The 144,179-nt window shown below is 45.4% G+C and overlaps 2 protein-coding genes across 2 annotated transcripts; one reads left to right on the top strand and one right to left on the bottom strand.

Annotated features, from left to right (window-relative positions):
• Positions 1-35,817: 35,817 nt before the first annotated feature.
• On the top strand, positions 35,818-93,436 carry LOC119399778 (allatostatin-A receptor). Its single transcript, XM_037666617.2, has 2 exons — positions 35,818-36,108; positions 87,991-93,436. Exon 2 carries the CDS (start codon positions 88,070-88,072, stop codon positions 89,390-89,392), a length of 1,323 nt encoding a protein of 440 aa, XP_037522545.1. The 5' UTR covers positions 35,818-36,108; positions 87,991-88,069; the 3' UTR covers positions 89,393-93,436.
• A 31,438-nt stretch (positions 93,437-124,874) lies between these two features.
• Positions 124,875-125,801, bottom strand: LOC119398959 (zinc finger MYM-type protein 6-like). The gene is made up of 2 exons (XM_037665776.1): positions 125,403-125,801; positions 124,875-125,069 (listed from the first exon to the last, which is right to left on the bottom strand). The coding sequence occupies exons 1-2, from the start codon at positions 125,799-125,801 to the stop codon at positions 124,875-124,877; spliced, it is 594 nt and encodes a 197-aa protein (XP_037521704.1).
• Between the last annotated feature and the right edge of the window lie 18,378 nt (positions 125,802-144,179).

Genomic DNA, 144,179 nt, shown 5'->3' with positions numbered 1-144,179 from the left:
CTCTCCTTCCCTCGCTGAAGAATTCCACGACGACACCAATGGCATGGACTGCAGAGAGGCAGATGCACATGATCTTGCGACTTTGCGGGAGTCGAATACCTCGGACGCCGGCAGTTCTACGCAGCGGGAGCTGGATGGAAACTGGAAGACATTGCTGGTTCTACGCCAGAGGAAGGCACAGGCTCGAGAACGCAAGAAAAAAAAACATTACGCCATCTCCCGCTCAAGCTAGCCACACATGGTTCCCTTTAGCGGGAGATGGTGTAATTTTCTTAATGCGAGGCATTTCTTAGCCAACAAAAGGCCCTTTGACCGTTTCTAACTGTATCTGGCCGCCTACGCCTTCGCGTTCTTGTGGACTCATCTCCTAGCTTGTCACATATCAAACTTGTCTTATCAGGACGTGAATGTATGGCGAACACGATTCGCAGGTCATGGCATGAATATTGGACTTCCCTGTCGTTGACGTCATAGAGGACTTTCCGCTAATCACGTGCGACACACATACCCCGCCCACTGCGGCTGATAGTGTGCGGGGGTCGCCAATTGTGATTCACACTTTATACAGACCCAGACTTTGGAAATCTTAACCCGACAGTGGAAATGGGCCCGGGTCAGAGAAAATGCGGCGCCGGGGTAGGCGGCGTTGTCGATGGATGAAATATCCCGATAGAAGCAAATAATAAAAATCACAGCTTGAGCCGGAATTGAACCCAGGCAATCCGCATGGCAGCCAATTGTTTTACTACACATCTACGCCAGTGCTTTAAACGGTATCGGTATCGGAAAAAGAACCAATGCAGGCGTCATGTCACGACAACGCCAATTGGTGGCAGTGTTGGCTATTTGCTTTCATATCAATCTAACAAGCATTGCGTATCTATGACTCTTCAAGCTATACTGAAGCGCTGTCAGAACACGCCTACGACGGCTATGATGATTACGTTGCACATCTTCGCCCCATAGCGTGGTCTTAGTGGCCATTACACTGACGACTCTTCTCTAACGTGAGTGCCTAGGTTACATCGAACCATGAGCTGCCCTTTACATGCCAGCTTCCTCTGCGTCCCTGGTAAGCATACGATATGCACACAACTGCTCAATGTTCACGAAGACGCCAAACAACCTCGCAATAATAATAATAATAATAATAATAATAATAATAATAATAATAATAATAATAATAATAATAATAATAATAATAATAATAATAATATTTGGGGTTTAACGTCCCAAAACCATGATATAATTATGAGAGACGCCGTAGTGGAGGGCTCCCGAAATTTCCACCACCTGGGGTTCTTTAACGTGCACCTAAATCTAAGTAACCTCGTGACGCTTGGCTCAAAGCGAAAAATCCGTCATAGGCTGCTACTGCCTGACTGCCTCACATGAAATTGATGCTCACAATCTGTGGGATGTGCCGTATTTTTTCTAACACAGCTGCAAGCAGCTCTCTCACGATACAGCATACATTACTCTGTACTCTCAGATTTCTTCTTCTTTTTTTCTTTTTTGCTGATGGGAAGGGGGTATATGAAGTCTACCACGTGTATGACCAAGACAGGACGGCTGCAGTGACTGTACACGATGTGACAGCGAAGACAACGTAACAACTAAGTACACGCCCGCCAACCAAGAACATCACTGAGGCGGAAGTCTCATCAAACGCGTAAATTGACCGTCGGCATCCCTTGGCGTAGGCGTCAACCTGAGTGATGCAAAATATCGTCGATGTCGTCATGATGACGTCGCAGATCGCGAAAACTTGTGACATCGCTGTAGCTTCACATAACGCGATTTTTCATGATGATGTCATCACGCAACGTCGTCGCTTGGTGAAACATCAGGATAACTTGCTAAACATATAGTAGCAGCGCGAACTTCGATAATATTAATATCTGGGGTTTAACATCCCAAAATCAAGATATGATTATGAGAGGCGCCGTAGTGGAGGGCTCCGGAAATTTCGACCACCTGGGGTTCTTTAACGTGCACCTAAATCTAAGTACACGGGCCTCAAACATTTTCGCCGCCATCGAAAATGCAGCCGCCCCGGCCGGGATTCGATCCCGCCACCATCGGGTCAGACGTCGAGCGCCATAACCACTAGACCACCATGGCGGGGCAGGGCAAAGTTCGAATAGCAATGGTAACAGAAGAATGAGAGAAAAGAAGTAAAAGCGCTACTCTTTCGCACCTGTATTTTTTGTTTTCCGTTTCTTTTCTTTTTCAAATGTTGCGCGCTACTATTAAATGTTTTGCTTGGTCAACAGAGGCCGATCACAGAGGCAGTGCAGAATCAGGTCAGGTGCAGAAACCTCGCAACGCCTCCAATTTCGGAGGCAGTGCAGAACAACGTTAGGTGCAAAAAGCTTTCAGAGAAAGAGGGAGAGGATGAATGCATCCACTGAGAAGAAAAAAAATAGTTTTCTCCTTCGAGTAGTCTTTGGCGAATGCATTTATTTTAAATATATTATCTCAGCTTCCTTATTCTTGGCCAGTCACCCAGAGTGAGTGTGAGCCAGAATTTTAGGATCTACTTCTACAGCCACATAAGGGATCCTGTGAGTTTTAAAGCGATGACGTTAAAGAGCTCGTTTCGCAGAAATTCCGGTGGCGGCGTCCGCGTGGTTGGTTGTGAGCGAAACATCATCATCTTGTCCGCGACCGAAAAATCGAGAAAGATGCAAATAAAATAAGAAAAAAACCTCGACTCGAGTGCGAATCGAACCCAGGCCGTCTGCGTGGCAAGCAGGTGTTCTACCACAGAGACACGCTAATCCTAGAAACTGCTTTGAAAAACAAACACTATATGAATGTCATGCAGTGGAAAGAGTCTCCTTGACGTATAGTATTACGGTGCAGAAGCGTAGCATGGCGCCACAGGTCAAAACATATGAATTGCTTAAGGAGTGGGTGTTTTAATGACCAACCCATTACAAAGCACTCAGACATATTTAATCATCATCAGCCGCAAAAGCATCACCAAAGTGAGCAGCGGCATAGGTTCTCGTGTTGTCTTACAGACGCGTAGTGGGCCCGTCGTTTACTCGCAAAAGGAAGAAATATGGCGTAGTGGGCACTTAACAACTGTACTTGCAGCAGGTAATCTAGGATCGCTTCAAAATGGCCAATGTACGCGCGCAGACGTTCGTTTCCTTGCGGTACGGTTCAGCCATTAACCGAGAACCGAAACCGGTCTAGCAATTAAGAAGGTGATGCGCACGGAGCCCGGTTACGCTATCGCGTTCTGCTCTTGAAGGCGAAGCTCAAGCGTCCTCCAAGTTTTGAACCATCGCTTTCGCGGACACGCGAATAGAGTGTAAAAGGACAGTGATTGAAACCTGGCTATCCATTGCCGCGCGTGTACGGGTGCAAGCCGTTGTGTCAGCAGTCTTGAACCAGAAACACCGATTTTGCACCAAGTTTATTTTTTAAAACGCATCTTCTAAATATTCGGAAAGCCGGAAGCAACTGCTCGACCGGAAGTCCTTAGAAGAAAAACAAGAATGTTACTCGCAGTTGGCGCAACTAAATGTCTGCAGCAGAAACGGAACTTCGTGGCAGGTTGCGGCCAATATGGGACCATTATATAAAACTTGGGAAGGAATACAGTATATTTCTTTCAGATGACTCTTAGTGAATGTGTTCCTGGCTTTTCTTATTTTCCTTGAAAGGATGTGTTTTAGTGGACAACCCTTCCACTTATAGTCGTGTTTGCTCTTGTTTTGCGCAACAAAATCAACAAAAGTGTTTGGCACACTTCAACTGCGTTCACTATCCGAAAACATACGTTTAAAAAGAAATTTGACCCAGTCGTCTTCGTCAGAGTTTCGGCAGTAGCTTCCACTTAAAAACAAAATAATGTTGTCTCTTCTACACGATTTATGCCTTCCTATGTTATTTTGATCACCTGTGCCTACAATACGACGGAAGTCTCTTCTTAGAGTTTGAAGAGGACCCCACGAGCAAGAGTACGGTCCGTCATGTCTTTCGCAGCTTTCGAACTGCTTTTTGTTTCGCAACAGCTTGCAACTCGACAAAATCGGAAAACTGTGAGCTCATGTCGTGTCCGATAGGTCTTTCTTTACCTCTTGTTTCATAAAACTGGTTCCTATATGCCGTCTTCTTCACGACAAAAGACACCAGGAGAGAGAAAAACGGAAGGAATGCAACTGTGAGCGAGAACATCGGTAACCGCGACGTGTTGTTCCGGACCAGAGATTTCTGCCACTGATTCATTACTAGGGTTAGCAGGGGACGTTCCTTTGAACAACCACCACCATGTTCTTTTTCTTGATAAGAGTAACACGACACACGGAATTGTTGTGCTACGGACCGTGGCCGGTCTTCGTAAAACTTAATTAACGAGAAGAAAAAGAAGGCACAGTACACAGACATTGTGAGGCCAAATAGGGAAAAAACTGCTCGGTTGCGGATTAGGGCACGCAAGGAAATGCTTGAGAAAGTAAGAAGTTGGACCTATTGGGACATGACTGGAAAAACGGGACTTCGCAGAGATGAAAATGTTTCGGTAAACAAGGAAAATACAGCAACTGCGGCAGAGTTGAGACGGTGTGTGTCAAAAAAGTCACGTTCGCGGAATATTACAAGCACAGACGGTCATTCGGGCTGGCGTTCCTATTCAAGCCTTTAGTGTGCCATTACAATATTTTCACATGTCTCCACAGGATTCGTACGGCAATTTACTAAAAATGTATGTAAAGCATATGGACTGTATGTGGCTCTGTGGTAGAACACCCGCTTGCCATGCAGAAGTCCTGGGTTCGATTTCTCGCTCGAGCCGAAAATTGTTTGTTTCTTCATTTGCATCCATTTCTAATTTTCGCAAATGGACACGCTGATTTTTCGCGCGCAACCAACTACGCCATCGTCGACGCCGACACCGGAATTTCTGCGAAACGAGCTCTTTAACGCTTTCGCGTTAAAAGTAAGATGCCCGTAAGTTCGACTACTACCAGAGGGACGACGGAACATGCGCTGTGTATTTGTTATTCCTTTAAAACGGAATTCCATGTGCTATTGAGTGTCAAGTGTGCTCGACGAAAAATGCAATGTCCATGGTTGTGTGCGTCGCAGGGTAGCAAGTTTACGCAGGTGGCGCTACTCTTGATACAAACTGGACTCAATGACTTTTTGTAGTCATAAAAGACAGCCGTGTGTATTGCTCACCTATAACGCTTCCCGACTCATTAGTTGATAAGTTTACTACTGAATGAGATTTCATGCTATTCAGATGTCCAGGAAGGGATGGAGGCTGGAGTTGTTAGGCTGGAGCCTTCAAGGGAGGGACGCTAGAGATAGAGGAAAAAAGTTGTTTGACAGGGAATGTCGCTAGAGCCAACATTTCGACGAGTGGACTTGTCTTCGTCAACCCTTATCCACTGTTGTCGTAAACCAAGACAAGTCTTCCTGTCGAAATGTTCGGTGCAGTGACATTTCCTGCCCAACAATTTGTCATCCTTGGACACATGTGTAAGATGACGTAAACAAGGTTCTTGTTTTACAAACGGAATTCATGGAAATAATATCATATGTCTGTTCGCATTTGTTTGTAGTCAGAAAATAGGCGTAATTGAACTCGATACCCGTAAGCTGTCTTTCTCGAATATTTTTTTTATCCGATACAGAAATCTTGCTACTGAAAAACAATTTTCCCTTTCATTTTTGATGGTGTAAGTCCAGGTACCTGAAGTCCGTTCACAGGCGACAAAACTCGAAGTAGAGAATGTAAGCAAAAAAGCTGCCATTTATAGACGTAGTTGCCAAGTCGGTAACTTAAGAAGCAGAGCCTTTCCGGTCTTCAATGTATTCCGTCCCTTTCGTAAATGAAGTCGTGCCTGAGAATTCTCGGCGGACCAACTGCAGACGATTCGGCCTCATGTGCTAATGTATCTACCGCCCCCGCACCCCTTGCCGTGAAAGCCCGTTTCTAACAGAGTCGCAGTGCCATTGCAGTCACCAGGAAGTGTTTCCTTGTCGCTTCTTTTATCGATCCGTTTACCACACCTACGCGACACAGCTCCGGTATGACGTCGAGAGTGCGCTATTTTTGCTTCTTGCAAAAGAAGTGTAGGTGAGTTAGTCAGTGTCATTGGGAGTGTAGGTGGGTTGGTAAATTGGTAGGTGCCATTGGCAAATGCGATATTGCCATTACGTGCAATAAACCGAAAGACGGGATGTCTCATTGGGAATGCTATATAATATGAATACATACCAAGTACTCACTACCCCTTTACCTAACCTTCTTTAACCTGACAAACACTGAAGTGTGACTCTAAGGGATTTATTACCATAGTCACAACTACTGCCAAAGCAGAACATCATATCTGTAAAAAAACATATTGCAAACACCCGGGTGCACAAATGAACTGCACTGATTTGGACAGCATCTTTCAGATTTTACAGTTTTCGCCGTTATGCGTTGACAACTGAAAGCCTTCATTTCAAACAACGGTCACCTGATAGTGGGCTAGCGAGAACGACATAGCTGTTTGGAAGTCCATACAATGGTCAAGCATATATTTTTTCAAGATATGACCCTCACTTCGAGACCTCCATTAGGTTCAGCCCGTTGATAGAGATGTCTCAGAATAGGGAACAACAGTCGCCTTTCTCACTTCGAAGAAAGAGCCTAACATATGCCTTTTTTATAACAGCCAGGTGAAACTGTGAGTACTGCCGCATTGATCACATAATGCGGCTTTCTCACTTAATGCGTCGCCCAGTCACCTCTATAAATAATAAGGGTGGTCTCATTCTCTAAAGGAAGAGAGTAGGGCTGCTACAGACACTGCTCGCCATTCAGCAGTTCTTTTTTCAGGACGATGAGAATTTGGGGAAGGTTGATAAGGGCAGGGACAGCGTCGCAACGAAAAATACATTCGCGTATACTTTGTGAAGAGAAAGGCCTACGAATAAAAAAAATATAGCACAGAGTCAATAACAGATGACGACCTGCTTTTGTGAGCTTTCATTCAAGCACATAGAAATATGTTTCGTAAATGAAACACGAGGGCGTGATAGAGACATTTTGCTCGAAGCTCGAGCCCGAAACTGTTGGCAAGAAAGGAGCGAAAGAGTGTCCCTATCAACCAGATGCGTAAGGACAGCCTGTCGGCAGTCTGGTATGTCTTGCTTTTCCTAAGGAGGTCAGAATACGCGAGCCTTTCCACGGTTGTAAGGACGTCGCTGTGTTTTGTCAGATAAAACGGAATGAACGGCAGTCCCGAATTGCAGTCTCGAATGAAGCATACCGTTGTGCTCTAATTGATTGGGAAAGAAATAGCGGCGGTTTTTACTTGCCTGAGCACGGACGCACGCGTACTAACGCCATGAAAGAAATGCGAACTGTGGGGCACTTAAGCGCTCCGCTGTCAGCTTTTTGTTCAAGCGCCTGTAACGTATCTGTTAATAAAAGCACACTAAGGACGCGCATGATGCAATCTAGGATGGGTCTGACGTAGGGGGGATCCGAGCGCCACGAAAACAAATGCGAACAGCAAGCGCCGCGCTGTTCGCAATTCTTTGGATGCCCTGGGTACATGTTAGAATACGTGACGTGCACGCGTACGGAAAAATATAGAACCGCATGCAACCGTTCAACAGATGCACAGTGACCCATCTGAGGTTTATTTTACGCCAATTTTGCCACATCTGCGCTTACACCGATGCTTTTGAAGCCGTATTATGTTTCTTTTTTTCGAAATTTTCTTGAGCAGCTCGTCATTTCTTTTTCCTTAAAAGGAAGCTGAAGTACTTTTTTTAGAAAATGACTTTGGAGCCTGTAAGGACAGTTTGGTCCCCACTGTATTCGAAAAGAGATGTGAGAGTTGTCAAAAATGAACGCAAATAGCAATTTTTGGCCAAAAACAGATGCTGTGGCCGCAGAGCTTATTGAGATGCTAAGCGGACGCGGTGACGTCACCCTCGGTATGCCGGGTTATCTGAAAGAGCAGCACTGCTGAGGCGTGGCCTCCATGATTAGCTCCGGCAAAGGTACGTCACAAGTTAGTCACGGAGGCCACGGTTGAAGTTAGGGTGACGCTTGTTCAAATACCACTCGCATGTTTGTCGTTCTTGCAGATATCGTAATCACGCTGCAGAAGTTTCAACTTCGCTATACTTACAAGGTATATTAAACTGCAGCGAAAGTTTCATAGAAACCCATTAGTCAAGTAGTTCGCGGATCGTTGCCACCGTCGTCATCTACGTATCGCGGGGACAACTTACAGCATGCAAAAAAATAAAAAATAACGTATGACGTCATAAGTGGAAGCGGTATCGACGTCGTGCATTTGCACCACATTCTTTATTCTTTATTCATACACATCTGCGCTTTGCCTAGTGGTGTTATAGACGGAGGGTTTTAAATTTGAAAAAAAGAAACTATTTACTTTGGACACTTGCTCAGTCATCAGACTTTTGCACTGAATAATTATTTTAACAAAATAATGAATTTGCGTACAAGTTCATCCTGGTCCGGCATGGGCCTATCTTGTATTTCAGATCTATAGTCTGGCTGTTTTAAGTAAATGTCGATATCAATTTCCGTTTTTTTTAATATCTGATGTAAAATCTCCAACCGCAACTTTTCACGACGGGATGACAGTGACTCCCAGTTTAACGCCTTTTTCAATTCGGTAAAACTGCGATCTTTTCCGTACCGACGCAAGACAAACCTGGCTGCTCTGTTTTGAATTTTCTCAAGCTTATTAATCAAACGTACTTGCGGTGGGTCCAAAAGAGTACAGGCGCCACATTGATCTTTTTTTTTCTTTTAATTGCCGACCTTTTACATGCTTTTAAAAACTATACGCGATTTTTAGGGTATTTATGGCTCCCCATTTGCGTGTGCGAGAGAAGAGGAAGATCAACAAGAAAGATTGGGGAGGCAAGCTTGTTTTATAAGAAAATAGTGCACTTGCAATATATACCAAAAATATTTGCAGACGAAGAAGTTATAATACAACGGCTCACGAGCACAACAGCACAATAGTTTGAACACTCACGTTGCCCAGTCGAGGAAAACCACGGGAGCGAGACAGCAGCCTTGAAAGCATCACTTCGGCAACCTTACAGTACCGCGTTTCTTCGCTTAGCGTGCCACATTCGCAGTCACGAAAGGCGAGGCCACGCCGGCCCTGCGTCAGCGGCAGTCTGCAGTCACAGGAGCGGTTATCCACACATTTTGTGAGCTGGTTGAGCTTCTCTGAAGTGTCCCGCCGGTAAACAACACATAAGCAAATAGACTACGCGATATACGCATGAAACAATCACGCATAAGTGACCGATGCCTCGTTGACCCGACGATGCAACGAACGAAACACAAGCCAACATAGCAGACTGCCTGCATACGCCCCCAATTTATGGCTCCCGACCAAAAAAAAAAAAATGCGGCAATAAACTATTTAGACGCGTGTCAGATAAACCGCAAAGTGAATTCCGGTTTACTTTGGCTGATATAAAATTAAGAGTATTTGAAATTCGAAAAAAGAATTCCCTTGAGTTTTTGGTTTTCGTTATTTGTACCTTGCTCACGTAGTGGCGCTTCAATCATACAACATGCGTTGATGTGAGTGGTGATAGGTTTTCGACCGCTTTCCGTTCCACGTTTCGCGACCAATATAATTTGACCTTGTAGCAGACTGCCTGCATACGCCTTATGTTTATCGCGCTAGAACAAAAAAAAAGGCAATCAACTACCTAGCCAAGTGCCAGATAAAGCGCGAGTTTCTAGTTTACTTTGGCATATATGAAATTAAGAGTATCCGAAAAAAAATTGATTATTTGGTTTTCGTTCTTTGTCCCCTCATCACCAGGTCGCGCTTCAATCATACGGGGCGCGTTGATGCCTGTGGCACTACTTTTTCGAGCACTTTTAGTTCCAAGTTTCGCGACCAATATAATTTGACCTTTATATATAATTGAGCCTTCGTCACAAACGCACTCTCACCGTTCCGATCAGTGAGCGGCGGGAACCTTCCGTCGGAGTGCAGAACGGCTCCTCCAAAGGAACCGAAGTTGACGTAGGTTGCAACACCCACACTTATGACGTAGATGACGTAGACTGCCACACCTACACTTTCGGCGCGCACGCGTTGGCGGAACAAGAAAAACTTTTCCTTCGCGTATTCCAATGTCCCTGTTGCAAGAATCACGGAAAAAAATTACGACATCGTCGAGAATAATATCTGCCTTTGCTAACCAGGAATTTTTATCGAATTCTCAAAAACCTTTTCAGCTTCCGTTCAAGGCAAACCTTGCGAAACACTTACCGCATCAGGGCAGTTTTTTCACGAAACTACTCAAGGACGACGCCATTCACTTTCAGGAGCATCAAAAACAGGTATGCCACACATATCTCGTTAGGTAGCAAAAAAAAAAAAAATATCCGGTGAACGTTCACAGAGAATTCGCAGTTCGGTGCATGTTGCATCGCAAAAGTATGAAAACATGGAACAACAGCATGCCCGTCAAAAGTTGGTTCAGGGGCCCTTTAACAATTTGAGCCAAACAGCATATCTTTCTGTGAAATCAGGTATACAGCATAGAGCTAGGTATGCGTTTCAATAAAGAAAACAACAAAACAAGCTTCAAAACCGAATGCTGGATGATAAGGCGCCCGTGAACAATGGGAACACCCTTCCACGCATTCTCGGTAAAGGTTAGGTTGTAGCTGCTTTGCATTTCACACGAGGGTTTGGAATGACGTCAAGCGGCTCTTTCTTCGTCCCGCGTATGCTTCCCGCTTTCATGCATAAAAGGGAGACCCGTCTGCAACTCATTCAGTTCATTCTAAGACTGCCATGGGTGGAACAGGGAAATTAAAGACACCAGAAGGACAGCGTGAATACAATGCTGTAGGAGAGAAACCAATTCGTCGCGCTGAACAAGGTCGCGGAACCAATCAGGGTCTGCCACAGCAACCACAGATTGATTATCGCTACCATTACTCGAAAGTAATAATAAAATATACCCCCCCCCCCCCCCGATGATCATGTGTTTTGCTTGATACAGCTTCTCTCGGCCTTCACGTGTTTAGGGCAGGATGGCGGCCAATGCTTTTTTTTTTTGCTGGCTGCTTTGTATCAGTCACATCGATTCAAAGAGCGCTTGGCTCCTACCCGAATTTTCGTCTGTTATATTCACTAAAGCAGGGGTCTCAACTCACCTAACCTAGAGGGCCAGTCACAAAATTCAGTCCTACAGGGGCCGACACAGTCAAAAATGTAGTAGAGGGTCCGGGGGGAGGGGGGGCGGAGGTTGTACAAAATGACTTCTAATGCTCCAACCTGAAGAAGTGCCTCTTCCATATCTCATATATGGGTCATATCTTAAGGGGATTTGACGTAAGGTTTCAAGAAACATACTTGACCTCCATAATGACCAAAATTCTTATATAGAATTTTAGAGTGCAGATCTTTAGATCCCGTTCCTGCGTAGAGCGGTGTCCCCGTCACCGTTGCCGTCGCAATCGGTGGCGTAACCGATCGACATGAAAAGGCGACCAATTTACATGAAAAAATGCCCAGGATCAATTGGGATTTTAACCCGGGCCTACCGTGTGGCAGTCGAGTATTCTACCACAGAGGCACGCTGTTGCTTGAAACTCTTTTGCAAAAAGACCCTAGAGAGGCCTCATGTCGGGTAAGGAATAGCGTTAACCTACGTAATATAGCGTGGCAGTAGAGTAAAATAGCGATCATTCGTCACACAATGCTAGTTGCGCCACGAGTGTGTGGTTTAATGCTTCCCACCCACTGCAAAGTGCTGAGCGATATTTCTGTACCGTCATCAGCCACACTTAGCGTCAACAAAGTGCACATACCTTACAGATGTGTAGCGGGTACCTCGCTTATGCCCAGAAAGACGAATAATGGCGTAGTGGATGCTATCTTACTTCACAAAAGTTATGATTTTAGGCGTAGAGGATACCTTGCGGAAAGCCAAAACTTCAAGCACAGTTGGCCTTGCCCCAACACGAAGCTGTGTTCAGAATTCGCATTAGGCAGTGTCATAATCGTCGGCGAACTTTTTTTTCTATGGGGATGTTTTAACGCATAGTTACACTTGTGTCTCACTATACAGACAATACAGACACTATACAAAATTCGGCACATCCCTGAGACCAGTCTCGTCTACGTAAATTAAATTTATTATTCGTAATGGGCGAGAAAACCACAATAGGCGAATACCATTTAGCAAAGTCACGAACGTTTATTTCTTGTGAAGACGCGGGCCGCGTGTTTGAAACCCTTTCACACTAAAGCATGTGAAGCAAAGGCAACATATGTTCAGAATATTTGTCTGCTATTATGTCAACAGACTGTGCCGATTAACTGTTGACAAGGAAATAGGGAGCAAAACCCGAGAAATAACGGTGGCTTTACAGATAGCTTAATTTAGCAGCGTGGACGTACTTTCGGCTCCATTGGCAATCACCGCTGCACGGTTAGCCTGCATTGTTCTGCTCTTGAAGAGCATCATACTAGGAATGCCCTTCCCCACCACTTTGTAGCTAAAACAGTCACCATATTGCAACGACTTCTGATCGATCACCACACGAAGCAGCACAAACAAATGCACTTTATCAGTCGCTGGAAGTCAGCAACGTCTTTTAACACGAAAGTGTTTTATGCCGGGGTCCACCAGGACTTTCATGACGTATTTCCGTCACAGAAGTACGCCAGCAAAATGGACGTCATCAGATGGCAAAAAAAAAAACTAATGTTCCTATGACAGGAATCGAACCCACCTCCTGCTGTACTAACAACTGTTCAAATTGCTATACTGAACAATACACGGCTGTGCTATGCTTTAGCTTTCCCTCCTCCTTTCCATGCCCCTCATAATCACACCACTCCTAATCCTTACTTCCTTTTTCCACTCCTTGCTATGCTATACTATACATGAGTGTGCTATACATGGCTGTGATATACATGGTTTTGCCTGCGTGACGTCATATATGGCTATTATATGTTTCACCTCTCACCTCCTCCTTTCTCTCCTCCTCACGCTGACTTCCTTTTCCCGCCACCTTGCCATGCTATACTACACATGACTACGCAATACATGGCTATGCTATACATTTTTTTTTTGCGTGCGTGACACCGAGCGACGACATGAGATGACAGCATACGATGACAGCATGCGACAACGTATGACAGCTGAGCCCCTAAAGTGCTCTGCACTTAAAAAGCTTGAGGCAACAGTAAGCTTTGACTTCGGTCTCCGGTAGTGCCACTCGCACGTCGACGTTCGTGTGCCCTTAAGTTAACTTAGTGTTGCTTTAATTGTCACACTGTTGATGCGCATCTCAGAGGCCACGCACAGTGAAGCGCATGATTGAGATTTTCTCCGCCAGGTGCCGCAACAATCGCAGCTACTCAAAATAAATGCCCGTTTTTTTTTTTTAATTTTCATATAATAATCATGGAAATTGATTGGCTCCTATAAAAAGTAACCTTATGTTCCGATAGCATATGTATGAAACATAATTCTTAACATGAACGAGAACCGCCGATTCTATCCAGTTTCATTTTAACTGAGGAGCAGTTTAAAATGATCGTCCTCTCGTCTTCTCATGTCTCGCGTTAGTGTCGCGCAGTTGTCACGTTTTATACATATAGGCCCAGCAGGCTGCCCGCTTGGAGCGCCAACGCTCGCTTGACGTGAACGCCAGCTTCGCCGAAGGGCTAATTCTTCTACTAGCGAAGCAACAGGGAAACGCCAGTGTCGAGAGTTAGGCACACATCTACGAAAAGAGAAGAGAAGGCGAAACGTCAGCGCCCAGAGTCGGGCGCATTAGGCTCAGATCAGCACACAGTAGAAAAAAGGTAGAAAGTAGACCATAGAACCGAAAATAGACAATCGCAAAAACAATGATGGAAAGTATCAATAATCAAACGAAAAGAGCAGATAAACACAAAATGAACACAAGGGAAACACAGGAGAATCAGTGCTCCGCAGTGGACGAATGATTCGCAGAATGACGAATAATGTCATGGTGGGTGCTTCCCAACTTCGTAAAAATTATGGTTTGTGGCGTAGTGGGTACGTTGCTAATGTACTTGTATTAGTAGCCACAAGAGAGTTTATAACGGGCTCTAGAAATGCCGCTCTTCCAGCTTTCGCTGTGACTGTGCTGCGCTTTCTGCGCAGGCCTGGCGTTTTTTGGCAGCAGCTTGCCCCTCAAGCAGAAAATGATGGTGTCTCTTCTACCCGATGCTCGTCTCGGCTGCCTCGATCACCTTCGCCTACAATGCGACGGAGGCCTCTTCTCTCGGAGCACTACAATGTGAACGTGATTTCATTAATTCATTCTCATAGCTTGAAGAAAAGCCTACAACCGAGAGTAGACTCCGTCGCGTCTTTCGCAGCTTTGCGAATTGCTTTTCGTTTCGGAACAGGTTCGAGCCCGACGAAATCCCAAAGCTTGTTTCAGCTCATTTCGTGTCCGACACTCTTTCTTTTCTTTTTATTTTGTAAGAGTGGTTCATCGTCTTCTTCGCGAGAAAAGAAAAAAGGAGATATAAAAACGAAAGGAATGTTTCGAATTGAACTGCGCCCGGGAACGACGGTAACCGCGACGCACTGTTCCGGACCAGTAATTTCTGCCGCTGATTCTATTACTGGAGTTAGGAGAAGATATTCCTTTCTACAAGGGCCACCATGTTCTTTAATTTTGATAATACTAACACGAAACACGGGATTCTTGTGGTACGAACGTGACTGGTATTCGTAAAACTGAATTAATAAGAAAACAAGACAACAGAGTACACAGACGTTGAACTGGCGGCCAAAGAGAAAAACAACTGCTTAGTTGCGGATTAGGGCATACAAAGGAGTGTCGAGAAATGACAAGCTTGGGCCTAGCAGGACATGACTGAAAAAACGGTGCCCTCAGACATGAAAATGTCTCGGTAAACAAAGAAAATGCGGCAAAAATTACGGCAGCTTTCGCAGTCTTGAGAAGGGGATTCACGCTCACCAGGGGAGTCACGTTCGCAGACAGTCATTCAGGCTGACCATCCTTTTGAAGCGTCCGGTATGTCATTCCAATTTTCCATATGTTTCCGTGAGATTGTTATGAAAATTTATGACAAATAACGAAAGAAATTACGGACTCAATATAGATTCCTCCGAAAACACACGGAATTATTCGAAAGGCATACAGAAAGTTTCAGTCGGGCTGGAAAACCAGGTGTTTCAGTGTAGATTTGACAAAGTCGGTGGGCGACTTTGTGTGTCACAGGCTTCCATGTTAACGTAGCTGGTTCTACTGTTCCTACCAACAGCTGGCCTCAGTGACTTGCACCAAGCATAGTAGACAGGTGCATGTATTCCGCATTAATAACACTTTCCTCGCTCGTTACATCACCATACTTTAATTTGTAATCTAAATAACTTTTGTATTCTTTTCCCAGGCCCTCCGTAGCACGGCCTCCTAACAGAAGCTGCTGCTGCGGTAGTTGCATTAGAAGGCACTTGCCTCCCGGCTTTTGGACACCAAGGCCTAAAGGTGGCATTCGTTCTATTTCTGTACATTCTCACTTTTTGTGAATCTGATCACTACCCTCATTCATGTAACTGCCATTATTTCGATGTGTACATATATATATATATATATATATATATATATATATATATATATATATATATATATATATATATATATATATATATATATATATATATATATATATATATAGCACTTCTATATGACGCGTATTTCTAGGCCGCTGCAATATCCATATTGCATCTTGGCACCGTAAGTCACTGATCTCTGTTAACTCTCCATTATCTAATCTCTCATGGCGCTCTTTGGTCAAACCTTGCTCTGCGGCCACCAAAACCCACATATCACCACTTTTTTTCCCGTATGAGATTACACGCTTGTAAGAAGTTCAGGTAGGGATGGAGGCTTAAAGATATGAGAAATCACTTCACAATTATTGTCGCTGGAGCCAACGTTTTGACAAGTGGAGTTGTCTTCGGGAATCCTTACAAAGACAAGTCCCCTCACGAAGCGCTCGCTCCAGCGACTTTCCCTGCTCAATGATTCCTCATTCTTGCACGCCTGTGTAATATAAAGTCAGTAAAAAGATGAGTTTCTTGTTTTACAAGCGGTCTTCAAGAAAATAATGCCATATGCCAATTCAATTTGCTGGTAGTGATAAAGTAAGCACATTTCTATTCAGTACTCGCAAGCTGTTTTTCTCGATTATTTTTGATAAGGCGGCCTTAGATGCCTCATGAAACTGCGAAAATAGCCTCCCGCGTCAGCAGCGTCAACAGGAGCGATGCTAAAAATCGTTATCGCGTGATGAAGTTGCCATATGACGTCATCATGACGTCACAGATGGCATAATTTGTCGCATCATCATGAGGTCCCTGTGACGTCGCATTACGTGAAGTCACATGATGACGTCATCACATGACATCCTTGTTTGGTCAAAGGTGGGTCAATCACGGAGGCAGTGCGAAACCACGTTAGGTGCAGAAAGCTTTCAGAAGGTGGCGGGGCAGGGTAAACACGTCGACTGAAAAGAAAATGAAGATGGCTTTCGCCTTCGAATCGTCTTAGTCGAATGCATAAAGGACCCTGCGAGTTTTCTCAGTACAGAAATCTTGCTACTGAAAGAATTTGACGTTTAATTTTTGAGGACGTAAGTCCAGGGTCGCAAAACTCGTTCACATGCGACAATACTTCTCGGAGTAGAATCAGGTAGCCGTCATCACAAAACTTATTCATTCGTAAGTGTGCTTTGCGATTGGCCATACGGCTTCCATAATAATACTTCCAGTGACACGTCTGGCTTAAATGTTGTCTTACGAACATTTTCAGCGTGAGATATTTTTGTGAATAGGGACCCAGGTCTTTCTACATGACACGCATATGGAATTGCATATCGCGTAGAGAGTTAAAAGAAGCGGACCGTGAATGGAAATAGTGGTTGCCGTTTCAGCATCATTCCACCAAATGTGACTGCGGCGCGAACGACCAGCATACGTGGAACAAATCCTTCCTTCTTTTTTCCCCCGGAAATGGAAGCACAGTCGCTACTGATAGACATAGTCTCTAGGTCGGTAACTGAAGAAGCGGAGCCTCTCCTCCAGTGTGCATGATCTGCAATGCATTCCGCCACTTACGTAAACGAAGTCGCACCTGGGAATTCGCGGCTTGGCAGCTGCACTCGATACGGCCTAAGGTGTTGATGTATCTACCACCCCCCCGCGCCTTTTGCCGTAAGAGCCCGTCTCTAAGAAGCGCAGTGTCACTGCATTGACGAGAAGGTGTTTCCTTGATGCTACTTCTGTCGACCCGTTTGCCGCACCTACGCGACGTAGCTCCGGTATGGCGTCGAGAGTGAGCGTATTTTGCTTCTCGCAACGGAAGTATAGGTGGGCTTGGAAACATCGAGACTGTCATTGGTGAATGCGATATTGTGATCACGTGCGCCCAATAAAATAGAAGGTGGGACGTCTCATTGCGAATGCTTTGTAACGTGAATGCACAAAAAAAAAAACACTACGCATTTATGTAACTTCCTTTAACGTTAGAGAACTAAAGTTTTATTCTCAGTGCTCTATCACCCGCTTGCCCATAGCTGATACTAATGCAGAGTATAAGCAATTGTACTAGTAGTACAGGTCATCAATAAAGAATTCGTGCACATTGATGGAGTTTTACACAACAAGAAAATGCAAGTAAAGTAGCTCGAGAAGTCCTTGAAACTACAACGGCGTCATGTATGCAATAGTTTAGAGCTTCAATTTTTAGTTGAGAAACAAAGAAAACTCATATGTGATCTTGAGTGGTAAAAGCAATGCTCTCTCTTTCAAAGCTCTCTCCATATATATATATATATATATATATATATATATATATATATATATACGAAAACATCATTCAGAAAATGATCCACAGGGAAGCTTTAAGCACCTGCTTACCTCTCTAGTGCCGTTAAAAAAAGATGTAATTTTCATCTGTCAGAAAAAAACGTACTGACATTAATATTTAGAGCAGTAGATTTGAGCGAGATATTAAAGTGTCAGTCGCGACTTTATGAGATATTGATTCCACGATGGCTCCTCATCTCAAAGACGAATTTTCTTTCTGCGTTTTCTGCTGAAATATCGCCTTATCTGTAAACACATGCCTCAAACACCGGAAAGCCCAAGTGAACTGCCCTAGAGTGGACAGAATATTTCAGATTTCTCAATTTTCAACGTCATGCGTTGACAACTAAAAGCCTTCATTTCAAAGAACGGTTGCCAGGGCTTGCGAGACGGATATAGCTGCTTGAAAGTCGATACAATAGTCGGGCATATATTTTATGAAGACCTGACCCTCGCTTGAAGACCTCCAGTAGCTTCAGCCCATTCACAGCGATTTCTCAGGATAGAGAACATCGACCGCATTTCTCATTTCGAAGACAGCGGCTGTCATATGACTTTTTTTATTGCAGCCCTGTGAAACTTTGAGTACCGCCGTGTTAGTCCGCTAACGCGGTTTCTCACTGACGAAAGAGAATAGAGCTGCTTCAGACACTGCCCGGCATTCAGCGGTTTTCTTTTCTCAAGGCGATGAGAATTTGGGGAAGACTGATGACGAGGACAGAGATTGCTTCTCCACATATATGCTCACTGAAACAAAAAGGGCCAACCAATGCAAACGTTAGCCCAGAGTCAATCACACAGGCCGACCTGCTTTTGTGTGCTTTCATTCAAGCGCATGGAAATATGTTTCATGTATGAAACACGAAGGCGTGATAGTGACCTTTTGCTCGAAGCTCAAGAACTTAACTGCTGGCTACAAAGGAGCAAAAGAGTGTCCTTATCATCCAGACGCGTGGGGACAGCCTGTCGGCAGTGTGGTAAGACTTTATTTTCCTTAAGAGGTCAGAATATGCGAGCCGTTCCACCGCGTAACTGGTTGTTAGGACGTCGCTCTGATTTTGTCAGATAAAACGGAATGAGCGGCATGTTGTCACGATGCATTGTTAATAATTTTGGGAAATTGTTGGGCAGGGTTATGGTCTAATGACTTTGTAGGCTGGTCATAAAATTATCTCCTCTTTCATTCCTTGATCGTTGGAGACAAAGTGAAAGCGATGTTCGTGATGATGTTTGGTCGAGTAAAATGCGAGGTCTGCTTGCTTTTCGAGCACATCGTCTTTCACCTCTTGGGCGTATGAAAGACACTAAGTCGCGCGTTAAATTGACCTCTTACCATTTCTTCGTACTCGCGCAATGTTTCTTGCTCGATCCTCTCAATGAACTGAGCAGAACTTGCCCAGTCATGCTTATTAACGCGACAGTGTTAAAGAGCTCGTTTCGCGCAAATTCCGCTGTCGGTGTCGGCGTCGTCAGTGAATTAAAATTCGAGACAGATGCAAATAACTGAATGAGAAAATGTTTGGTCCGGGTCAGAATTCAACCCACGCCTCCTGTGTGGCAAGCAGGTGTTCTAACACAGTCAAGCCGGTACGTGAAACTGCTTCGTAAAAAATGCTATAAGACACGTATGTAATAGGTGGAACCTCCTAAACGCATGTGATATTGCATTGCAAAATCGTTGAATTGAAGCTGTCATCAAAAGACGTGAATTGCTATACGAGTGTGTGGTTAAAGCTGCCCACCCATTACAAAGTGTGCAGGTGCGCACTGCATGCACCTTTCGAAGGCGTAGTGGGCACTTCGCCAATTTGCGAAAGGAAGAAATGTGGCGTAGTGAGCACTTGGCCGCTTTACACTACGGTCCACTGTCAATGGGAACACTTGAATATAAACTTTTCAAGTTGATGGCGCCCTAACTGCAAGTGGATGCGGAAACTCAGTTTGTGCATGGTATTAGTCTGTGCAAAGGAGTCAGTACTGTGATAATCAGCAGTCTTATACAAATATATGCCACTGTGTTTTTGCAAGAGAGCGAAATCTGAACATGCCTTGAACTCAAGTGTTCCCTTTAACAGTGGACTCGTCTGTACATCCAGACATTCTAGGCTAGTTTGAAACGGCCAGTATTGCGCGCACAAACGTTCCTTTACTTGCGGCACGGTTGAAGGCGATGCGCACGGGGACAGATTATACTATCGCGTTCCACTCTTGAAGGCGAAGCTTAAGCATCCTCTACGTTCTTTTTTCAAAAAGGGAAAGCCTTAAGTGCGTCATCAAACGTACAAAGTGACCGTCGGCGTCTGCAGCGGCGGAGTCGGCATCCACATGAGTGATGCAAAGAATCCTCATCATGTAATGATGTCCTCCTAAGACGAGGTCCTCATAATGACCTCACATGTCGCCAGATGTTACTCGTCATCAGAACTTCACCATGACGCCACATAACGTGACATCACATGATGATGTCATCACATGACATCGTTGATTGGCCAAAGGTGGGCTGATCACGGAGGCATTGCAAAACCACGTGAGGTGCATATGCATCCAATGCCTCCCGAAACCAATGGAAATCATGTTGCGTGGAAACACTTTCGGAGGGGGGGAGTGGGCGGGATCAATACAATAGACTGAAAAGAAAAGAAGAAGGCGGCTTTTTCTGTCGAGTCATATGAGCCAAATGCATGAGGAACCGTGTGCGTTTTCCTCTTTTTCCAGTTATGAACTGGTGTTCCAAGGAATGGGTGTTGGCGAGAATATTTGTGTTTCCGCCCTTACATGCCTTCAGTCTAGTTTTCTGTCCTCACCATAAACTTCCCACGAGCACCACTACCTTTTGTTTGTAGGCTGCCCGGAACGAAGCAGCAATACCTCGCGTGTTCGAAACAAGCAAAATCCACTAAATAACAAAGTGAAAGTTCTTTGAAGCAGAGACGTCGACGCGAACAATCGCTCTCAGATTCTGGATCAAAGCCGGCAGCCGCCAAAGGAAGACATCAGCAGGAGTGAAAAGAGCCGACTTAGGAGCAAGTAAAGGCATCTGCCATCCACGCGGAAGTGCATTCAGACGACACTGCTGACGCCGGGCGTAACTTTGGCACCAGTGGCGCGGTGCTGCCCACGATTCCCTCTAACCGTTCCCGTAAATCAGGGTTCTCTCCCGAGAACGCATTGGAAACAGAACAGCATCGCAGCAAGGGTGTTTCTCTGAGTAGGGAGTGGCAGGAAGAAGAAAGGGGAGAGGAGGAGAAGGAAGGTTAAATTGGGTCGAAAGGGATTTCGGGAGCCAGTTGCTTCTTCCTGTTTATTCGACAGGCGCTGCCCAGCCAAGCGAGACCAATAATGTTGCTGGCGTAAGTTGTGAGGAAGAAAAACAGTTGTCGGTATAAGGGACTGGAGTTGATGCAATTATGACGTAGTTGAAAGACGTCATCGCTAAGCGTAAATATGATGTAGAAATTATGGTGTATGTAACATACAGCTAGGTCCGACGCCGAGAATTCGTTTAGGGTTAGTATGTAGCAGCATTGTTTGTAGTCACTCTAGTGACGTATTTGTGACAGTCGGATTAGATAAAGAATTGTAATATTAACTGGAGTTTTACGTGCCAAAACCACGATACGATTAATAGGCACGCCGTAGACGAGGGCTCCGGAATTTTCGACTATCTGGTGTTCTTTTCTTCAATGTACACTGACCTTGAACAATACACGGGCTCCTAGCTTTTCGTCTCCATTGAAATGCGACCGCCGCGACCAGGATCGAAACCGTCACATTTGGGGCAGCAGCCGAGTATCGTAACGAATGTACCACAGATGCGCACAGAGGACAAAGCGTTGAACAGTGAATATTGCTTGAGCCAACGCTTGGACAGGTGTACTTGCCTGCGTCGTGGTAGCCATTGCTGTTGCGCTGATGAAGACAAGTCCACTTGTCGAAGCCTTGGCTCAAAAAACATTCCGCTTTCAACGATTGTATTCAGACTCTCCCGCCGAGATGTAACTTTGCTGTGTCGCATCGCTTGCGGCATTCACGAATGCATATTCCGATCTCATTGCAGTTGTCAACAGTGCGGCATGCAACTTATGCCGCTTTGAGGAGACGATAGAGCACAGTCTACGCCATTGCCCACTTTACCAGACTCAACGACGTGTTCTAGGAGCCAAACTCAATCGCCTGGACGCAAGACCGCTATCAAAAAAGAAGGTCGTAGGACCTTGCCCCACGGTTTCGTACCTGCATAAGTACACGAAAGCACTACTGAGCTACTTGAAGGCAAGCGCACTGCATGAGCGCCTGTGAACTACCAGCGCGAATTCGTATTGTGTGTGTACTAACAGTTCATCTCTGATTTTTCTTGCTTTCGTTCTTCCTGCTCTATCTTATCTCTTACTCTCCCTTTATCCCAACATACGTGTAAGGCAGCCAACCGAGCCAAAGCCACGTTAACCTCCCTGCATTATGTTTCTCTCTACAATGTGAATTGTAGATTATTGCTTCGACAAGTAAAAGTGCGCAGGAAAATAAAAATCTGCGTCAATTTTTCTCAATAAGGGATCTTCAGTTAATCAATATATTCCTCATTTCCAAGTACATATTTATTATCAGCTCCACAGCCCACCGCTAAAATCGTCAGTATTTTTATACTGTGGGAGAATGGCTGACGTGTCACCCACCCGCAAGCAGTTCCTGACTCTAAAGTACCGCCTGAAAGATTGCATAAGTCTAGCGAATGAGAAACTACTGCTTACGCTTTCCTTTATTTCTTTCAAGATGACCTATTAGAGTTTCTCTTGACAATGTGAAAAACTAGCTGTAGCACAACGGATAGGCTGACACAGTGATAAACTGCTCCTGACGTAGAGGCAAAAAATAAGCGCAAAGGTGTAAATGGACTCTGGGGCTTGAAGTGCCTGAAGAATAATCATCACTACGAGACATGGCGATGTTGTGGACGCCATAATAAATTCTAATACAGCGCGTTCCTTAAAGTGCACCTCGTTTAGTAGCGCTCCTTCTCCGCATTGAATTGCGGCCAGAATCCAATTCACGACATCTAGCTGAACAGCCAACGCCGTGCATTACGGACCAACCCGGCGACAGAAATTATCTTTATGGTTTTCACTTTACGTGGGCTCAAATAGGTAAATGGAGGTTGCGCAGATGTAGATGTAGGCCATTGCATAGTATGGATGACTAACGAAGAGCATGACCAAGCTCTGCACTCCAGTTTCAAAATCGGATGTCGTAAGCACGTTATGATTAGCCTATCTAGAAATGATGAGTGTGGGGCTAAGGTAGGGTTAGGACACAACTGCACCAACCGAGCGGTAAATGAGACCAACTAGTCCACTTTGGTCGGTTGCGTAAGGACGCGGGATTTCGTGGAAGCATCGCAAACGATAGAAGTCAGAAGGACGCTTGGCTAGCTTCACGGCACTCGCCTAATTTAGGCCGAGCGGACAGCGGCCATTTGTTCGCGCAACTCCAATTATATAAGACTAGGAACAAGGGACCTGTACTGTTAAGCTGGCGAGCTCCTGGACAAAGGAAGTTGGCCGGGGCTATTTGCGGCTTAATTGCGACGTGGTACAAGTTTAGAGTAGGCCCAGACGTGTGGTTCTGGTCAAGGCTTGGTGGCTTCACTGTGCACCCAGAACAGTCATGGCTGAGCTTGCGCAAGCGCCGAGTCATTCATACTGGATGGCCACCGCGGCTGTCGTTTACTGATCGTCTCGCGTGAAGTGTACTGCAATGACTTTAGAGAATCATTCCTGCCACTTACATGTATATAAGCACACTTTGACGTATCTCTGACTGTGACATCAAGAGTATTATTGTAACTTGCATATTTTAATGTTCTCCCGACCCCCACATTCGAGTGGGTTTCTGGCTATGCAAGTACCCATGTATCTTGTGGTTGATGCTTTTCAAACCATTAGAAAACACTGGCACAGCACGGACAAAGATGAAACGGAGGAAGGAACGCACAGGGATAAAATAGTAATATGCCTAAGCTGCATTTATTCTTCCGTGTAAAATTATACACCAAGTGTCCTATCAGCGAAACTCAAGAAAATGCACGTTACACCATATAAACTTTTTTCAGATTGTACGAAAAATTACTCTCATCACATCACATCGACGTTCTGTGGTGTGTGCATGCCTACAAGTTAACTATTGCCAACTGCTTTGTGAGGCCGGTATTATCAATTTATAATATGAAATCTAGAAAAAAAAACATATGATGTGTACAGTGCTCACAGGGCTAAATATACGTTTATTCGTTTCCACTGCCGTCAGTTCGCGTCACATTAAAACTTCCTTGCACACTTGTAGGTTCATAGTTCAACTACTGAACGTTGACTGTTGAATTATTCAACTATTGACTGCGCTCTGCCCTGGCTAGCTTATTCCTTCTTTCATTATTGCGCAGTATGACAATATTTAGTGCCACATCACAGTAATATTAGCTCGTACAATTACATCAGAGGCCACATGAACTTTCGCGGTTAGATTCGTGGCCGCCACACGTGATTATCTCGACCAATTTCCCGCAATAATTGCTATGCTTAAAGCTTTGCTGCGGCGTCTTGTTCCGTGAGCGCTGCCCACAGGAATGATATAATAGTTTATGAAGTACGGAATAGGAGACGTCATTGTTAAGGTGTTTACTGGTATTTGTATATGTATATGCGCACCTGTGTACGTACGTGTACCATGTATATAGGCATGTGTGGTTATGTGTATGTGTATATGAATGTGCGCGTATGCGCGAGTATGTGTACCACAATTTGCGATGTGGTACACATTATGTATCTACTATTTATTCGGTGCGTCACTTCACAATCCATTTATGTAATGCTATCTAGCGCTTTAGATGTATGGTCACATACATCTCTATAGTACCTAATGGAGGTCGTATCCACTCAACACATTTTCTTTTTGACTTTATTATTTCCGGCTTTGACTAATCTTCGAAAGCGGGGTAAAATAGAGCGCCTCCACGGGTCATCGGATGTTAGTCAAAATCGGTTCTCCAGTTATCGTTTTCGTATATGTATCAAAAGTTCAAAGTTCTAAATAAATTTCACAGATTACTATGTCAAGAAACCATGTTAGGAATCATATAAACGTGGATAAAAAGAGATGAATTTTTTGGCGAATTTCAATACTATGTCATTATTCTATGGTGAGCCGGGAAAGTGGACGCAGATGGTCAGACAAACTTCACAAAACGACATAAACAGACAAGAGGAGGCGCAAGAGGGCGCAAAGCTCACCCACCAATTAATGGTACGTGATACGCTATTAAAAATGGCACGTGGGTTATCGTGCACGTTAATGAACTGGCCTCCACTGCAATCCTCGGCTATATGAGTCCAGACACTACGGGAAGAAATAGTTTAATACTACTAACTGCGTACTTTCCAGAGTTATATTGCACCGAATTCCGTCCATACGCTATTCAATCTCAGCCCGCCTACGCTGTAAAGCAGTGTCGGCGTATTATATGGTACACTTGTACCGACAACGATATCTCATACTTCGGCGTGCCTCTAAGGACTATTGTCATCAACACGGCACGTGTATAGTAGTTTGTCGCATCAGCGTTGGCTCGAAACACCGTAGATAGGCTTCGAATTTCCAATCGCGAAAGAATTCGTCGACGCTTTTACCAGGATTGGCGAATGGTTTCCAGCGGAAACTCATTGTTCAACCGACATTCCAAGCGTTCCTGAAGAACTGCCGAGATATTTCCTTAAGCAGGACGAAAGAACGTCTAATAAGACGGTGTTTCGAAATAACTTTTCCTAGAGATCACAATATAAGTAGAAACAGAGCATCTCTCCTTAATAAGTATTGGAATGGTTTCCTGGGTAACGTGCCTGACTCTCTGAGTGGGATTACGGAAAAGGTTATATATTTCGCATTAGTCACTCGCGTGTTCTGTCAGTAACTCAAGTTCCCTTCCTTTGTTCATAAACGTGCGCCAAGAAATTGTACTGGCATGAATGTTGTCGTTGAATCGATGCGGCATCAACATTTCGTCCATTGCTTTATGAGAAACTTGTTGCTCATTCCAGGACTGTCGTAAGCGCCACGGATAATTGACTTGCGACTGTAAGTGTCCTTGTGCATGGAGTGGCTGATTCCTTCACCTTCGCGCAGCGATCTGCTACCCTCCCGGTTAGCTTAGACTGCAGGGCAATCGTACCGTAAAGTCATTGGTCGCGAGTGCAATGTTTTGATCACGATGATCTGTTCAAGTGCGAAGCCTTCTTCCTGAGGAACCCGCAACAGTGTCCACCTAGCTTGGTGGTGTCAAAATCACTGGATGATATTACATGTATTGTTTTCCCTTCTCGCGTAGCCGATTGTGAACTATAAATTACATTATGGTGTACGTGCGCATTCATCATAATCATGACTCGGACTAAGCCCACTGCACCACAAAGGCCTATCTCATGTTTCGCCAATTATTCCGGTCCTGTACTTCCTGCGCTCACGACATCCCTACAAGGTTCGTAATCTCATCTGCCCATTTAACTTTTTGCCTCCACCTCGCTCCATTGTCTTCTCTTGGAATCCAGTCTGTTACTCTTAATGACCAGCGGTTATCTTGCCTTTGCGCTACATTCCCAGCCCATGCCCATGTCTTCGTGATTTTGACTAACGTATCCTTAACACATATTTGATCCCTGACCCACTCTGCTCTTTTCCTTTGCGTTAGGTTTACATAATTTTTCTTTCTGTGGCTCGTTGCGGCGTCTACATCTTAAGTTGAATCCTTTTTGTAAGCCTCCAGGTTTCTGCCCCATAGGTAAGCACCCGCAAGGTTCAGCTTCTATATGCTTTTCTCTCGAGGGATACAGGCAAACAACAATTCATATATGATCTGTGCATTACAAGAGGTTGTTCAATGCGAACAAGTTCACTGGTTTTATGGATTGCACCGATTTGTACCCTTAACAATTGGTGATCCTTGTCCGTACCAATAAGGTAGTTCGGTCTTCAGGCGTCTGAGCCACGCACAACGGAGAGAAGTAACTTCGGCGTGGTTCTGATTACGTTAGGATAGGGTGACTGGCTCCTTAAAAGAAGGTACCTTCACGAGAAACGGTCGTATTGGTGGCGACGAGGAGTCTATGTACAGAGTCGTCCACATTTAAGCTGAACACCTCATTAGTATTCATGACCTCATAGAAGCTGTTGTTTAATACACAATTCGGAAAATCATTACTGCGTTTGTCGACACCATGACTAGACGTTCTATAACGGGCATTGCACTCGTGAAGTATAAGAAACGTACTAGTTTTACCAGTTTCAATACTAATGAGGTGTTCAGCTTAGATGTGGTCGACCCTGTACAGTCGCAACGGAAAAAGATTAGCGCAAGTGACCGGCGGCCGGAGCGGCAAGATTGCGACGCGCGGCACTATTTTTCCGAGCACGCCGATATTCAAAATGCCAAGCACATTCCATTTTCCAAAGCAGGGGTGGCCGGCGGACGCACTCCAACACACAGCTTTTTCGGGGCAACTGCGATAGAGATACGGTTGCTCGCAACTCGAACAAAAAAAATCAAAACAAAAGAAATCATGTGCCTAACCACATCTGCCGATAAGCAATGAACAAGCGTTTCTTTAGGATATGGGCTTTCGGAAGAGCCAACAGCAGATGGGCTGCTTTCCGCCCGTCCACCGGCCGCCCCTGCTGTGGAAAATGGAATGGGCTTGGCAATCTCGCTATCGGCGTGCTCGTGAACAACAGCGCCGCGTGTCGCAATTTGGCGGCTTTGGTCATCGGTCACTTGTGCTAATCTTTTTCCACTGCGACCGTACACAGCTCTAACGGCATACTGAACCGGGAGAATGAAAGTCATTCTTCCTGATGTCACACTATCCTATAGTCATGTACAACTTTATAAGCCTGCGGTATTTCCTCCGCAATGGCGAATGCACACAACTCTCCACCAATGGGTGCACACTCCAGACTGACGTCATAATCTTTATAAAAGGAGATGCACGAAAAGTTGATGATGTGGTGGTATTTAGAGACGCAAAAGCAGAGTGTAGCCAGAGAGCAGCATGACTATCATTCTTAGTTACCGATGACAAACTGAACACAATTTATAAGAAAACATGGCCTAAGATGGGCCTCACATTATTCGCTGTATAGATGTATATAGCATATACAGATTAAAAATATGAGAAAGATGTCAGGGATGGTCTATAGCTATTAACTCTGCATGAAGGGATCACATAAAACCAAAGGAAGATGAGGCAAGTGCTTTGCCTTAAAATAGCTGCCGAAGCAACCGGCGCTCTCAAGAGGCCGTGCTACGTGTAGCCTGGGTATATTACATGCAAACAATGGACACTAATAATGGCTGTAAAACTTTTTGAGTTTCAGGAAACGACTCCTTACCAATAAACGTTGAAGGAGGAATTGCAATGTGCGGGCGGTATGGCAAAGTGTACTGTTATTTCCTGCGACATATGCCACCCGACATTTCCAAGTATTACGTTTTCATAGTCTCGTCTTGCGCTGTTAACAACGTATTTTGTTCATCTCAGGGAACGCCTGCTCGTCCTCATCACTACAGTCATTAATGAGTACGTCGCTGCGCGCTTTGGACACAACGACATGCTCATTAAGTACCACAGTGGCTCTGCACGCTGATTAATGCAAGCCTCGGGCGCCGTGTGATTGAAGCGCGCCTCGTTAGGGAGACCAGTGTCCGATTTAGCGTAGCATGTGCGTTTCCACAGTGATGTCAAAAGCGAGGAACGTACCAAGAGAAATAAGCCCTTGCTAGGAAAGTGCACTGCAGTGATTATCTACATCTCTCATTTGCATGGATGCCTGAGGGAACGACGCTAGAAGCAGCCGTGAGCATCGTCGTGATATGAGGGATAATACAGCGAAGATGCATATGGCAACGTGCTCGTGGATCGCGTCCGCGGACAAAAGGTGCTTAGAGCAACAATTTTCGACAAACCAATTACCTCGACTAATCATAAGTTCTTGCGTCGAAAAAATAGAGATGACGCAAGTGTAAACATCAAGGTGTATGATTTCTCCGACATGGCAGAAAGAAGGAAACAGTCTTGCCTCAAAGACAAGACCACTTGCGTAGCAAACGAACGGCGTTCCATTTATGTACTTTCGAAACAACCGGGTTTTTATGTAGTACAGGATTTTATTTCACACCGCCGTTGATGAGATAAGCTGCGGCATGCGCAACACAAACACCGGGATCTTTAATTGTATGTCTTTCTCTTCCCACGAAATTGTCAATAATGATAACATATAAATACACAATAGCAATATTCACTGTACTAGGTCCACCGTAGTCACAGCTTTGGTGGCTTCTTCTTCACAGTAGGAGGGCCCTGAATTTTATTTCAATCTCCAATGACCTGTCGTTTGACTCACACTAATCGGTGCGAAGTAGCATCCGCTCGAATTCGGCGCCCTCATGCTATGCCGTGACGCCGAAGCAAAGACAAACTTGTGTTTGTTGAGTAGGAACGTGATTTTTTTTGTCTAGTTTAAAACAAGGATGCCTCTCTTAGAACTTTCTGTAACAATTAACAACAAAGCATATTACACACTGATGTATAGGCCATATTTTACTTAGAACATTTCTAGACTGGCCACCATCCCCGTCCTCCTTTCTCTGCATTCATTCCTTAACATTCGACAAGAAAGCCACAACATATGTCAAAGCTTGATTTCTTTTTAAATTCCTCACAAATACGTCGTCCCAGTTTCGCTATATTTATTTTTGCAGTGTATTTATTCATTAGCGTATGAGCATATGAAGTATACATTGTGATTATGTTGCTCGTGAAGGAATTAGTCTTTCTTCTAAAAAAGACCGTTCGCAATGCTGCATTTTGCAATGTTTTCTCGTAGCCAAAGATAATGTAAATCGAAATCGAAATGAATAACCCATAGATATCAATAAATTCCCGTCCTTTCTGATCTATAGGGAAAACTTTTTCGATAAAATGGTGTAAAGCAATAGCAATGTACAAATTATTTTGCACGACAGGTTGACTTGCGCGCGCTCAGGTCAACAGGTCCTTATTGTATCACAAATATCTTTCTTTTTTAGAAATACAGTGTTTGAATAAACATTTCTCTAATTCGTTCAGATATGCAAGGTAAAATATTTTCTTCAGTGTGATGAAAGTTGGTCAAAAAAAAACCACTATGCGACATAGGGTGGACTGATATACATCAACAATGCGATTTTCACGGAATCGCAAGGAACAGGACAACGAAATTCAAGCTTTAGGTGACGTTGAAATCAAGGTGAATGTTAATTAATAGTAAGTATAACGTTACACTTGAATGAGAGAAAAAACGTATATTATAGAAAAACAACGTAGCAGAAATATTGCTGTGGAGCTAATCCACAAACGTGCATTATTACAGCTGTTTACCGCATTTCAAAACTTCCAACCACTGCTCGCCGCTCCTTGATATTGATTTCCATTTTCCAATGCGTAGCATTGCTCACGCAGAAACATTACTACGAAGCTCTTCAACAAACCGCCAACTGTTTAACCTTACTGCCGTAATTTCACTCTTCCAACCGCTACTCGCTGCCTCTGGGTATTGATTTCGCCTTTCCAATGCGTAGTGCCTTCCTTCGGTACAGACGCCAAGTAAACCAGTACCTGAAACAAATTTATAATTTTACATAGCGGGACAGATACACCGCAACTTGTATACTTAGATGATTCTCGCGCCCGTACACGTCAGGGTTAGCGTTGCCCGGCCACTAATATCCACCGCCAGAAACCTACGCGCATTACATCTTCTAATCCGTACTTTTTTCGCCGGGAGTAATCAGCTCGGCGTGCCTCTGCGAGCAACTCCAGTCGGCGAATTTGCGTTGCGTCAAGCACGCTCTACTGGGCAGGCGCAGCAAGCGAAGCGTGACGACAGAGCTTTAATATGGCAGCCTATCATACAACAGACCCACTTCGGCGTGAATCGAGCTTCTCTGTACAGCTTTGTGGATAGGCCTATGTGCGCATTGCAGGGGACGTATGGTTCGAAAGTGTTGCCTGAGATATATACCTCCAACTTCGGAACAAGGATAACTATATACCTCTCAAAAGGCGGTTATTTGTACAGCGCTTGAAAAACTTGGAGCTTCGAAAAAGTGATGCAGTATGAAACTTCCGGTGCTCTCCGTCATCCATGTATCCAGCCTCGCTGCTCAGTTTCCCCATAAGCTGTACAAATAGTCGCGTACAAGCAACATTCGTGCACGCGGCAAGGCTGAAATGTTTCGTATGACACATCCCTAACCTAGCGCGTTTTTTTTTTTAGAAGTTGAACTAACAAGCGATACTTCGGAACTGTCATGAACATCGATACCCGTTGTTTAACGACAGCGCTGGCAGTGGCATGCATAGCTTAATTTCAAGCCTGCGCGTTCGAAAAACTAAGCCTCGGGAGTTTTAAATATTGACTCTGTATATAATTGAATGGGCTGCGCTGTCGTTGTCCGCGTCTGAGAATGCTGCGCACAAAGGTTAGAGATTCAACGTGTGCCCGTATTTGCAGACCTATGTGGGATAAAAGCTTCATTTATTGGTTGAGTAAGGAAGCTAGTAATTTTCCCTGTCCAACGTTTGGTACTTCAAGTTGTGCTAGCCTCCTGGAAGCTGCTAGGCAGCTTCAAAACCTGGCACGTAACCTTTCACAGACGGATTGCAACACAAGAAGGACAAGCCATACAAGACTGCATTCGTCTAAGCCCTTCACTGGAAATCCCTCCTCTATCCCAACTTCATGAACGCGAAGCCTTGCTTCTCTATCGGCTTTAGTAAGGAGTAGCGTTCTCAAAGGTGTACAAAACAGTAAGTGGAATGACCGACAGTACGGCACGCGATACGTGTGACACGGAGGAAAACAACGGACACTTCTTGTGGCACTGTCCTCAAATTTCATCGGGAATACAAGCACTCTCTGAGCGCTGCGAGAAGCGGACGATCGGTCACTTTTACGTACAGGTGCTGCCAGAAAACCGTCCCCATCGCTCGTCGGCCCACAAGGCAGTGAATGTGCTTTTTCGTGACTTGAGGGCAAAGGGCTTGGGCGAACGCCTCCCAGTATAGTGGTGCAGTTCCACACGCGTCAGCGACTTCACCCCCGATTTCCATCTGTCTCTCAGCCCCACCCCCTCATATGCCTATTCCCCTTTCCCATTGTGTTAGGTTAGGCTAACCAACCAGCTGCTTTCCTATGGGGGCATAGGCAAAAATTTTCTTTAGGGAAAGGAGGGGGGACGGGTTAACCACTCTTTGTCTATGTCCGTGCTTGTTTTTAGACTGCGTGTATAATAATGAATTATTGTTGGGGTTCCCAAAACTACGATATAATTATGAGAGAAGCCGTGGTATGGGGGCTCCGGAAATTACGATCACCTGGTTTTCTCAACATGGATGTAAATTTAAACACACGGGCATGTAGGATTTTGATCCACCGACATGATGCCGCTGTGGCCGGAATTCGATCCCGCGGCCTTTGGATCAGCCGTCGAGCACAGTAATCACTAGCGCACCATGCTGGTTCATGCGTCTATCATACGCATCCAAATTGAAAATTTTGGGGAGGGTTTAAGCCCTTCAGGCGAATACATTATGGAACGAGTTAGTTTTTACGTTTTCCCGAATCTTCGTTCCCCTTGACGGTTTCCGTGAAACCATAGACGTGGGCAGGGTTCTGAATCAGGTGTGCAAAGTCTGATCGCAGCATACCCCCCACCCCCCTTTGTTTTGTGGAGCCCGAAAGAAAAGCCTCGCAATGAATTCACAAATACAAAGGAAGCTATGACATGCTTGTCGCAATGGCATATCTTTGGTCTTCAGCTTTCCAGGGATAAAAGTTGGAAGTAAACAATAATTGGATTGCAATATCATGGGTCCTCGGCCTCCTTTATCATCGCAAAGTGGCGTGGCTATAACCCTGAACATTAAGCTATGACCAGAGAGCTCCGACGTAGTAAAGGTAAGGGGCTGACTTGTCGCCCCCCTCAGATGAATGGGTGGGGGGGGGCGCCCCCGCTGCCCCCCTCGTTGAGTTGAGTTGAGTTTATTTACCACATACAGTTTTACAGTAATTGGTTGGGACAGGGAAAAAGCTGCATGAAAACAACTTGAAAATGCCCCACGTCCCAGATTCAAAGTGGGAAAACACGACGGCAAAAGCAAAGTAAACTTAAACACAATTCAAATCGACAATGCCCATCCTATACATTGAAAATGAGTTCTACAAAAAAGAAATGTCGTCATGGAAATATTTACCAAGCATATTTGAAATAGAAGAATTAGGGAAAATACGTACATTTTCGCAAGTAATTTTGTAATTATTTAGAATATTTGGCAAAGAATAACAGGAATAAGCGCAGGACTATGCGTGAAACGGATCATGCATAATCAGCTGTGCGGTGTAGTCACTTATATTGCCTTTATATATTTCCTAAAATATTTTAGGAACACTGTTAGTACTTTGCTTGCTCAATACTTTGCTGCTGAATTATTTATCGGTGCGGCATGTGTGCGCGAGACAGTCTGGTCGATGCGCTGATGCAGAGTATTCGATCGGAGGCGTCGCGCTTACGGGGAGCATCAAGTCGGGTCGATGGACTGCGTAAGCTACGTCTGGATAAACCTGAATGAACAGTCCAGTTAAAACTGAGGCGTATCTTGTCAAAGCTCTACAACAGTCTTCGTACTTATGAGAAATGTCATCACTTAACATCAGGGAACTATTTTTCATAAAACAGGGATTACAAAAAGATACATTACGAAAAGAAAGGTTCTTCGCTATTGGCTCCAATTGCACAACAACTTAACGGTGGTCGACATATGAAATCACTGTTTGTCAGCAAGTTAACCATGAACTGCACCTTTCCGCGCTGTAGTTTTGCCCCTATAAAAGGTGCGTCAGCAATGTTGTTTTTTGCTTTATTTATGCGTTAATTTAGGCGTACTGTCGCCCTCTGTAAGGGTCGTTGCAGGAAGGTTTCAGTGAACGTAGCATGGGCAGTTCACGGTGTTTTTCTTAGAAACTGAAGCGTATTCATCAGAATACATACATAGGCAATGTTCAAGACGATATATATTCAATTATGAACAGCACAGCTTTGCGCGACGTAATGCAAACTTCCCGCAATCTTTATTTAATTATTTTTATATATTTATTTATTTATTCATTCATTTATTTATTTCTGCCTACCGCGGCCCATCATGGGCAATGGCATGAGTGACGACAACGTTGCATGTCATTTGAAGAGTGGAAATCATTCATGGGCAAAGAGCAAACATTTCCAGGCAATGCATTCCAACGTTCAATTCTTCAGATAAAATATCTCTGTTTGTACAAATCAGTTCCTCATTTAATTGGCTCTAGATCAAGAATGTGCGAGCTACGAGCACAGCCAGTTTAATACCCAGTGAAGGCCCATAGATCATACAGAAAAAAAAGTGCAAGGACCAACAGCACCAAGACGCAGTAAAATCGGTAACAACGGAATGCAGGATAGCGGTTCTGAGGTTACTATGTTGTCGGGATGAGTACGAAAATTGCAGTGCCTGCAAATTATCGTGTGACGTATATGAGGGAAAAATCTTGACAAGTAAACCTCAGCTTCTGGGCACTTAGAGTTGTCCAATTGGAGCATTCGTTCATTATCTTGATACTATCTTGACCAGCATTAGTTCATTAAATGACCCCTAAACATCTCACGCTCAAAGACAAGGGAGCGTTTTCTTTCTCGTCATCGCTACCCTTCCTACAGGCAATATATCCTCCTCGCCACTTATATTTTACAAGCGCACGTAGAATGCCAGCACTAAGCGTTGAGCCTATTATGTCCGCTTGCGCAGTGGAGAATACGCAAAATGAAGTGAAATCGGCTGATCGCGCACGATAGCAATGCGATACATGGAAGAACGGGTGCGCGGCTGCGTGTCAAAGCAGGGTAGGGGACAATTCACAACTGATATTTCGGGTATATGGACCAATCGAGAATATCTGCCGTAATGACGTCACGTGAATCGCTGTTCTTGCGTCACATCAGAAAGACGTGGGACAGTAAGTCGAGGAATGCCAGCAGAGAATAACCCCCTCGTTTTTTTGTATTTTCAGAGGCTGGTGAGGGTCCCTTTAAAGTGCACCCAAACCTTACTACATGACTTTTCTTGCATTATGCCCCCATCGAAACACGACCGCTTTGACCGGAAACCGAACCCGAGACATTGAGCCAGAGGTGTAGTCAGAATTTCGTTCTTTTCTTGGGTGCGGGCAAACATTTTATGTATGTTCGTGCGTATGTTTGTATGTGTGCGTGTACATATATACGCATGCAACATTTAGAACATTTTGGCAGAGGGTGGGAGAGAAGGTTCAACCCTCCCTCCTGCCTATGCCAATGCCTCGAGCTCAGCAACGTCGTATGTTGCGTATCCGTAGTTTCAAACGAACGCGCCGTCGAAAAGTCGGCTCACTTTATGCTCGAGCTGCCTCGAGATGGCGCTGCAACCACTGCTTCGTCGGCGCGCCCCATTGGTCCATAAACCGGCGATAGTTTCTCCCTCGCTCGATTTTCCCCTCCGCCACCCTCAATTCTTGCGCTCTTGGTCCGAACACTTCCTGATGCATCAAGTAGATCGCGGCCGGCAATGTAGGCGCGCAAAAGCGCTAGGGAGCGCCAGCGGCAACTTTGCAGCAGACGACGTGATCTCGCTCCTCTGCGTCTTCTGATTTGCATCGCTGAGCTTGGACACGTACAGTCGTCAAAAGTCAGCTGCGATTGCTGACAGGACATTCGAGCACCGTTAAATCTCTCTCGCGTTTTGGAAGTGAGGAAATTCTGAGTTTAGGACTTCCAGCTGGGAAATAGAAACTGCGGGGTGGCGATACAGGAAGGAATTGAAGTTCTTCGATAGCAGGCGGTTTTCGTCAAGTAGAGGCGGGCACTGGGAAGTACATTTCCGACTAGGAAAGGACGCGAATTTGTGACGTCACTACGCCCGCTCTCTACTGTTTTGTGGAGTGTCGTGTGAAGCATACGCCAAGAAGAGACTACTTCCTGGGCTGCGACTGACGAGCTGTCAGTCTGTTGCGCAATGGTTTCATCGCGTTGAGGAGGTAAGAATTTCTTTATACACGGACAATGGGAGACCCCTTGGTGTCTTCGCTGTCACTATTTGATATTTGGCAGTGAAGCACAAAGATGTCAATACAGCGAACACGCAGTATGATTATGCGTCGTAGCCAGATGCACCGTAAATGTCGTTGACCTGATATGCGTTCGTTAGAGAGAGAAAAATAAAATGTGTAATATTTCGTTGTTTCGATCACCGAATGTAATCCCGCACTTATTTTAATATGCCGCCTTTCATTCTCGCTTGCAGCGGGACTTCTATGCGAGTTTTTCTGGTTGTATAGATGAATGAAGAAAAAAAAAAGGATGCCCTCGACACCGTGGTATACAAGCGTGACAACCATCCCTTTCGGGAAAACGAAAATCTTGGACACTATTCCCAGCTGGCTTCAACCCTAGCTTTGTTGTGAGGAACGGCGCGGAATTTTAAACTTGCCGAAACGAAGAGGAAAAACACAGGGCAAACGCTCACTATCGACTGAAATTTTACGGGAAAAATTAACATTTATACATGGAAATTTCTTGCAACTTCTCACACGCATTAATGATCACGTGGTAGGAACACTCACATAGATAAAACTGTTATATGCGCATGTGGTCACAAATTATGAGTTATCAAGAAACGTAAGCTCTTTATCATGAAGTAACACGGAATCTTGGCTGACGCATTCCTTTCCCAACCTATTAATGTCGCGCGGTTCTATTCAACCCTGCTTATTTTTAATAGAGGCTAACACCTGTTTCTTTTTGTTATATAGAACTGAGAGCGCTAAAAATTTGTAGCCGCTGTTAGTTACCGTGACTCTTTCTGCGAACGGCGCTTCATATTTTTCTGACTGGACGTTGGGACATGGCTGGGTGGTGTTGCTATCCTAATCACGAGGACGCGGGTTCGATTGCCGCCTAGGCGGCTGCATTTCGAATGGGGAAACTCTCTCTTGGTGGTATGGCAGTAGCATGAAATATAATCTTGTGTCTCTCAAATGACCATGCGAAAACGAAGTGCTCTCATTGTCCAATGTTTTAAACAATTCAGAGTGCAAAAATTATGTCAAAGTCCCCCACAACGACATGCCTCGTATTCATATTGGGCATTCGGCACACAAAACACCAGAAATTATTATCACAATGCCTTGTAGATCATAATTCGTCCAACGAAGAATTTTGATGGATCTGGAAAGGATAAATGGAATTTTGTATGTCGGGAGAATGTGGAAAGAGCTACGAAACTCTAGGAATATAACTGGTTTGTCAGGTAATTAGAGAAATACAGTTATTGGGAAATACGTCGAACTATTTACGTTACTGCTAACCCCGGCCGATTGCAGGGCCAATGAACGAAATTTGTCAAACAACTCGAGAATTAAATTCCTTCGAAAAAAAGTGAACTCTTTACCTTAGGCCTAACCCCAACGGTAAGGATTTTGGCGTGGTGGTAAAAACAATACCTTCAAAACAACATCGGTAAATACAAAGCAATACAACAATCAATATAAAAGCCAATACCGTTCTACCAATTTTTACTGCAGCGCGCAATAAAGTATTTTGTCATGCAAGTCGCAACAGTATTACATCTCCGGAAAATTCTGAAATTGGTCCGCGCCATCTTGCATGAGTGCGCGTACGTAGAGTCCGTTGAAATTCAATATTGTTAACGGGAAAAAAATGTACAGAAGCTTTCTTTCTTGCCTGAAGTTGGAATAATTAAAAAAGGATGTGGTTCTTTTGGGGACTAACCTGAGGAAAAAGAAATGTAATGATATCTTGGGATACTTAATCTAACAGTAACAATTCCAACGTTAACTTAAGGCAAGAAATTCCACACCATTCTGCTATTCGTTTCAATCCATGCTCAACTAAAGAAAAAGTGTCATACACGAGAGAGCTTTCTTCAAGTTATGTAGGTTAACTTGTACAAACGGATTCGAATTCAGTGTCTGTGGATATCACCGATGATTAACGCTGTGGTGTTTAAAAATATACTCTCAAGCGGGAAATTTTCTGACATTCAAGCCCGAATATGCAGTGCAGTAAAAAAAAAATCATTTCGTATATGTAATCTAAAATGAGTTTAGTACTTTTGCCGAGAACGGTTTTGTGCATTTCAGTTAAAAAATAAATCAATTTGGGCATGCTTCGACTTCACCGAAGATTTACGCTTCAAAGCTGAAAAAATATGCTATTCCCGTTTCGGAGCTGTAACAGGACGTTCGGTGAAAATATAAACACGGAAATTGATTGCTACAAAAATCGAGGTAGGGCTCATACTACATGACTACAAGCTACCATTGGGAACGTACACGCGAAATCAAGTCTACAACACCCTTACAAATCCAAGAACCCCGTTAAGACAACAGAACATCGGTGAGCCCACAATGGCAGCAGTTTGGAACCGGAAACATATTCCATCATCCGAGTGGACGGCGCCCTGTTTACTCTAATCTGTATCCGGCAACCGAAGGTTGCGACGGCTTCTTTTATACTCCAGCAAAACGAAAAAACGAACATCACCATCCATAATGACAGAGAGGCTCAACGTTCCGTCGCGTGGCGTAGTAATTTTCCGGCTTTGCGATGAGCTCGCTGAAAAGCCCATCACTCGTGAAATGGCGAAACTGGTGTTGCGCGATTGCGGTAATTAAAACTTTTTTCTTATTGGTTGCTAAGGTTCCTCCCACTCGTAAAACGGGGTCGTCGCAACAGCGTTTGCACATACCACATAAAACTCATTAAATTTCGTTTTTGCCGAGAACAAGACACAATGAACAGCACCGGTCTGCACTGCAGCACAAAGAAATGAATATAATATATGTCGTGGGTGGGGATGCGGTGGTGCATTCTCTAAAGTACGCTGTTGCAATTATATTGCCGACACACGATCTCCCTTTTTAACTGCTAATAAATGGCCTTAGGACGCAACACATTAATTAAACACCAAGTAAGCCTGGAGTGGTAGAATCTGTTCCAAGCTCGCATCTCATTGTACTTTCTAGTGGCTCCGAATGGCGCAACCTTTCTATATGACTCTGTGGTTATTGAGGTCATCGATTAAACTCCTTAGGAATGTCGAGGTGAAAGTTTGCTTGTTCAGGCTGGTCTGAGGTGAAGTTTCGTTAGCAACATTCCAATCGCAGGGCTCAAAACGAAAGAGCACAGCGCATTCGGTGGACTAAGGGAGAATCTCATTAAGGATGGACTAAGGGAGAATCTCAGATGGTCAGAATTATTAAGCAGCCCCCTATTGTGTGCCCCACCATGGCGTGCCTCATGATAACATCGTAGTTCTCGAGCTTGATGCCGAAATATTCAGAGATAAAAATAGTATTAGCAGCGAAAGACTGAAATAATTAAGTTGTGATGAAACTTTTAAAGAAATCCTATATTGTCGCAATGCCTTCTGAATTCTAGGATCTCCCTCTCCCATTGGTCGTCCCCCCCCCCTCACTGTGTCACTGTCACCAGGGCAACAAGAATTGCGAAGGCATACATAGGCTCGATGTTTTGAAATATTTTCAATTAACGCCACGGAAAGATAAACAAAAGAAGGCACAGGACATTAGGCGTTTCTTCTCTTCACAATAGCTTTACGGTCTGGACATTTCTCGACTACGGACAACTCTCTAGATTTACCACTCCACTATGTGTTCAATTTCAACCACAGTTTTACGTTTCATTGGTTTATATTTATTCTAATCAGCGCACTTTTTCGACATTGGTGCTTCGCTACTACTGTGCTGAAATGTCAAACCGTGTCATAGGGCTTCGCCAGTCGTTTATGCCGCTTTTTGTTGTTCTTTCTTAATTGCGAAGGTGAATGCTTTATCTACTTGATGGGCACACCTAGTCCAAGCTCGCACGCTTTAATACGTGAGCTGTCATATTGGATTCGCCAGTGGTACTCGCTCTTTCGTTAATTTAGTGGATACGGTACTTGGCTGCTGAACCGAAAGAAGCGGTTTCGATTCCGGCAGCGGTGGTCGCTTTTCGATGAAGTGTATTGCTAGGGGCGCGTGTACTGCGCGATTTCAGGCACGTTACCGAATTCCAGGTAGTAAAAACAAACCACAGCCCTCCAATACGGTGCTCTCATAGCTTGAGTCGCTTTGAAACGTGAAACTTCATAAAAAAAAGCAAGCAACATAGCAACCAACCAAACATCGCTTTTCCAATATATGTACTTGCCCGAGTAACGTAAGCACCATGTAAACGTCAACAAATGTTCAGTGAGACAGATAGATGAACAGGCGGAAATGTGCGAAGGTCAACAAGGCGAGCGCACAGCTTATTACCCTGTTTAACCATTTCATTTCTGCTTTATGTGAATCATTCGAAAGCTGGCACACGCAAGTGCTTCAACTGCCATTAGACGCGTTCCTTCATTCTCGCGCCTGGGAAACACCACGCGTTCATGATAACTCCTTACCAAGCGTTTCAGCTTTCTGTCTTCTTTGTTCATCTGGCCCCGTATTCACCAAAACCTCTTACGCTAAAAACGTTCGTAAGAGAATATTTCAGCCAATCACGATGCGGGACATATCGTTAGCGAAGGCGGCTGACCAACGGGAAAGCGCTCTTACGAAACAGAAGTTTTGTGAATTGAGTCCCTGCTTCTGGGTGGTCCCTTGTCTCGCATGAACTATAACGTCCCCAATATTCGCGAAAGAAACGACGAACAAAGCACGAGAGACAAAACTCACACAGGACGTCCGATCGGCTGGATGGCTGACTCCCAAGCGTTTATGGTCGCGCAGACACACCGCGAAGCGAACAAAAAAGCAGGACAAGAGGCTTTTACGAGGACTTCTCCGCGCGTTCAGTTTGATGTGCCGCCAGTGTTTCTTCTCTACCCGCCGCGGGCCACTTTTCGTGTCACCCCGGAGAAGATGTCCGCGCCAAAAAGAAATAAGTGACGCCCATCAGCAAAGCGAACAGCCATTTACTGGAGCAGGCGGTGCACTCTCCAAGGAAGGCGCGGTCGTCGGTATCGTCCTGGATTTGCTTCACTTATTATTTCTCCGCGCTTGGCAGCCATGCGAGCGACCGTGCGGAAAAAGAAAATATGGGGCAAAGGACTGTGAAGGAACAAGTCTGGGCGAAGAACACAACAGACATTCGCACACTGCAGTGCACCCAGTGCCAACTGGCTCGCTGGCACGATTGCCTTCGTACGAGAAAGGAATTGCGGCAACGTCCGAGGTGGTCGTGAAAGTGCTCATTCGCGCTCGCAATGACCCTTTACGGCATCAAGGAAATGACCTTTAGCAGTTCACGCTTGCTCTTTACCTTTATACGCTTGGCTACACCCTTCTTTGCTAGAGCTTTTAGCTTCGTCTCATAACGCGGACTGTTCTTGTAACGTGCCGCCCCAGTGATCCACTGCTATCTGTCTGACCTTTATCGCGAAGCAGCTACAACGCAATAATAAGGTTTAGAGAGTGATCCAAGTTCGGGTAAAACATTGTGCAATCACCTGTCGCTTCACATTTCAGATATTGGCTACAGGGAAAACCAGACCGTGGTCAAGGCACAACCGGCGATCGATGTTGGAGGTTAGTTTCTAGGCGTGTATGAATTAAGGCTATTAGGACCAGATGCTCTAGGCCTGTGTAGTCCTACTCAAGCGTTACGTACGCATTTCCTATAATTCCGACTGTTTCCGTAACATTGATACGAAATATATGGTCAGTACATGGATTCCATTCGGAAACATGGAATTGTTGGAATGGCATTGGAATCCCATATGTTTGCATAAGATTCTTACGAAAATATACGGATTCCATAGACAGAAATGTGGAAATATTCGAATGGCTTTAGAATTTTATGTGTTTTTGTAAAATTCTTACGTAAATATGATGAAAATATATAGATTCCGTAAGGAACCATATGGTATTCATAGAATGACATATGGAAACGATTCAGTAGCGCTAGCACTCTATAGGTTTGCTTCGTCCCGGTTAGGTGTGCCCCTTTTTCCCTTGTTGTGTCCGAATCGCCCTCTAGAGCAAAATACCGAGCGTTAAGGACATCACGTTTGTGACAAAGATCCTGCCAAGGTCCCACAAAATATAGAAACGTGCTACGCGAACTACAAAAGAATGAAAAAAAAACAAGGAAAAACAAGCATTAAGGAACTAGTCATCACGAAAGCTCTAGTAGGACGAGAAACCTTTTCATAGAGTAGTTCATGGATAAATTTTCATGAAAGTTCTATCGATCAACGGTACCCTTTGCATAGCGTATCGCGGACATATGCGTAAGATGCCTTCTGCGTTTTTAAGGAACATCGCGTACTTCGTAGTCCGGACCATCTGCTCGGCCGAAAAGGCGCAGGTGTTGCTGAGTGAACATCGCGCCTTTGTATAATCGCAACTTTAGCCGCTAGCTTGCAATACGCCTTTTCGTGGTAGGTCGTACCATCATTAGCATATTCGGATGAAGTTCGTGAAAATGACGATGGCGATGATGCATGAGGCCAATATGCATGACAAGAGGCCAATATGCATGACAGATTCGACTGACAAGCCTTTTTTTGACAAGGACGCGTACGTTCTTGTCAAAAAGAACGCGTTCTTTTAGTTAGTGCGGCGAACACGGGATGAGAGCATTTCCCTTTCATGAAGAATCGTTCACCTCGAAGACTGCCGCAGCACCTATTCACTCACAATCATTGTCTCTACCACAGCAATGTAGAAAATATAATAAGAGTAATGATAATAATAATATCTTGGGTTTGATGCGCTGAAACTATATATGATTATGACACACCGCAGAGGAGGACCATGGAAATTTCGACCAGCTGATGTCCTCCAGCGTGCACTGATAATGCAGAGTGCACGAACCTCTAGCATCTCGCCTCCATCGGAATGAGAACGCCTAGGCCGGGATTGAACTCGCGACATTCGAGTCATTAGCCGAGCACCGCAACCACTACACCACCGAGGCCGACAACCTAGCTCAATGCTTCATCCTCGAGAACCACTTTTCGATTCAAGCTGCCCATACCACCACTTTACCAACATATTAAGGTTACAATTTCTCTCCGGAAAAATGGCACACTTCCTGATAATATTCTCCATCATATTGGTATTGCTGTTTAACCGACATATACCCGTCTTGGTAGCCTAGCAGTTGATGCCAAGGTCGTCGGTTTGAATCCCCACCACAGCAGCAACACTTCACTGGAGGCCAAGAGCCAGCACATGGGTTAATTTAGATTTAGGAGCACGTTAACGGAGCCCAGATGGCGAAAGTTAATCCACAGTCCCCCAGTACGGCATGCCTGATTATCATATCGTGGTTTCGGCATCCAGAAACTAATTTATTTTATTAGGTAATATTTCGCTTATCGCTTTCTCGAAGTGCTTTGGACAAATATGACCCCTGCGAGAACCTCCTAGCAGTTCTTCATTGAGCAGAAACTCCTTCGTGTAAAGGAACAATAGGATTGTCGACTCCACTTGGTTCAGTGCTAGATCCGATGGCAGTCCGGTCATTTCATTCAGGTCTATTTAGAGGCAAGAAAGAAAAATAAACGTAAATTTATGACGTACCACGCGGGTGGCGCACACAGAAAATTTACCGTACATATATTGCTCTTGCCTGTCTGAACCGTACTAGCCCACTAGCCACACTCTAAAAAAAGGAGTCATTTGACTCCTTTCCTGAGTCATGTGTTGCTACGTATACGACTCCCTTTAAAAAGACACGTGAACTTGCTTTGTAGATCACTATACTCCCTTGGAGCGTCGTGGGGCCCTAAACAGGGTTAACGTGCTTCTTCAGGGAGTCATCTACGTCGCCAAGTCAGGAATCACCGCAAATAGTAACACATACTCTTTTTTTTTTCTCACAGTGCACGCTGCCAAAAAACAACAACTCTGCAGGATTCGTTAGACGACGTCTCTGTTTATATCCCGATCGTTCAAGAACCTTCGTTTCGTAACGTCTTCTTACGAACGTCCTTTCTTACTGCTGCTTAAGCAACATTCTCAGTTGTTCTTCAGCAACGTATCTTTCTCTCTCTCTCTCTTTCCTCTCCATATTTAAATCTCCCCCACCCTGTCCCCATGTGTAGGGTAGCAAACCGGTTGTCCTATACTGGTTAACCTCCCTGCCTTTCCTTCTCTACTATTTCTTCTCTCTCTCTTCTCAGAATGTCGGACGAGCAAAGCCAGTGTGTTCACTGCGACTCCTTCCTTCCCATACGATAAAAGAAGCAACGCATTCTTTCGCGAATCGGATGATGTCCCTTACCTCCGCTGTTCCAAGTAGACACGCATACCATTTACTCTCCTGTATAGAAGCTGCCGATGGCTGGAGCCCTTGAAAGAGACTCCGAACTAACAGACGTCATCGACGGCTGTTTACCCAGACATATTACCTCTGCCATGCCGATCGTGTCTTGTAGTGTAGGCGGGTTGATACGAAAAAGCGTAAGGAAGGAATGCGGTGCAATATAACGCTGGATGACTCGCAATTAGTAATCTGACAATGTTTTGCCGCTAGCATCCCGAGTCAGGTTCCGTGGGTAGCGAGTTCATTACGAGTGACGAGGGCCGACGTGTGATTTCTTTTTATCGCGTACCCGGTAATATTATTCGGTGGGTTTGCGCGGTGCCCTCCTCCTACGCCTCCTATTCTCTGTAACGACGTTGCATCGAGTTCCACTGCATCGTGCCTCGCTGACATTTCGCCTTGCGCTTCCTCGGCTTGCCACACGGACAAAAAAAAAAAAAAGATCCAGATTGTCCCGCATGTTAACTGAAAGACCGAACTCGAATATTTGCTTTCGCTCTCGAGGTATGACTCTGAACGTCGTTGCCTGAAACAGCGATTGCAGACTTTGTTCACAGCTTTCCAACGTTGCTAAGTTTATTATAATGACGCCTGCAGGCTGGCTGTTGTTGAGTTCCTTATGAACCGTACGGATGTGTTTTTTCCCAATCCGCATTACACTCTAAGAGAAAACAAGATACATTTTAATCTTATTGGTGAGTACGGACTTCTCATGTGCATAAGTCTCTTTAAAGCTTTAAAGGTATATGTTAACTCTCATTCGACGACCATTGTACTCTCTTCCGAGAGTCATGGGAGACGCGACTCTCCAAAGAGTCGCGCCACCCACGACAACGCTCATTAGGCAGCCTTACTATTTTTTCACCACCTGTGCAACACCACTGAAAGTTCAAACTGAGTTCTTTGGCATGAAACGCCTACTTAGCCTCCAGGTGGCGGAGCCGAATGAATTCGTGAAACGAAATTTGGTACGACAAGCACATAGTCTCAGGAAAGAGGAACACGTTTAGTTGTACCTTCTTGGATGTGGGCGCGAAAAGACAAGGACAAAGGGAAGAAAGTACACACACACTGGCGCCAGTTGGTTTTACCTCTACCGATCCCCCTTGCAATCAAGAATGGAGGTTCGAACACATCATGAGCCGAGGCCCAAGACTTCAGCCATTGCCCGTCCACAGGTCCCAGGAGATGGCTGCAAGACTTAGCCTGCCGGTCGCCTTGTGACCCTAGCCGGTACGCTTCGCCGTTTATTGTGGACAAATAAGTTATTTTCTCTTTCTCTCTCACACCATAGCAGTGAAAGTTGAACTGCTACCGCCAGCTCGAAGCTCTCTCGTAAGGCAGTTTCTAATTACAAGAAGCGCCCTGCTCTCCCGGAATGATAGCTTCTTCATTTAGCACACTTCATACAAATGAGAACGGGGGAGCTCGTAAAGCAGCGCCACTCCGTCGGCGCTCACGCTGATGGGGCCTGATTACCCATTCATTAACCCTCACCGGCATGACACGTCTAATAGCCATTAGTACTTACGTTCGTATGCGTGCACGCGTCAGCCGCCTGCAGCAGTCCGTTCTAACAAAATGTGCCATAGTCGACGCGAACGTGTTGCAAATTTGGCGCCGCCCGAGTCATCGCGTAAGAAAAATGCGCAGTGTTCTTGTACTATACGGGGAGACACTTAGACTGGGTACTGCTGACGCGGCTTCAGGCAATATACTGACTTGCTGTAGATGCGGCGCTCATTTGTTAAACAGTTGGGAAAGAGATTCCTGGGCTGCGCAGTTGTGTTTCGCAAATAATGGGAGGAGTCAGCAAATGGCGCGGGCCATGCGGGTCGCCATAAATTTACAGTCTGCGAGAGAGAGAGAGAGAGAAAGGAAAAAGGAAAGGTAGGGTGGTGAACTAGGTTGCACCAGATTTGCTAACCTATAGTGGGGAAGGCGGAAAGGGAGGAAAATTATCGAGATAGAATGAAGGAAAGCAAGGACAAGCAACGCGCACGCGCATATAGTAGCGTTCACCGCGCATGTATACTAACAACGCCACGAATTTATAACTATTACAGAGTCTGGTAGCTTCTGAAATGTTTTAGATAAGGCGGATAAGAGTTCACGCTGTTAACGATGGCTTCCAGGAACTTGTTCAGAGAGATCCATAACTTCCAATGCGCTTCCAGCTGATGGAGTTTCCATTCCGTTGAAGAGTGCGATTGTCGTGTCTATCGACTACTTCAACAAAGCGATGACACATAGGTCTTCGACGCGGCGATTATGACTGCAAGATGTCGCAATTAGAGTTAAATTTTGCACTGGTTATCTATGAGAGCACGCTGCGTATAAAAACAATGAGGTTAAGTAGGCGTAGTTCTGTTTGCGAAACGTGGAACACAATAAAGAAATACAGAGAGTTATAGAACACAGGAAGAGATACAAGCATAAACAAAGTAAGTGTGTAAACTGAACAGTGGTAGCAGGAGGTGCTGTTAAAGTCCATCATGAAGATTGTCAGCCCTCAGGAACCCGAATAGCGAATGATGCTTTCTGCGCAAGGTCTCTTTGGAAGGACTGGGCGAGAATCTATAATCTCGAAATGAACGAATGTCCAATAGGTCTACCATTTTGCGCACTATCTAGCTCTCGCTCGAAACAGACTGGAACATTCTACTACCGTGTCTAGCAACCTCCCCCTATCTCTACTCTTTGCCCCTTTCCTTTCAAAAGGAAAAATAAAGTTTTTACCTACCTACCTACCTACGTACAAAGGGAATAGAGAAGATGGTACCTCAGCAGTCTGCAAGTTATCCCTGAAGATCTGCCTATTATTCTAAAATAATTAGTTGTATGGGTGGAATAGATTCGTTTGAGAAACTGCTGCATTTGTATGGGATTCCTTCTGGAACGTTACCTTTCGGCACCTTTACCAGTGGACCTTTCGAGAAATGTACCTGTGCGGTTTGACACTACACAAGATAATGACAGCGCAAAAAATGAACCAATGGCAAGCAAGGGGACAGAGACAAGCGCTGACTTCCAAATGAAAATATATATCGAAAAAAAGCATATATATACGTACAGGCACATAAGCAAAGCTGCACAGCTTCGAAAACAAACAAACAAACAGTCGCGTAAAAGAGCGAGACACCATCCCGCAGATGTCTTTGTCGATTTGACACACCCTCTAAGGTTCTTTAAAGGACAAAGCTATACTATCACAGAATTGTCAACCCTGAACGGTACATCTGTACCCCTTATTCTCATCATAAGGCAGATTTAGTGATAGGGGTTTCCACGAACGGCGGTAGAAGGTCGAGGAAGCGGCTATGCTTTCACAGGTAACAGCACAGGCGTCGTAGCCAGATGCTGAAAGAAGAAAATACAACTTCTTATAAGCAGACAACTTGTGTCACAAGTATATGAGAACGTGAAAAAAAAGAAGGAACTGGCTAACCGTCGAAAAATAGTCGAGTAAATATTCTTGGACCAGATATACGAAGCTGGGCGACTGAAAAAACAGTCACGTCGCTCGACTCCGCTTCCCGCACCCATCCGTCTCCCCCGTTCCTTTCATTTTCTGGGAAACGATCCTACTGGCCGTCATGTGGGTAATATTTCGACCCAATAAAAACATCTAGCGAGCCCGAACACCAATACGAGGGGCGCATCTTCCAGTCAGGCGGTTTTTTCGTTTTTTTTATTATGAGCATAACAATTTTGACTTCAGGCAGGCTTATCAGCGGTCAAAATGTCGAGGTCCCCGTTTTTACTAGGGACGTACTGGGGAGAAAAATATTTGGTTTAAAACGCTTGCCACTTTCTTCTCGTGGCAAGTAGCTCTGCTGACTCTGACTTCCCACTGCAATGCATCTCCGCCTGCGACCGGCCATAAAAAGCACATGTACTTTCTGAAATGTATCTCTTTGGAGGTACGACATGACGTCCTTAAGATTACAGTCATGAGCAATATGACAAGAACACTGAAATGATCTTTAAAAGGTCGTAGCGGCTAAACAAAGTTGGCCAACGCAAAACAGTCCACGCTGAATGTTCAAGAGGAAATGTGTATAGTAGTTTAAAAGTAGTCGTTGATCAAACACAAATTCGGTGTTCCCTTTCATATTGCTCCCTACTAAAAAAGCATTACTCATATTGCTTCCAAAGGTATGCGCAACGTGCACGGCGAAGCTGTGCGCTTATCAGAGCGCTAACAGAGCCGTTAGCGTGGCATGCGTGCACAAAAATATAATTTATTTCACAAGACGAAAATTGTGTCGAACTCTGTAGCAGCAGCCCGAGATGGTATGTCGCTGGCGATAATGTTTCGGTGAAGACTCTTGTATTCATCAGGGCCTTACCAAAACGTGTACTACAAAGGCGAGACAGTGATGTATCTTTGCGTTTTCTTTATTGGGCTTTGTCATTCGTGTGCTGTTTATCGTTAGGCAAGTCCCTCTGTGAGAACTGATGTGCCGACAAAGGCCAGTCTCCTGGATGTAGCGTCAAAATAACTATGGTGTTTTCTTTTCGCACTGTGATATTTATTAGTATATTCAAATCTATCTATCTATCTATCTATCTATCTATCTATCTATCTATCTATCTATCTATCTATCTATCTATCTATCTATCTATCTATCTATCTATCTATCTATCTATCTATCTATCTATCTATCTATCTATCTATCTATCTATCTATCTATCTATCTATCTATCTATTCGTACTGTATGCAGTTCAAAAACATTAGGGAGCGCCTAGCCGGGACGTCAAGTGATGGAAGCGCTAAAAGTGATTCCCAGACCTTCTTGCACTAGACTTCAGCAATATGTTCGGTAAGAAAAATTGGCCGCGTATATGCGGGCTTCGCTGCAAACGTCGTCGAAAGACGACAGTCTTCTTCCATTTATGTTTTGCCTTGCCTCAGACAGCGCCTCCTCTATGTTGAACTGGCCACATCTGGCTGGCGCTGATAAAATAGAGGAGGCGCTGCGTGAGATATGGACGCCATTTGGCAGCGTCGGGAAACATGAGCTTGTACAGATCCCAGGGCCACTGCCAGGTGCCAGCCCAATATCGCAGGCAGAAGGCTTTTTCGTGCATAGCGTCGCATTTTCAGCGCAGCCTAAGAAACACTAGGGTCTTTAGAATTACGTATCTGTGTATATTCTAGTAAAGTTACACACCACCGAATACTTACGTATTAATGCTTTACCTCAGATATGCGTAATATTTGCTTTTTGATCGACAGTGTTAGCAAATATGAGGGCAGCTACCAGTTCAAGATGGCTGGACGTTCAGCAAGTGCTTCAACTTTGGCCAGGTGGCTTAATCGTGTGACGGAAGGAGAAACAGAAGGACAGGCAGACCAAAATTTCTGCGTTCAAGTATCCCTAGAAAGACTATCGTCTTCAAAAGCCTGGGTACATGGCCTAGTACGAGGCTCTAGTACGAGTCACTTGAAATTTTCAGGAGCCCACCCGTGACTTCAACGGGTGTACAGTCAAGGCACCTCATGTTTGACCAGAACCATACATCTGGACCTGCTACAACCACGCGCCACGTCGCAATTAAGCCGTGAACAGTCTCGGCCAACTCCCTTTGTCTCAGAGCTGGTCAGCGTAACAATACAAACCACCTCTTTTGTCCCCCGTCTTACGGCATGGAGTTGTGCGAACAAATGACCGCCCCCGTCCACACGGCCAAAATTAGCCGCCTGCCGTCAATCCTCACAAGCGTTCTTACAGCTTCCATCATTGACCGTGCGCTTGCGAGGCGCCCCAGATCTGTACGCAACTGCTCAATGTTAATGCGGCTGGCGGCACATCGAGACCGGTTGGAAGAGTTGCCAGTCCTGCTCATTATAAGCGGATTTAGGCTCCTTTTTTGACCGAGTTGCTTGCAGAATTTCGAATCCCCTGTCGCGTTTTGGGGGGCTTCGTCGTGCTTTTCCTGCAAATAAGTTAAATATCGCTGGTCACGTTCACTAATAGCCCACTTGGCGATGACTTCATCTAGTTGAGCGTTGCAATGAAATACTCGTTGGGGGAGTCAAGAAGTAACGTTATTCGTGCACTGCCGCACGTGCAATGAACAGAGTGGAGACCAGAGATGCTCTAAGTCTAGAAAGCAGTACTAGCCCCTGTAGTGGAGACTACCCTGAAGACCACTGGAGACTATGCGAAAAAATAAATGCGCGCTTTCATTCATAGTCACCCATATTTCGTTGTGCAACATAAAGTTGTTTTTCGGCCTTCCATTCGTGTTTAAGCGACTTTTGTTACTGTAGTATAATTTTTTTTTTCAGAATTGGGATAATTATTAAACTTCTGCTTATTTTAGACTTCTTTGCAAATCTTGTGCTGCCTATATTGGGCTTCTTTTGCGATTATTATTTGTGTATTTGCTCGGCGTCGTCTGCCAACTCTGCCAGTGAGCCAAACTTTTTGCTCGGCTAGTGCCGTTGTGACCTTAGTATATCGCAGGCACAAACTGACCGCTTCTGCATTCTGTGTGTGGAGCGTAACGTACTTACTATATTATATTGTAAGACCTGATGACACCGCATTGAAATTCGATTTTTTCATATTCAGCTTTCCACTTGCAAATCATTTCGAATCAAAGCGGGTTTTATTCACACAAGTAGACAGAACGCGTAAAAAATGGTTGGACAAATGACCTACGTGCCTAGTGGCACGTCTAACATAGAAAACATGGAAAAGTGGGGAACGCAGATACATAGATGGTCGTGGAAAAATTCTTTGTACATAAACATGAGCAAGTTTTGTACCATTACAATCTTTATTTGCGAATGAAGAGATATTACATTTCGCCTGACAAGAAGAGGCGTTTACATGCAAAGTCCAAGTTACGTGTTATTTTTATATCCAAAGACAAAGTGTTACATGTCACAGCACCAAGAATTCTAATATTCGTTCACCATTGACTTGCTACAAGAAGGAAGGTTTAAACTAATGTGACTTGTTCGCCTGGTGTGTGCCCGTGGGAACTTGAATATGGTATCAGTAGCGGGAACTTATGTGTAATATCATCTTACGTTACGCAAGCCATTGCGGTGGTAATACCTGGGTGTCTATACATGTATTACTGTCAAATACTAGCCTCAAACTAAGTTTCGCCTTATCAGTGGTGTAATTTTGACTACGTCATTATAAAGTGACATTTAAAGGTTGCAGGTACAGTTAGTGGAGCGGCAGTTGTTAGGTCTTGATGACCTCACACTTACGGCAGCTCGAATCTTGCAGATACGTGGGCCCGTGGGACATATCATTAGAGAAGCCGGCTGAACAACAGGAAAACGCACTAACAAAAAGAAGTTTTGTAAATGCGGCCCTCTTTTTTGTTTGTAGGAGCTCAGCCCGGAAGTATTTTTGCAGTTGCTTCTCGGCGCGCGGTATTTATAATAATGAACGGATGAAGCAGCTGTCCTCCTAAACCCCTTCTGACCCAAATTAACCCTCCCTCTCTCCCCTTTCTCCTCCCCTCCACTTCCTAACGCCGAGAAACTCCTTTTTTTCCGCGACGTTCTCCTGTTTCCCAGGCACTCCCGGGAGATATCCAAGATTTATGGTAGCGGTTAAAGGGAATCGCGGGTAGTAACGCGCCACTGGCGCCAAAGTTACGCCTGGGCGTCAAGTGCATCGCCTGAATGCCCTTCCGCGTACAAGGCAGATGCCTTTGCTTGTTCCCTATACTTGGTTCTTTTTCATTCCTGCTGATGTCTTCGCTTGGCTGCTAGCGACTTCGATCCAGAGTCCGACACCGATTGTTCGCAGCGGCGTTCTCTTTGCTTCGAAGCACTTCCCGTTTCTTTGTATTCGTTCCCGCTTATTTCGAACACACGAGGGATTTCTGCATTCTTGGAATAAGTCCGCGAAGAAAAGGTGGTAGTGGTGGCGCGAAGTTTTGGTGAGAACGGAGAACTAGACGTATGGGCCGAGCTGGGTGGAAACGCAAAGATCTAGCCTTGCTTAACACTTATTGCTTCAGATGCCAGTTCAGAGTAGTGAACAAAAACAATTCGCCTGAATGGGAAATGACTCTGCAATTTATTTAAAGGTTCGATAGAGCATGGCACTTGAGCGAGCCGGTAGCCGGGCGAGGAAGAAAGATTGGCAGGGGATGAATTTTCTTTCCATTTACCGTGAGCGAGCGCACGTTCGTTACATTTGTCCTCCATTTGTTTGAGCTTGCCATAATGAACGGCTTGCATAAATGCTACCTGGTTTTTCTGCCTGCAACTTTGATAACACTCAATCAGTTTTAGTGGTAGAAATGTAAAACATAAACAGTTTACCTGACTTGCCGGCCGAAAATTTCGCACAGGCTCATTTATGTCGCGATTTGTTGCAAAAAAACAATTTTTTTTCGCATATGAGACCTCGTGCACATGTATACATTCATGTCAATTTGATAGGTCTGTTGTAATGCTCTTTTAGAATATAGGTTGGACTTCGTGTTTACAAGTATAAAAAACATTCCTGTATGAAGCTCTATACTCTACAAGATGTTAATCATGTAAAACCCACACAATTTCATGTTATGTAAATATCACGCAACAGCATACGCCATATTATGTGGAGTATGTGCGCCTGTTAAAAGCGCCCCCACCGCCTATAACAACCAAGGAAGCAGCGGTAGGCACGGCAGAGTAGATGGAGATGCGAGTATGGGCCAGCTTTGATGGACAGTTTCAGGAGGGCGGCTCAGCTATGGGGCCCATGTTTTTCGTGAAATGATTATATCGTCCACCTCTATCGAAAAAACTTTGCTTGCTCAAACGAATGAAGTTATACAGCATAAATATCGCACACCTAAATTGAGGCTGTCAGAGCATGTTAGCAGAACTACACCTTCTGCACGTTTCGGAGCAAAAACGTTCGAAATTACCACAGTCTAGTGAACTTTCGGATGGTGTTCCATGGGACAATAAACTCGTTCGTGATTATAGCACCACCGTGTCTAAGTTACACAAAAACGGTCGCATAATAAAGAAACTTTATAAATTGTCAGCGCACTTAATTTTCGGGCGAAACTTTTGGCATCTTCGCAATAAAGACTTGTCAAGTCTTTCTTTTTGTATTTTTATAGTTCTTCGGTATTTTATTTGAACTTTACCTTCTGTGCTCGACAGCGCATACATACCATACGTCAAGCTTACCCTAACTTGTGAATAAACGGCGAGACAAAATCTTGCACATTTACAGGCCTTAAGGTTAAAATTTAGAAAGGTAGGGGTTTGGGTAGTTGGTACTGCACGATTTTTAGCCTAATAGGGCGGGAAAGCTACAGAAGATAAGCGAGGACAACGTTTGTCGCATGTCGTTGTCCTTGGTCGTTTTTTTTTCGCGCTTTTAGGCTAAAGAACAGTGTTAAACAGCGAAAGGAGATGAAACACGAGCGAAGTAATACACAGGGCGAGCGCTGCCTCTGTGTCCAGCGCTCGTCCTGTGTTTTTCTTCGCTTGTGTTTTGTCTCCTTTAGCGCTGTTTTTCAGATTTACAAATATGTGACCGACTAACACCACGAACCACACTTATCAATGTTAAAGCTCGTTTTCAACGCGACGCTGGCCGCTGGCTTCGGTAAACCTTGAAATGCGCAGCAGAATATAGATCCGAGTGCATAAGTCCACTTCGGACTGTTTAGAATGCTGAAATAAAAGGCAGAGGGGTAGTTTTCGCTTTTGCGAAGTCACAAATAGTAAGCAATTCAACGCAGCTTTTGAGGCATATCAGTATAATGGAAGGGAAGCCATCCTTGTAGCAATATGTGTGAGAAACTTCGAGAGTATCAAATCACGAACGGCTCTCATGAAAAAAAAATACCAGAAAACGCAGCCGAAGAAGTCAATGGCGCTACATTCGTGCAGATCCAACAAAAATACCACACTTTTGCTCTCTAAAACAGCAAGCCTCCATCGTTAATATGAAATCGGCCATGAAGCCCAAACGCTGGCAATGTTTCTGACAGCTGTGAAAACAGGAAATGGGTTCCTTAGGAAAGCCTTATTTGTTTCTATAAATCAATTTCCTGTCCTGCTCTTGTCCTTGCGTTTTGTTTACTTGTGTTATTACCTTCCTCTTGTATGCTGTTTACTTTTCTTTTTGCTGCGATCCACGCCTCGTGCCATTTTTTTTTCTTTTTTAATCATTCTTGAGATGTGTCTGTGGAGTAATCTAAAGAATGCCTCTCATAAAAGAGTCGTACAGGGAATGCTTTCGTTGACTACTTATATTGACCTTAATACAGAGCTGTGGGAATAGAAAAGCTTTGGGTGCGAAGCGAATTCCAATAATAAAGCTTGAGTGCGAATCGAATCAAAGAATTTGCGAATATTTCTTAAGTATTTTTCGAATACTTCGAACTGAAATACGGGAAAAAAAGTTGCATAACATCCCTAAGCATGTTACTACGACATAGCAACATGAAAGCGTTTTTTTTTTGGCTAGGTTGATGAGGCAATGGAGGGATGCTCCTAAGTCATGTTCTCTAGATGTCTTATCAATAACGACAAAATGCGGAGGCCGCACTATATTTATTTAAATGATTTGGTACAACCAAAGTGGTGTCGAGAACACTTTACACGTTGGCGTCAGCGTCACTGCCGGTGGGAAAGTTGACGTGTTTTCCATGCACTGCTTTCGCGGATTCCGGAGGACTGCGCGCTTTCGCAAACCTGGTGAAGTAACACTTTTGTGTTAACCTGTAGCGCAATACATGGCCAAAGCGAAAACAGTTCCTTTTGTACGACAACCCGTACACCTGGCGGCGGCGCCCTGTCCACTGTGTAAAAATGAAACTTTGCTGCTAGCTGTCGCGCAAAGCCGCGGGTGACGTAAAGTGCAGTGTGGCCACTAGCCCGGGCAACTTGATATTTCGCTGTTTTTCTGGTGATACTAATGAATTTTATATTGCACTGACTTCGCGGCCTTAAGGCATTATACTCAACGTTTTTTTATCACTGGCTTTACTCAACAACGAAAAAGACATTATACGGAAAGCACGTTTCGCAAAACGAGTCGATCGAATACGAAACCGAAACCACGTTTGCGGCATTAGCAAAAGCTGACTGCAAGTAGCAGACGTAGTGACACCGCCATCACGAAATGGTGACGGAACGCATACAGCATAACCTCATTAGTACAGACATTCACAGTGAAGAGGATTTTGGTCTCTTGTAAAGGGAATCTGTAAAATTTATTACTGTTACAACAGACTTATACGTAAAAACTGAATATGTACGTTGTAACCGGAGAGAACCACAAGTCTGAAATACGGTCAAAGAGCAGCCTTTATTCTTTAGGAAGGATGCGGCATTCACATCTTTAAAAGTTATAAAAACATCAATTTTTTCGAAAATTACATTTTCAGTTTCTGTAGCGCTTTTTCTGATTTCAAAATATCTTCCCTATTGTGCCTGCTGAGGCTGCAAAAATTAAGTCAGAAATCGCAAAAACAGCGTTTTTAGGGGCGAAGCTCCTCTTAGTCTAACCTTGTCACGTCTTCTTTGTCCGGCGTAACCACCTTTGCAAACTGCCCACTACGTCGTCTTTGCAAATATCCCATTACGACCCATCACCGATCCTTTGCAAACTGCCCACTACTTCGTCTTTGCAAACATCCCACTACGATCCATCACCGATGCACTACTTCGTCGACCATAAAGCCGTTATAATGAAGGGGGAACGGAAGCCACCTTTGCAAACTGCCCACTACTTCGTCCTTGCAAACATCCCACTACGACCAATCACCGATCCATCACTTCACCGACCATAAAGCCGTTATAATGAAGGGGGAACGGAAGCCACGTCTAGCTACCACTTACGATTAATAAAATTTCTTGTATAAATATATACAGTGTTTGTCACGTCTTTGATGATGTACTGGGCTATCGCTTTGATTACTGCTGGGCGAAACCACTGAAGATTTCACGGTGTAACCACGATTGCTTCAGGAGCTTCGCCCAAGCTCTTCATCATTCACCCGTGGATATGCTGTGAATTTTTTTGTAATAAATTGTAGCTCCGCATTGACGCAACCGGGTGCCGCCATTTTGGGCTCGTCGGAAAGAATATTTCCCAGTCTTCAAAATTCCCGCTTCAGCTAGATCCTACATTCAGAAACAAGCGTACACAGAGCAAATGTTTGGAGTTCGTTTCGAGGGCTTCGATTGGCTGCGTCCGCCATATTGCTCCAGCACGCCTTGCCATTGGTCCGGTCCCCGCTCCGGAAGAGCGTCGTGCGCTGCTTGCGCGTTGCGAGGTAACGGCTGTCGAAAATCGCGCTACTTAGTGTCCGCGCTACATAAGCATACGACGTCGTCATGACGTCACAATACGTCGAAATTTGCAACGTCGTTATGACGTCCCATAATATGCCGTCACATGATGCCCTCACCACATGGCAATGCGGCTTCGTCAAGGGTGGGCCGCTTCCGAAGGCACTGCAAAATGACGTGAGGCTGCAGACAGCTTGCAATGCCTCCGATCTCAGAGGAAGTGCAAAACCACGTTGGATACAGAAAGCTCTCGGAGGCGTGGGGGGGGGAGGGGGGGGGAGCAATCAATACAATCGACAGAGAAGAAGGAGGAGATGGCTTTCGCCGTCGAGTCGTCTTAGGCAAGTTCATAAGACACCATGTGAATTTTTTATTACGGCAGTTTTGTCAGCAAGGCACGCCAAAGTGGTGAGGCCGCAAAAGTCAGACTAAAGAAACCACTAAGAAAAAGAGCCTACAAAATAGGAATAAACAAAATATTATTTAATAAAAAGTGTAGACGCCAGTCATAAACGGACACCGTAAATATGGAACGATCGACACAAGTGCCCCAAAATACTTAATTCAAGAGGCAATATTGAGCGGCAAGTAGATATTGCAGTCCGAAATATTATGGCTCCGGTATTTACGTTCATGTAGCGTTTAGCGCAGCTTGCGATTTACGTTACGCAATAGCAAGTGGACTTGTTTTTATTATTCTTTATAGGCGGTGCAAGGAGCACATGCTGTCACTATAGGATAGTTTTTGACGTGGCCTTGGGAAGAATATAGCGAGTTATTATTCTGTAAAAACTGCGCGAAAAACATGGACAAAGGGAGAAACGGACGACACAAGCGCATTTTGTCGTCCACGTTTGTCCACGTTTTTCGCGCAGTTTTTACAGAATGCATTACCAACTCGCCCAACAGTCTGTTCTTCCGAGTTATTATGGGGGCGAATAATTCTTTATTGAAAATTGTCACGTAGCACGCTGCCAGGTAGCTGCGAGCACACTGTCAGCTTCAATTTGACTCAATGAACAATATATTTATTTGACTATTCCTGTATTGTAAACGTGATGAATATAAGAATATAGGTACATGGGACCACGACCGCGTCTTTTTGCAGTGGGCTTTACGCCCTACATTCGTACAAGCTTCAAACACTTGAACTTGTGGTGAATATTACATGAGTCAAGGATAATACGAATTTAGCGACACATAACAGCTCCATCGCAGAAATTCAGAAAATACATTGACGGAATGTGAGAAGAGCCTGCACCACTAATGTATCGCAGGTAGTAAAAATTAATAAATATTTATTGAGTCAAAACTAACCTAGGCAACATTACTGCAAAGAAGTATGCAAGCTACAAGGCGATATACGCCGGGATCCTGTGATCATAAAATCACATAATAAAACCGCATAATTTCTTGTGATCAGCCAATCAAACTTTAGGGTCCCATCTTAAAGGGACACTAAAGAGAAACAATGAATCGGTTTAGATTGATAAATTGTACTTTGAGAATTATAATGTCGTTAATTTCGCCATACAGGTGTATTAATAAAGGAGAAACTGAAGTTCAACGTTTCATTTTTATATTTCTCGCCAGAATCGCCAGGCGTGACGTCACGGATTTCAACGTGTACTTATCGTATTTTCGAGCCATTGGCTCAGCACAGTTTCCTCAAACTTGGTATGTTAACTACATGGGCCCCTTAGAGGACAGTGTACTTAATTTTTACCGTTTAGGAACTACGTAGGCCCTAGTAGGCGCCGTCAAAATATGTGACGTCACGGCAGATGGTTCGGAAATTTCAAGGTGGCGTCGCCCCCCACATTTTCTTTTTGCGCGATTTCTCTCTTACTAAGCGTCTTCTCGCAGCAAGCCTGGTGTTTTTGGTATTGTGGAAGAGTAGTTTACCAATACGACGCAAATCGCTTTGCTCTTTAGCGTCTCTTTAACCAAGGAAGAGCTAGGAACGCCCAGGAAACTACAAAGGAACAGCGACGTCCAGGGAGTACTATCGTGCTGAACCTCACCCGCCTAGTATTCACACTTCGACAAGTGATGTGAAATGCCCGATACACTATGCCATACAGTATGCGGCTGCGGAGGAAACTCGGCAACGGAAAGCACTGAAACAGCAATCGAGAAAAAGAGGCAAGGCAAGTTATTATGCCAGGACTCGGAGAAAAACTGCAGCTGTACAGAACGCATTCGGGAGGAAGTTAGGGAACGCGTCTACCTGGAGATGCACTACCTCATTTATGCCCTTCCACCGAAATGAGCTGCCATTTTCGTATTTTCTATTTCTGTACTATTGTTACTTCTGTAATATAAAATCATGTTACCATGTTTGCCGAGCGCGGGGGTACATGCGCGGTCAAGCCTGATGATTGGCTTTTTGTATCTACCCACCAACCGTCATTGAGTGTCTTTGAATGAATGAATGAATGAATGAATGAATGTTTATTTGATCTTGAGTACAATTCAAGAAAGGTACAGAGCAAAAGGCGAGCAACGCCTGACAGGGGCCCCTGCACCCGCGGTGAAATAAAAATCCTGATTGATTGATCACAAATGTTAATTTACTCAAAATAAATCTCTTTAGCACTTAGCCTGTCTTAAATATTAAGGTTAGAGGGGATAGTTATAGAGAGCAAGAGAGAATAAACATCTTTATTTATATGGTAGCTCAGGACAGGCGTCCTTAGCTCAAGATGCCTTAAGCTCGGGCACCGTCCTGGGCCCTCGCGACCAGCCTCACGTGATCGTCGAGGTTGGAGCTGGCCAGGGCTCTCTCCCATAGCTCAAAGGCGTGGTAAGGGTCGGGGGGCTTTAGTGGAAATTCTCGGCAGCCTCCTACGTTTGATGGAGGGACCAGGATTTCGCGAAAAAGGGGCATTACGGAGAAAAGCGAGTAAGAGCTATGCGGTGATGCAGAAAGCGAGGCAGTGAATTCTGTGGTAAGGGGCTTTGTTAAAAGCAGCAACAACGTGTAGACGAGAATGCAAGAGCGAAGAATATGTCCAATTAAAGGCAAAAAAAATAAGAATTATACACGTGATTTGAGAGGCCAGAAGCACTGACTGACGGTTATATGAACAAGCTAAAGAAAACAAGTTCAGCAAACCAACATGAACGCAGCAGGTGCCAGTGCACGCCACTTCTTTCATCGGATCATATCTATAAAAGGAGGTTGATGGATGAACCGCTTGCGCGATGGGGAGCACCGCCCATTCACCCAACTCGGGATAAGTGAAATCCCGTTGCGCCAGCGAAAGGCTGCAGTCTTCGCATTTCCTGTTGATTGAGAATCTCCAGCAGAAAAGCAGCTGTGGGCTGCTCTGTGTTGGCAACCACTTCATATACGAGTTTCTCGTAGAGGGTCGTTCACCCACCTATTTCTTCACGCTTCAATAGAAGGAAGCATATTTCATCGCGCTTCAGTAGGAGCTCGTGAAAGAGAGGGCACAATCTGTGCTTGCCGCTTTTTGTGCTCTGTCGTGAATTCCTGGTTGACCGGCGGTCTCATTATTCAAGCGAAGCTTGTTACGACTCGCAGCTTTCCGTGGCGGCGCTGAAGGCGAAAGAACCAGCATTCGCCGGCGAGCGCGAAGAAATGCAGACAATGAAGGTGCGCCTGTCACATGCGTGTTTTGTACGCGCCGCTTTCGAATAATTGATTGCCTCTCGACTGCGCGTTTGTCGGCGATCTGGCGTTTCTGATATGACAATCTGATATTTTTATGTAGTTGACTTCATTTCTAGTGGCCACATTTCTTTGTTGTTAGGATGTTGACGCATGACCGTCGTTGTGGGTTGTAGCAACTTAAGTGTTGCGCTGCTAAACACGCGGATGAAGGTCAATTTTCCGGCATGGAGGAAGGAAGAAGTTGGGAGGGATCATTGAGCAGTGCGATAGAAAAGAAAGAAAAAGAAAGAAAGAATAAAAAAATGAAAAAAGAAAGGACGACACAAAAAAGGAAGCAAGAAAGAGACAAAAAAAGGAAGAAAGAAAGAAAGAAAGAAAGAAAGAAAGAAAGAAAGAAGAAAGAAAGAAAGAAAGAAAGAAAGAAAGAACGAGACAAAGAGAGAAAGGAAGAATGAAAGGAAAAAAGAAATAAAAAAAGTTCGGCAGATCCCACGTACCGTGGGAGTCGATGTTATGCGAAGCATGCGGCGGGTAGGTGACAGTGGCGTAACTTTTTTTACTGAGCGACACGTTACAAAATTACGCTAAAGATTTGTATAAATTTTATACGCACACATATATTGGTTGAAGAGCCGCATATGTGTTTATAACCAGTTGTTTACGGTTGGGTAACGCTGCCAATGGCAACGTGGGTATTACCAACGCCAGAAGCGGTAAGCTGATATGTAGTGCTTATACGTGTCCCGAGGATGCACGCACGTTTCACGAACCTGTGTGCATATGTGCAAGAAGTCCTTGACAGTTCTTGAACAAGGGCATCATCACCGTGATCAGTGAGCACCAGCAGCTGGTCATGACTTGTTACAGGCATAGAGTTTCCTACAATACTTACTAGAGGGAACTCTGGCGCTAGTGTCTATGGGAGCTGCAATTCATCGCGCTTCAGCCAGCATGGGAATCATGGGTAGTACACGGATTTGTCTAAACTTCGTTCTTTTGGCTCCGTTTGGCTCCGCGTCGCCTGCATCCGCTTTGTCGCAAAACGAAGTTCAGCAAAAATCAGCAGTTTCACTTTACCACTTTAACTTCTTTAGGCACACCGTTTCAAATCTGGTCACGAAGTTCACAACGATCCATTCTTTTATCCGAAAGAAAACCAAATCATAGCAATAAACAAAGCCACAAGTGCGTTCGAAGCCCACAAGCACGAAGACTAGGCAAATCCGTGTACTACCCATCATTCCCATGGTGGCTGAACGATCGCAGCGCCAGAGTTCCCTCTAGGTCATTTTAGGAAACTCTATGGTTACAGGATCCGGTCGTGATCGTGGTGACGAGGGGTCCATGTGTAGTGAAGTATGTGGTATAGTATAGCTGTTGGAATTCGTGGATGCCTCGGTCATTTCGTCAACGCAGTGTCTGTCGACAGAGCCGGCGACATGTCGGAACCTGAAGCCACCCTTCGCGTTGGTGAGGTATAGGCCGTCGAGGCTTGTAGGCCTGGATAGTGCTACGTAGACCAACATCAGTGGGTGGTGTTTGTCGTATTCGTGGACTAACTGGGCGTATGCGCCCTATAAAGCCGAGTCTACAAAGCGTCTGTCAGTCAATCTGGCATCATCCTCAGTCAGCATGAGGCCATCGCCCAGCCTCGTAAGAAATGAAGAGGACACTGTGTCGTTCTGGTGGACGAAGTGCACTTTACCGTGCGGTGATGTGGATATCATATGTAACTTTCCTTAATATATTCCTCCGGGATCGAGCAATGCTTCAATATAGCTTGCTGAATCATAGGAATACAAACGTAATGTTTATTAGACTGCTATGAAAGCGGAGCCAACACTGGAACTACAGACGTTAATCTGATATGGCGCCTTTATCGTAGGAGTACACATCGTAGGAGTATCATGTAGTGTTTATTGCTTTCTTGTGAAGTTACATACACAGCCACAATTGACGTTGCACCGGTATTACGCCTGTGTAGGCTGTTTTTCCAAACCAGTTTATAGACCTGGCATGGCTCAGTGGTACAATACCTGATTGCCACGCAGAATGCTTGGGTTCGATTCCTGCTGAGATCCTAATTTTCATTCTTTCCATTCGTTGAGTCAACGCTGCCAATGTTCGTTTTCCTGAACGCTGTAGCATTTCAGTTACCAATGTCTGTTGTCGCCGTTCCTGGGTAGATATAAACTGTCAATCACCTGTGGCGCATACCCGTACACCGCGGCCCGTCGTAAACGGGTATGTGCCACACGTGTCTAGTGGAAAGGGTTTGACGACGTACGCGACAGGATTTTAACGTTATTCATATCATGACCCGGCAATCATATTCGTCAAATCCTCTCACTCTCCCATGCAAATTTCGGTCTACACGAAGTTACGGAGGGGATCATGAGAACACCCAGACGTAGGCGGCTAGATAGATAGATAGATAGATAGATAGATAGATAGATACGTAGATAGAAACGCTCAAAGTGCCAGAGGTTCGCTAAGAAATGCTTCGCATTTAAAAGGAAGAAAGGGAAAAGACCGGAAGAAAGAATGCAACAAAGAAACAGAGAAGAAAGAAAGGAAAAAGAAAGGAAGAGAGAAAGGAAAAAAGAAAAGAAGGAAGAGACAAAGAAAGCAAAAAACAAAGGAAGAAAGAAAGGCACAAAGAAAGGAAAAAATAAAGAGAGAAAGGAGAAAAGAAAGAAAGAAAGAAGGAAAGAAAGAAAGAAAGAAAGAAAGAAAGAAAGATAACGCCGTCAGGCACGCACACACGAAGCTTCACTTGTCCCCATTTTCGCTTAAGCAGAAGGACTCCTGAATTTTTAGAGACGTGGCGCAAGTATATATTTTGAGTAGCCCCAATACCCATAGTGGCTCTCAGCCTTTTTCCCGACTTCTCATCGACTTGCGAAAATAAAAGCAAGGTTCTATGTCGAGAGCTGTGTCAACCCTTTCAATGCTTCTTGGCCAGAGGACGCGACCCCTATCTCGCCCTTTCAGTTAGGGGTGAATGGGGGACGTGCTAAATGAGAGAAGCTGCACTGGGCGACTAATATGGCGCCGCTCAAAACTCATTGCGGCCGAGATGAAAATTGTATGTGACAGGCGCTCTCCTTGAAATGAGAAGGGCGACCGTCATTCCCTTTTTCTAAGACATCTCTTGCGAGCACTACAGCTGGGTTGAACGGGCAGACGTTAATGGAAGTCTCTGGGCGGGGGACCGTCTCTTGAGAAAATGAATGTCCGGCGACCATCGCACAGGCCTCAACTTCCAAGCGACTCCCCTCTCCCTCTCTTCTTCGTTCACTCAAGCACACACTCTCGTGAGCCTAACTTCCAGAGGTTTTCAGCTGTCAACGTCCGATGTTGGAAAGTCAAAATTTTATGAAAGCCCCGTCGAAAGCCGTAAAGGAAAGCTGTTCAAACGCTTGCAAAGTGTGTTTACAAATGAGATGGTCTCCCTAGCCCAAGATGTAAAGAAGAAAAGAAACTTGGAGGACGTTTGAGCTTCTCCTTCAAGAGTTGAAGGCGTAATGGCGTTTAATAGTACAAAGCTGCAAGAGCGACAGCGTAAGCGGGCCGCGTGCGCATCGCCTTCTCGATTGCTAGCCGGACTTCGGCTCTCGGTGCATGCCTCAACCGTGCCGTAACGAAACAAACGACTGTGCGCATAACATTGGCCGTTTCAAACTATCCTGGAATGTCGACTGCGAGTACAGTTGTTAAGTGCCCACTGCGCCATAATTGTTCCTTTCGCGAGTTAAGAGAAGGGCCCACTACGCGCCCGTAAGGCAACACGCGAACCTACGCAGCTGCTCACTTTGTTGATGCCTGCACAGCTCATGATGATCAAATATGTCGGAACGCTTTACAATAGGTGAGCTTTTCAAACGCCCACTGGTTGCGCAATTCAAATGTTTTGACGCCTTGTGCTATTGTGCGCTTCTGCCATGCAATATTACATGCTTTAAGGAGACTCGTTCCATTACATGGCATTCATATAGTGTTTTTTTTTTCGAAGCAGTTTCGAGCAATAGCGTGGCTCTGTGGTAAAACACCTGCTTGCCACGCAGACGGCCTGCGTTCGATTCTTCTTCGACTCCGAAAATTTTCATTAGTTATTTTATTTGCATCTTTCTCGATTTTTCGGTCACGGACAAGATCATTTTTCGCTCACAACGAACGACGCCGTCTCCGACGACGACACCGGAATTTCTGCGAAACGAGCTCTTTAACTCTCTCGCGTTCATATCTGAGATAACGACACGTTCTTCTGTTTAATTAAGGTCGCAAAGGGCAGCAAAACTGAAACGCGTCGTCGTGAAGGATCAATCTGCGGTTTATTTTTAATAAAAATTTTTCTTCCGAGAGACCAAACGATTGTTTTCTTTGTTTTCACTAAACAAGTGAACGGTATGGGCGTTGCACAAGACTGCGCTGTCGGGTGGTGCAAAGTAGTGAACTGTATGAGCCCTGCGAAGTTGTCGATAATTTTTGGTGCTCATTTCCTGTCAAGATAAGTTCCAAGTATACACACAATTAGTCTCATTTCATGAGTTGACAAAGCAAGGACATTGTAGAGAGGCGCTTCGCAAAGGCAGTAAAATTATTCTGCTCCCACAGAAATGACGAGGATTTGAAAAGGCGCACCGGGGAATGCCATTAAGTCAAGATTTTACAACCTTAAGTTCTCTTATATGCATATACGTGTGCTAGCATTGCTGTGCTTTGGCCTAACGGGTATATGACAGTGTTGGCCTTAAGCAGAATTTAGAGGAGGAAGTACGATGCTGACTGCAGGCCGATCTTGCCTTGCGAAGTATGCGGACAATTTCCCTGCCCTGGCAACTCCTCTCAGAATCTTGGGAAACTTGGACATTCATTAAAAGAGCGTTGGTGCTGTGTACACAAGCCTGTGGCTTGTGAACGCTCCACACACGTGTGAGGCATTCCACAACACGCTAGGCCGAGAACGTCGGCACCTACAGAACGCATTCTTGCTTCGTACCCCTTAGAAAGAACAACACTTCAGCTGCAGTCGAGAGAACTCCCTTCTGAATGTCTAATGTCCACACGAAAAGATTTTTTATTCTGGCGTGTGAAGGTCTAAACGCTGAAGCATGTCGAAGAAACTTTTTCGATCGGTAATAAGTCCGTTAGAGTTAAATCAATAATGGTAATTGCTAGTACATCGTGGTGAGCCCTACAAGTCAGATATAATCCAACCAGCCTCGTTCTCATGCTGAAAATTATACATATTCAGTCGTTGTAACGGACACGGGATTCTGCTCTTAGTGATACGTTTTTAAAGAAGTTGTTGGAAATTTCGCTTGTGAAGCAGCGTAAAGAAATCATAAAGTATTTCAAAGATGCTCTGTCATCTTAGAAACACTTGATTATTTTTAGAAATATTACCTCCGTTTCATTCGTAGATATTGACACCTAGCACAGAATATAATAATCGGGATTTCTTGATATCTTTCGGTTTTTCAATATTTTAATACAAAAATACTGCAATTTTGACGTCGGTGGGACGTGATGGACTTGTCAAGGTCTCCCACGTATCTATTGTCTCGTTTAGGGAGCGAAAACGTTCAGCACAGTGCTTGTTACAATGAATGTAATGTACTCCCTATCTTTTGAAACGTGATATATATTATCACCGCTAGCAATATTAAAAAGCTTGACGCCTCAGCATACTCATTCTGGAATGAGAAGGAAGACTCAACACACGTGTTTCATTTATACAGCTTTTAAGTACGAGGTTCTGTTCATTGTAGAACTATGTCATGTGACAGTGCACAGCTTTCGCGTAACAATGTAATTTAACTTCGCATTTTATGAAATAAGCAACTCCGCACAGAATAGTGGTAGTGAGGACTTCACTGTGAAGTAATGTTTACGAAACTAAGAAATCTAGTTTTTATTCGAGTGATTTGCCGCAATGTATTTGTATAAAATTCGCATGAAGGCGCTGAATAAATTGACGCCATTTTTTGCGAAGTACAGTGGCAATGAACGAAAGACTGCTGTCTGTTATCAGCGGGTAAAGTCACCTGAGAAATACGGTTTTAGCTTGACCACCTCGAGGAAGCTGCGTATACTATACACAAAATTTGTATTCATAACGTAAGCAAAATGTAATCATTCACTGCTACACAACAAACTAATATCTACCAGAAACTTTTGCGCTCAGTGCAAGTAGGGGTAATCTCTGTAATGATCAGGCGGGAAACGCCGCACTTCAGTCTCATCTCGCTAGAGGAAATTACATTAGCGCGTGATAGTTCCTTCATGAGCATTCAGATTTGCTCGCATTCGCTTCGAGACCCACGCCTTTTTTTTTCTTTTTACTTTCCTGCACGCTGCAGCGAACACGTGACGACAATGCCACATTCGTTGATGGGAGTCGCCAAGTTACCAACCCCACCTACTCGCGGTGCCGCGGGCAAAATGAAGAGGCAATCTCGACGGTATACCTTAGCTGAGCCCCGTAGGTGGCAAGCGAATCGACAAAAGTGGCACCCGGGGAACACTTACTTCGCAGCGACTCCGTTGGCACCGCGGCGACTGCATTTAGAAACGGAGCTATACGGCAAACAGCGCGGGAAGCGGTAGATACATTAGTACCTGAGGCCAATAGAGCGCAGTTGGCCCACCGAGAATTCTTGGGCGCGACTTCATTTAGGTGAGTGGCGTCGCGCATTGTGCGCTTTTTGCACTGCAGGAGAAGACCCCGCGGCTACGCCTCTTTTGTTGGGGTAAAGAAGCAAGAAGAGGTTGGCCCACGTGTGCGAGTCCACTTACGTGCAGCCGCATTTGCGTACGTGCACTCCAAAGATTATCACCGTTTTCGTTCGCGGTGTGCCTTTGTTGACTATGCGATATGAGATTAGAAAAATGCGTCATACAGAAAAGAGCCTTTGCTCAAACAGTTTCGTAGCACTTGGAGGGGTTTCGTAGATTCATTTGTATATATAATTGTATATTCGTAAAAGATAGAAGTTTTGAAGCATAATCTAGCAAAAAAAAAGTACTCCTAATGTTAAAGGAATCTCGACTTTACATGTTGAAGACATAATCTAGAAGAAAAAGAAGATGTCTAAACTGTAGTTTTATTGTTGTTGTTCTTGCTTAGTGATGCACACTTTCGTGCTACTGGCACCCTATCACTTACACTAATACATTTGCACTTAAGCACGCTCTTCAATTTTCAAGAAGCTTTTGTTACGTAAGTGCTCTCATTATTGCTTGGTTGTTTTGGCTAATATGTCCCGCATTAGGATCGGTTCAAACTTCCTGCTACAATGAATAATTTTGGCGCCGCATTATTTTTCTGAATGTAAGCTCGTTTCACTAGGTCTACAGTTTCCAAGCGTCAAGTGCAAATGCAATAGCTCTTGCCGTGCCTACGGAAACGTTGTGTATGCCTTCTAATAATTCCATACGTTATGCGTAAGTTTTTATGTAAATTTAATAAAATTTATAGGGGACCCACCCAATATACTCTGCAAAGTTATGAAGGGTGATTCCACGAGAGATCGAACATGCCTGTCCGGTCGCAATTTTTGTTTTGCCTGGGTTTTTTATATGTTATGTGGGCACATTCAAAGTGCACGGAACTGAAAATTTTATTTCCAAGAAACGCTCCCAGCGCACCCAAAAAATATTTGAAGGTGGCGGCGCATGCCTCCTGTTTTTGCTCACTGCATTGTTTTCGGATTTCACGGCCGAATTTAGCGCGAACTATAAATGATGTGTCGAAAATTTATTTTGCTGGTTTTAATACGCACTACTGTGAATTACATCCATGCCTTTTTTATGCCGTCCTCATTAAGAAGAAAATGTGAAAAAATGGCAAACACGGCCGAAATCAAAAAAGGGTCCTAAGTTTGAGGCACCTTGGCGCCTTTACTATTTCAAACAGAAACTTGAAAACAGTGTCAACTATAGAAAAGAGCCTTTGCAACATTTATACAGAAGATAATTTTCCTACGGGCAACGCAAAAAAAGAAAAAAAATAGTTAAAGAAGCGAGTTTTTTCAAAAAAGTACATTTTTAAAAAATAAAATAAAAAAAAACTCCGGTCTCAATTTTGACGGCAATTTTTCATCGAAGAGCGCTTATGTCAATGAACATACGGTTTTAATATCATATGTCCTCATTTGCTTTGTTTACGAGATATAACTGGCCAAAGTGACCCTTGCTGTGAGTGCTCACTTCAGGGCGACTGATGGTTGTTAATAGCTTGCATTGTGCGTAAATCGCAGTTTTAATTATTCTGCTGCAGCAAAACCTTGCTCTGGTGGCTTTTCGTCAAGAAAAATGTGTTCTCAGCTTTTATTTGGTTCTACCGTGTGCGAAAGTGGGCTGCTGCCGCCCTCTAAAGGGTGATTCCACGAGAGATCGAACATGCCTGTCCGGTCGATATTTTTGTTTTGCCTGGGTTTTTTATATGTTATGTGGGCACATTCAAAGTGCACGGAACCCAAAATTTTATTTCCAAGAAATGCTCCCAGCGTGCCAAAAAAGTATTTGAAGGTGGCGGCGCGGACCTCCTGTTTTTGTTCACTGCAATGTTTTGGGATTTCACGGCCGAATTTAACGCGAGCTATAAACGATGTGTCGAAAATTTTCTTGTTGGTTTTAATACACATTACTGTGAATTACATCCATGCTTTTTTCCAAGTATTTCAAGGAGCCTTTGCAACATTTATGCGGAAGATCGTTTTCCTACAGGCAGCGCGAAATAAGAAGAAAATAGTTAAAGAAGCAAGTTTTTTTTCAAAAAAGTACATTTTCGAAAAATAAAACAACACAGGCCTCAATTTTGACATTTTTTTGTCGAAGAGCGCTTATGTCAGTGAAAACACCATGTTAATATGTATGTCCTCATTTGCTTTGTTCACGAGATTTAACGGGCCATAATTACCCTTCCTGTGTGTCCTCACTTCAGTGCAATCGATAGTTGTCATCAGCTTGCAGTGCACTTAAATCTAGTTTTAATTATTTTCCTGCAGTAAAACCTTGCTCTGGTGTTTTGTCGTCAAGAAAAATGCATTCTCAAACTTTAATTATGTCTAGCGTGTGTGGGGATGGGCTTCTGCAGCTCTCTAAAGGCTTAAAGTTTGCAGCTTACAACCTCAACTTACCCGCCAGTATTCGTTAATCAGAAGCACGCGAGACACCGCGAACACATGGTTTAGGTCACTTTGTCAAACCTCTCCTTGCACACAGAATAAAGCATCTGTATGCAGCGAAGGCCAACTTAATCTGTAACTAAATGCCACAATCGGCAGGCGCGCTGTTATGCAGTTGTTTTCTCACTGCCTGCTTGCTTCCCTTCCATTACATGCATTGTACGCTCTAACCATCTTCCCCATTCGACGCACATTGTGCCTAAACAACATTTGTAAAAAAGTTAGCTCAATGATTTCCGAGCCGTTTATTTCACTTCCCGCAATCACTTGTTTTCGGCGTCGCAGATAACGTCTTCCTATATCATCTCGACCTTTACCTCAGCGTTTCAGCAGCCAGAAAACGTGCGGTGCGGCATGATTAAGCCATGAGTGGCCGAAGCTTCCCAATTGATGATGTTTTGTTGCTACTTTACTTAAGTGCTTTCACACGTCGAGGACAGCAAAGGTCATTGGTGGCACCAGACGGGCATTACCCTTAGTTTTGACAATGAGTGCGGCCTACAAATTAAATATTACAGCCCAAAGCGCTTAGACACCCTTAGTCATAAAATATTCAACCGTAAGCAGTTCTGGAAAGGCGTTCATGACAGCTGCGCAGATGTGAGATAATTTGTGCGGCGCCGTTCAGTATAAACGCTTCGGCTTGCTCTAGGTCTAGCTGTTCACTACACGCGATGCGCGCGGCCCATGGCTACGTCCGATTGTTCTGTGCCGATTATTTACGCGTTCACAAAAAGAAGATTGCTGAGGAAAACGTTTTCGATGCGCAAATTTTTTTTCTTTGCTCTTTTTGTTGTTGCCTACCTCCAGAAGCTACTGTCATAGGCTGAGGATCTTCGCGACACCTGCGAGGTCTGCTTGCATTGCTTTAGGCTCCTCAAGGAAAACCTGTCTACATCTAACCGCGATGAGGTAGACCAGGCATTCCTTCAGGAAGAAGAAGCGGTTGATATCTTGAACAGGCGCGCCCATCTTTCCTCTGATGATTGTAGGCGAGGTTGTAGGCTGCAAACTGTTTACACGTGAGCCATTTAGAGGGCGGCAGCAGCCCACTTTTGCACACGCTAGACACAAATAAAATCTGAGAACACATTTTTCTTGACTAAAAGCCACCAGAGCAAGGTTTTGCTGCAGCAGAATAAATAAAACTGCGATTTACGCACAATGCAAGCTATTAACAACGATCAGTCGCACTGAAGTGAGCACTCACAGCAAGGGTCACTTTGGCCAGTTATATCTCGTAAACAAAGCAAATGAGGACATATGATATTAAAACCGTGTGTTCATTGACATAAGCGCTCTTCGATAAAAAATTGCCGTCAAAATTGAGACCGGAGTTTTTTTTATTTTATTTTTTGAAAATGTACTTTTTTGAAAAAACTCGCTTCTTTAACAATTTTTTTCTTTTTTTGCGCTGACCGTAGGAAAATGATCTTCCGTATAAATGTTGAAAAGGCTCTTTTCTATATTTGACACTGTTTTCAAGTTTCTGTTCCAAATAGTAAAGGCGCCAAGGCGCCTCAAACTTAGGACCTATTTTTGATTTCGGCCGTGTTTGCCATTTTTTCACATTTTCTTCTTTTTGAGGAAGGCATAAAAAAAGCATGGATGTAATTCACAGTAATGCGTATTAAAAACAGCAAACGAAATTTTCGACACATCATTTATAGTTCGCGCTAAATTCGGCCGTGAAATCCGAAAACAATGCAGTGAGCAAAAACAGGAGGCATGCGCCGCCACCTTCAAATATTTTTTTGGCGCGCTGGGAGCGTTTCTAGGAAATAAAATTTTCAGTTCCGTGCACTTTGAATGTGCCCACACAACATATAAAAAACCCAGGCAAAACAAAAAATGCGACCGGACAGGTATGTTCGATCTCTCGTGGAATCACCCTGAAGGGAATCAGAATTACATGTATTGAGAGATATACGGACAGAGATATGTATGGCAGATACTTATCTTTGGCTAAAAGCTAGTGAGAAGATATCGCCAGTCCTCCTTAGAAGGACACCCGGGGCTCTCGCGCAGTGCAGGACACTGCCACAGCATGTGTTGTAAAGTACATCGCGCGCAACCTCCGCTCTACAGTGCAAAACTTGGCTGCGCCCGAGCGTGCTGAGACAGCCATGGGGCGTCCTAAGAAAGTGGGTACTCCCGAGGATCAAGCCGCGCATCTCGAAGCTAGACGTGTCGGTCGACGGGGAGTAGGAGCGGCGATGGGCCCGTGCTTCGCTGTGCCGAGCTTTGCCCGACTTTGTACAAACATCTTTTATTTTTATTTTCGCACAGTTTCAACCTCAGTAAATGTATGAACCAACTAGCCTGCAAGAATTACCTGCGTTTTGATGTCAAACTCAACTGCTGAACGGGACACAAACAAAGAATTGAGACAGACGAGCGCAGTTTGACAAAGATGAACCCGTGCAAACTCGCCGAGCTGTCAACGCTATTTCCGTGTCTTTTTGCGGCAAGTTCCACATCTACCCATCTCGTTGTCCTTTTTTGTTCAGGATTCGCTTTCGTGAAGACCCGCGACGTCCGGCAACAGTCCCGTGCGTAGTTGTAGTCTTCTATCGAAAAATAAAAATGTAAACAGATTCGTTGCTACCCGAAGGAACGTCCTTTTCTACCTGCATTAACCGAAATGAAAGGGCTGATATTGCTGGTACGGAACAATGTCACACGGTTACCCACATTTCCAGGCGCAGTTAGACGAAACGTTTCGTTCCGCCTTATTTTCTTTTGCTGTTTCTTTCTTTTCTCTGGTGTAGTGAAAAGAGCTGTAGACTAAAAGAACAAGATGTATAGGGCATCAAATGAGCTCAAGGTCTGGGCGTAGCTCTCGCGAAACTAAAAAGGAGAAGCTCGCGGAGATGTGAGACAATCGAAGGATCGTAGCCCTGGGACTCTTGTTGGTCTTCCAGCTCTGACAACAACATACTTCCGTCTTGTTACAAGTGGGAACATTCGAAAGGAACGAGGCAACGAGCCCGTCGAAGAGGCAAATTCTTTTTCTTTATTTATCGCAAGCTGTTGCCAAAACGGTGACGCGAACGATTGGGCGTAGTATTTTCTTTAGCGGCTTTTTGAATGTGTATTGGTAAATTGTGTCAAATACGTTTGTTGTGCACTAAGGGTATTGTGTTAAGATAAAACGTGTGCTGGGAGCATGTCGGTAGGCTACACACACATACACACACGTAATATTATACATATCTATCTATTATCTATCTATCTATATATATATATATATATATATATATATATATATATATATATATATATATATATATATATATATATATATATATATATATTCACATGGTCGTGACGTCGACGAATACAGCAGTCGGCGTTTTCCAGATGAAACTGTTGATTTGGCCGAACTTGTGGCCGGGAAATGAGAACTCGAACTACAGCAATACACGCTGTACACTGGTAGCGGCGAACAGGGCGTCATCCGTCGATAAACTGACAAGCGGTGAAGGGCATCGGCATTTATACACGTGCCGTCGAATATTCCAGCGTTATCGCGGGTTGTCGCGCAAGTTCTAGAATAAGCTCGTGTGTTCGCGTCTTGCGCGCAATCTTAAGAAAACGATCTACAATAATCGCGACGCTACTCGAACAATGTGGTGCTGTTTGCGCTGACCGTTGCTGACAGTCTTTCTGGGCGAAAACCAAATACAGCAAAAGTGGTAATAAGAAACCCACGCGGAAATATATATAAGCTAAAGTACACACCCGTTTGCCTGCCGCAAAGTTTGTCGATCGCGTACCCGACTGTTCTAACCGGCTCCGGACAATACCGTAATTGTCCGACAACCAGAACCGCAACATCTGCGTCTGTAGTTCAGCCAGGCAGTGGCGGCTGTTCCGTATCAATATGAACAGAAATTATTATGCAAGCGCCTGTATGCACACTCATGTACATATGCGGCAAACTCTTTTGTTAAGCCCGCTTATAGGCGTTATAGTTGTAGCACGGTCTTTTCGACAAGAACTAGTTCGACTGGAAAGTTTCTGCAGAGATTTGCATTTGGGTTTGTCTTAACGCTCGCGTCTCTGTATGTTTCTGCATAAAATCTGCATGCGTAATCAAGTCAAACCCGTTATATCTGAAACCCTTGTTTACCTTGCTTACCCCGCGTTGCGCATTGAATGCTGTTGCCTCCCTAACATTCTGCGTCGAGGTTTACTCCATAACCCGATTCACTAGGTTTCAGTCACTGTCTGCCCAAAACTGTTCAATAAATCTACATATCGACCTAACAAGGAATCGATACAACTCGGTTAGTCCTGCGTTACAGGCATGAAACGTACGTCATAACTAAATTCCGCTCTAAGTGAAGTTAGGATCTTTCGGGGGCCCCACCTCCAGCGGCGCGATGTCCGTTCTAAACGAACAGAGCATGGCTCGCACAACAATTGCTCTGGTCGGAATCGATAGCCGCATCTGAGGCGGCGGTGACGACGCGATCAATGTTTCGCTGGCGGGCGCGAACAAAGCTATCTGTCGAACACCGAGACAAACGTTAGGAGTATGCACTGCGACAGTATGTATAGATCAGGGTTGCTTCAAGCAGGTCCCGTCGTGTTTACTTACGGGGTAATATCTTGCTCACCTTTGTCGGGTTTCCAGAACGATAGGAGTGACAAAAAACGACAGCAAGAATGGTTGATACGCATTCAGAGTATAGCTCTGAGCCTGTCGGGAAACACTTCGATATGACGTTGTCCTACCCGTCATCCTACAGTATTTACTGCTGCCATCGTGTATGCGCTTGTCATCGTTGTTTTAGCTGTTGTTTTCGCGTCAGCCGCTACTGTGATACGCAGTGCTGTAACAAACAAAGACTTGTTGCATGTGTGTGGTAACTCAGACAGACTCATTTCGCTCTGTTTATTGTCTCGCAGCAGTAGCGTTTACGTGTATAGACACATGATGTTTAACGCTCCGCGGGTTGAAGCGCACACCAAACTTTTTGAACAGCCTTAAAGGTACACGAAAAATGAACAGCATGTAGCGCAGGAAGGCTAGTAGTGCTTGTAAAGCCTTCTTCTGCGACGTTATGTCCGGACGATGGCGTAGTAGTCTTTCTTCTGATAGAGGTTGGTCGTCCAGCTCTACTGGTCTGTCAGAACGCCTATGAGCGGAACGCTCTCGTGTGTGTGTGTGACTGTGATTGTTTTTTTCTCTCTCTTTCGCTTTCAACCCCCTATTCCCCAACCCCATTGCAGGGTAGCATACCGGATACAAATTTCTGATTAACCTCCCTGCCTTCCTCTGCCCTTTTTCTCTCTACAGAGGGAAAAAAAACGAATAATGAACGGATGAGTAGGGCGACACTGATAATAATAATTGTTCGGGTTTTACGTTCCAAAACTACGATCTGACTATGAAGGTTGCCACAGGGCTCCGGAAATTTCGACCACCTGTGGTTCTTTAACGGGCACCTAAATCTTCGTACACGGTCCTCAAGCATTTTCGCCTCTATTTAAAATGCGCACGTGTGCCCGGGATTCTGATCCCGTGAGCTTCGGATCAGCAGTCGAGCACCCTCACCACTAGACCACCGTTGCGGGGGAGGCGACTCAGAGAACCGCTACTCTCAACTTCGGATTATTTAGGAAAGCAAGATATAAGTAGTGAAAAACGGCGAGGCTACACAATAAAATGAAGTACCACCTTTCCCAAACACTCATGTTAATCATCCATATCGGTGTTGGTTATACAAGATTTTCAATTTGTTTCAAAAAATGGGCGATAAAATAAATCTCTCGGAATAAGCTGGGTCGTCTACGCGGTTCATAAAGCTTTTTTTTAAAGGTGAGTTTATATCTTTAATAGAAAGGGGGATAGACAGAGTCAGCTAACAAGGTGGTAGCGGCAGTAGGTTGCACGAGGGTTGCATGAAACAGCTCAGATCTATTGTACGTCAGTGCCGCCCTTTAACGCTCCCTTAAGGCATTCCTAAGCCGCACGAGGCGCTCACAGCTGACGCGTACGTTCACCCACGGCATCAATAATACCCGGATGCTTACTTGTACCCAGTCACCAACAACATTTCTTTTTTTTTTTTTACAGCCTTCATAGCAAAGAAGCTAGCCGGTCGAGAAACGAGAACGTTTGAATGCCGTAACAGTTCATTCTTTATCAAATTAGCACCTGTATGTGCCAATAGTGTAGTTTCTTTTGGATTGAGACTGGAAACTTGTCGTTTATAATCTGGGACGAGGTAGCATACGTGAGTAATGGAAACGTAATTAATTAATTAATTAATAATTAGTTGGTTAATTAATTACTCAATTGTTGTCCGAATGGGACGGTAAAATTGTAAGGACATATGAACAGGAAACGTGCCGTTTATAATTTCACATGGGCTTATAATTGTTCTGTTGTATCCGGACAAGAAAGAATGAATCAATGAATCAATCCACCAACTTTATATTGCTGCCATATGCCAGCTCGTTCCGGAAAGAGATCACTATGTTTTATCTAACATCCTTCTAAAAGCGGAGGACGCGGCCTTCAGTACAATCTACGGTGGCGCAGTACAATATGTGAAATCGTAATACAAAACTAGGGGTGTGCGAATATCAAATTTTTCGAATACGAATCGAATACGAATATCCAACTTCGAATATCGAATCGAATATCGAATATCAAAGGAAAAATGCCTCCACAGTAACAATATTTTATTTAACACGTAGCTATTTGAAAAAAAGAACATTAACAGCCTGACTGGCAACACAACATACACTGCTATCTTCAGAACACAATGTCCAGGCTAGCACAATGCACATCACAACACAAGCAAATATGACGGCACAATGAAAGTAATGACTAGATGTTATCATGAAGAAATATGAGTTGCTCCACATGATCAGGCAGCAGGCGCTTCCTTCTAACAGAGACAACCCCCCCCCCCCCCTCTGCCACTGAAAAGGCACGCTCGCTTGGAACAGAAGTGGCTGGTATAGGGAGGTACATGGGGCAAAGCTTTGCCAGACTGGGGTATCTGATTTTGCCTACAGTCCGCCACCAGTCACATGGGTGACTGTCTTTCTCCAGAAGTGGTCCCGCATAGTGAACGAGTGGTAGTGCGGCACGTTACGGCCGCATAATATTGAAAATGTACGGTTACATGATCGCCAACAGCGCTGCACGTCGGAGATGCACCAGCAATAAATCATACGTATTGGCGCGCTCGTCGCAGGCAGATATCGGGCCTCCGCGTACTTACGATGTTTATCGCTCCTCTCGGCAACGTTTTTAGCTATACAAACGCATCAGAAATGTGGAAGACGAGTTATTTTATGCATAATAATCGAATCGCATATTCGAATTTTTCGAATATTCGAAGTTATTGAATATTCGAAACTTTTCGAATACACGATTTTCGAATCGAATACGAATATTTCGAATGTAATATTCGACGAATATTCGAAACTTTCGAATATTCGCACACCCCTATACAAAACTAATAACAGGAAGTGTCATTTTGATAGCTAGGAGGAATGTCATTGCAACATACCCGTTGAATTGCCACGCCTAATCCTTAAATACGCCGCTCACAAAAGGCTATGGCTCTTTTCAATGTGTGTACGTGAGAACGTGTAGCCTGATGCGCACTAATCCGTACTAAGCTTCCTCGTCAATGCGGCCCACGCGTTCAAAGTTGACGCGAGTGTGCCAGTTCCGGCATAGAGTCTTTGTAATGTAAGCCGAGATAAGAAGCCCGTCCCTCGCAAAGAAGCAGCAACTTCAACAAGAAGCTTTCACGGGATTCTTTGCGAAGACATCTTCCGAATAAAAAAGATATCCTGTACACTGTCTCCCGAATCTTGTTAAAGATTACAACGCAAAGCCGCCAGGCATGGAACGAACACAAATAAGGAAAGTGAGGAGCTTGGTGAACTCTTCTGTTACACGTGGACATTTTGCTTGAGTGAATATTTTTGTTTTGTAATGTTTCTGTTTCGTGAACCTCTGTTTGTATTGTGGTGCTGAGACTAAGTGCGTGAATGTTTCGTCCACGTGCTTATTTTACAGTTTTGTGATTGTCTTTAAGACGATATGTATTACGTAAGATAGGAAAGGAGCAGCCAGCGTCACACATAGGCACCAACCTCTCATTTTACATACATTTCATAACAAAAAAAGAATCGGGAGCCCTAGGCCTACCGGGAAAATGGGGGCAATCGAAGCGTTTCGTCTGCGTGCCTGAAGCACTAGTATTCTTTCTTTCTTTCTTTCTTTCTTTCTTTCTTTCTTTCTTTCTTTCTTTCTTTCTTTCTTTCTTTCTTTCTTTCTTTCTTTCTTTCTTTCTTTCCATCCTTCTTCCTTTCTTTCTTTCTTTTCCTTTTTTTCTTTGTTTCTTCCTTTCCTTCTGTCTTTCCTTTTTTCTATCTTTCTTTCTTTCTTTTTTTTCTGTCCCACTGCACAATCCGCCATTTTCGTTTTCCTGTACTGCCCTAGGCCGTTTTGGTCTGCCCCGTACATTGACCGTTCTATTTACCTAAGAAGGAGGGGGGCGCAAAATCTGCCCTATACATTGACTTAGTAGGGTAGGGGGGGGGGGCGCCGCGACGAACCTTCGCCCCCTCTGATGGGGAACCCTGCGCACGCTTATGCCGCCACCGACATCTGCGAGTCATAACAATATCCGGTCGAAAACATGAGGAGTAAATGCCGACGTATGTAGCACGTATTACAGCAGGCTCAGTCTTAGCATTCTGCTTTGTGTTACGTGACCGATGTTTATGCGCGGGGATGGCTCTTTAGACGGTTGCACACCCGAGACAAATGACCACGTCACTTGGATGGCGTACTTGGACGCTGCCGCCTTGCGCACCCGTTCCGTTGGCCATCAAACGCAGCGCCGTTTTTCTTGCTAATAGGGCAGTTGGCGCTCCAACAAAGACAACGTAAGCCTTCAAGAGCTCGCGTCCGTGCCCTGAATTCTGACTAATTCACGCGCTGACGCCTGTCACTGAAAGCCGTCTTGAGATGGGCATCAGACACGAGGTGGAATCGCGGGCGCCTCCTCTTCGGGCGTGATTACGTAGAGACGTGGAAAGGGAAGTGTGAGCGGCTGGCCTGGTTGATTATTCATTCCGTGAACGTAGAGCGGAATCGCAGCCGTGGTCACGTCATGATTTATGAAATGACCCGACCAGCTGTCCAGTTTCCGCAATTGTACAACTCATCCTTTTCTTATGGTGCTCTGGGAAGGACTACAACCTTTCCTCTCTTTCGGAATGCGTTTCTTCATGAAAATGAAGATATATTCTGTGTTCATTGTTGATTCACATCATTCCATTGTAGACATTCAACAGAACGTTTGCGTCCCTATTACTCGACAGAAACAAGAAAATGGTATGTTCTGTGTAATAACTCGCAGAATCCCTTTAGCATTCGCCTAAGACGATCCGAAGGCGGAGGCCATTTTCTTTCAGTCAATGCATTGATGCAATACATCAGATGGTCAAAATTTCCGTAGCCATCTACTAGGACATGCTTCGTAATGACGTTGGGGTATTGACACGGAAAGCCCGAGATATTATTACTATTCCTTATCCATCTCAAGTCGGAGCATCCCGTTCTTCTGCGGGGATCCCTCTCTCCTACACCGCTGTTGCAGTTGGCCGCTACGCCATGGATGGTGTAATACGCCGAGTTTCGCTGCGGCAATGCCAGCTTGGCGCGCGCTTTCACCATCCAAGACACGAAACGCGGCCTTGGAGCACTAGCGTCAGTTCCGGCGGGAGAAGTCACGTGCTTTCCGGACACGGCTTTTGCGGACGCCTATCACGTACGCCAGCTAGCTGCGTGCCTGCTTTCACGTTGAAAACTTGGGATAAACGTTTGAAGTATTGATGATTTTTGTCAACAAAAAAAAAAAAAAAACAAAGTCGCCCCCCCCCCCGAGTTTTTTTTCTTTTTTTTTCATACACATGCATAAACGTTCCATTTTAATGCAGATTGAATAAAGTGCAGTCGTTGCGTTCCCTTTCATTGCGTCATTGCTTAAAAAAAAAGCTTCGCAACTTTGGAACCTAAGCTGACGTACAAAAGTGTTTTGCTGTGTATAACTTTCGCCGATACACCACTTTGTGTGGAACGTAAATAGAGACATTTCGCAAATTTTGAGACACATACAAAAAAGCGAATATTTTATGCGCTGTCACGTCAGAGGTTTGACAAATCACCTTCTCATCTGCATAACATTGTCACGATGAAGCTTGTCGCTGTCAGGAGTACGAATTTGTTCGCGATTCTATGCGTCTCCTGAGGCATCCTTTTTTATTCGGCGCAAAAATCGATGCCTGGATTTTTATGTACAGGCACGAGCGAGGAATGTATTTAATGTGTCGCATATGTTATCTCGATGTCACTGCAGCTTACGTTGCGCCAGACGGCAACGATATGTGGAATGAATTTTCGGTGAGCTCCGTTTAAAAGGCTGATCAAGAAAATTGTTGTAAAATATTGGTCATACTTTCCGAAGCAGCAGCTGCGACACCGAAATGTGCAATCCGAAGTCAATTAGTCTACTCTATTGCGAAGGGAAACTAGAAGTTAGTCAAAAGGTGTACTCTTTTGAGAGGTAGAACTAATAATAATAATACTAATATCTGGGGTTTAACGTTCCAAAACCACGATATGATTATGAGAGACGCCGTAGTGGAGGACTCCGGAAATTTTTACAACCTGGGGATCTTTAACGTGCACCTAAACCTAAGTACGCGGGCCTCAAACATTTTTGCTTCCATCGAAAACGCTTGAGATGTAGAACTAGAACTTCATTCTAGAAGTATACGTTATCGGGAAGTGAAACGAGAACCCTCTGCCCTCTTCCTCTCCAGTAATACGTTCTGGCACGCTAGTTGGTTCATTGCGATAAACTTTCTTAAACTGCGCGAGGAAACGAAGACACAAGTAAGGAAACATTCAGAACACCACGAGCGCTCGTGGTGTTCTGAATGTTTTCTTACTTGTGTCTTCGTCTCCTCGCGCAGTTTAGGAAAGTTTATCTCTTCCTCTGAGTAAACAATTCCCTCTGTCCCTATCTTTTTCCCTTCTGTTTAACACCGCCCCCGCAATTGGGAAGGGGGCGTACACAAGCACAATGGCGTAGCCAGGGGAACGGTTCAACCTCCCGCCCCTCTGAAACGGCACAATTTTGCATGCGTATACATAAACACACACATACAAACGCACGCACAAACATACATAAAGTATGGTTGCACCCTCTCCCCCCTTCCCGGTAAAATATTTCTCGCTATACTGTCCAAGCACAAAGGAAGCGGAGGCGCCGAATCCATCCGATGCACAGACGTTAAGCGGCCAATGTTGGCAGCATCTGGAAGAAATCCTATCTTCATATACAGGATCAGTATTCTTTCCTGCTGCTGGATAGGCCGATAAGTGGCAGTGGAAAATTTCGTAAGCGCGAGCTTGGTCGCCGTCAGCGCCGCTCACCTTCACAATTTACGCTCTTGTCGTCCTCATTATCAAAATCATAGTAGTAGTCATTTTACTACGCACACTTCTTGGGCCGCGCCGAGCTACTGAGGGACTATGGTCGAACCTAGACACTGAATGCACGTGCCTGTTCACTCACTACTGTGTACCCTATTCTTGTGAACTTTGCACAACACTTATCCATCTTTTCCTTACGCAATGAGAATAATCACCCTTGTCGTCCATACACCTTCCTGCAACCACGTCTTCTATATGACACTTAAAGTATAGAATAAAAGACTGAAACAGCCCGTCGTGACTTGCCGTTACAAGCTATAAAATAGTTCCCGTGTGTCGTATACCTACCTCGAGCTACATGCTCTAACTTGAATATGTCGAAAATAGGAATGTATGTACAACAAGCAATGACGGCACAAGCAAATCGTTTCTGCGAACATTATGGTGGATCCCTCGGGGTGGCGTAGCGCAAGAGTTCTTTCCATCGAATGTGGTCTTACGACTCCCAAAGGCAAACTCCCTCGTGTCTTTGCTACCCCGACGTAGTTTGGCGGCTTTCCTAAAGCGAGCATATAGGTTATGCCTCGCTCGTATCCAACCGCGGGCTATTCCTGGGATGTTCTTTTGGGACCATGTGTGCTCGTCTCCGCCGGCAGGATCTGAGGTTTTATGACTCTCCATCCTCCCCGCATTTGCAGCCATGCCATTTTTTTTTCCTGTTGCTTTATACTCGGCTACGTGGGGAGAGACTGCAGGTCAGGAGTATACGGACTGCTTCGTTTCCAGTTTTTTTTTGCGTATACCTTCAAAAGAATGGCCGCGTAAATAAACGGAGAGGCTCAAAAGAGCAAATAAATTTAAAAAATCCAGGTCCCATCCAATAGTGTGAAGATGGAGGCCACAGAAGCAGTGGTCAAAGCATCAGGAGCGGCTTCACGTCTTTTCGGCGCCCATTCGCGGTTTTGTGCGCATTGTCGTTCAATTGCCGCTCTTCTTCCTCCGAGTGGACGGCACGAGTGTGTCCCATAGCGAGTCCGAAGGGCAACACTTGATAAGAGCGGTACTGCGATCTCTAACAAAGAAGTACTGCGATTGCGTAGGAGTGCTTCTGCTGACTGTCACGACAGTTGTGAAAGAGGCATCGGCGGTGGCGAGAAGGTGAGGGGAACCTGTGCTACGGCAGGTTTCACACACACACACACACACACACACACACACACACACACACACACACACACACACACACACACACACACACACACACACACACACACACATATATATATATATATATATATATATATATATATATATATATATATATATATATATATATATATATATATATATATATATATATTCTAGGCGTCCTTTCGTCCGCAAATGCGTTCCGTCAGAACCCATGCATATACTGTTGCGCTGTAAAAAGCATGGGGCCAAACCAACTCGAACTGAGAGTTATCGAAGATAACAAGGCAGGGAATTTTAACCAGAGTTAGATCTATGTTTGTTATCCTGCCATAAGGGGAATGGGCGGAGGAAAGAAACATAAAAAAGAGCAGAGATGTGCAGGCGTGTAAAAATTAAGGAAGCGTGAGGAACGGTAGCCTCACAGTTTGTCTGATAGACCGCTGATCCATAAAAAAAAAATCAATAAACATATGATAGGGTGACAGTTAGGTTCGTCATTCTAAGACTCAGGCAACTGAAGCTGCGTCTATCTGTATGTAAGGACAACATTAGCCCTGCAATAACATGAAGAACTCGTTGCTGCTGCAACAACAGATTAGATCCATTAGCCATTAGTAGCCGCCATTCAGACGGAATACGGCAATAGTGGTCGATATTTACGAGTAATGAGCCATATCTTTCAAACGTTAGTAATAACTCACACACACTTACATTGTACATTAATAATGGTAATATCTGGTGGTTAGGTGCCAGAACCGCGATAAAATCATGAGGCCTCCCGTAGGGAAGGCTGCAGAAATTTCGTCCATCTGGTGTTCTATAACGTGCAATGACGTCCCTCAGTAGATGGGTCTCTATCATTTGGGATCTATCGAAATGAGACCGCCGTGGCCGGGATCGAACCCACGAATTTCGGGTCAGCAGCCGAGCGCCGTAACCATTGTATGTACAACCAAGGCGGACTACTAAGTTACTAAGTCTGCATCAGTATTATAATATAATTAGCCAGCCTTTCACAAAATTGTGGGTGTGCGGGGGAAGAGGGCCGTACGCTGTGGTATGTTTCCACATCTAGACAAAAAGCAATAAAGGTAACAACCCCGCAACTGAGAGTTCATAAAAAAGGATTCACTATTCGCTGGTGCCTGCTTAGCCACACATCGCTGGCATATTTCCGTTCGTACTAGTGTCCCTTTGATCGCTTTGTCTACTGCTGTTCTGCGCTTACTGGGGTATGGCAGAAAAAAATGCTGGTGCTTCTTATGATATCATACCAAAGTGTCAGGAAGTTTAGTGATATGCAAATACGACAAATGTCTGTTATTTCCGTTGTAAAAATTTGTAATGTTTCTCACAGAAGTTACTTTGGAAAATTGTAGCTACTGTAATATTATGTTCAATAATTTATTTAATTGTACACTTCTACTGTATAATGTTATTGTGATTGTATGCACAACAATTTATTGTGATTGTACAATTGTATTGTCTAATTTCATTGTACAGATTACTATCTGCTTTTAAATAATACTTGTTTAGGAAAGTATAACCGTGTTTTCTCCACTCACCCGGTGTCTTCCTGAATGCCTCTAAGGGATCTGTTAATAAAAAATTAATAAACAGTATAAACACACACACACACACGCACACACGCACACACACACACACACACACACACACACACACACACACACACACACACACACACACACACACACACACACACTTCTCCCCCAGACAAAATGAAAACAGATGCCAGCACAACACGAGGAATGAAACTGACGTACTGCGTTAGAGGTGAAAGACTCGGCAGACACAGTTGATCCTGCGCATCGGGATTGGGCAAATGTGACCCAATTCCCATCCGGATATTCAATGTCTCATTACGATAGATATATGGACAAAGGACCACTTAGCGTCCCGTGTGCATTCTGCGTGAGATGCCTGTTTATGGCAACTGCTGAAGGCGATGTCGGGCAATAACACGTGTAGCGCGTGGCAATACCATTTGTCACCGATGACAGCAACGCATGTATGGGCTCTGCGGTTGCTATCGTTACGTCCTAATCTTCGCAATATTTTAGGTGTGCCCTTCCGAGATGTTCTATATCTGTTCTGCGTCATGGGAGTTTCGACGAGATAAAGAAACAAAGAAGGGGTGAGGGAAGAGGTTGTATGCAGTGAGACAGGGAGTTTCCTCTAAGCTACAGCTTGTCCAGGCCTCCTGTTCAGCTCTGTGGCATAGGGCGAAAGGAATCAAAATGAGCGATGAAGAAGGATGATAAGATAGGGAGGTGCTTATTTCTCTTTGTTGTGGTTCTGGAGTATTTGATGTGGCAAAAGAACACAAATAAATCCGTGCATTCGTCAATGGTTACCTTTATCGTCCTTGATGATCTGTTCCTACTAAATTTAGTTATTTGCAATTTGTAAAAAATGACACTTTGAGAGGAAAGTTTCAATACAAATGCTAGACTGGGACGGTTCAATGAGAAAGATATTTGTCTTTGTATACATCGAGTTAGGCAAAATGTTGCCGAAAAGAAATGAACACGACCACTCCGGAGGTCGTCGTCAAATTCATAACTCTAGGGAGGCGGTTCGTAACAATATTCAGTTTTGCCAGAGGAGGCCCGATCAATAGTGCTCCGGAATAACCAGACCTGGGATACAGCCGATAAAAAATGCGCCACTGAGCGGGTGTTACTGTGTTATCTATATTCATTTTGATCAAAAATTAGATGCGAACACATTTAATGGTATAGGCTACACTGAGCGGGCTGTCTTGAAATGATGCGCGGCATTCTTAAGAAACAAGTTTGAAAAAGAGGCAAGGAAAAAAGAAACCTATGGTTTAAGAAACATTGTAGGGACAGGAAAATGCCTCCACGGGCGATGAGAATGCTCAGTGACCATATGCAGAATGACGTGTCCAATTGTTTACATAAACACATGTTTTAAATGCAAGACGACCGCGCGTAAAATTGGCCGTTTCAAAGTATCCTAGAATGCCTACTGCAAGTACAGTTGTTAAGTGCCCACTGCGCCATAATTATTCCTTTTGCGAATCAGCGAAGGGCCCACTAGCGTACGTAAGGCAACACGTGATCCTACGCAGCTGTTCACTTTGTTGATGCGCTTGCTGCTGATGATGATTACATATGTCAGAGCGCTTTGTAATGGGTGGGTCTTTGAAACACCCACTCGTGGCGCAATTCACGTGTTTTGACGCCTGGCGCGATTCTACGCTTCTGCCGCGCAATATTTTATGTGTTAAGGAGACTCCTTCTACTACATGGTATTCATATAGTCTTTTTTATACAAGCAAACTCAAGAAATAACGTGGTTCTGTGGCAGAACATTTCCTTGCCACGCAGACGGCCTGAGTTCGATTCTCACTCGAACCGGAAGATTTGTTTTATTTATTTAATTTGCATCTTTCTCGACTTTTCGGTCACGCACAAGATGATGATTTTTCGCTCACAACCAACGCCGCCGTCACCGACACCGACACCGGAATTGCTGCAAAACGTGCTCTTTAACGCTATCGCGTTAATATAGCGTGGAAGGAGAGTAAAATAACGACAGCGCGTCGCACAGTGCCAATTACGTAACTAATGGCTCCTTTAAGTTTTCCAACCGATCACAAAAGACTGAGCCGTAATTCTTCACCGTCATCAGCCACCGCATCAACAATGTGCACATAATGCCTTGCAGATGTGTAGCGGGTACCTCGCTTCTCCGCGGAATAACGAATAATGGCGTAGTGCGTGCTTCCCAACATGACAAAAAGTGGTTTATGGCGCAGTAGGTACCTTACAAGTGTACTTGTATTAGTAGCCCCAAGAGCGTTTACAAAGGGCTGTAGAAATGCCGCTCTACCAACTTTCGCTCAGACTGTTGCGCTTTCCGCGCTGGCCTGGCGTTGCTTGTAAAAAAGCAAACGTGGCTTAAGTTAAATGTTCACAAAGATTTAGGAGGGGAACAAAACGACGTGGTGAGACTAATGTTAAGCGTTGTGACAACAATGGGACCAGATTCGAAGCTAAATGGTGAATATTCTTCACTAACATATCTGAAGGAAACGTCCAAAACTGACCTAACCACAAAATTCAAAGTGCATTCCATTCTACGACTTCCATTTTTTTTTTGCGTGACATTTATCTGTGGGTTGAACTTTTGGAAAGAGATGGTGACCTTGGAGTATTGTTGCGCATAGGCACACACTCACAGAAATGAGGGAGTAAAAAGGGCGCCTTTTTGTCCCACAGCAATAATCGTCATCCAGCTTGTTTGCGTTTCCTTTCTCAAAAACTCGGTGCTGGCCACTTTCCTACCAAAAATGCTATGTCACGCCGATAGACCACATGCCGTTGGTGACCCGAAATTGCCGGGGGAGCGGCAATAATGCAAGGAAAGGAAGGCAAAATAAATTAGCATTATTGTTGTGGGACAAAAAACGTCCTTTTTACTCGATCTTTTCTGTTAGTATAGGGCAGTTTCTTGTTCAGGTAAATACCTGCAATCTAGAGAATTGACCATGTACTACTACGGTACTTGGGTTTATGTATACCTGCTCGTTCATGACGTCTCAAATCGCGTCAAGCGTCGCAGGTTTAACGCGACCTCGCGGTGGTCTCAAAGCTTCCAGTGACAACGCTATCATTTATGAACGTGTCTCCTTTTCTACGCCATAAAACAAATGTCGATTAAGCTCATACCCATCGGCTTTCAAGTTCACATAATCGCGAAGATCTGTTCCGCTTCAGGAAGGTGGCTTGTTTCTTGTTTCTTTTTGTTATTTTTTCACATTTTTGCCAGTGCGAGCCACAAGTACCGGTAGTGTACATTTGGGCGTCCGCTTTTATAAAGAGTTTACAATCCGAACCTCATTAAGTTCTTCAATATATGCGCATTTCCTTCTGAAGTGTGACCGAGAGAACATTGAATTATGAGTGGTGCACGGCAGGGTGCGACTGTCGCTTGGGATTTGACGGTGTCCATATTCGAGTAAATGCGGGTATCCACTATTCATCTATCCCAGGACCTGTGAGTGACTTGTGCTTAGGCCGGAAAAATGAAGAAAGAAACACGAGACCAGCATTATTGTTATGTCGAGGAAAAAAGAAGCTTGCATCAAAGATCTGCTGATTTCTTAGTAGATGACTTGTGTAGGTGGCAGAAATTACACGCGCCATTTACCGTGAATGGAGCATAACGGTCGTTTAGCATTTAAAAAAAGGCGAGCCATGAAGCTTAGTCGCCAGCGATTGAAGCAGTCTCATGGTATCTAGTGGTAGATGTAGTCGCAGACAACTTTTCATGTATTATGTGTAGGCTTTAGTTGCTGCTACAAAAGCGGATGTGTGCCTAAACCAAGCCATAAAATAGTCAGATCTCCGCAAAACAACGGCTCGTACTTTCCGAAAATAAGCAAGACCCAGCAACCCTCGACAAGGTTGGTTTAACCGCGCACAACCACCTCGATTTTGTTTGAATGGCTCTTCTTTCTTCGGTTTACCCGAAAACTCTTAAGGATCTTTACCAGCTGTTGCGAATCATTTCTTCGTCGGAGCGATTGACCGAAGAAATCGCCATGAAAATTAATATTTGTACTTAATATAGGTTAAGCTGCATTAACATTGAACATTTTGTGTGGCGCATTCCTGTTACCAAACTTGCATTGTATAATATGCCAACAATATCAACTTGATTAAATTGTGCATTTCTAATAACTACACTTTTGCACATTCTCTTGTCTCTTTCAGGTGCCACATGGGAACTGCCCCCCACAGCGGTAAGAGTTAGCGAACAGGGTAATAAGAAAAATCATCGGGACATTTAACAATGATGGATGAAGCGATCACAACGCTGCCGCCAGCGCCACCACTCCACGAGCTAAACGGTAGCGATCCTCACGTCCTTCTAAATCCTTCCGCTACCAAACTACCAGCAAATCCACTCGCAGCGCTAACATCCCTCTTAACGATACTAGCCCAGAAGACGTTACTGGGTATACTCAGCGCGGCACCTTGCAACGGAACCGCCGGGCCCTGTCAGGCAGGAGTGGGCGATAACGCGTCCAGCGCGACGCTTCTTAACCATCGCGAACACGCCGAATACGACAGTGACGGCGACACCAGGACGGTCGAAGAAGTGCTTGCCATTGCAGTACCCATCCTATTCGGCGCCATCGCGGTGATCGGTTTCTTCGGCAACGCGCTGGTGGTTCTCGTGGTACTATGCGACCCGCAAATGCGATCAACCACGAACAACCTGATCATCAACCTGGCGATGGCCGACTTGCTCTTCATCGTCTTCTGCGTCCCTTTCACCGGATGGGACTACACCCTCAACTACTGGCCGTTCGGCGACACCTGGTGTCGAATCGTCCAGTACCTCGTGATCGTGTGCGCGTACGCGAGCATCTACACATTGGTCCTCATGTCCCTTGACCGGTTCCTCGCGGTCGTCCATCCGATTACTTCCATGTCCATCAGGACCGAACGAAACGCCAACCTCGCCATACTCTTCACCTGGGTCGTCATCCTCGCAGCCTGCGTCCCTGCGCTCTTCGCTCACGGGGTCGTGCTAGTCGAAGAGACCTACTCCGCCTGCACCTTCAGGACCGACATGGGTTACAACATAGCCGCCTTCCAGATATCCTTCTTCATGTCCTCATTCGTAGTCCCGCTGGCCATTGTTTTCGTGCTGTACCTCCTGATGCTGAAGAGGCTCTGGCTGGCCGCCGCTCCCGGAGGCCGCATCAGCGCCGAGAGCATGCGCTCCAAGAAGCGCGTCACCCGTCTCGTCGTGGTCGTCGTGGTAGTGTTCGCGCTGTGCTGGTGTCCTGTTCAGGTGGTGCTGGTGCTCAAGAGCGTCGACCTGTACGGGCGGAACATGAATGCGCCGCGCATAGTGGTCCAGATCGCGTCGCAGATACTCGCCTACACCAACTCGTGCGTCAATCCGTTCCTCTACGCTTTCCTCTCGGACAACTTCCGCAAGAGCTTCCGCAAAGTGATCTGCTGCGGCCGCAAGGCGTCGCACGCGGGCGGCTCTTCGTGCAAGGGGAGATCGCGCGCCGTCGACGATGCGGAAAGGACGAGGAAGGAAAGCTCAGCGGCGTGTGTCACGAAACTGACCAAGGTGTCTAACGACATACTGTGAATGTTCAAAAGAAGCTGTTTTTGATTGACAGGACAATCGATCAATCAGTGTTCGATACGGTTAAATTTGATGTGGCTGACTCGTCATTTTCTTTAAAGAAACGAAATCAAGCATCCCACATAGAACTCGACAGTCAAGCTAGTCCTAGAGGCGCTTCTGTCACCAAAACATTGAGGAAGCCGCATGACTTGTGTTTCTTTCGTATCCGTTATTTCGTGTATGACGTTGCATCTTTTGAAAGAATGATCAATCGCTTTGTACAGTCGTTAACAAGCATGAAGTGCTGTCACTTCGGTGCGATGCTCGGGCCTGCGTATGAGCCGTGTAAGGAAATGTAGAGAACGATAAATACGTGCAGGCAATTCTTCGAGCACCCGTTAAGAGTCTATGACTCCGATCACAGTGCACTAAAAGCAAAAAGTTGTGCCCAATATTTACTTCAAATGTGAGGCTTCCTTTTTAAACGTGCTTTCTTGCTAACGTTGCATGTTGAAGATATTTTGTGCCAGGCGAAATTCTCCTAAATGTCAATGACCATTATCACAGGTGAATGCGACCAACGAGGTACTTCAATTACAAATTATGTGTATGACCTTGTATCTTTTGAAAGAATGACTAATCGCTTTGTATAGTCGTTAAGCAACACGAAGCGCTGTCACTTCGGTGCGAGGCTCTGGAAATCGTTGCTTTGGAACCTGCACCGACAAATGGAGTTCTGCTCAAAGAAAATCTTTCGAGCATTAGCGTAGCATAGAAATATTACATAAATATTACTGTGAAGAGCGACTGGCAAGGAAACTTTAGCCCAATAAAACTTATAGCACAGGCTCCTCGCAGTAGCATTCAAGGGTGTACCACTAAGCGATGTCAAAGACTGCGAAATATTCCAAGACAGGGTCGATAAGTAACAAATGGTGTTAACCTTCTTGCAAAAAATGTTCGACCCAGTTTGCAACAGTAAATTTAGAATGTGCGACATTTGCTGACCATCGGAAGTTAAAAAAAGGAACAGGCTCATAACTTTTAAATAGTACTAGGAACAGTGCAGGAAAACAAAAAAAAACTGCTTTTTGTGCTCTTTCACGTTCGCTTGCTGCCCTGGTATTTCAACCCATCACCTTTCTTTAGAAATGCGAACTTAGCTACAATTCCTACAGGCTGCTTCGTTATACTGCGCGAATTAAATTCATAACGCGGCCCTAATTGCTTTGCAAAACATATGAATGTAGGAGTGGACGTACTGATAGCGATAGATACTACCATTAAATAGTCTTGAAATCTACAGACATATAAGTCGCGTCGACAAGAAGAATTGTTTCATTCCGTTCTTTACTACCTGCAACAAAGACAAAAAAAAGAATCTATATACAGCCGCGGTACTGTATTATCACTTGACGCTTGGCTATTTGAGTCATGCTGGTCATGCTTGAAAAGACGTGCTACCATGTAAAACGTTACAGGACACACGTATCCTTTCTTGCAGTCTGCGGTCCCGCAGCAATTTCTATCAGCGAATTTTCTCTGCGGTTGTTCCTTCATACACAGCTTTCATGCACCCCACCAAGACAAAAACGGTTATTCGTTAGAAGAGCCGAAGCAAGCGCGGCAAGCAACACAAGTGAACGTCATTATTTTTATTCCATGTAATTTAGAAGGTTTGCTCATAAGCGGAGTAATCATGGTCAAGGTTTTCAGAACTAAACCAAAATTTCATAAGAACGTCTTTCTGAAATACTCCCAAAGAGGGTATTGAAAGGACACCCTTCTCATTAGAGTCTTTTGTTGTACCTCAGAAAATAAAGGAAGTGTACTTGAAGGGTACGGGTCCTAATGAAATGCTTATGCCAGTGCATCAAAGGAAACACAATAGATTCGATAAGGCGAAAATTGCGTGCAGAGCCATAGAGCCTGTTATAATACTCGATCACCAAGGCATATGAATGCGCCTGCATAGAACTGGCGCGGATAATACGCAGCCTTAGCGATAGCATGATCGTACACCCCTTAATGAGTGTACCCTTTGTGCTATACGAGTGGAACCTTCGAAACAAGAAATGCTTTTGTGCGAAGGCGGTTGTGGAGCCAGATAAACAATGTACTGTTTCAATACAAGAGCAGGACTTACGCAAAGAGGCAACCACGTAAAATGAAAGAAAAAAGATGCACTGGACACCAATTTTGGCCACGTAGCGGTAATAATTATGAATCGTCTTTACAGTTTGCTTCTTTTGTGTTATGCCTCAGGTATTTTTATGTCCCTAGTGCCATCTATGTGTCAAGCCCTGCGGCATTCTTGATAGACAAGCCACGAGTAATAAAGAAACGATCATACCACTAGAGTAGTAACACTTCTGGTGACATACAATGACACTTTAGACGTATGCGAAACGTTATTCTGCTTTGCGCCTTGCTCACAACATAGCAAATGCAGCATCGGGAAATAAAAATCACGCTTGGTTAAGGAGCACAGCAATGCGCTTGCATCAGGCTCGAAGACTGAAAAACAAAAGCAAAAGAAAAGAAACACAGTTGCCTAGTTTGTACTGATAAATTTCTCTACTTTTCTCACCTCGATATTAATTTTAGTGGCACACAGAAGCCGTTTGATAATGAACGGCGCTCGTTCGATATTTCGTGCGAAAATATTGAGCAGCCTATAGCGCTTAGTTGTTGATCTGCTTACACTACCTTATTTTATTGTAAAGAAGGCTGTTTACCAGTGGCGCAGCAATAACTTTTTTGCCGGATGTGTTTAACCACACGTTTTATATGGTCGTGCGTACGTTTGTGTATGAGCGCGTACATGCACACGCAAAACTGGAAAATTTGGGTGGAGAGAAAATTGACCCTTCCCCCCCCCCCCCCCCCGCTTTGGTTACGCCAGTGCTGTTTACTGAAGGGCACAACCGCGTGCACGGGTGCATTATCGTCTTCGCAGTGTGCCACATCATTCGGCAGCGGGGAGAATACGAGGTTAACGCAGTGATTGATGAGGTTACGAAATAACGCAAGAAAGGAGCTATCGGCTGCACCATTGGGTCTGAAGATCTCTCTAAATGTACTCATCGTAGTCTTCAATGCAAGCGATTCTTTTATGTCACATGCGGTTTAAATGTATTCACCGCCAGAGTGTCGCTTGGACATGAGCCTACGAAGGACTCAATTGCGTTCAAACTCCCAACACACAGCGCATACGCGAATTTTGCGAAGAGCTTTTGCAGCCGCGTTGTCCTGATTCCATTTAAAACGGCTAGGCAAAGCGCGTTTGAAATGTCTTTGAAATGTGTTCGACAAGCGCGCATTCTTAACCTCCAAATGCGCAAGCGCCATTTTGAGAGCCCACTGTCGCGCACAACGTGACCTGCATTTAAATCTACTCTGTGTCGCCTTGTTCGCGTGATTTTATTTATTTGCCAAACGCGATTGCTGTAGCAGAGGCAGTGTATATAATACGCATGTTCACGAGCGATATTCTCAATCTAAAAACTTTCGGGGATGTCACCTTCAGCAAACCCTGATTGGTTAACTCAGTTGGGCAAAACACCAACGCTGCACTGTGACGTCGTAACTGATGATGTCACGCCGCAGTTTAGCGAATAGGCAATTACTTCACAGGGGGCGTCATACTGATGGACGGCCGACCCGGTAATAACTATATCGACTTACCTATCTGAAAAAAAACGCAATGGAAGCTGTGACTAGGACAACAAAATGGAGTACGTGACGTCATACGAATGGTCACTATATAGAAGGGTGTCCCAGAAAGTGATTGAGAATACCGACCCGAGTTGCTGCATCGTTTTAAATGTCTCCTCCATGACATTTCAGCGTCTTCAGTGTTTGATAGAGTCCCGTGTAAAGCAAGAGACGCGATTCAATATAGACTTCTCGTTCCAACCACCTCTGTTAAACGCATCCTTTAGAATGTTCAGCAATCAATATTGATGAAGACGAACTGTGTGATAACGGAGAAAATTGTGCTATTTAGACCACACCAGAGATTACGTGTACGTTATTTAATGTTGACGCAATAAAGATATATTTCGTGCTTAGTGGTATTACTGAATCTGGAAGATCGACTACCTTTTTTTTTCTCTTCAGGTTGGTTAAATTCAGCTCCACTGAGACGAGAAGAAGGCTCACACTAAGACATCAGGAACGCTGTTAGAGAAGTGTTTCTATTTTCTGCCATTATAAGTAATTGTTTGTGCACAAATATGGCTAATCATGTGCAATGAACAATCGGAAGCAGACAAAAAACGCCAGGCCTGCGCTCAAACCGCAGCACAGTCACAGAGAAAGCTGGAAGAGTGGCGTTTCTAGAGCCCGTTAAGCTCTCTTGGGGCTACAATACAAGTACACTAGAAATGTACCCACTACGCCATAAATCACAATTTTTGTGAAGTTGGGAAGCACCTACTAAGCCATTATTCGTCATTCTGCGGAGAAGCGAGGCACCAGCTACACGTCTGTAAGGCATTATGTGCACTTTGTTGACGCGACGACTGTGGACGATGAAGAATTATGGCTCAGCCCTCTGTAATGGGTTGGAATCTTTAAACAGCCCACCAGTTATGTAATTTGCATTGGGTGACGCCCGGTCGCTATTTCCCTCTCCCATCATGCTGTATAACATACGTTGACGTGGGAGAGAGACGGGGGGGGGGGGCGAAGAACTTTACTGAGACCCCGAGGAAATGGATCATGCGCTTATGGGCTTCCTTGGCAACCAATACAAATGCACTTGCGAGGAACCCACTACGCTATAAATCGTTGTAATTTTTGAGAAGTAGGGCAGCAGGCACTGTGCCATTTTTCGTCATTCTACGGAGAGTGTTGGTACCTGCTAAACGCATGTAAGGCATTATGCGCAGTTTGTTGATGCTGTGCCTGACGACGATGAAGAATTATGGCAGAGCCCTTTGTAATGGGTTGGAAGCATTCAACAACCTACTCGTTGCGCAATTCGCATTGTGTGACGCCTGGTTACAGAATTCGCGTTGTGCGACGCTTGGTGCTTATTTTACTCTTCTACCAGGCTATATTACATATGCTAATGTGGTTCCTTCCCGACATGAAGCCTGTATAGGACCTTTTTGCAAAGCAGTTTCAAGCACCGGCATGGCTCAGAGGTTGAATACTGGGCTCCCACGCAGAGGGCCCAGGTTCGAACTTCGTTCCATCCTGGAATTTTTTCTTATTTCGTTTTTTTTCTTATTTCGAGCGATACTGGTTGCGGACACCGGCGGCGGCGGCGGCGGCGGACAACTACGGCGCCAAGAACGGCCGGTGAAATGATCTCATAACAGCTTTCGCTGTAAAAAGCTAGAACTGCATGATGCCTTAGCTAGCATAATGTTCTAGCTTGAAGTGTTGACGTGTATTTCACTTTAACCACCATATGAACCTCGGTTCTTGTAACGTAAGCGATATAAACATCGTTTGGGGGGTTGGCAAATCTTAAAGGGGTCATGAACCACTTTTCCAAGTAATGATCTAATGACCTCAGTATCGGAGTGTACTGCCTCCCGAATCGATTGCCGCAAAAATTTCTCGAATCCGTCAAGAATCAGCGGAGTTACGGGGGTTTGGCGCACGCTCCCAGCGCTTTCTCTCTTTTCTCGTGCCGACGAGCGCACTGGAAGCTAGACAGGGAGGGATGGCATGGGGGAAAGAAGTTACGTCAGCGCGCGTCATGAAACGCGATCGCTCTCCCGATGTGATTCGCTTGCGCGAGTGCGGCTACCGTGTACTGAGGAGTGCGGCGCCGGCAAGTGGCGGCACCCCGCGGAAGAAGCGCATCTGATCCGAACGCCGCTCTCGATTTACGTCGGCTATCGGCCAATAAGCATGCTATGTCTCTTGCGACGTAAACTGACAGATCCGCGACGTAAACGGACAGACGCCCCGCCCACCGACGAGAGTGAGAACCGGCCTCTGAAAAGAGGGTGCCTGGAGAAACGGCAACTTCGCGCTCCGCTTGTGGCCATTACGCGGCGCGCACGACTGTAATATTTGGCTGAGCAGTTCATAGCCGTGTCAGCTTTCCGCAGGATGTGTTTTTTCAACCAGCCCAAGGGGTGCTTCATGACCCCTTTAACCACAGCAGGAACAAACCAGTCACGAATGTCACGATCTAACAAGTACACAATGAACTGTAATTTAAAAGCATTTACCACAACCGGTCCCGTTGGCTTTTGTATGTCGTGATGTTCGAGGTTTCCTGCTTCAGCAACCTTCCTCCAACTACGCATTCAGTTTTCTCGAAAAAGCTGGACCTAAAGGTGTACTGAAACGAAAGTTTCACTTGTTTACTTTTGCGTCGACAGAAAGGCCAAGGCCTCAAGAGCCCTAGAAATGTACTGGTAAGTGTGAATGCGCCTTGAACAACTAATTACAACTTGTTTCTTAAAAGCTACTTTCGGTTCCTACTGTACACTTGACGTCACGGCATAGTATGAGCTTCTCGTCGCGTGCTTGCGCAACATATTGCGGCGTTTCTACGACTGCTCAGCTCCATGGCATCGCTGGTGACGCACCAGTGGCAATTTTCTATGTTTTGGTACCTGACGCCATCACACCTAGCCATACTGATGCGTGAAGTCACCAGAGTTTACGCTGTAGCCTGAAGTCACGCTAGTTTCGATGTCAGTGGGCGCGCCATGCGAAAATAACTTGAATTTTGAAGTGAACAATCTCGTCAGCATTTACTGAGCTTCACGCGTGCTCAAAGCCTTCTCTGTATACATGATATTGCATGATGGTGTAAACTCAGCGTCGAAAATTGGTGTCAATACACGTTTAGTTGCGCAGGTGTAATTTGTGTTACCTTATTATAAATAATCCCTTGCTTGTCAATTTCCGCGACTTCCTCACATTTTTCACAGCAGGAGAGATTTTGCGAGTTTATGTAATCTTTGACTCGTTTGCCTTAGTCTGCGCACACAGCATACTTGTTACTCCAACATCGCTCCTCCAGTGACCTGCGAACTCGACTCCAAAGTCATCACTGCTTTCAGCTATGGTGACGGTTTTCTGCTTTTCTTAATGCGAAAGCCTTCACTGTCTCGTTTGGAGGTGACTTAGAGTGAAACCTGGGGCGAAATTTCAGGTGGCCGGGGAAGATGACCTGGAATGGCTGGCAAATGTAGTGATGCAAAAAAATCCACGTGATCTTCTCCAAGCCAAGGACGAAGATGCAGGAAATGAAGACGTCATGTTGTGACCTCATCAGGTGCCGTCACAACGGGACGTCGCGTGATGAATTCATCAGGTGACATCGTAGCTTAGTCAAAGGATGGGCCGATCCCAAAGACAATGTCACACCACGTGAGGTGGAGAATACTTCAGCCACAATGCAATCGACATGGAACGTCAAGGTAGGTTATGGCGCGTCTCTCACACTACGGTACGTTATGTCTTGCAGGAAGTCTGGTCCCGGAATGTAAAACTTAATACGTTACGAAGTCTAGAGCAGGCTTTCGCCTGCAAATATTACCGTGTGCAACATGCTATAACATATTTTAGGAAAGAAGCTTGTGTGGTTTTTCCACCTTGCAATAAAGCTTCTTGGCACATCACGCAACCTCATGAGCAAGCATGCTTTACAAAAGCAGGAAAGGATGCACAGGAAGGAAGCATGGAAGAACGGGTAAGAAGATTTCGTAAGCCCATAAAGCTAACAACCAGACTATTCGCCCGTCCGTCGTTTTCACCCATTGTTTTGTTCTTTCACCGTTTGGTTGCTTCATGGCGAACCCACAGCCATTAAGCACTTGAACATTTAAGCCTTCTGTTTCATTACAGCCTGTTTTAGAAACCGTTAATTTTATTTAGCTAATTATGCATGCATTCATGAAACGCGCTCTTACGTAGGAACACCAGCTTCGCTGCTATGCCCATTTATCTTTTGATGATGTCCCCTTCTAATATACGTTATTATGTTTGCTCCCATTCCCCCAGCGCAGGGTTGCTAGCCGGTTTGAGAACAACCTGATCTCCCTGTCTTTACATCTGTTGTTTCTCAACTTATTCTGAGTTAATTCACTTATGTGACCTTTCTTTTTCTTTAAAAATCGCTGGTTGACTTTATCAATAGCTTTATTTTTAAGTGTATCTTCATCAGTTATAGAGCTGCAGCTCTATCCCTCCCGGTAAAACCCAGAAAACCGTCCCCGTTGCGTGAATCTGACATTCAAGCTCAGCCAAGGTCAGCGCCGGCGGAAGTCTTTCAGCTAACGCTTGTGTGTCGCGTTTGGGGAAATGAGCAGTGGCTCATGATGAGTATTTCGTTCAGCCAGAGGCGATGATTGCATCCAAGTTCACTATGCGTTCGTATCTATAGAGCGCCGACAACGCTCCGCATCATCTGTGTGTTCTCTTGTGACGCAACATGTTGGCTTCCTTGTGGCGGCTTGTAGTCAAAGCGTGCAGACTTCTCAAAGTCCTCGCCTAAACCAAGAAATGCAATAAAGTTAAATCTCTTCAAACCAATGGCCTCGTATTTCCCCAAGGCAAGCAAAAGCGAGTCATCGCCCGACAAACCGGGTTCGACCGTGTTCAACCACGGCAATTTTTTATATAACTTCCTGCACTTCAATGTATCTGATATTTTACGCCCTCCTTGCCGTGATTCTATTCACTGGCCTTTACAAAGCACGAAAAGAAAACACTTCCCAGAATATAAGCTCTTGCGCATTGTTATTGCGTTAGGCAGGATAAGCTCCGGTGCTAAGCCATAGGAAAGTCCGAAAAGCATAGACCATCAATCACTAGGCCACGTTTCCCGCAAAAGGCTGTTCCCATTCATCTTAGCAAGCGGCTTTCCAGTCTGACATGGAAGGTACAAGAGGGCACCGATATCCTTTGTAAATTTTCCTATTAAAACGATATCGCATGTAGCTAACCATAATTTTGTTTTATTAACATCAAGACGCAGACTAAACCTGTAGAAAGTGTCGGGGGTAAAAGCCCTTACTGCATGCGAAAATGCCTGTTACGTAAAATCCAAGAGCTGCTATTCTTTAGCGAATACAGTGCCGTCGCCAAAAAACAATTATTCCCTTCAGAAATTCAATATAGCATAGAAAAAGTTATTTATTATCGATCACAGTCCTCATGCTTCAAACTACTTTGCCGAATGCATGCTGCAATGAATAAAGCGCGATCATAATGTCACGGGATCGTGACGTCAACAAAGGCAGCAGTTGGCGTGTCCAAGATGGAACTCTTTAGTTGGTCTAACTTGTGGCCGGCAAACGTAAAGTCAAACTACAGCAATACACACTGTACACTGGTAGCGGCGAACAGAGCATCGACCGTCGATAAACTGAACGTCGCTGGGATGCGCCGTCTTTTATACATCACTCATCGAACTTTCCAGCCTTATCACTGGTGGTCGCGCAAGCTCTGGAGTAATCTTGACTATTCGAGTCATGTGCGCAATGTTAACAAAATGATCTACTACAATCTGGAATCGTCCCAGACATTCTGGGGCGCTTTGCGCAAGGCAGTAGCTACACGTGCAATGGGCCGGTAACAGAAAATATAGAATGAAAAAAGCGTGTGGGGCAATAAGATGTGCGTCGTTTTAAAAGTTTTCAAGCCATCCACATTACGCTGAAAATTCTGTCAAATTTTTTTCTTGCTTATAGAAAAGACTCCTGGAACATTTTTTTTATGTATATGACTAGAATTATTGTACCTAGAGTGAAACGGTATGTTATTTTTGTTAGTTTTAGGGGCGAATCACCTTATGGTGTCGGCGTGTCGGCGTGCATCGTCGTCTGCTATCGGGACGGTCCATTTCTCTGAGCGCAAGAGAGGGCGCCACCGCCTCAGCGCTCGCCATGTGGCGAGAGAGAGCGAACGGCGCGCGTTGACTATGGAAACGCTCTTGCTGCTATGAACGCTGAACTACCAGCTCGCGAGGAACGAGAACGCGCCTTCGCCCGCGAGAGACAAGGCCGACGCAGGCAGCGTCTGCTAGCGAGTGTCTTGACTGAAAAAAAAAAAAACCGACTGCTCGCGCTCCACAACCATTCACCGGCCACCGCGTATATATAGGCAGCGGATCTTGGCCTGCAATGTAGGGCCGGTGGGATATTTCTCTTGCGCGTAGTTGAACAGTAAAGATTCGCAACCTGCACGTTAACTAAAAGCGTACTGCGGGCCTCTCTGTCTAATCTCTCTTCTGTCTCTCATTGCCCATTAGCAGTAATTTTGCTGTGGGAAACGCAGGCACACTGCATGCTTCGCCACTCCACAGGTTTCACATTAGCGGAGCTGTTTTCAAAGTTTCTTTTTTTCATTTGCATTCTGTCTTGCCGTCTAGTTATCTGTAGTAGTATCCTCTGCAGTGTTATCGCTGAAGTGAAGTTAGTGCAGGTCAATTGTGCGTACATCCAGCACTGCCTTGTGCGCTGGAGAGATACAAGAAATAAATATTTATACAAAAGATCGGACAATGTCGCCAATAAATTGAGGCACAGCAGGATTAACGCCTGCCCAGAATAGCGCCCGATGTGATCGTGTTTCATGATACTGTATCTCTTTGCACTTCTCTGAACACAACATGGAAACACGCATGTAATGCTTTCGAGTGCTCCTAGTTGGTTCGATGCGAAAGAAGTGCGAAGGAAGTGTTTGCACCCAGGTTTACCCACAGCAGCATTAGTTCATGTCTAGCGTAGCACGCGATGTGTTCAGGTTTCACGATACTCTTTATCTTCCATCGCTTCTCTTATGACACCGTACAAAGAAATCTAATGAATTCTAACGGTTTTAGTTGCAACAACACCTTCGATGTAAAGAAGTTTCTCGAAGCGGAGTCCTCCATGTGTTCGGGTTTCATGATATTCTCTCTTCTTACTCCTCAAAAGGATGTCACGGCCTAATGTACGAACGGCTCTTGGTGTGTACACTTGAAGCAGGAATCTGCCTAGATTTCTAGAAAGAAATCTCTGATAGGGAAACCAGTAATTGCATCAGTGTCTCGCGGATACGTTGACACAACAAAAGGCAAGTGTGACGTGAAAGCCCCATGTTTGGCTGAAACTAGTCTGGCCGTCAGTTTAAGCCCGACTATTTGCGCACGTGGTGAATGGTCTCGTTTCGTAATTGCGGAGAAGGAAAGTTAGACACCGCAAGGAAGTGGAAGTTGAGTGTTTTTCTGTGCAGTCTCAAAGCCTCTCGTCGAGATGCAAGCACTCACCCCGTGGGGAAAGACGCAGACTTTGTTTGCGCCGGAAATGTTTGCTTAGGGATCCTGTGGCATGACAAAGGCTCAGCCTATAAAAAAGGAAAAAAAAGTGCAAAAATAAACAAGCAACGGAAAAGGCGAGCACTTTGAGCCACTAACTATGTAAATTAAAGGTGGTGGTTATGTTACGTAAGCGGCAATTTTCCTCGTATGAATGTGTGCGTCTGCGAAATTATGCGGGAATGTAAAAGTTCGGATTTACAAAAAAAGGAGCTCTGTTCCAAGATAGTAAAAAAAAAACACTTCATTTGCTGGTGCCCATTTCAGCTGTGCCCAAACAGGATCATTAGATAAGTAAACGTCAGAGTTTGTGGCGAGAATGACGAAGCGCTCTATCACGAAAGCCACCACCGTGCTTGAGCAAACGTAGAAGTGGGATGAGTGTCTCATGTAACCACTGAGTGTGTTGCTTGACTGTGACACTCGCGCTGTTCAGGCTCCCTTGTTTGATCATTGCTGTGAACAATGTTATCTCTAAGGGAAGCAAATACGTTGAGTTCAGGAGGCCGAAACAAGGCAGGTCTCACGGATGTGCGAAAGTCAATGATAAGAGAAGTTTACTGTGACGTTTGGCAAAGCATCTTCACATCGCTTTTCGTTCTTTCGTACGTAGCTCAGCACTCCGCGATCAGTGTATGCTCTTATTTCATTCTGCTGACTTCACTTCTCGACACTTAGCTTGCTCAATTTGATGCCGAATTCGGCATTTCCCTTAAGCAAGGTATGAGGCTGAGCTGGTAAACAATCTTCATAAAACAGTGCAACAGCCTACAACGTACAAAGCGCATGTCCTTGTTGCCTTTTTCTTGCGTTGAACATTCTTGTGCTGTCTCTTGAAGGCTTCCCTGAAGCTTTCAGAGAGGACCGGGGGTCATATTCTGAGCACTGTCGAATTCCGCCATGTTGTCCAATTTGCCATCGCAAGAGCTCTGGTTGGCCCAGGGCGATGCTAAGTCCTCTCTGATTGGCTTAAAATGCAGCCATTACAGAATTTCACAATATGGTGGAATGCGACAGTGTCCAGAATAGCACCCCGGTTTTGGTTTCACTATGCTCCAGTAAAAGTTGCTTTATTTTCCACACAAGGTACAAAAAGTTCCACATGTGATGTGTCGGAATGTGGGGAGAAAGCTACATACATGTAGTTTGACTGGCCCCACCTCCCACCTCCCAGTCCGAGTTCGAGCCGCATTACGGCATTGGAAGGCATTATAGTCATGGATAAAGTGACCGGGCAGACACTAAAAGCATGCAGAAGAATGAAACACTACAAGGTTTCGCTATATGAGAGGACTCGCGCGTCTAATGACGACTATGGGTGGAATAAAGGTAATTAGGTAACTTTCATTGATTCGTTGGCAATACCACACGCAAAAAAGTAGTAACCAGCCTAACTTTAGAGAAGATACCACACATACATGGCTACATAAGCTTAATCTTCCACATCGGAACGATTCCGTGAGCAACGCGTTCAAAAATTCACAAGGACCCTTAAGGATTCACCTAAGACGACTCGAAGACGAAAGCCATCTTCTTTTTCATCGCAGTCGATGTACTGATCCTGCCACGGCACGCATCGAAAGCTTTCCGCACGTCACGTGGTTTCGCACTGCCTCCAGGATGGGAGCCATCTCACCTGGTTTTGCGACGCCTGCGTGTTCGGCCCACCTTTGACCAAAGGATCGCTCGGCCCGACTTACAGCAAGGTCGAGTGAGATGCGCTTCTGCGCAGCCCAAACCTTCAAGACCAAATCCTGGCCGTCCAATGTGCCCGCGGCAGCTCCGTTAGGCTAGGCCTGCCGGTCTCTCTCTTGCCCTCTCTCTCTCATGTGAAGACGACACAATTTTTGGTCATCTGTGACGTCGTGATGACGTCATATGGGGACGTCATCAAGTGATGATCATTTTTTGCATTACACGTATTGACGCCGCCGACGATGGACGCCTGTCAATGTTTGCGTTTCATGAGGCATCTGAAGCCTTAAAAATATTCCTCCATTCCACCCACAGAAAGCGCATGTACCGCGAAGCAATCACCGATGATCACCTTGTGGTCACGGTGAAAGACTGCCATGGGTTCGGCGACCAGGTTCTACGCGTTCTCGGCCAACACCAAATCAAAGTGCACAATCTGTACCACGTGGTTGGTTGCTGCGCATCGTTTTTAAAACCGGTGGCACATAGTCACATACTCCGCGCTGGGGCATACGTGTGTGCTTCACCTTGTTACGAGAGGGAAGAGGTATGATTAGGGAAGAGGTATGATTAGCGCAGTTACGTCAACATACACGCCCACTTGGCCAGCTGCAGTTTGAGCTCCCTTGAGTTGAGAGGAATGGAAGCGGCGAGAGTAGGTTTTTTGGTGAGCACGATATTGCACAGCAGTAATGGCACTACTGCTGTGCGAAATATTTGTGGTTAGCACGCTCGACTTTGAAATCTACGGCATGGCAACTACGAGGATTGGAATGACGATGCGGTAACATAACGACAAGAATCATCGCACTTTCCCGTTGATTACGAAAGCCGTCGTCGTCAGCCTAAGTAAGTGGACGGGTGGGAAAGACGGACGAAAAACACAAAACGCATTGTCAGGCACGTAGGCTGCGTCTCAGTGAAAGAAAACCTTCAACGCCCCTTGGCTGTCCCTTTCTAATGAGCATACTACACACTTAGCCGTTAGTTATTGGCCAATTTTCAGGATCTGGAGCATAAGAACACCATTACCAATCAAATAATACGGAAACTGGCTGAGAAACATCAAACAGAATTTAGTCCTTGATAGAGGCAAGAGCAGTGAACAACGACGGCGTAAGTTGTGAGCTTTCTTTTCGCACAGTGAGACGGGTCCCACTGCTCGAAGACGATGTGGCTAATGTGAGAATTATGTACTCATTTCGCTAACGCAAGTTAGCAAGCATATTCTCAGAAATACATGGTTTAGTTAGTACACGATTGTTCTTCCTGCAGACGGATTAGGAAATCGAGAAACGCGTGCGAAAGAGTCGGATATGAACGCAGTTGCCCAGAGCAGGCATCAAAGGCGGTTTCATTAGAGGCCATCTGCTGACCACAAATAAGCACTTGCAAGCTGCACGCACAAGATGTAATGCCCTCCTGCCCTCATTTTCCCGTTCCATACTTTCAACAAATGAGAGATTATTTTTCCCGAGTGTTTTATTCTAGCCCTGCAATTAATCTACGTGGCAACAGTTTCTTGGGATTGCTTACAGGAGAAAAATGGGAGAACAAAGGTCATGTAAGTTAGTGAGTCTCCTTTAGTTGGGCTTCATTGCAAAAAAAAACAAAAAACAAAAAGAAAACAAAGCACTGATTTCTCTCCTGTTGCATGTTACTCAGCCTGCGCATATTTCGGTGGTTTTGTTTTAAATGCCTTGCTTAGGATCCGTGCAAGAGTTGGATTAAATCCAAATATTTGGATCGACTATCTCCTTTTTTATTCGCAAGCAATTAAAAGTGTGTGTTAAATACATAACAAAAGGAACCAGAAACAATAGGTGTGTACGTGCGACATACAGAAATTCTGCAGATCCCACGTACCGTGGGAATCGATGTAATGCGATGCATGCGCAGGAAGGTTCGCAATTTTTCACATTGAGCGAACCGTTACGGAATGACGCTAGAGAAATGTGCAAACGGTATACGCACACACATATATTGAAGAGTGGAACATTTATTATATAACCAGTTGTTTACAGTTGCCTAACAATGCCAACAGCAACATAGGTGCTACCAACACCTGACGCAGTAAACTGATATGTAATGCTTATATTCTTCAATACTCGATAGCGCGAATTCGAATAGCACAATGAAGGAACACAGATGCACAGGACAGGCGCTACACGCGACTAAGCTTTATTCAGAAAAGTTTCCCTAGGTATACACACAGCCGAGTGGCACGAGCAGGCACACTGCACGTACGTTACAGTCACAGTTGCAGTTGTTAGAGTTGCGTTGCAGTTGTTATGCTTACACTTATCCGTTATCACGGAGAACGCACGCCCTTTACACGAACCCGTGTGCATATCGCGGCCACGAATGGTCTATGTGCAGTGAAGTACGAGGTATAGTAGAGCTGGTGGAAACCACAGAAGGCTTTTACGAAGAAATGATCTATGATGCCTTCAGTCCTGGATGTGGCGCCGAGGTCTTGTGATGCCCTGTCCACATCCAAGACGTCATTCATGCCGTCTAATAACCAGGCGTCGTTAGGTTTTGAAAAATCAATGCTGAAGCCACCGGTAATCATGAGGGACATGGTCCTCTCGGCAGAGTTTTTGTGGGAAACATTGACCCCGGTTTCTGCGTAATCCCCGTGGTCCACGTTGTGGACCACGTGGACGAGTGGATTGTAGCCCAGCGTCTTCCAGGGGTGCTCTGTGTTCAGCTCCCTAACTTTCCTTGCGTTGGCCGCTGTGGTGTAGTGGTTACTGTGCTCGGTTGCTGATCCGAAGGTCGCGGGTTCGGCCGCGGTGGTCGCATTCCGATGGAGGCGAAATGCTAGAGGCCCGTGTACTGTGCGATGTCAGTGCAGGTTAAGGAATACCAGATGGTTAAAATTCCGGAGCCCTTCACTATGGCATCTCTCGTAATCATATCGTGGTTTTGCGACGTAAAACCCCAACAATTACTATTATTATCACTTTCCTTCCGTGTCAATGTGTATGTTCGCGGTTAGTGCGTTGAGACTCTGTTCTCACCTGTGGCATATACCCGCATAACATTAACTCTGGCATGCGGGTATGTGCCACACGTGACTGAGGGAAAGGGTTTTATGACGTACGCGACAGGTATTTTGCGTTATTTATGTCATCACCAGTGAATCGTGTTCGCAATACACTGATCCTCTGCTGTGCCAATTTTGATATATTACACGTTATGAAGACGACCAGGAAAGCGCCCAGACGTAGGCGGCTAGATAGATAGATACGTAGATAGAAACGCCCAAAGTGCCTGAGGCTCGCTAAGAAATGCTTCGCATTTAAAATTTAGGGGTGGTTCTTCTTGAGTTTATCGAAAACATTTTTGCTCTTCTTAAGGCAAAAACTTAGGTGTTTCATCAAACAAGAAAATTGACCGTCAGCCTCAGTGGCGTTGGCTTAAATAACGACAGCGGCAAAGCATCGCTCTGCAGGAAAGTTCGTTGCTGCGAATAACGGCAGGAAGAATGCTTCCTGTTTTGACGAATGTGCCGAAGCAACTACACGCGAAGAATGTGCAAACAAACAAGCCCTGTTCCATAAAAAAAGATTTATTACAATGTACTGCAGGAGGAAATAGAACGTTGAGGGACTGCGGAAGGGTCGCGGTCCGCAGTACTTTAAAAAATCACAGACGCGTCCATAAGCGTCTGTAAGCCTCGCGAGATAGGAACGAGAGGTCGTCAATTATGCTTTCTCGCTCTTGCTTGCTTCAGAAAGTCGAAAAAGGTGCTGATACTTCCTTTTTTGGCTGAAATAAAAAAAAATGGTGCCGGGGGGAGGAAGTCAATGGCCCTCTGAGAGGTCACTGAACCCACCGCAGCTGCTCTGTGTATGCAGAATAGGGTCATCATATTTTCTTAAACTTTTCGGAGGATTTGGTGAAGGCTTGTCTAATAAATAATTCACGCATGTGAAATGGCGAGGCCTGTTAAATAGAGAGGCGTTATTGAACAACGAAGACAGCAAGATCTCCAAGACCGACAAGGAAGAAAATGTAGGGTTTAACGTCCCAAAACCACGATATGTATATGAGAGAAGCGACAAGGAAGAAAAATACGATAACATTGATCACATGATAATAAAACAGCATGAAAATTAAACGAAGGAAGGCAGCTGATCAAGGACTGTTTTGGTTGTTATTTACTACCTAATGAAATTAACAGACAATGAAGCCAAGGAAAGTATTGGGGCATTATTTGCAGTTTATTACTGTAATGAGGCTATTACAATATTAATGTAAAGAAGTTAAAATGGACGAAAAGACAACTTTTCGCTGGTTAGGACCAAACATACAACCATCCGAAGGTTGCAGACTTGGTGCCTATCTATTTACCCGTCTATCCACATCTATCTATCTATCTATCTATCTATCTATCTATCTATCTATCTATCTATCTATCTATCTATCTATCTATCTATCTATCTATCTATCTATCTATCTATCTATCTATCTATCTATCTATCTATCTATCTATCTTTTCCAAAAGTTAGCCTTCCTTGTGGCTTCGTGCTACAAAAATGCGGTTGCCGATTATCCTTTTCATAAAATTTGAATGTATATCCGCAAATATACCATCGGAGATAACGACCGCCATGGCAGCATACTCGCTAGACCCGGGATGGTAGGCAAGAAAGTGTTTGCTTTAGAGCGAGAAATAAAATATTATACAGAAATAAAAAATGAATTATTTGTTTGTACTTCGCGCCAGTGCTCTTCTGTGCAAAGCCGGTGATCACGAGAGAACGGTGCCACTGGTGACGTGCGCGTCGTAGCATGAACCCTTCGGTTACTAGTTCTTCTTGGGATGCTTACTGAACACAGCGCCAGATAGAATTGCCGGTATGAAATGCAAACATGAGTTCGTGTCGTCTTCGTACTACAGCACCACGCGTTTTCTGTGCTGCTTTTCAGCCTGTAAGCTCCACGACAGGCACTGTGGCAGAGTACGCTGTCAGGAAGGGAACCGTTCTGCCGCCGTACTTTCTCTTCAAATGTCTCCCCGATGGACGTGCAATACAGAAGTTACGAGTTTGCCCGAGGCAGTGAAACGTTGTGAGTTACTTCAGCATCTTTTTCCTATCCGCAACGCGAAAGTGTTTGAGTTTCTTCGTGTGGAAGCAATGCCAAGACATGTACGTCCATTAATGTCAGAGGCGGTGCGAAATATGTTTGCAGAAACCGGTATGCTAGTAAAGGTTGTATAAATATGGTTAGTGTGTCCCAGGCAAGCTCGCTGAAGTTTACACAGGTAAGTCTATCTTTCTCTTAGGCGGTCCTGTTATCTTTCACGTGTTACCTGTGCCTGGTTTTTAGACTGACGTCACTCGTCGCTGTCGGTGGCAGCTTTCTACATGGGTAGCCGCTTCTTTTTCAAATGTATTTGCCACCGACAGTATTACCACGTGGCGACCTTGTGCTAACACATTTTAAGGCTAACAAATGAAGAATAACAACGCACGGGATGTCAAGGATGACGTAGAATGCATTGCATTCAAAATGACCTGGTATCAAACAGCACATTACAAAAGCAAGGTAATGTCCTTATGAGCACGTCGCTGGTTGCAACAGAAGGAATAAGTGCACATTTTAAATTCGCAAGTTAGTACAGTTAAGTCCCACGCATATATCTTTACCACCTTAGCGTCAGAAGACATTGCATAAATATTTGTACAAAGAAGATGGCCGTGTTTGTTTTCATTGTCAAACGGGAAGTGAGAACTACGCTACAAATAACGGCCGTAAAAATAACCCCGAGCACGGAACGTAGCCAAACGTTAGCAAGAGTTGAAGCCTTTCGATAGAAGCTCTGGTAAAAAGAGAAAAAAGGCAGAAGTAATATTACATAGCTACAAGGCAGGCCATCAAGATGGTCACACACTGCGCAAGTCATATCACGAAGACAGAAAAAAGCGGGCTGCTGACAACAACAACGAAAAATAATGGATGAAGGCACTCACATGAAGATGTTGCTTTCGGGACCTTAGTGAAGATTAGTTAATAAAGATTACATACGCGAGCGAAGAGCGAAGGGAGAGTCTGAAATTTTTTTAAGGCGACGTGCCCGGAGGGGCGAAGTCATTACGCGAAAGCCTTCGGAGAAGAACAAAAAAAAATGCAGGCGTGCTATATTTTTGGGCGCCGACGGCCTTTTCCCCCGGCAAGTCACATGACGTCGTGCAAGTAGCGCACGTTGTCAGCATATTTTTTTTTCGCTGCAAATTACAGGGATTCCATGAAACAAGATTATTTTCTTTATTTCAGGGAGAAGCCTTATCTTTCTCGCGCATTCTAGAAACTTGAAAATTTGGTGAGACATCGCGAGACGGCAACGTCAACACAAACTAAAAAAAAAAAGAAATCTAATAGAGAGAGAGAGAGAAAAATGTAATGCGGAAAGGCAGGGAGGTTAACCAGAAAACATATCTGGTTTGCTACCCTGCACTGGGGGAAGGGGTAAGGGGAGACAGAAAAGTTAGAAAGAGAGGGATGGGATAGGGAGGGAGGGAAGCACAAACGCGCACACACACACACAGGAGTGTCACAATCGTTCAACGAGGCGGGTCGCTCGCAGAAACTTCATCAGCGCCTTCGTTGCTTTCTGGCGTGAAGCTCGATCGTTCCGACATTCCAAGATTGACTGCTCAGAGAGCGGCTGGTCGTCGAGGCGAGCAAACACTGCTGCGAGGGATTGTCTCTCAGAGCTGTTTTGAGGGCACTGACATAAAATGTGTTCAATGGTTTCGTCATTGCCACAATATTCACATGCAGCGCTGTCTCTCATTCCGATGCGGCACGCAAAGGCGTTCGTAAAAGACACCCCAAGCCACATGCGGCAGAGAAGGGTCGTCTCGGATCGGGGCAGGCCAGATGGAATGCTGAGTCGTAGGCATGGATCCAGGCGGTGAAGACGGGTGTGGAGAAAACCGGGCGTGTTCCACATAGACCTTGCGACATCATGCGCAAGCGTATTAATCTTTGCTGCTGCGTCGCTTCTTGACAGTGGGATAGGTTCTATCACGCCATTTTCGTGAGCATTCTTAGCTGCATCGTCGGCATGCTCGTTACCGATGATGCCGCAGTGGCCTGGCAACCACTGAAAAGTTATAGCATGTCCTTCGTCTATTAGTTGATGGTACAGTTGTCGTATTTCCAGCACCAATTGGTCTTGAGCCCCACGACGTAGAGCAGTTCGAAGACACTGCAGAGCTGGTTTCGAATCAGTAAAAATGCCCCATTTTTGTGGCGCTTCTCGATAAATCCTGCGGAGTGCGCTGCGGAGTGCCGCAAGCTCCACGGCTGTCGATGTTGTCTTGTGTGACGTTCGAAACTGTATGTTTTCGGCTCTTGCTGGGAAGATCACAGCTCCTGCAGATCCTCCAACAGTTGTCGAGCCATCCGTGTAAAGTTTAACATGATCTTTGTAATCTTCGTGCAACATGAGTAGAGTCATCTGCTTCAAAGCTGGCGATGAGAGCTCCGCCTTCTTGCGAATCCCCGGCACTGTCAAGAGCAGTTTTGGTCGGTCCAAGCACCAAGGGGGTGTTAGAATCCGTTCCGGAGGCGTGTAGGCTGTTGGAAGGCACTCTCGGTAAGTCAATATTCTCTTACAGAAGGAGGTACTCGGTCGATCTTCTGGAAGCGAAGCAAGATGGTGGGCAGGGGCGCGAGCAAGGTGCCTAATGTGAGCTCTAAGCACCTCCAATGTAATGTGCACCGTGGCCGGATGATCTTTGGCAATTGCGATGGTTGCGGCTGTTGATGTGCAGCGTGGTAATCCAAGACAAACTCTGAGTGCCTGGCCCTGGGCGTTTTCGATCGTGCGTATACTGCTTTTGCAAGCGTTCGTCAGAACCGGCAAGCTATACCGCAGGTATCCCAGAAACAGCGTTTTGTATAGCTGCAGCATCGCGTGCACTGATGTGCCCCACGTTTTTCCTCCGAGGAACTTGAAAAGTTGTGCGATGGCCGTTAGGCGCTTCTTTAGAGTGGCCACATGGGGACTCCAGCAGAGGTTTCGATCGATCGTGACCCCCAAAAACCTGTGCGTCCTGGCGTAGCAAACATTGCGTCCATCGATGGCGATGGGATATGACGTCATTGCCTTCCGCGTGAACGCAACCAGCGCCGATTTCTCAGGAGAAATCTCGAGGCCTTGTTCTCTAAGGTACGCCGATACTGAATTCGCTGCTTTTTGGAGCCTCGCACGTACCTGAGGGCGTGTTACACCTGACGTCCAAGCACAAATATCATCTGCATAGAGAGATATCTGCACGGAATCTGGTATGCGTTCCACGAGACCGATCAGAACCAGGCTGAATAGTGTGGGGCTCAATACACCACCTTGAGGAACGCCACGGTGTGTGTAATGCTCAGAAGTCGGCCCATCATCAGTTTGCACAAACAGTGATCTCATATGTAGGTAGCAACAGATCCAGCGGTACACTCGTCCACCCAAACCAACCGACTCGAGGGCGTCAAGTATGGCTTCGTGAGAAACATTATCATATGCCCCTTTGACATCTAAAAATAGTGCGACAGATAGCCGTCTACTCATTTTCTGGTGTTGTACGTAGGTCACCAGGTCAATGACATTGTCAATGGAATCTAATAAATTTCGCTCAAAAGTCATCGGATACTGAAGTGAATACACGTGGGCCGAAAACGCACCGAAAATCATATGACCTGAATGCAACATCACCTCGCTGGTGACGTCACAGGTCCCCTTAATTTGTGACGTCACAATGACATCATTAAGATATCATCACACGACATCGTCACTGGGTCAAAGGGGAGCCGATCACGGAGGCAGCGCTAAACCATGTGAAGTGCGGTAAGGTTGCATTGCCTCGCCTGCCGGAGGCAATGCAGACTCACATTAGGTACAGAAAGGTTTGGGGGGGGGGGGGGGGGGAAGGGGAGGGGACCTCTTTCTTCGACCGAAAGACCGCGTTCCTGTAGAAAAGCCGCAGCGCACTGTGTACAAGATTACATACATCGAATGACCCGCGTCGAATATTGGCCAGCATAAAATCTCCATAGATAGAATTCGACAAAACAAGATTGACCTTGGACCTAAACAGAAAACGCAGTGCTTCGTCAGAACACTGCGAGTTTTTGGTGGTACGGGTACCGCGTGACACTCTAGCTTCTGTCACCGAATTTATAACTACGCCAACATACCATTACTTTTCAAGGGAGACTCGCCTGAGAATCACAACTTAGACGAAGAGCGGTCGCATTATTGTGAAGCCTACGCGGTGCACCTCTAACTACTACGAATGACACAGTTAGGCAACGATGAATATTCTTGAACAGGTAGTTTCATTTCATTTCATTTTATTACCTTAAAGACCCCGTATGTGGTATTACATAAGGGGTGGTTTACATATTGGAACAATGAATGCAGGTGTTATGGTGTAATACAGGTTTGCAACGTGTCCATAAATTCGGAATGAGTTGGTACGGCAGCAGCATGGTGAAAATTTGGTGACCCTGAAGTCAACATTTTACATGTGGTCTTGTCTTTTTCGAGGCAAACTTGAAGAATAATTGAAGAAGACAAGGCCACTTGTCAAAATATTGGCACCAGAGGTGGTCCCTGTTTCCATCTCCATCTCCATCTCCTGAACGGCTGCCTTCTACGGCTGGGAAACGTACTTCTTCAGCTGCTTCGTACTTTGTGCGTAAGACATTCCTGAGCATGTAAGCAGGTGTTACATTTTTGTGAAGCAGATTACTCGAAATGTTTCTAAGCACATGCAAAGGTTATGGATTTGAAATAATTTCACTCAGCAACGATAAGAGAAGAAAGCATGCAGAGAACCTAATTCAAGGGTCTCCCGAGTAGGGCAACTGCAACGAAACTCTGAGCAGCGCATCAAATAAATATGTACAAGCAGAGAAATCCACAGAGCTCTAAAAACCTGAAAACAAAGTCCAGCCATCTGTTACTGTATAATTCACATACCTATTTGTGAGAAGGCTGTTTTCCAGTTTTTTTTTAAATAAATCTGTGGCTCTTCGTGTTGCTGTGGGAAAGCTATGAGCTTTATGTTCAACATTTTTAAAATCTAAGGAGTAGCAGGCGCCCTATTTGTACGTCTGCATCTCCTTAGATTTCATGAAAAAAAAAATTAGCGCATCTGGCTCTAAATCTCGCAAAACTGGGTCACAGCAGAGCTGGTGGGGTAGGAGCTGGTCCTGGCTTGGCTAGGCTTTTACCCTCTCACCTATCTCTTTCCCATCACTTGCTATACTATATTATGCTTGCTCTCATCGAGAATTTTTTTTCGCTTTCTCTATCTCTTTCTCTCTTTCTTTCTCTCTATCTGCACTCGTTCTCTCGCCCGTCAGAGTTATTGCATCCCACGCCGAAGAAATGGGCGCACGTGTTCTGGGAGCGAATCAGAAGACGACGACGAAGAAAAGAGCGCGTGCCGGTTCATGATGATGATAATTTTCTATCTACGACACACGGCCAGCCTCGAGCATGGCAGCTCTACTCCAAAAGAGCAATCACGAATCGATGCAAATATAAGGAACTGAAACAGCACGAGCAAAGGGAAACATTAGTTCACAGAAATAATTCCTGAGGAAAGTAAAATAACAATCAAAACCAAGAAGCAGACAGGTTAGGACGCCAGGTTTTTAAATAGGTTATTTTCACATCATACAAATGTATCCATTACTCGACAATTCGCACACGAAAATGGCACAGCATGTGTAACCTCTGTGTTTTTTTTTTGTTTTTTTTCAGTAAGATTAAAATATTTAACTGACGCGAACTAATTGCAGTACAAGATGTTTGCTAGCTGCCCTGGATAAACACAAAAAGAGAGTTATATTGCTAATGTGCACATATATCTGTTATTTTCCTGTATGGATTCATTTTAGCATATTACTAAAGTTCCAGACGATTCTACGGCTATAATTTGCGTACAGTTTGCGCAAATAAACTGAAATTAAGATCTGAACGCTATACTTTATTGAAGAAAGAATCTTTAAGTTTCAGTGTTAGGCATTTTTTAAAGAAGATTAACTATGACCGTACATGCATTTGGATCTTTATATTGATCTTTTGATGATTTACCCTGCCCCCCCCTCCCCCCCAACACACACAAAAGCCGACTACCGTGATTTCTTTTACTGCAATGTGCTCGGCTGAAGAAAACAGCTATTATAGAAGAATAACTGCTTCCATTTCATCCAACGTTAACTTGCTCAAGAGGCAACCTTAGCTGCGCTGCACTCTTTTCGGGTAGACACGGCACGGCTTTACTGACCATTCAAGTAGCCGTGCAGGAAACATGAAGCATCGCTTTCATTACTGGGCACCAACGGCTTCTAATTTGCCAACCAGCTTGTATTCTACCCGTTCTGCGATGTTTGTTAGGTTCAGCAGTGTACTCGACAGGGCTGGTCGGTGCATCGCGAAAGAGGTGCGACAAAGCGCCCGTTCTATCGTCTTCACTTGTTCCCTCTAAGCGCTGTTTTGTTCCCCTTTTATTAGGTTACACGGCTGTCGACAGGATGCTGACTTGATTGCCCCTGATAATACCGCTGGCACTTTCGTGCCAGCTTTTTTTTCTTGTGGACCAATGAATTCCATTTGGTCCTGAACTTAACGTGGTACTCTGTGTTTGTTTACGTGTTTTTAAGTTGCTTGTTAAGGCGAGTTAAGAGGGCTGCATTGGTCTATCCCCTCGTTTTGTCTTCTACATCATGCGCAGAAACGCCTACAGTTAATTCTTGTTCGTGTCCTCGCGTGTCTGAAGTTTCACTGTAACCAGGAGCAACAGTCTGGCATGGGATAGTTCAGGCCAACCTATCAATCTTTTTCTGCGAATATTTTTTCTCTCTCGTTCTCTTACAGGCAGGAAGCTACGTCTATTTCTGCTCTCGATGAAGAATGTGAAGAATGAAGAAGAATGAAGAATGTTCTTGGTGAAGGGCTCGTAAATATGGCATAAACATTTTCTAAAATCTAGATTGTATTGCAGTGTAGTTCATTAGTGCTTGTCGGTGGGCTAGTAGATTAGTCAATTGAAATGGTTACCAAAAGGGACATTGAGGAGAAGTGAGGACCTAATTACGTTCATTGAAGTTACTCGCACAAACACCAACAAAATCAACGTGAAGCACACGCTAAATGGCTTAGTGAAAAGGTTGCGAAGACGTTTATTGATCATAACTTCTCACTAAAACAACTGTAGCACCACGTTATTGCTTTGTTCTGCGCTCAGGCAAGCACCATACCCCAATATGCGCACGTCTTCAGCAAGCTTTGCGCTGCGAAATTGAGGAAATGCGAAATTGACGCCAACCTTATTCTCCCGGTTATTTATGTCCGTGAGAGCTGAAGGGTTTAAATATATAGAACGCAGGGAAGTGTGCCTGCATGCTACACATATCAAGCCCGCATGAGCTGGCACTGCTCGTGGAGCCCATAGGTAAACATGATGACAAAGAGATTGCGCGAAGAGCGGGATTCGGCTAAAACTGCTCAATGGCAAACCTGCTTCCGTAGCTTATAGCTCTCAAGCTCGAAATCGCTCATTGATTTCCGCATAGGAGATGTGCTAGGTGTTTCATGTACCTACGCGGTGCGAGTACGTTTGCATGCACGCTGAAGCGAATGACTTGATCTTACTTCAATTTCGCCTCATTGGTTGTTAGTCAGCGTCGCGTTCGTCGTTCTCTCTTGGTCCTGGCTGAAACTCTGTTTGATTCGGTCCTAACAACGTGCAATTGAACTTAGTAGAGAACACTACTACCTTATTAGGGCTGGTAAAAGCCGGGCGACGATATGTCTATTTGGCACAGTGCGATTTTGCGTGTGGTTCACGTTTGGCCTTCATTTTCATCGAACGCCACGCGTGGAAAGACACAATAGACTTTTGTTCTTTGTATTAAAACTTCTTTGTATTTGCCTCGTGAAAGGGTTATCGCGTGGTTCTAATATTGAGAGTATGATAAAATACCAACCAGATAATTGGTCGCGAGATATTAGTCAATCCTAAGGGAGGGAATAAAGTCAGGCCAGTCTCCTGTTTACATTTAAGCGCACGATAAACAATTTATTGCTTTCGAAATTACATGTTCATTGAAATAGCATCTGTCATGATGTGCCTACATTTTTGAGATTATAAACGGCTTGATTTGACTTCAGGATAATGCATAATGCAAAATGTCTACATACTTTTTCATTCAAACTTGCGTTTTTATTACTAGAAAAAATAAATTCACTAAGGAAACATATGGTCGGATGTTCACGATGCCTGTTGCTTTAGGCGTTTTATTTAAAAAAAATTTCTTTAGACTGACACTCAAGTTCCTAGCGACAATCAATGAAAACAAAATATTTCTAAGAATAATTGGTAAGGTTGTACGTCCCATAACCAGGATATGATTATGAGGCACGCCATGGTTGAGGACTCCGTTTTAATTATGACCACCTGGAGATCTCTAACGTGCAACAAATCTAGGAACAATGGTGGTCTTTGCATTTGTTCCTCATCGAAATGCGGTGGCCGTGGCTGTAAATAGAATCCGCGTCCTCGAGAGATTACCTACGGGACACTGCGTGCTGAGTAACAAAGTACTTAGTCTACTACCTATTGTTCGAAATGTTCCCATCACAACAGAGTGGTCTATGGTCTAAAAAAGTGCTGCAGGAAGTGACATTTCCTCCTACTAATTGCAGAAGCGTAACATTTTACTCAGTGTCAAAACAGCGAGAGTCTAAATGTTGGTCTTTTTGTTTGGCGTTCATCTCACCGGCGTATTCTACGTTTCATAAGGAATTTTGGAGGGCGGTCATTCTCCTCTATCCTAGGCCTCCTATCAAATATTCTTGTGTCACCGGTACTACGAAATCCAATACTCCTTTAAGGTTCGCTAGAGAATACCCCATTTTCTTACGCTTGCTCACTTTCGTACACGTATCAACGTTGTTACCGAAATGTTGTAGCTATCATACTTACAGCGTAGCTAACCTTTTTTTTTTTATCTGGTCTCCCGACTAAACCTGACCTTCGTGATGCGTGTGTCCCTGTTTCTGGCTGGAATTGCTTCCACGAACACGATGAAAGAAAATGTGAATGTAGGCGACGCGAGCGTATGTGACCTTGATGTGTAGAGGCAATCTCTCTCGGGTATGAAAAGTAATAAACTTAATTACCTTTCTATGATTCAATCTTTCTCTTTCTTCATAGTGTTGGGTTCAGGTGACTGATTACAGTGTTTCGTGGCATTTATTAGTGACCAGAGCACCACGTGATGCTGTTGTTTTTCTTCCATGCACTACAGGCCGAGCCACTACTTCTGGCTTTCCGAATACTCAGAAAAAGTCTTCTAAACAATAAGACTAGAGCGAAATTGGCGGTTCTGATCAACGTCAGTTATAATGTTATAATGAGTTATAGTGTACACTCGTGAGAGCTGAGTATAAGATTATCTAAGGGGTCACGTAATTGTCAGCATAACAATGAAAATTAATTGAATGAGTTCATTGAAAGAGCAGACTGTTTTCCACCGACTAGCTTGGATCGTTGCGTCACCTGGCGGATGGGATGTCAACCACGCGCTCCTTACTACGTGACCTCCGCGATCTGCTTCGGCAGTGCGGCCAAACAAAAGGTTAACTCAGGGCATAAGCCAGGGCCCATGCACGCCGATGTGCGAGTGTCAATACCAGACGCCTAAGTCGAGGATTAGAGCCGCCTCCACAGTGTTTTATTGATTATTGTTTTTTGGAAACGGGCTGCTCGCATAGTTGGCCTTTCTACCTTCCCCAACTAGTTCTTTCTTTCTCTCCTCACATGTAACCTTTTAGATTTCGTTTTGTTTGGTAACCGTCTCTTTTTTCAACGTCTCCCGTTCTAATTAAGAACAGGTTCACAATGGCTGCGACAAGAGCACAAAACAAAAACTCTGACCAAGTCGTTGGGCAAACACAGGAAGCGTAATGGTTACCTCATTTAGAAACAGCCGGGTCATTCATCTTGCACACACCTTACTTCTGAAAGGTATGAGCGGACCTGAGCTGTCAGAAGGGGGCCTTCTTTCCTTACAAACGAGCTTATGCGTCCCATGGCGGGTTCATGGAAGTTAACCTTTATTTTCGTTTTGTGCAAACATTATGCCACGTGGATAATATTGCTTTGGGGCCTTGCGTTTCTTAGAACAATATTCGAAACGTTCTATCTCGTACGAAGCCGCGCATTTGCATAAGCAAGAATAAGTAGCAATAGACGACGCAATTATTCATCCCGGACTTCACCGATAGCAGCGTCGACAAGCGCTACATTTCCTTACAGTGAATATTGTTCCAATAGCAAGAATTCGCCATGTTTTATATTATAGGCTTTATATTTGACGTTTTATATTTTATTTTTTACTACTGTTTAGCGATAAAAATTTCTTCATCTCGCATGTGTCTTGTCATATTGATAGACAGATGAGAGATGAACCAATAGCCTCAGCCACACATTGCAGCAACACCACTAGGCGAATTATTGACTGCGGCGTTGTGACCACAAGGCGTCCATTTTTTAACTGCGTAGTTGCTCTGCGCGAAGAGTTAGTTGATAGTGCTTTTCTAGTGCATAGGGAGCAGCGATGATGGCGTTAGCTTTGCGTCTAAAATGTGACCATGCCGAACATGACGTGTCGTTAATGAGATGCTTGAGTGGTCGGAATAAAATTGTCATCTATCGAGTTTAGAAAAATGTGTTATATCACAGACGGTTACTATCAATCACAATTCAACATACCATCTGCTTGCTAGACATACGTTTACGAGAACGAAAAAAAGAACTTCAGTTACTTCGACATGAATAAAAAAAAACGCCAGGCCTGCGCTGAAACCGCAGCACAGTCACAGCGAAAGCTGGAAGAGCGGCGTTTCTAGAGCCCGTTCTAAGCTCTCTTGGGGCTACAATACAAGTACACTTGAAAGGTACCCACTACGCCATAAATGACAATTTTTGTGAAGTTGGGAAGCACCTACTAAGCCATTATTTGTGATTCTGCGGAGAAGCGAGGCACCAGCTACACGTCTGTAGGTATTATGTGCACTTTGTTGACGCGACGACTGATGACGATGAAGAATTATGGCTCAGCCCTTTGTAATGGGTTGGAAACTTTAAACGGGCCACCAGTTATGTGATTTGCATTGGGTGACGCCCGGTCGCTATTTCCCTCTCCCGTCATGCTGTATAACATACGTTGACGTGGGAGAGAGACGAGGGGGGGGGGAGGGAGGCGAAGAACTTTACTGAGAACCCGAGGAAATGGATCATGCGCTTATGGGCTTCCTTGGCAACCAATACAAGTGCACTTGCGAGGAACCCACTACGCTATAAATCATTGTAATTTTACTGAGACCCCGAGGAAATGGATCATGCGCTTATGGGCTTCCTTGGCAATCAATACAAGCGCACTTGCGAGGAACCCACTACGCTATAAATCATTGTAATTTTACTGAGACCCAGAGGAAATGGATCATGCGCTTATGGGCTTCCTTGGCAACCAATACAAGTGCACTTGCGAGGAACCCACTACGCTCTAAATCATTGTAATTTTACTGAGATCCCGAGGAAATGGATCATGCGCTTATGGGCTTCCTTGGCAACCAATACAAGTGCACTTGCGAGGAACCCACTACGCTATAAATTATTGTAATTTTTGAGAAGCAGGGCAGCAGGCACTGTGCCATTTTTCGTCATTTTACGGAGAGCCGCGGTACCTGCTAAACGCATGTAAGGCATCATGCGCACTTTATTGATGCTGTGCCTGATGACGACGAAGAATTATGGCAGAGCCCTGTAATGGGTTGGAAGCAAGGAGGTTTAAACCTCCTTGGTTGGAAGCATTCAACAACCTACTCGTTGCGCAATTCGCATTGTGTGACGCCTGGTTACAGAATTCGCGTTGTGCGACGCTTGGTGCTTATTTTACTCTTCTACCACGCTATATTGCATATGCTAATGTGGTTCCTTCCCGACATGAAGCCTGTATAGGACCTTTTTGCAAAGCAGTTTCAAGCACCGGCATTGCTCAGAGGTTGAATACTGGGCTCCCACGCAGAGGGCCCAGGTTCGAACCTCGTTCCATCCTGGAATTTTTTTCTTATTTCGTTTTTTTTCTTATTTCGAGCGATACTGGTTACGGACACCGGCGGCGGCGGCGGCGGCGGACAACTACGGCGCCAAAAACGGCCGGTGAAATGATCTCATAACAGCTTTCGCTGTAAAATGAAATGAATAGGAGGCAACTAGTAAAATCGATGTTTCACAGATATACACACACACAAATTTGTATGTGTATGTATCGAATACAATTAATTGCATTGCACATACATAACACTGTAAACATAAAGCTGAAGTAAAACGTGAATACGTATATTTTGCGTATTCACTGGTATCTCTGCCGGTACCAACCGAGACATCGATTTGTTTACCCTACCATGGGACAGCAGTAAGCTGCCCCAGTATATTTTGAACGTTCATGATAACGGAGGTAGTCATAGCCCTTGCAACAAAAGAATTCGTTGGAATAGAGAGAAAACGAAAGGACACACTACCTACTTACAACAAACTATGCAAAAAGTTTCTCCAAGCGCAGGTACACTAGGCGCTTATAAGTAGTGTATACAGGCATGCCTTTGCAAGGCTACATCAGCCTCTTTATAATGGTTATTTCTACCTACTAATTTTCAAATGGCATACAACGATGAGACAAGGGGAAAAATGCAGTCAGTTCCACGTCGTGAAACCCATCGGACAGCGAAGGTGTCGTCACTTTCGTAAGGCATTACAGTATCCCCCTAAATTTCGGCAAAGTTCTCACTGAGTCTTTGACATACAACCTAGCTGGCTCGTGATAAGCGTCTCTCCTCGCAAGCTCGTGTTGGCACCGGTGAACCGACCGGCAGCGTGGTCGCCGTCGTCTCGACGCCAGCATTTGGCGTCTTGGGCGCACCGTTGCGATGTTCGCTCAGCGAACATCGCAAAGTCGCAGGGAGAATGACTCCCGCGAAGCAACGCCCCCCGCACATGCGCTCGTGACTCACTTCTAGAGGGAAGGGAAAACTGGCACTTCGCCTCTCAGGGGCAGATGGGACTGAGGAGACGCGGTCGTTTCCCAGAACGCATGTTTTAACCCGATAGCGTTAAAGAGCTCGTTTCGCGGAAACTCCGGTGTCGGTGTCGGCGGAATCTTTGGCTGCCAGCGAAAAATGAGCGTGGTCTGTGAGCAAAAATTCGAGGTAGATGGAAATAAAGAAATTATGAAAATATCTTCAGTTAGACTGGGACTGGCATTCGAACCTCCGATGCGTTTAGCCGCTCGGCCACCAGGCATACATCCTCTAGCATACTAACGGCGAGCTATTTATATACACCATTTAGCGTTGATGGTACGCATATCTCGGAGGTTCTTGAGCGGCTTGACACAACACCCGCGAGATGGTGCAAAGGCCCCACGGCCGCACTCTTAAACGGCATCGCCCCTCTATTTGGCCGTGCGGCCGTGTTTCTTCGCGCCGCATGCATTGATAATTCACCCGTAGGGCGTTCGCACTTCGGCTTTCCTTGCGGCACGGGTTAGGTCTCCACCGAGAAGCGAAGCTAGGCTAGCAGTTGGGAAGGCGATACGAACACGGTCTGATTACGCTATCACACACTATTCTCGAAAGTGAATATCAAGCGTCCTACAAGTCTTTTTTTTTTTTCAAAACCTATTCAATTATTGTGAAGTACCTTAACCCTCGCTTCTAAAAGAAGGTGCGCTTGTGAAGCACGCTTAGCGCCAGCAACAAGCAGGAGCTGGCTTAAACTGAAAACGAGCCATTTAATAATGCACAGTTATTGCTGACGTCCAACACGGAGTTCTCTTTGATGAACACACATCACGTTACGTGAAGAAAAAAGGGTTGACAGCCCGAAAAACTCAACTGTTGCCAATGCCTTGCTGCCAAGGTTTCCTAGAGGAAGGGCTCAAGTGTCGACGTGTGCTCAGAACTTTCATATGTAAAGTGAAGGAATCCCTACTGTTTATCTTTAACGTTTAGACTACGAAAGTATGTTATTCACAGGAAATCTGGGTTTCGTCCTTCTGTTGAACAAATATGCACCAATTTGTGCACGGAAAGAAAGCCTATAAATGGCAGGACCAGTAGTCATAACGCTAGTAGTAATGCCTTAGCAAAATAGGCAAAGAAAATTGACCTCTGAGGGAAAATGCACATAAGTATACGTGCATCGGTGAGAACGCAAGAACAAGCAATTGCGCGCATTCTTCTAATTTTGTTGCGAGCGCGAACATCGCTAAACTTAAGCATAAGAGAGATCTCTAACACTAACTTAGGTGGGGATATTGTACGCACATTCGCTTGACCCAAGTACAGAGAGTCCGAGCTAGTAGAGCTGTTGCTTTCTCTTTAATATTGGGTTTTTTTTTTCTTTATAACTATCGAATTCGTCAGCACGCAAGTATTGAGTTACCGGTAGAAAAGGAAAAATGTGACCGAACGCTGTATAGGTCAAAGCGCCGTATTTCGCGTGGCCTTGCGATTCTGTTTTTCACAACTTTTTACGTGATGGTTCACTGGGAATCAACTAAAGTATTTCCATCACGGAAATGACGTTCCTATCACGCAAATTACGTTAGTTTGCTTAAAACTGGCTAGCGTTCGCTAGCACACCGCGTATAACACATCCATTGCATGCGCCCATTTTGTACAATTGCTCTCCTTCCTGAATATATTCTGGCAGTTTCATCCCTTCTCACATCGTATACAGAAGGACGAACGAGATCATACGTGTTTTCGCACTACACATTGCTCACACTGTCTACAAATTGCCCACTATGTCTGGCTTCGTACGCAGAGTATAATTGTTCGAAATCGCACCTCATCATCCGCTATATTAGAGTGTGTACACAGCCCACTCTATGCGGGAGATATTCGTTACAAAAATCTTTTGTGCGTAAGGTGTGACGCATAATGACCTCAGCGTTTTTCTTCTCATCCTCCTCCTCCTCCTGTTCAACAAATATGTGGAGGGACAGGTATTTGAGAGCCGCGAGAAAGCAGCCTCTTTCGGTTATTCTGATAATTGAGACTCTAATGTACTGGAAAAAAACGAAAGAAATCAAGGTTTTGAACGGAAGATTGGGACACACAAATTTAGAACCTGTTCTGCGTGTGGCCCCTTTCCGGGATTCAGATTTCCGGGTGCGCGCGTCATCTCTCTATCCTGTATCACGCAATAAGAAATGAGTGACGTTGCAAAGAGTTTACGGGTTTCATCACACAACTCAAGATGAATGATGTCCCTGAAGGCTTACCTCTCTCATTTTCCTCTTTATTTCTTTACTTTTTGCGTATATACAAATTAACGCGTAGATGACAGCAGATGACAAAAAGCATATATTGTCACGTGGTTGTGAGGTGAGGAAGGCGGCAGTCAGAGGGTTAAAGACGGAACTATTTATTGGGTGAACTTGCGCCCAGAAAATTAAGTAACACTCAGTGTAACAAGCGAGTAGGACTCACAACCCGACGACATCGGCGAGCAGAGTCTGTGGCCACCGAAAATAGTATCATCGGTGGAACACGTCGGCTTTTGTACACACGCGATCGGACATCTCAGCTCCATTGCGGATGATCTCGTTACATTTAGAATAAACTTACCTGTTCGAGTCGTGCGTGCATTGTTTTCAGTACGTTCCAATGCAACAGGGAATGTTTCCATATATTCTGACGTGCTCTGCACCGAGCGATAGAAGCAGTATTTTGTTCTTGGAGCTCGTTCACAATGAAAATAAAAAAATAGGCGCTCGTAGCAATATCAGTATTTGTCAGGTTTGTGGCTTCAAAAGAATGGAGGGGAAAGGGAGGAGTCGGAAGAAAATTACTCAGACAACTCGGTCATTTTACTTAGACTCAACGTAGACAATGGAGACTTCTTTCATTTTTTAATGTTGCCACGTCTCATTTGCAAGTTACCGGAAATTGAAACTTGAAGTGAATTTGGAGGCCTGAATCGAGAACTTCAAGGGAGTTATGAAACTAAAAGTAAAAACGGCAGAGCGAATAATTGCTCATGAAGAATAAACCGGAACTCAAAAACCTCTTTTTCGCTCTTACTTTGTTCAGTTCTCTTCTTGCTTATATTAACGTCTTCGAAGGTCGAAACCGTCTCATTTTATATTCAGAGATGGCTTACAAGATTTGTGTATTACAACATACCCCTTACAGAATGTAGGTGGTGGAGGCCAAGAAAGGCGTCGTGTGATGTTCAGAAAAATGCTTGATGATTCGCAGTAGTATGGTACTAGGGAAGAGCGCTTAGATGTCCCTAATGGAGAGGAGAGGCTTGCTGCCGGCACGAGACGAGCCGAGCATGCGAGGGAGGGAGAGGAGAGGCTTGCTGCCGGCACGAGACGAGCCGAGCATGCGCAGTGGGGGTGTGGACGGCGCCGCCGACGCCGCAGGTACGACTAAGAAATGCTCCACATTTAAAATGGCTGACGATTCAGAGTACGATGTACTCTACTATGCTTGAGCATTCAACCGCCCTGATGAGGACACTACAAGAGTCATTGGCATTTTGTCATTGGACAGGGACAGGGTTGCCGTTGGGCAGGTTTTAAAAGAAGCCAGAATCCAAGCTAAAAGTAGCCAAAAGTAGCCATGCCATATAATCTTAGCGCCAAATTTGTAGCCAAATAGAACACGTGATATTATGAATAGAGTTTCTTTTATTATTAAACAATACATAATATTGGAAATCAGCACAACAGTAAAGAGCACAAAATTCCTTCCTTTCTGCTTCGTCTTCAAGCCAAGGCACATTGGAAATAAATAAATAACTAAATTATTTAATGGTTAGTCCGCGTGCACGTGGCTTATCTGGGTTAGATCGAGTTCTTTCCAGAGTAATTTTGGCACATTCTATCTCACAACTCATTAGGAACGACAAACGTTGACGCAGTTTTTCCTTGAAGTCGTAAACCAAACTTGATACGTAGAATCGCCATGAGCTTCATTTTGTTGCGGATATCAGTTTTGGTCACGTTTACACAAGAGAATACGCGCTCGGCATCGGCATTAGAAACTGGAAGTGTCAAAATTTTCAGTGCACCCAGCGCCAAGTGCGGAAAAGGGCATTCACCAGAAGTGTCCTTGTAAGATGCCGCTGCGTGCCAAAATGTCAAAGATGATGTGTGATCAAGTGCACCGCAAATTTTCTGAAGCTGCCGTATTTCTGACTCCAGCTAGATCGAGGAACATCCGAAAAAATGCGGCGGCAGCTTCAGTATGTTTTCACGGCTCTTCGTGCTGTCTATGTCATGCGGATTGACGGCATGCAGCCTCCGTAGTGCAGAGGAAGCATTTGGAAGCCGCTGCTGGAGTTGTATCGCTATTTGCCGCAAGAACTGGAAGCAGCGCTCTCTCACGACCCCTTGGTATTCTACAGGGACTAGTGAAAGCTATTCTCTGAAGACGTCACCTAAGTCCGCTACCTCTGGTTGCAGGAATATAGACTTTATCTTCACCAGGTTTAGCGATAGCAGGCTCGCTGTTGAGTTGTGCCTCAAAACTGATGGGTGCAACATTCGTCGCAGAACTTCCAAATACAAGTTTTCAAGCTCTTGAAAGACAACCAATGGGTCGGCTGCGTTTGTCTGGAACATTTTGTTCACCCGTCTCACGCTATGTAGGGCTGGGGCAAGAAACACAAGGTAAGCATGATTCCTTCTGTCCCCATGCATCTCTCGCAAAATGCGCACGTTGTAGCTACGCTCTTCTACTTTTTCGAAAAACTGTTTGAGTACCTGATACTGCCCCAAAATTTTTTCGATACAGTCAGCAATAGCAAGCCATCTTGTCTGCGAAAGAGATAAAAGTTTTGGCAGCGGCTCTGCACTTTCATCGTCCACTGACAGACTGGCATAAAGTCTCTTATAAGCACCTTGCCGGCAGCTGCTGTGCGCAAAGAAGCTGTACGTTTCTCTCACCAAGTGCTCGACAGCAGAAGGAATCGCTTGCATCAATTTGGACGCCACAAGGTCCAGGCTGTGGCAAGCGCATTTTACCAAGACCAATTCCTTGTTGTCCTCACGAAGACGACTGAAGAGGGAATTGTGGTTGCCACTCATGGAATTTGCACCATCGGTACAGAGTCCGAGACAGTTCTTGACTGGCAGGCCGTGCTTGTCCAAAGTCTTCATTACGGTGTCGTGAAGTGTTTGCGCCGTTCCGTCAGACAGCTCTACGAGATCAAGCAGCGTGGTTGCAATCTTGTTTTCTGCTGAATTCAGAAATCGCACCTCAATGCACAGTTGCTTTGTCGTGGATATATCAGTTGATTCATCTACCATGAGGGAATAGCTGGAGCCTTTCAGTTGTTTGCCCATGCTTTCCGTGAAATATGGGAAAAGGACGTTTGTAATTATAGCAGTGCACTTCGCTCTGTGCAGTTCGAAATCCTTGAATTCGGAATGGAGAATCTCGCCAAGCTCATCTACAGCATTTATAGACGTGTGCACGGCAATGTACAAGGCAATCCTTAACTGTCGACGAGCCTTTTCATAGTTTGCTTTACCAGAAGAGGCTAGAAGCTGCGGCAATTCTCTTTGCGTACTTGGGATTACTGCGGACTCGCGATGTTTCTTGGTTTCGGCGTGCTTGAGCAGATCACTGTAGTGGGGTCGAATGTTGCAAATGCAGTATTTGCAGTGGACGGCCGTTCCATTGTCATAAGACGAAGCCCAGCCTGTAACACGTGATAATAAAAAATACCTATGAGGCGCGACGCAAAAATAAAGGCCTGAAGTATAGTTTTCATTTAGCTTACCGCTCAGTTTCTTGTCCTTTCGCCATTCTTCTCGGAACGTGCCCTTCGCGTTTGCGTGTTTTCCCATGACAGATGGTGGTCTCCGCACGCTGGAAGTGCAAAACAGAAGCTCTGCTAGCTACACAAGTGTTTTCGCGCCGGTATCGTGCTTCTAGTGTCCTAGCGATGCGCCGCGCTACACTGCCCACATGGCTACGCCTTAGCGCATGACTTCGGGCGCGCGACGGGGAAAGTACGTTAGATGCGCGTTGTGTTCATCAGACGGCGCGCAGCGTCAGTAGTGAGTAGAGTTACTGTATATGCTACCTTTAGGTAGCAGAGTTGCGCATCTGTCTTCCAACGCCGCTAGCAACCGTGCATTGCGGAGAAGCTGCCGCTTGGGCCAATTTTTTTATTTCTCGACGCCGCCGCTGCAGCGAACTCAATTAACACTAACCATCGACAGCCAATGTTTATCGCTGGTCTTCGACACGCCAGACAGGTTAATCGGCGACACAGTAGGCATGTCGCCTGCAAAAACGAAGTGCGACTTCACCGCATAGCTGTGGTTGCTAGCCGGACCTATGCGCTACTCTGCTACCTAAAGGTAGCATATACAGTGACTCTAGTAGTGAGTGTCTTTAGCAGTGTCGCGAGTGTGTAGCAGCGTGAGCGTGCTAGCCACGCGCGGGTTGCCTACATGCGCGCGACCTCCTCACTCCGTTTTTTCAGCCGTGCCGCGCGTAGGGATCTCGTACGCGCGCCAACCCACTTGCCTGAGGGACGCGCGTGCGCGCATGAGCCAAGACGACACCAAAGCTTGGAATCAATGGGTCGTCTTTATGCTTGCTTTCTATTACATCTGCAATTAATTTTTAGAAATTGGCTAGTAAATGCGCCAAAATAGAAGTTCAAAGTAGCCAGAAAGTAGCCAAGGAGCCAACCTAAAATTTTCATCGCCAGACGGGGTAGTAAAGTAGCCAATTTGGCGCAAAGTAGCCACCATCGAAAACACTGGACAGGGACTTAATTGCATTGGGCCGACACCTGCACACCAGAGGAATACAACTACATATGGCCTGAATGGTAGAGCAAGTAAAACCCGATTTGGGGTGAAAAAACTACGGATTAATTACGCTTAAAAAAGCGTAACGATATTGTAATCTATTCAAAATCATATGCACAAGGTAACTCTTATTTTACAATCACGAATAATCGTGTTTGAAATAAAGCTATCCAGCTTCGATTATGGCTTTTTTACGCCTGATTTCACCTCTCTCACGCCATTGCACACTGGCCCTCGTCACACCGAAGACTATTCTGGAAGTCTACATAATAGCTTCCCTGAGTAAAAGAAAATTTAGAGCCCTTCCTCGCACCAGGTTTAACTCCCTGCCTCATCCTTTTCATCTATTTCTCCCTCACAACCCTTCCAACTGTCTCTGAGGAGGGAAGATCAGTGAAGCTGTTGGATGTGTACTTTTTGGAATTCTAATAGGATTATCTTTTTCTGCATTTTGAAATTAAAAAGACATGGAGTGAAAGTTCAGGGTTGCTTTCGAGCGCGTCCGACAGAACTGTTCACGCGGCGCCGAAGGGGTTCTCGATAAACTCCCGCCGGAATCTCGAGGTAGAACCGGGGAGGCGTTCCAGCGGCGAGGCGTAGCGCATGCGTTTGGCTTCCCTTGCCCAATCATCGTCGGTGACTCGACGGCGAAGCAGACACTCTCCTTACATACCTTTGAAAACGCCGCCAACCTTGCGTTTCATACGACGCCACGAGATGGCGTGTCATATCGCTCTGAATGAGGGCGTCTAGAACTCAGTGCCGCCTCCCCCGGGAGCAGGGTGTTGACACCCTACGTCCAGGTGGGCGCCTGATTCGGTCGAAGCCGTTGACGCGGACGGCACCTTTTCTTAAAGTGACGTGCAAACATCATGATAGACACGCGCGTTAAACTGCAGTAATATTGAGCTTTGTTAGAAACAACAAACTCAGACATCATATTCAAAGCGTCTGCCACAGCGTCCGTCTGCGTGCTCCTACACAACATGGCGGTTCTGTCGGACGGTGCTATCTTAACATTAAAGAGTCTACATGAGTACTCTTTGATTCTAGCACTAGACAGGAAAAGAAAACTTTTGTAGGGCACACGAGGAAGCTTTTAATACGTGACGCTGCCTAAAATGACCACGCTTGATGACAGAAACTCACACGGTCCTTTATGCATTTGCCAAAGACGACCTGAAGGCGAAAGCCATGTTCTTCTCTTTCTTCTCAGTCGAATGTATTGAATGAGGAATCGGAAGCATTCTGCAGCTCACGTGGTTTTGCAGTGCCTCCAAGATCGACCCAGCTTTTAACATGCAACGATATCATGTGATGACGCCATCGTGGGACGTCATAGTGGCATCATGATCACATCACAGATTTTGGCAACCTGAGACGACATGATGACGTCATAAGGTAGCGTCATCAAAAGATGATTTTTAACGCGAAAGTGTTTTATGCCGGGGTCCACTAAGACTTTCATGACATATTTCGGTCACGGAAATACGTTAGCAAAAGGAACAGCATGAAATGGCAAAGGAAAAAAAATATAAGAAAAAGTTCCGTTGACAGAGTCGCGCCCATGACCTCTCGGTCCGCGACGATGGCTGGCGGGCGTTTAGCACAATGAGCTACCACCAAACACATAACGGAGCCTACATGAACCTGCCTTTTGTCTTTCACACTTTCGTTTCACAGTGCCCTTGGATGGATGGATGGATGCTATGCGCGTCCCCTTTATAATGGGGTCGGACATGTATGATACCAGGCTCGAAAAAAAAAACAAAAAAAAAAACGCGCCGTTGCTACGACCGTCCCATTCAGCGCGTTTCCAATAGAAGTGCAATTTCGTCAACGCTTTAACACACTGCGAGGTGGTGGCTTTAGCCCAAGCTTCGCTCATAGCATCCATCCATATCGAAAATAGCTCTCGGACACTCGCCTGGCTGTCGCACCGCGTTCCCCGCTCGCCATGTCAGTGTAGAGGGAAGACACGACGCGCGTAGCGTTTCTCTGCGTTTCACGACGCTTTGAAGGAGTGCACATTGAGTATCAGTATATACCATGTGCTTGTTGATGTCATATTTGCGCGGGATTTTTCCCATCACTTTTGTTCACATCACTGACGCCGGCGGTCACTTTTCGGGTTTTATGAGGCATTTAACGCTTTCACCTAAATAAACAGGGTCACAAGGCATGGCTCACAGTGGCGCCCGTCTATATTGTCACGTGGTCGTGACGTCGACGAAGACAGCAGTCGGCGTTTGCAGGATGAAACTGTTTATTTGGCCGAACTTGTGGCCGGAAAATGAGAACTAGAACTACAGCAATACACGCTGTACAATGATAGCGGCGAACAGGGCGTCGTCCGTCGATCAACTGACAAGCAGTCAAGCGCGTCGGCTTTTATACAGGCGCTATCGAACTTTCCAGCGATATCGCTGGTGGCGGCGTAATCTCTAGACAAAGCTGGAACATTCGCGTGCGGGGGGCAATCTTAACAAACCGATCTACTACAATCGCGACGCTTCTAGAACACTACTTCGCCGACAGCGTCGAGCGTTGATAACCGTCCCTGCCGGTCAAACCCGAATACATCAAAACAAGACAAGAAGTGGGCGTGGCATTGCCCCCCTCTGAAAAAGCATCGTCCCGATGCTTGTGAAAGAACATAGAAGAGAAAAGAAACAAGTGCATACACAAATAAATTACAATAACAAAGGAAAAAAAATAGAGTCCCCAGGCTCGCTAACGCGCAAAATACGGCTTAAGGCGCACGACATGGACGACTTCAGGTCGCGCACGGCGCCGCTGAGAGTTCGTAATGCCGTCAGGAACAACCTCATAGTCGAGTGCGCCGAGGCGTCGAAGTACCCTGTACGGCCCGAAGTATCGTCGAAGAAGCTTCTCACTAAGTCCTCGTCGGCGTATTGGCGTCCATACCCATACACGGTCACCGGGTTGGTATTCCATGTGGCGTCGTCGAAGGTTGTAGCGGCGGCTGTCAGTCGTCTGTTGGTTCTTGATCCGTAGGCGGGCGAGCTGTCGTGCTTCTTCGGCGCGCTGTAGGTAGGTGGTCACGTCGATGTTTTCCTCGTCGGTCACGTTTGGTAGCATGGCGTCGAGCGTCGTTGCCGGGCTCCGTCCGTAGACCAACTTGTACGGCGTCATCTGCGTCGTTTCCTGTACGGCCGTGTTGTACGCGAAGGTCACGTACGGAAGGATGGCGTCCCACGTCTTGTGTTCGACGTCGACGTACATGGCCAGCATGTCGGCGATGGTCTTATTTAGACGGTCGGTGAGGCCGTTGGTCTGTGGGTGGTACGCGGTGGTGCGGCGGTGGCTTGTGTGGCTGTATTCAAAGATCGCCTGAGTCAGGTCAGCCGTGAACGCCGTACCTCTGTCGGTGATGAGAACCTCTGGGGCGCCGTGTCGAAGGACGATGCTCTCAACGAAGAACTTTGCTACCTCAGCGGCACTGCCTTTGGGCAGGGCTTTTGTTTCGGCGTAGCGGGTGAGGTAGTCGGTAGCCACGACGATCCATTTATTTCCGCAAGTCGACGTTGGGAACGGCCCCAGGAGGTCCATCCCGATCTGCTGGAATGGTCGCCGAGGAGGCTCGATCGGCTGAAGGAAGCCTGCTGGTCTTGTGGGCGGTGTCTTCCGTCGCTGACAGTCTCGGCACGTCCTTACGTAGCGAGTGACGTCGGCTGCAAGGCGCGGCCAGTAGTACTTTTCCTGTACTCGTGCGAGCGTTCGGGAAAGTCCGAGGTGTCCAGCCGTCGGGTCGTCGTGCAGGGCATGCAGAATTTCTGGTCGCAGTCCCGAAGGTACAACGATAAGGTAGCTGGCTCGGGCCGGAGAGAAGTTCTTCTTTACGAGGACGTTGTTTTTCAGGGAAAATGATGCCAATCCTCGCCTGAATACTTTTGGGACAGCGATGGTCCTGCCCTCCAGGTAATCCACTAGACCCTTCAGTTCCGGGTCGGCTCGCTGTCGTTCGGCGAAGTCTTCGGCACTTATGGCTCCCAAGAAGCTGTCATCATCCTGGTCGTCGGGCGGTGGTGGGTCGGCGGGGGCACGAGACAAGCAGTCGGCTTCGGAGTGTTTCCTTCCGGACTTCTACACGACAGTAATGTCAAATTCTTGAAGTCTTAAGCTCCACCGTGCGAGGCGACCTGAAGGGTCCTTCAAGTTAGCTAGCCAACACAAGGCGTGATGGTCGCTCACAACTTTGAAGGGCCTGCCGTAGAGGTAGGGGCGAAACTTTGACGTAGCCCAGATGATGGCGAGGCACTCCTTTTCTGTTGTGGAATAGTTGACCTCTGCTTTAGACAGCGACCGGCTAGCATAACTGATAACCCTTTCCAGTCCGCCCGTCCGCTGCACAAGGACGGCGCCGAGTCCTATGCTGCTTGCATCCGTGTGAATCTCTGTATCGGCGTATTCGTCGAAATGCGCAAGTATCGGAGGCGTCTGCAGGCGTCGTTTCAGTTCACGAAATGCTTCGACTTGCGCTGTTTGCCACCTGAATTCGACGTCGGTCTTCGTGAGTTGCGTTAGTGGTTCGGCGATCCGTGAAAAGTCTTTGACAAAACGTCTGTAATAGGCGCACAAGCCGAGAAATCGGCGCACGGCCTTCTTGTCGGTGGGTAGCGGGAAAGCGGTGATGGCAGCTGTTTTCTGCGGTTCTGGGAGCACTCCAGTCTTGCTGATCACGTGACCCAAAAACAAGAGCTCCTCGTACGCGAAGCGGCACTTTTCTGGCTTCAGGGTGAGCCCGGAGTTCTTTATTGCTTGAAGTACGGATTGAAGTCGCTGGAGGTGTTCGTCGAAGTTCGATGAATACACAACGCCGTCGTCCAAGTAAACAAGGCAAGTCTGCCACTTCAAGCCAGCCAGCACGGTGTCCATGACGCGCTGGAACGTCGCAGGTGCCGAGCAAAGACCGAAAGGCATGACCTTGAACTCAAAGAGGCCGTCGGGTGTTATAACAGCGGTCTTTTCTCGGTCTCTTTCGTCTACTTCGATCTGCCAATAGCCGGTCTTGAGGTCCATCGACGAAAAGTACGTCGCGTTGTGTAGTCGATCCAGGGTGTCGTCTATCCGTGGGAGGGGGTACACGTCCTTCTTCGTGATTTTGTTCAGGCGCCGATAATCAACGCAGAAGCGCAGTGTCCCGTCCTTCTTCTTCACTAACACCACGGGTGACGCCCACGGACTCTTTGAAGGCTGGATGATGTCGTCGCGTAGCATTTCGTCGACTTGTTTCTTTATGGCCTCACGTTCTCGCGTCGAAACTCTGTAGGGGCTCTGTCGGAGTGGTCGAGAATTTTCTTCTGTTATAATACGGTGCTTAGCAAGGGGCGTTTGTCGGACCCGCGATGACGACGAGAAACAGTCCTTGTATTGCAGGAGCAGGGTTTTCAGCTGGTCTTGCTTGACCTTCGGAAGGCTCCGGTTTCGACGAGAGATGTGACGCTGTGGCCGTCGATAAGAACGTCGAGGTCGCTAGTTCGTCGTCTCGCGTTGCAGTTGGGTCGTGGCGTGGGGTCACGGCTGCGTCGGTGTGTTCCGCTGCTTCCATTTTGCGTCGCCGGGTCTTCTTCAGTCCGCGAGATTTCGTCGTCAGGGGTCTGTCTGGTTCGCGTCGTGTTCTGAAGGTTTCGTCGCGGCGTCGTCGTCGGCGGCGGAGGATCTTCGGTAGTTCGTCGTACAGCAACCGCACCTCCATCGGTAGCTGCCCTTAGTTTTCCGGATACGGGCTAGGCGACCGGCCCCGGTTTGGGCCAGTGTACGGTCGGCGGTGCGATGACATGTAGCGGCCGGGCGACGGCGAGCGGGAAGGTCGTCGTTCTTGCCACTGTGTTCCGGTGAGGTAGTCGTCAATGTCGCGCGGCCGTTCGCCTGGCTGCGGGCGCGGCGCGTTGACGGCGAATCCGCGTAGCCCCATCTGACGGTACTGGCAGCGGCGGTACGTGTGGCCGGCCTCCCCGCAGTGGTAGCAGAGCGGGCGGTTGTCGGGGGCACGCCAGACATCGGTCTTCCTCGGGGTGTTGCGCTGGCCGACAGGTGGTCGGTAGGGCGTCGGTGGCGGCGGCGGCGTCTGGCGACGGTACTGCGGCGGTGTGGCGTCTTGGCGGGGGCGTGGAGGAGGAGCATGACGGCGGGCTGCAGCAGCATAGCTCATAGCTTGCGGCTGCGGCTCTGCTAGCTGAGGCGCGCCGAGTGAATGCTGGATCTCCTGGCGCAGCACCTCCACCCAGCACCTCCACCCAGCACCTCCACCAGATGTCACGTGGTCGTGACGTCGACGAAGACAGCAGTCGGCGTTTGCAGGATGAAACTGTTTATTTGGCCGAACTTGTGGCCGGAAAATGAGAACTAGAACTACAGCAATACACGCTGTACAATGATAGCGGCGAACAGGGCGTCGTCCGTCGATCAACTGACAAGCAGTCAAGCGCGTCGGCTTTTATACAGGCGCTATCGAACTTTCCAGCGATATCGCTGGTGGCGGCGTAATCTCTAGACAAAGCTGGAACATTCGCGTGCGGGGGGCAATCTTAACAAACCGATCTACTACAATCGCGACGCTTCTAGAACACTACTTCGCCGACAGGGTCGAGCGTTGATAACCGTCCCTGCCGGTCAAACCCGAATACATCAAAACAAGACAAGAAGTGGGCGTGGCAATATCTTTTACGAGAATGCACTGTTATCACAGCGATTTACTTATTTACCGCTTGTTCGTTGTGCTGTTAATAGAAAGAAATCGAAGGAAAGCATGCGTTTGTTCAGTAGCCTTACTTCTTGTGAAACTCCGACAGGTTTATTGTAAAGGTGAAAACGGCAGTAATATGTCAAGGAGACAACCGCTGGGTCAAAAGCTATGTTTTATAGGGAGGCCTAAATACCTAAAACAATACGAAGCCCTGTTCGGAACTTGCACGTGAACATTTCGGGGAGCATTTCGGGGAAGATTTCGGTCGTTAACTGCACAGTCAAGTGCACAGTTACGGCGAAACCATTTGTAACGCCCATTTCAAGATTCGGTATCAGTTATGGAAGCAGTAGCTAAGACGTTGCACCGCAATATCCTCTAGAACAAGACATTCGAGAGGGAGCGACCCCGTCGATGAGGACAAGTACTTACCCCACCCCTTCTCAAGGCGGAAGCAAAGTCTCAGATTATAACAATGACAAATGACGGCACAGAACTTCCCCGGAGCAGACCTACCCCAGCCTTTCACTAACCGATCCTATCTTGTGCGTGCGGGTGTGCAAACTTCATCGCACCTCAATATCCCTCAGCCATCTGCGAAGTACTGCTCTTCACTTGGCAACCGTTCTATCATTCTAGTACACCATTGGTCATCTGGCTTAGGCATTACATCCATTAAACTATATGGTAGTTAATATGTTTGAAACATGAACATATATAAGTGAGTGTATTGAAATCCGATGAAAATGTGGAAACGAATGGACATAATGGCACACACTTCAGAAATAAACATTTCCTCCCAACTTTCGCTCAGAAAGTGACAACAGCTCCTCCATTTGCAGCACAAAACCTGAAGATGTCGACAGAGCCTGACGTGTCGTAATTGTTCGGCTCTCAAATGGAATCTACGCTGCCCTAATTAGTTTCCTATTACTAACCCATTGAGGAATATTGAAATTACCAAAGCGACGGAGTTTAGCGCGACGTTCCAGCAGATCTCATTTAGACAACAAAACGCCCGCATGCACACTGACAGAAAACAGAGCTGATCTGACGAGGACCTAACCGAAGCGAACTAGTTTAACTAGCTTAACAACCAAAGTAATTTCCTGCTCGATAGCATCAACAGAACAGACGGCGTGGTATAGTGACTCGCGCAGCCGGTGCCAAATTAGGGCGCGCCATGTGTCGAATAATTTTTTTTTATCTTTTCATAAGGATTAAACGCATTCAAAAACTCCTGGAACAAAAAGAGAGCTGTAATTAGTTTTCAGTAACTACGGAAGGGATTAAAATGCTACAGGATGATAACTTTTCTTGTGTTTGAGATGCGTAACTGTAATTTCCAGATACCGACCCTCCGCCTAATGAAGTGAAAATAGAAGGACAGGGATAAAAAAGCCACCTTTTGGCAAGTTGTATCCCAGAAGTTTTATTGGAGAAATGAGCGACTCCATTTTACCTGTCCTGCCCGTAATTCTGTAGGCTCCCGTTTGAGGCCATCCTCAATCATACCACCTGTTTGTCAACGTGGAATTGAACTACTAAAGAGCATGGGACGCAGTATGATTTTATCGATTTTTTTTAACACGAAAGTGTATTATGCCGGGGTCCACCAAGATTTCACGATGTATTTCCGTCACGGAAATGACGTCTAAAAAATTTACACGATCAAATGGCAAAGAAAAAATGTTCCATCAACGGGCATCGAGCTCACGACCGTTCGGTCCGCAACTACAAATACTGGGCACGCTATCCACTGCGCCACAGTCACAGACTCTAGAAACTTTACAAATGCGCCTTTTATATCTACCACTCTCCCGGTCGGCGGGGTGGTATTGCCCTCTGGGAGCGGTAAAGTGAAGTAATTAATTACTGTGGCCTCCGCGCTTAGCATCTGCAACGCGTTACACGTCCGTCCCATTCGGCACGTTTTCAATAGAAGTTCAGTTTTGCCAATGCCTTAACACACCGTGAGGTGGCGACCTTGCCCAAGCGTCGTAAAAGCGTCGGCCTCGCTCATAGCATCACGCTAATTTAACCAAAAATAGCTCTGCGACGCGCGCCTGCCTCACCTGGCTGTAACACCGCGTTCTCCGCTCACGCGCTCGCCCCGAGAAAGATCGTGGCCGGGCTACCGGGGTGGCACGACGCGCTTTGCGTTTCCCTCTAGTCCTGGCGTGGTGTTAAATGACATTTTAACATGCCGCGGGATGGCGACCAAGTTCTGTGTCCAATATGCGACGCTCTTCTGGCTATCACACCTCGTTCTCTGATTACGCTTTAACCGTTAACTGCTACAGCTACCACAAGGGTTTGTTTAATCATTTAACATGGACGTTAGTCGTCGGGATGGAGATGTACCACCAATCATCAAAGGGGGTTCATACACGTTAAAAGGTGCCGTTGCTGACAGACATCAATTTACATTGTGCAAACTCTCGTATATCAATTTACAGTAAACATTCAGTTACTTCTGTAAGGACACGCTTTACTTTCGTGTTATTCCGATTCCTATGACGGAGGGATCAACCATTTTTTTTTTCTTGCCGAGACAACTTTGATTGACCTGTTCAGCAGGTCGTGTCGAGAGTGCCATAATTGCCTCGGGGCCAAGTACAACTCTTAGAATGTTGGATGCTTGAACACATGCAAGAGGCGCTAATTGGATTGACATGCGAACACGTAGTGAGGCTAAAGGCAGTAGATGGGTACCTGAAACTCGCGAACTACAGAAAAGTAATTGAACTTGATAAGGTCTCGAAATTCTCTGACCTATTGCGGACGATGTTCTGCATGCGAAAAAAGTTTGATTCAGTGAAACAGTACAAAAACTTTATTCCAATTGAAAAAGAAAACAAAGTACGCGGAGTATGACAGCATAGTTGAAGAAGGGCGAAAAGTATTTTTCCACAGACACGAAAGGGAGTACATCATATTTGCTTTCGTTTTAAAAAAGAATTTACAGTTTGTTGGTGTAATTCTGTACCACACGGACAGCTTATTGCATGATATTTTCGATAACGCGCTCTCAGCTGCTACATTAATTTTCATTAACGGTCCTTGTTGCGGGAAATTGAGCAAACACAACATAGACTGTAACTGACACCAGCGTTATACTCACAACGGCTTTAGTTTAGTTAGTTAGTTAGTTAGTTAGTTAGTTAGTTAGTTAGTTAGTTAGTTAGTTAGTTAGTTAGTTAGTTAGTTAGTTAGTTAGTTAGTTAGTTAGTTAGTTAGTTAGTTAGTTAGTTAGTTAGTTAGTTAGTTAGTTACGATACCTACACGATCCCTGTGGGGAATGTGTCGGGGCAGGTATTAACATTTAAATGCAGATACAAATGCGTATTTTAGTGCAGAACGGTTGCACCTCATTAACACTGACGTGAAGTCGATAATCGACACATAAACGCCATGTGCCGTGTTTCTTGCGGACTAGCACGACAGGGGATGCCCAAGGATTGCAGGATGGCTCATTGATGTGCTTGGCGAGCATTTTGTGGATGATTTGACGCGGAGTCGCCGACACGCAATATTGACGCCTATGAAAAGGAGGCTCATCACCAGTGTTTATGCGGTGGGTCACACTTGTAGCTTTCCCCAATAGACAGCCGCTGAGATAGAAGACGTGGATGCAGGACAGCAGAACCAGTGGAGCTCGTCAGTCTGTTGCGGGGTTAAATTGTAAGCAATCGTCGACCTAACAGCGCTGCCGATAGGAACAGCTCGCGTCAGTCTATCTTTTGTCGTCCTTCTCTTCTTGATCGCGATGCCACTGGTACGTAGCAATATTAAAGAAAGCCAAGCAAATCTGCCAAAAAGCAGGAAAAGCTAGTATAATAAGTGTGCCCAGGCAGAGATAAAATATAACTCTGGAGGAGCAGTGGAAATGATGCATGTGAAACGAAGACAATTCCTTGGGGCAATTTGTTCCATAGGTTCTCACGCGCTTTTAATGTACTTTCAGCACGGGCAGTACAGGCCAAGGAGGTTTAAAAAAAACTTCTGGAGTGGAGGTCCCCTATACGCGCCCACGCGAGCGGGTGAAGCCTGGGAAACCGGTTGGCAGCCATTTTGCTCCGGGCAAGAGGCAGCGCAGCTTGAGCGCGGACAGCGTAATTGTGAGCTTCCGCGGGGGCGTTTCAGCGCGAGAACTGGATAGTTAGTGTGACTTATTTGGCCGAATTTTTTTGTTGTCCTGCAGGATTGAAGAAGGCAGTTTTTTCCACCATAATACATGGGCTGAAGCGTGCCTGATAACACGTAGAATTCGCTTCCAGCATTCCCGAAATGAAGCACATGGAGGAGTTAATAAGTGGTACATAAAATTTTATTCACCCCCGGCTTTTACACAATTTGAAAAGAAAAAGAAGAATATACAATGTGGTTTATACGTGAATCGATAAAGCAACAAATCGAAAATAACTTCAAAATGCATCATAATGCACACAATCACGAAACTAACCGTATGAAACACGCGTCCTTAAAAACTAAACACAGCAAAAGAAAAGATACAAAAGCAAACTAGTTGACCAGTTTGCTGCTGCTCTGGTTTACGCATAATGCAGACAATCACGAAACTAACCATATGAAACACGCACCCTTAAAAAGTAAACACAGCAAAAGAAGAGATACGAAAGCAGATTAATTGACTAGCTTGCTGCAGCTCTTGTTTACACTCGTCTATAATTTTTTTCAAAATAACAGTCCTTAATTGTCAGCCGTGTTCTTACTCCGCTCTGGGAGTTTTAAATGCGAGGCATTTCTTAGCGAACCTTTCGCACATTCAGCGTTTTTATCTACGAATATATCTGCCTAGCCACCTACGCCGAGGTGCTCTCATGATCGCCTCCTTTACTTGGTGCAGACCAAAATCGGCATGGGAGGGTAAGAGGATTGGACGGATATGGCTGTCGTATCATGACATGTATAACGGGAAAATTCTGTCGCGTAGGTCGTCAAACCCTTTCCTCCAGACACGTGTGGCACATAGCCGTTTACCACTGGCCGTGGTGTACGGGTATGCGCCACATGTGATTGACAGTTTATATCTACCCAGGAACCGCGAGAACAGACATTGGTACTTTAAATGCGAGAGCGTTAAGAAAAACCGACATCGGCAGCGTTGACCCGACGAATGGAAATAATAAATATTAAGATCACAGCAGGAATCTAACCCAAGCATTCTGCGTGGCAATCAAGTATTCTACCACAAAGGTACGTCGGGTATATAGACTGGTTCGGAAAAACAGCCTATGCAGGCGTAATGTCTGTGCAACGTCAAGTGTGGTTGTGGTGCTGGCTATCTAATTTTGCAAGAAAGCAATGCACAGTACGTATGTACTCCTACGATACAGGCGTCATATCAGATTAACGTCTGCGGTTCCAGTGTTGGCTCCGCTTTTATAGTAGCGTAATAAACATTACATTTATTCCTATGTTTCAGCACGCTATATTGAAGCATTGCTCGACCCAGAGGAATACATTAACGAAAGTTACGTATGATATCCACATGGTTGCACTATAATGTGCACTTAGTTTCGATAATACTGACGTGTGTGTTCTAACGTGAAGGCTGACGTTACGTTGCACCTCAAAGTTACCGTTTAAACGCCAGTGTTGACGTGCCTGGTAAGCCCACGATGTGCACACAGCTACTGCACTTACAAAAACACGTTGATCCACCTCGTAACGCTTGGCTCAAAGCCATAAAATACAGCATAGCAGTACTCGCTGACTGCTTCGCATGAAACAGATTCCCACAACGCGTGGGATCTGCCGAATTTTCTTCCGGTTGATTTCTTTTGAAATGTGGTGAAGCCTGATTTTACAGCGAAAGCTTTTATCAAATCACAACAGCTGTGGGATGGTTGCTGCCGCCGCCGGTGTCCGTATACCTACTATCGTGCGAAATAAGAAAAATGAAATAAATAGAAATAAACAGGCTCATATGGGATTTAAACCCGGGTCCTCTCCATGGCAGTCGAGTATTCTACCACAGAGCCACGCTAGTGACTGGAACTCCTTTGCAAAAACATCCTTACAGGCGTCATGTCGGGCAAGGAATAGCGTTAAAAGTGTAATATAGCGTGTCAGAAGAGTAAAATAACGACCAGGCGTCACATAATGCTAATTGCGCAACGAGTGACCGGATCGTTAATTGCTTCAAATCCATTACAAAAGGCTCAGCCATAATTCTTCATCCAGGAACCACAGGCAGCATCAACAAAGTTCACATAATGCCTTACAGATGTGTAGCGGCACCTCGCTTATCCGCAGAAAGACGAATAATGGCATAGTGATTGCTTCCGTACTTCACAAAAATTATGATTTGCGACGTAGTGGGTACCTTGAAAGTGTACTTGTATTAGTTTCCCCAAGAGAGTTTAGAACGGGCTCTAGAAAGGCCGCTCTTCCAGCTTTCGCTGTGACTGTGCTGCGCGCAGGCCCGGCGTTTTTTATATACAGCTTGGTAATCTTCGACAAATTGTAAATGTGGTTATCGAGTAGATCGCAGTCCAACAAGTGAGACATCCACAACACTCGCTTGTCACCAAAGGAGCGGAGAAATTCGCCATCTGTGGAACTTCCGCGCGGGCTCAAGCGACGACCGACACGTTTTCTGCCCGGAGCAATATGGCGGTCGTCGGCTTCAGCGGCGGCTCGCCGCCTCCACTCCAGAAGTTTTTTTTCAACCTCCTTGGTACAGGCAGATTTGGCCCACAAAAATCCCAGAAGAACACATTCACTGCAATATACGCACATGTTGAAGTTCTTCGCAGGGACGATAAGGATGAAAAAATTGCAACCCCCTTGCTTCTCAGAAACGAAAATCAGCCACACTTAGATGCACAAAACTTCTGAAAGTTCACCTACAGCAAATTCTTCGTTTCTACATAGAATCTATCTAATAAGACGTGGGCGGCGTCCGATAATGTATGCCATATTTGTGTTTGCTTTATTTTACTTTAGAGTGTTTTCATTTATTGCATGATAAGCGGCACTATGAAGACAGTGTAACTGAAAACCCTTTATTGTACTGGAATATGCTTGTGTAAGTGCTGCACACGCTGATATTCCAAAACACAGATCTCACTCTCATCTTCACCGACAAATTCCAGACTCACCATGGAATCAAGGCAGACGCCAGTACGCAGTGGTAAAATCGCAATTGCTTAGGTCCACTCCTGCTAAGAGCATAGAGGTATAACTGCATAGGCGTGTGCACCGGGGGGGGGGGGGGGGGGCAGGGGGGGGGCGGCCGCTCCCCCTATTCACCTAAGAGGGGGGGGCGCAAAGTCAGCCCCACACATTGACATAACAGGAGGGGAGCGCTGCGACTTGGGGGGAGGGGGGGAGGGGCAATGTCAGCGCCGTACATTGACATAATTGGGAGGGGGGGTGCTGCGACGAACTTTCGCCCCCCCCCCTGAAGGGGAACCCTGCGTACGCCTATGTACATTTCGATCGAGGCTAAATGCCAGCGGCCCTTGTACTTAAATTTAGGTGCACGTTAAGGGGTATTTATACGCGGGAGAAATCCTCGGGCAAGAAGCGGGGATGGCCAATCACGTGACGCGCTAATCCGTGACGTCGCGTCACGTGATTCGCCATCGTCGCTCCTCGCTAATCCGTGACCTCGTGTGACGTGATCGGCCATCCTCGCTTCTAACCCGAGGATTTCTCCCCCGTGTGATTACCGCTGTAAAGAACCCCAGGTGGTCAACATTTCCTGATCCCCACACTACGTCATCTCTTATAATCATGTCGTGGTTTTGGGACGTTTCTCCTCAACGCCTGTCATTATTATGTCACTTTTACAACTCCTCTCCTGAAAGGCCCGTGTCTTTCGTAGTCAAAGTAGTATGCATATGAGAATTACTTTGCAATTTTCTTTGTTGGTGCAGTGGGAATCGGATGTCTCTAAAACAGTAGAATGCACCAATGAACGTAGCGGATGCCATAACCAACACGCAACGCCAATTGGAAATCAGCCTTCGCAGAAAACTTATAGTTGGACGAATCTTCAGGCAGGGCGTTCCAGATGCTCTCGTTGTAATTCAGAAGTCCCGGGAGTCGCACAAGCCAGCGGTTCGACCAAAGCGACCGTGTCCGGCATTGATCGTCGAACCCCATAAAATTGAGTGACGCGTCGAGAGACAAATTCACTAGACTAAAATTACTCCGATAACTCATCTATGTGTCGACATTCGTTGAATAATTTATAAAGTTTTTATTTTTGAAGTGTCCTGTAATATTTTCTAAAAGCAAACAGCACCCGTTCAAAAGCAAATTGCAGCGGCATGCAGCGATGCGGCGCGATACAGCAGAAGCGTTGAAGTTTTACTGCATTCTCAATGGGAGACAGAGAGACAGAACAACTTTACTAAAAAATAAACGAACCCCAGTCCGGGTCCACTAATAAAAAAGGCAAGGCTTAGCCATCAGACAAGCCTAAAAGTTTCAAATGTCCGAGTAGTGCCTTCATGATGTCTGGGGAAGAGTCCGCCAGCCACTCCTCCAGGGTCGCAGGTCTTAGATTGGTAGGTATGTGTTTAAGGCTCTCGCCCATGGCTGCACGGCCCCCCGGACAATCCCACAGAACGTGAGCGTTATCCGGGTAGCCACCGCATGCCACGCAGGCAGGAGACCCGTCCTTGCCTTGTATGTAGTGTTGAATGTGGGGTGTCATCAAAGAGTGAGTTTGGGCACGCCTCACCGGGGCTGCCTCGCGTCTCGTCATGGAGTGAGGTGGATCGGGATAAACCCTGCGGTTGTTGCGCATCTCGTCTAATCGTTCGCGCCTCTCTAAACGCGCCATAGCAAGTAATTCGGTTCGCTTCAGGGAATCCGGCCACCACAGGGGAGGTCCCGGGAGACTTACACGGGACATGGCGTGTGCCACTTCATTCCCTCTGATCCCCGAGTGACCAGGTATCCACTGTATTCGAACACGTAACGAAGGTTGGGCATCTAAATGCTTCGTTAATGTGCTGTAATGCGCGTCTGGAATGTCACCTGTCGTGAAGGCTCGACAGGCTGCTTGGCTATCTGTGCGTATCAGTAAACAACGGGCATTTGGGTTGGGTATGGTGACTGCCTCTACTATGGCCGTGATTTCTGCCATGCATTGCGTACTAATGTTATGATGAAAGCCCCATGACAGTGGTAGTCCCTCGGAAGCTATTCCCGTTCGAAAGCCCTCGCCGGTCTGAGACGGAGATGCGTCCGTGTACAAGATCCACTCTCCTGTGGTTTCTTGGAGATGTTGGACTCGTGCTACGCGTCGTCCTGTTTGTGTATCTCGATCCATGTTAGTATGTGCTTATTACTCTTTTTCATACTATTGTCTCCATCAGGGTATTTTTTTTGTCTAACCACTTTCATTCTACGTATTGCACAACAGTGCACAGAATACTGCCTTGTTTATGTATGAGTGGAGACGGATAGAGAATGTTTTCTTCATTTCACTTATGTTCATTTTGTGCCGGTTGGAATGATACTCATGCCACGCGGCTGTCGGACAATAGATTGGGCTTTACTGCGAACACCTTTCTTTTTGCACGTGCGCAGTAGCAACAAAATATTGCATATTGCGTTTGTACAGCGACTTGTACAGTGCTGCAAGAGGAGAAAATTTTTAGTCGTACTTTAGTTGGCAGCACTTTTCGAAAATTCCGTGAAACGCAGAAGTATTTCGACCCGCAGACGCCACTGAGGAGAATGTTGCAGCACCATGTTACACTTGTCTAAATGAACATGTATCATTAAGAAAAAAAAACATATTTTTCAGTTACAATTTAGCAGTATGAAGAGGCATCCCAGTGTTCTAGACAACCATAAAATGTGCATGCACAGTACCATTACGTTGTCAAATGTACCACATGGAAGAACAATCTCTGCTGAGCGACGGCTCTACAGGGATGCCAGCCTCTTACTCCGCGTTGCAGCGTCCTCTTACGGCTGTTTCAGACGTTAAAATACAAAAGTGGGTGTCAGATTTCTCCGCTTAGTACGCATAGCACTGGTTACAAGACTACTTAGTATCAACTGAACTTGTAGGCTTCTGGCTAATTCCCTGATTAGCGTTTGACCCTGTACGCAGCTGCGTAGGAGCAACTTCATTAAACTTTCCCTAAATCCCCTTCACGCGTTAATTATGGTGCACTATCTGCATGTGTGTC

Source organism: Rhipicephalus sanguineus, chromosome 7 (assembly GCF_013339695.2).
Source record: "Rhipicephalus sanguineus isolate Rsan-2018 chromosome 7, BIME_Rsan_1.4, whole genome shotgun sequence".
Lineage (NCBI taxonomy): Eukaryota > Metazoa > Arthropoda > Arachnida > Ixodida > Ixodidae > Rhipicephalus > Rhipicephalus sanguineus.
Note: the sequence above shows the minus strand (reverse complement) of the source record. Positions and strands in the feature narration are given on the sequence as shown.

Bases quoted from the DNA above. Each gene is read 5' to 3' on its own strand.
- LOC119398959 (XM_037665776.1), bottom strand. From the start codon at position 125,801: ATGGGCAAACAACTGAAAGGCTCCAGCTATTCCCTCATGGTAGATGAA. The intron at 125,070-125,402 runs GTGAGAGAAACG...AAAATGTTCCAG, and splicing joins CTTCTGCTGTCGAGCACTTG to ACAAACGCAGCCGACCCATT.
- LOC119399778 (XM_037666617.2), top strand. From the start codon at position 88,070: ATGATGGATGAAGCGATCACAACGCTGCCGCCAGCGCCACCACTCCAC.